The 144,179-nt window shown below is 40.4% G+C and overlaps 2 protein-coding genes across 3 annotated transcripts; both read left to right on the forward strand.

Annotated features, from left to right (window-relative positions):
• The first annotated feature begins 6,628 nt into the window (after positions 1-6,628).
• On the forward strand, positions 6,629-58,081 carry TRANK1 (tetratricopeptide repeat and ankyrin repeat containing 1). 2 transcript variants are annotated; one of them, XM_085051450.1, is made up of 24 exons: positions 6,629-6,684; positions 16,815-16,949; positions 18,052-18,175; positions 19,308-19,458; positions 20,425-20,543; positions 23,759-23,842; positions 26,677-26,815; positions 27,257-27,388; positions 29,106-29,273; positions 31,338-31,493; positions 31,867-32,118; positions 32,986-33,162; positions 34,547-37,420; positions 38,033-38,232; positions 38,690-38,827; positions 41,604-41,744; positions 42,516-42,672; positions 43,542-43,630; positions 47,600-47,703; positions 49,289-49,421; positions 50,287-50,432; positions 51,439-54,515; positions 56,121-56,222; positions 57,131-58,081. In XM_085051450.1, exons 2-24 carry the CDS (start codon positions 16,816-16,818, stop codon positions 57,241-57,243), a joined length of 8,910 nt encoding a protein of 2,969 aa, XP_084907576.1. In that variant the 5' UTR covers positions 6,629-6,684; position 16,815; the 3' UTR covers positions 57,244-58,081. The 2 variants fall into 2 exon arrangements, with proteins under 2 accessions (XP_084907576.1, XP_084907577.1); XM_085051451.1 differs by lacking the exon at positions 6,629-6,684 and adding an exon at positions 7,919-8,176.
• Positions 58,082-82,381: 24,300 nt separating this feature from the next.
• DCLK3 (doublecortin like kinase 3) lies at positions 82,382-113,220 on the forward strand. The gene is made up of 5 exons (XM_085051453.1): positions 82,382-82,630; positions 95,750-97,632; positions 105,724-105,856; positions 106,759-106,926; positions 107,882-113,220. Exons 1-5 carry the CDS (start codon positions 82,570-82,572, stop codon positions 108,076-108,078), a joined length of 2,442 nt encoding a protein of 813 aa, XP_084907579.1. The 5' UTR covers positions 82,382-82,569; the 3' UTR covers positions 108,079-113,220.
• The last annotated feature ends 30,959 nt before the right edge of the window (positions 113,221-144,179 follow it).

The following is a 144,179-nucleotide window of genomic DNA, read 5'->3' on the forward strand; positions in this document are numbered from 1 at the left end:
GTGTTATCAAATCTCTGAAAACCAGAGTAAGACTCCTTAACACCAATTTTTCTGTGTTAAAGAGGGCATAATTTATTTAGGTGCCTGGAAGGCATGGGGGATCACTCCTCCTAACATACCCCCTGATTGTTACATGCATGCTGCTAATACACAGTCACTACATACTTATATTTTAACATTATAATTTGTCCATTACCATAAAAACCCTCCCCATGTTCCCTAAGTTCCTAAACTCAGTCCTTGTTTTGGCTGTAGCTGCATTCCTTAGCCAGATGTCCCCTCTTTATCTTCTAATGTCCTTGCATGGGAAATAATTTCTGTATGCCTTGCTTCTCTGCTAAAGGTCTGCAGACACAGTGTCTCCTCTGCTAAAAGTTCACAGTCACAGTGCCTTTCCACTAAAAGCTCACAGTTACAACAGAAATTGAATTAACCTTTTTGGTATTGCATGGGCTGAAGGGTGCCCTAGGTGATGTTGGTCAGGGCTCCAGGCTGGTGGGTGTCCCCAGGCCCTGCTGTATGGTGTAGTTTGTCCTCAGGGGAGAGGGAGTGATGTTGCCGCTGGAATTGATGCAGTGCCTTCAGCTGAGAGCTGAGTCTGCCTCACACCAGGTGCAGGCCTGTGGTACGATGCAGCAATATCTGATGCAGGTTCAGCACTGTGCTGTCAGGAGCCAGGAGATGCCTACTGCTCAGCAAAGCAAGAGCTGTTGGTGGAGTAGGTCTCTCAAGCTCAACATGACCAAAAGCTTGTGACATGCTCTGCAACTCTCTTTTCTGGATGTGTTATGAAAGGTGTTCTTCCCTTCAAAGTGATGTTTTGCCATCATTGGATAAGAAGCAGAGATAAAAAGCAAGATTGCTAGCACTATGCCAAGACCCATCCCTTACATGACCTGCATCATGAGCTCTGATATACAGGTGCATGTGTGGAGAGAGAATTTGAGGGATCTATTACTCAATCTCCCATGCAAAAGAAATGTTTCCCCTTGGAAATTTACCCACATGGACACCTTTACTCTATAGTTGCAACAGAAGGGATTTAGAAGCTATGTATAAAGGGCTTTATACATCATTTTCTGCTGCCTTACTGGGCTTTATGAGCACCTCCTCCCAGCATTTTCTCTTCTTTATGAGCACCCCATATCAACCAGTATACCTAACTCCTTACTGCTTACATAGAGTACTGCCTCCCTGAGTGGGTCCACCCTTTCCAGTTCCTGCTGCTTCTCCACTCATTTAGACTAAGAAATGCAATAATTTGCTGACTCACTAATTCACTGGCAATGCATGTGACATGCTATGCTGAATAAGAAGGAAACGCCCTGCTGCACACCAAAGAGGAGCTTATAAACTGCCAAGTTTCATTTTCACAGCTGAGTTATAAAAAAAGACAAAGTTTAGTTTTCTGTCTCATGACTGTTTTGACAAACACACCCATAGCATGTTGTGCCAGTGTTTAGGTCAGAATCCTGTCAGAGTCAAAAAGCAATGAGTTCCACTTTCTGCATTGGTATTAAAGTGGGTTGGTCTTTGGTTTCTCCAGCTGCACTGAAACATCCCTAAATAACAACGGTGGGGAGTTCGGAGGTGTCAGACTGGAGGGATTGATGTCTCAAGACATTTTGGGGTGCAAGTGTGTGGGGGAAGGGGCAGGTCAGGCCTTGTTCTGGCAAGACAGTGCACTGCCTTGTACACCCCCTGCCCTAAGCCAGTATCCCAGCCCAGCAGCAGCTGCCAATCCCTGGCACACCAGAGGCAGTGCTCCACACCCACCTCTGGAGCCTCTAACCCAGCTCCAAAGTGGCCAAATGACCAGAAGTCCCACTTGGGGGAAGGGCCCAGGAAGGCCAAGGTGTATTTAAGGCTGAACATGAGGCAAGCATACATCTTGACCCTCTCTCTTCTTGGAACTTCTATCTGAACACTGCTGGAACCCAGCAGTGGGTAGCTGTATCTGTCCTTTTCTATATCTTTTCTGTTTTTCTCTCTTTCTCTTTCTTCTTCTTCTAATTTCCTCTTCTAAGAATTTTTGAGTAACTTAAAACCGAACAGACTGAGAGTTTGCTAAGTTGAATGGACCGAGTTAATGCTTTGGGAAGAGTTTCATGTTGACTGAATCCTGATCTAAACATTTTGCTGAGTTTTCTGATTTTCTAAAGTTGCCAGTAAAGCATTTTTTGGTATTTTGATCCTTTGAAAATATCTTGTTGGTATTTCTCTCGTGCATCTAACTCAGAGTACATGAACAACCATAAGCCCTTCTAAAAGTCTCATCGAGCAAGTTTCTTGGGCGCCTTACAGGAGGTCACATGAAATTCCAGATATATTAGTATCCATCAGGCATTCATTCCTCTCAACATTTATATCATATTGATTCACTCAGGCACTTTTGCCTGACTAAGAACTCCAAAATCCCACCTAAGTGGGATTTCTTTAAATAAAGTGATATTTCACTAAATAAAGTGATTTCTTTAAATCACTTAGGAAACAAGGTTACACTACACCTTTCCCACCTTGTGTGGATGCAGACACAAAAAAATTGTGGCTATATTTTGACTGCTTTCTTTAAAAGTGGCTTTGCCTATTATTTTGATGCACTCCACTAGGAGCCAAGTGATATAAAACCACCTGTGCTAAGGTTAATATTACTTCATTTCTCTAGTCCCTAATAGGGTAGTAGGATAATTTATGTGAAAACTCAGTGCAGAAGATGGATAATTAGCAGAAACCCATTTTTTATGAGAACAGGATGGGTTGACCTTAGCTGACACCAGGTGACCACCAAAGCCACTCTCAGTCCTCAGCAGGAATGGAGGGAGAGAATAAAGTGGGAAAAACCCTCATGGGTCAAGACAAAGGCATTTTAATAAAGGAAAAACAAAGACTGAATGCAGAAGCAAATGAAAACAAAAGATTTGTTATCTATGTGCCAGCAGGCAGTAGCCAGACACTTCCTGGGAAGTAAGGTGTCAGTATGCATAGTGGTTACTCTGCCTCCAATACAGACAATTCTTGACACCCCTCTGTCACTGAATAGATCCAGATCTCTTCTGTGCCCCTGTAGCCTGATGGCACTGAGCACCAGTGCCTACCAAGGCTTTTTACTTCTGTGGGTCTGATGTGCCAGGCAGTCAAATCCAATCGAATCCAGTTAGCCTGGCCATCCCTTTTGTCCTCCTGGTCACACAGAAAGAACCCGAATGTGCCAAGCAGCACATGCTTGGGGCTCCCTTTCCCTCTGACCAGGACATGAGAAGACTTATTTCTTGGGACATGTCTAACAGCCAAGGCGCTGACCAATAAGGATGAAGGTGTACAGAGATTGTCTTCAAAGTTTTGGGGAAGACTTGACAAGACTTGAGGTATTGATATCTGGACAATACATTACCGCCAAACTGTTAGAATATTAAGCTGGAGCACTTCCTCCACACGGCCTGTGTGCACAGGACATCCTTTGAATCTTTGGAGACCTCAAAATTGTTTAGATCACTGTAGATGACTTTCATCACCACTAATCCTCTCAAAATGGATGCCTTTGTCTGTGGTAGGTACACATTCCTGGCAAGTTCGCAAGATCTTCATGGAATAGGTAGCTTGCTCTCCCATTTGAGAGGAGCCATCTCCAGAGACTGTAAATTGCTGACTCTTTACCACTCTCTCAACTCCCCAGTTTCTAGCCAAGGATCCCAGGTGTTGGGTTTCCTTACCTTCCAGCTGCTGACTGTTGTCCCATTGGGCAGAAATCCACTCCCTTGTCTGGCAGCTATGATCTTCACACATACCTTGAAATTCTGACGAAGTCAGGGACTGGGTAGTTTCTGCTTCCTGTACGAATTCTCTCACTCCTTTTGTCCCCAAAAGCTGCGGGGAAAACAAAAAAACTCTCCAACAACATTATTAATGTTAGCGAATCAAGGCATTACTTTATTCTGGCCAGGATGTTGTTCTGGCCAGGATATGCAACAGAAATAATTTCATCCACATATTGCCCAGGTATGCAGAGAAAATCATTCCATGACACATGACTTCTAGTGGATTTTTCACATATTTATACAGTCAAAACCCATAGAAATTCAGTGGTTCAATGTTCACTGATCCCAAATTACACAATTTTTTAATATTTGGCTTCTTACTGGTTACAGATTACTTCACCACCAATACTAATTTGGTCCTCATTCCATGGTTCCCTTATCAGTCTTTTCTGGACCAGGTGTCTCCAACCATGCAAGGATGCAATGTCTGGGGTTGATGTTTGTTAATTACTGTTGATGATTGCTTATCTGCTGATATCTGGGCTGACTACTCCCAATCTATGTAGATGTTAAGCTCATCATGTTTCTCCCTGTGAAACAGAGTCATTTGAAAAGAAACTTCAAATCTCTCTTCCCTTGGAAAAAGGCAAACAAACCTGACTAAAGTAATAAAATAAAAACTTTTAGAAGTTATATACTTTCCAACAATTTCTCCAATTCTGTGTGTGCAGAAAAGTCATGCTATGAAAAACTAGTGTCCAAAAAGTAGACAGAGGAGTCCTGCAATTTCATTTGAATAAAGGGAGAGAATCCACCTGGCCATACCCCCAAGGGATCTCTCTCAAGGTTTTGAAGGGTGCAGCCTCCTTTAATCCTGAACTCTCAACCAATGTTGACCTCTTCCTTTACCTACTGGCTGAGTTACTAGGAAGGTACGGCCTTCCTGAACTGCCTACTACTACATATTCCCCCTTGAACTTGTATTGTAATTTTCCACTAAAGTTTGGAAGTTTAGGCTGTCAGGGTTCTGTTGACCCATCAGAAGCTCAGACTGTCTGGGATCTGCAGTAGACTTGTGCAGACCCATTACTCTTATTACCCTAAGTTCCAAAGTTCAAACTTTCTGGATCAAACTGCCTGGGTTCTGTAACAAACTTGCAGGGCTTGATGTTGGTAGAGACATTAAGACCCATTTCGAAGACATGAGCACCCCTTTCTCCTGAAGACCCCCACAGCCATTCTTCCAACACCTGATTAGTTCTTTCAGACCAAGTCATTAGTGAAGACCCGTTTCTCCTGTCATTAGTGAAGACCCCCACACCCAATCTTCCAGATCAAGCCATTTGTGAAGACATCAGAATCCATTTTTCCGATCATTTGTCAAAGAACTGGCTTCTTGATCAGGCCTTTCCTCTTCCTCCTTCTCCTCCTTTACCAATTGACAGGATGGATCCCCTGTCTCTTTCTCATTACTGGAAGAATTGCTGTACCTGTTGTTTGGGTGTCTGTCTCAACCACATTCCTCTGAGACTACTGAGCTGTGGCTCCATAGACACAGGCCAGGACCCAGTACAGTGCTAGAAGCTGCTGGTTTTCACTGGGATAGGTAAGGTACCTTTCTATCAGTTTGTGGCATGTCAGTTTGCCAGGGTAACTTGCCTCTTCAGGTATGAATTTCCAGCCTTTGGAAAAGAAAAAACTGAAGAATGAAGAATCTAATTAGCATCAGAGGCAAGGAGATTCAGATCCAATGAGAGACTGAATAGTGGAGGTTTGCTCAACTTTGGACCAATGAACACTGACCCAGTGCATTTCTATATATTTTTACTGTATAAAATGTCTGAAGAATCGAGTGAAAGCTATGTATCCTGGAATGATTCTCTCTGCACACCCGGGCTATGTTTAGATGTGATGATTTCTGTGGTACATCCTGGGCAGAACAGCATCCTGGCCAGATAATAAAGTAATGCCTTGACTCTCTAACATTAAAAATGTTGTTGGAGGGTTTTCCTTTTTCCCGCAGATTCGGTGACAGAACATCCTTTTGGCCAGTTTGGGCCAGCTGTCCTGGCAGTATCCCCTCCCAAGATCTTGCCCACCCCAAGCCTACTGGTGAGGGAGGAATGTTGGGAGAGATGAGTGGCCAAAGCACTGGTGTGTTATCAACACTTTTCAGCTCCCAAAGCAAAGTACAGCACGGTGGGGGCTGCTGGCGGGGAAATTAACTCCATCCCAGCCAGCCCGGACACGGAGGAAGGCGTGCAGGCAATAATTCTCAATGCCAGAGAAAAACTCGACTAGAAACGTGGTTCACGGAGAGATTAATTACTGAACGATGTCGGGTGAAGTATTCATCTTTGGCTTATTGATCCGCTTTTCGGTGTGAAAAGATCATGGGAAACGATAAATTAGGAAACAATTGCATCACAGGGGGATAAGCCTTCACTCCCTGGACCATCCTTGCACAGTGGAAGACCAAAGCAGCCCCAGCTTCCCCTGAGCAGGGGCTGTCCTGAGAAACCAAAGGGACAGCACGGCGCCTCAGGGACGCGGCAGTGCCCGCGGCGCAGACGAACGCTGATTTCTCACGTATCCTGAAGGCACAGCTACGTCATTTTAAAAAATGGCACTTCCTACACTTCCCACTGCGGCGGGAACCCAGAGCCATCCCCGAGTCACTTCCTGAACGTTCCGGCGGGACATGGACGGCCCGTACCACCCAGCCCCGCCGCACTCCCGGCTGCGGGTCGCGGCGGGCGGCGACGACACCTCCCGGGGCGGGGCGGTCTCGTTCCGATTCCCCGAGCACGGCGGATTTGTTTCGACTCCCCCACTCCCACGGTGACGCGGGCGGCGGGGGCGGGACGCGGGGCGGAGAGTTTGGGGGCGACAAGCGGAGCTCGCCCGGGCGGCGGCGGGGGACGGGCAGGTAGGTGGGTGCGCTGCCTCGGCGACCCCTTGTCCCCCCTCACTCTCCCCGGTGAGGGCAGCGCGGGAATCGGCCGCCCGCCGCTCCGTGCGGGATGCCGGGGTGAGGCGGGCCAGCCGCCGCGGCGGGAGCTGCCCGCGCCCCCTGCGCCGCTCCGTCGGTGCTTCGTGCACCACGGGGCAGCCGCGGCCCCTGGGGATGGCTCCCCGCCTCGGTGGAGCTGTTGGGAGCTTCCTGCATCCTGGAACAGTTCCGGAGAGGGGACGTGCTGTGCCCCGCTGAGGAGCGGGGGTGCGGGATTTGGCGTGTGGGCAGCGCGGGTGGCTGTGCTGCTTGGGAAGCCTGCCAGGGAATGTGTGGGGTGGTTGAGAGAGAAGGAGAAGAGTGCATTCTTGCTCCGGCCAGGCATCTGGGAGTGTGTGTTGGCCTGGTACGGTGTGCGCAGGGGAGGTGGGGGAGATGTGATGCCGTGCCCGTGCTTGAAAAGAAGAGGGAGAACTCCTTTAGCGTAGCCCGGAGCAAAGCATTGTCTTCAGTGGTTTTGGATCCTTTCCCTGAAAAGCAAAACTCTTGTACGAGGTCGTGGAGTGGTCACATAACAAAACAGACTTTTTCAACTGGAAAGGAGTTTGAGCACAGTGTGCAGTCTAGAAGAATAAATGAAGAAGGATCTCTCACCAGCTTTTGTATTTTTTTTTCACGATATACAGAAAATTCAAGTTGATGAAATGGGTTTATTGCGAATGGGAAGAGGCTTTGCTTTCCCATGAAAACATGCCAGAGGGAGTATTTCCTACCACTGTGTTTTACTAACATGAAATTACATTTGTCAGGCATTGGCTGTGAACTGCACAAGCTTGAAAACCTTGATGTTGGGGCAGTCTTGATGTTTTGGTCTTGGGTGGTTTTTTTTTGGTTTGTTTTTGTTTGGTTATATTTTCCTCGTTCCAGAGTCAATATCCTCTGGAATGAATCTATACAAAGGAAAAATGCAGGCTGTTTGTTGCCATTTCTCTTACCAGGTCGTAGAATCGTAGGAAATGCTGAGTTGGAGGGGACTTATCAGGATCTTTGAGCCCTACTCCTGGCCCTGCAGAGGACAGCCACCCCAAGAATCACACCATGTGCCTGAGAGTGTTGTCCAAGTGCTTCTTAACTGAGACAGGCTTGGTGCTGTGACCACTTCCCTGGGGTATCCAATCTAAACCTCCTCTTAATCAAACTTCAGGCCATTTCTTAAGGTCCTGTCACTGGTCATGAGAGTGAAGAGATCAGTGTCTGCCCCTCCCCTTCCCCTCATGAGGAAGTTGCAGACTGCAATGGGATCTCCCCTCAGTCTCCCCCAAGCTGAACAGACCAAGTGACCTCAGCCGCTCCCCATGCAGCTTCCTCTTCAGACCCTTCACCATCCTCGTGGTCCTCCTTTGTATGCTCTCCAACTGCTTAACGTCTTTTTATTTTGTGGTGCCCAAAACTGCACATAGTATTCAAGGTGAGGCCACAGCAGTGCAAAGAAGAGCAGGGCAATGATGACAGGAACATTGCTAGGCTGAGCAAACAACTGCAACAATGCAAACATCTCTCTCTTGGGCTGAGTTAGGTCTCCTATAAGGGCTGAACTGGACTAGGGATTTGAAGATTGTTGTTTCAGAGAGAAACAGAAAGGTTAGCTTTTCCGACTGTTGTGAGGTTTTGGTGGCTTTTGTGTTGACATGGCAATGACACTGTGTAAACAGAATATTGAACATGCTTTTGCATCTTTTTTTTTTTTTACATAAAATGGAAGATGCAAGTATTTTCTTAATTTACTGGAAATCATAGGTATTTATGTGTATGAACAGATGTGTTTCTTGAAAATGCAACTCCAGATGTGGCTCGACTGTATGTTTACTTAGGTATAACTTGTAGGTTACACAGAGGGAAGAATCATTTGAAGCTGAAGACAAGTCTGTTTTGTTTCCCTTACCAAAACAGGATGTGCTGGGGAGCAAGGCCAGACCTGTTGCTGCTGCAAGCTGTGAAGCAGTCTTCAACAAAGGGTAGTCACATGTGATTGGCCTGAGTTCAGCTTGCGAGGAAAGGAGGAAGGATGTTCTGAGGTGTCATCTGGTTTTGGCTGGCATAGAGTTAATTTTCTTCCTAATAGCTGGTGTGGTGCTGTGCTTTGGATTTAGGATGAGAATAATGTTGATAAAATACTGATGTTTTTGTTGTTGCTAAGCAGTGCTAATCCTAAGTCAAGCATTTTTCAGCTTGTCCCACCAGTGGGGAGGCTGGATGAGGGCACAGGAAGCTGGGAGGGGACACATCTGGAACAGCTAACCTGAACTTTCTGAAGGAATATTCCATACCATAGAGTGTCATGCTGATCTGCCAGGTTTCTGTTGCCCTGTCCATGAGTGTGAAACTCTCATTTTCCAGGGTCTAAATAGGTACAGAGCTGGTGTCCTGGGGTGTGTGCACCCATCTGTTTTTGTGAAAGGTGTTGTCTTGTTCCCAGTGCTGTGCTTTTGATGTCCATTTCCTTGCTATGTCTCTTCCTTGCCTTGTACCTTTGCTGTGTGCAAGTGAACCACAAATCCCTGCTCTAAAGATTAGTATAATTTCAGTGTCTACCTCTTGAGGTTTTGCTTGGGTTTCTGCTCATCAGCAGGGCTGGCCCAACTTCTGGGTGGGTTTGGGTCCTGTTCCTGTAGCCCTGTTTGGTGGGCATGCATCTGAAGAACTGAGCTGCCAAGCCGTGTCAGCTGTGAGACATCAGGCAGCTGGGCTTTGTTATTAGCAATAATTGCTTTCTAACAGTTTGCACAAAAGAAAGCAACATACAATGGTAATCTGAAAAGGAGGACCTTGGGAGGTCATTCAGGCCAGCCCTGCCCAGAGCAGGGCCCTAGCCCAGAGCCTAAGCCTTGCTGTGTGTGTATTGTGCTTTATAGCTTGTTTCATTCAGACTTTGCACATATCTTCCTTATCTGGTTTGTATGTGGTGTTTGAGGTTGATAGGCCTTTGAGACATCTGTGCTAATTTCATCCTCGGGTGCATTTGCCAAGTGTTGATAAGGATGTATGTCTTGTTTCTGACAATGTCTGTGCCCTACAATCATCAGTTTGCTACGGAGCACATTTCCAGGGACAAGCTTGGTATAAAATAAAGAGCAGCCTGGGATGTTCTGTCTCACTCTGTGCACCCCAGCCATTTAACATCTTTTGAAAGCACAGGGAGAACTTGGAAGTTGCACAGCTGACTTCCAGAATACAGAAATAGTGCTTGCAGGCTAGACTCAGTTCAGTTGAGAATCAAGACTGAGACATGCTTTGCGCTGTCAAGGTGGGCTGATTCAGCGTGGTACTGCACCAGTGAGGCTACAGAAAGGTAGCCTGAATTCCCCTAGTATTACTTCTGCCTGAACACTTAGGAAGGAAGGGTGTCTGGAGACACAACACTCTGTAAATGGTATTGAGGGTTGCTTGTGTCCTGTGATGGAGGTTGTGTACAGGTCTCCAGTTTAGATTAAACAACCAATAAAGTTTTCTCTCTATTCACTTACCTGGGAAATAATTTCCTTTGTCCTTTTAGAGGCAAACAGCTCCAGAAGTGTGTGCTGTCTTTATTTTTGGAGTACTGTGATGCATAGGGCACTGACTGATCATAGAGCCCAGGAGCAATAATGAAATTTCATTTGGTCCATTTTGTGCTGAGTTCAGGGCAACATACACTGATAAGAGGCTATCACTATGCTGCTCTGCTTGCACTAATCTAGTCCAAATTTGCTCTAGAATCTCGTTCATCATTTTCCAAGTGGTGCTGGCTTTTATTTGGGAGCAAAGGGTCTTTGAGGCACTTCCAAGCTCTGGTACAAGTCTGGCAAAGTGATGCCTTGCAGAATTTTTTATTGTTTTGTAGCACGGAGTAAGAATCTGTCTATAGAAAGGCTATCTCTGTCTATCTATCTGAATATATCCCTGATGATAGGGATGTCTAATGAGAAGCTGTCTAAGTTAAAGGCTTTTCATTTGAGTTGACCAATTTCTCCAAGACGAGCTGAGATTTTACAAGGGCTGAACATAAGATCTTCATGTTCATGTTAGTGTCGCTGTTGAGCCGCTAGCAGAGAAGGAAAACCCGGATTCTCAGTGTAGCATAGAAAAAAGCGCTTTATTATTTGAATCCAACATATATATAGACTTTTCAGAGGTCACCCAGATTGGTCAGCCAGAAACCTCCCTCTAGGCCTGATTGGCCAGGCCTGAACTGTCCAAATCTTGAGACACTGTAACAACAACATCCAAACTTTATCTTTGTTTATAAAACACAGCGGAATGTTCTCACGAGAAAGACCTGTGCTAGCCACATGTTAGTGTTTTTCAATATCTCTCTCTTCATGAGATACTGGTTGAACACTCAATTAAAATATTGTTCAGATAGTCACAAACACCACAATGACCTTTTTCCAGACTATACAGATCCATGAGGATGTCCATGTCTGAATCTCAACTTCTTTCCTCTTCCACAGAGATTTCCAAATATGTCTGCTTATAGTCTGGTCAGTTATTACCTGTTCATTTTTGTCTCTGCTGTTTCTCCAGGGCCTCCTCTACAAGTACAGGTGATTTCCATATTTTTCATTTGACTTTTGATCATTCAATGGGAAACTGAAAGAAGAACACTTTTTCCTGCTTTTTAATGTCAAGGTTATGCTTGTATGCATTTAAAGGAGACTGTGTTCTTAAAATATGTCTTTAGTAGCTGTTGTTAGGAAAACAGGTAAAACTGGCTAGTGAACAGAGCACTGCCATAGTTATGGCCTCTTGGAGCCTTTTCGTCCTGTATTTTTTCTTTTTTTACTGGGTCTGCCCTGACATTCACATATGCCTATATCAGGAAGTGGAAGACTTACAGAAAACTTGGAAGGCCTGAATGCAGTGTCTTTTTACTTTGTGCAGGACTGCCTGCACATATTGTGCCAGTGGTGGGCACATGGCTGCAGGGGTGCCTCTGGTGTAGCAGAAGGGGTGACATGACGGTTCTTTCTTGCTGGCATCATGCTCTTGGAGCCAGCATGCTTTTGTTGAACGAAAGCTAATAGAGCCCTGAGGTTTCCTGTTGAGAAAACATGAATTATTTGAATGCTGATTAAATGTATTTAGTTGTCATTCAACTGCAGTGTAGATGTTGGGCTTTTGTCTCACCACCACATGACAGTTTGTAATGTCTGCCTTTGGGTTAATGAGGAAGTATGAATGATTTGTCTGCTTAATACGACTGAGGAAAGCAGTCTTTAGAAGTCAGATTTCCTGAAAACAGGAGGATTCTTACTTGTCACTGTTCTTTTAATTCAGGTGCAGAACTCCTAAGATTGCTGTACTTCATTTATTGCTTGCATTATGGAGATCTACTGTGCCTGGAGAGTAAAAACATTATTCTACTACTGAGTAATGCCATAGGGATGGATACTTAAAGCTTAACTTTCAGGATCAACAATAGTTAAAAGCTTGGCTGTGTAGACCTTCTGCTTTTTTTCTGTAAATTAAACAGTATCATGCAGTTTCTCTTTTTAAAATGTGTAAAGCAGATGCAGACAGAAAAACCAATGGCTTGGGTTCACTCTCAGATTTCTAAAGTTTTTAGCATTGCCAGCTTCAGATGTTCAGAAAGCACAAGCTAGCCTCTTGAGACCAATAGCTGGCGTAAAGAACACAACATTTTTCAATAGTGACAAATGGCTTTTCTGGGCAGCCTCCATTTGTGTTTTCAAAATTATCTTCTGAAGCGAGAGGAATCAAAACTTCGTATTGAACCACTCTGAAGCTGCCCTGCTTCTGACAGCAGTCTGACTGAAGCAGTTCAGTGGGACACTGACCAGCACTGCAACATAAGAGTTGATGACATGTAAAGTAAACGGGAATTTTGACCACTGGCAGCAGTAGGGTTTGGAGCAGATCGTTTCTGACTTAACTGTATAATCTCTTGTTGTAATTCGGTGAGTAAAAATTAATGTGCTTCATTTTGCTGTCATGGTCTTGCTGGTGGTCTCAAGAGTCATAAAAAAGGTAAACAGAGTAGGCCATGTTGTCTGTTTCATTTTTTTGTTTGTTTCTCTTTTATTTCTGTGAATGGTAAGGTTTGAACAATACACTGGGATGAGTCTCTTAGACTTTACAGTATCCCCACACCTTTATGTGTTTCGTAGACTCCGTAGACAAACCCCATGGTTTCATGAGGGAAACCTGGGTCTGGCTGGCATGGAGTTACTTTTCGTTATAGTAGCTGGTCTGGTGCTTTAAATTTGTGAGCAAAATTATGCTGATAACACAGTAATGTTTTAGCTGTTGCTGAGCAGCATTTGCAGAGCATTGGGGCCTTCTCTGTTCTTCACTCTACCTCCCAGTAAATAGATTTGGGTTGCACAAGAGGTTAGGAGGGGACACAACTGGGCAGATGACCCAAACTGACTGAAGGGATAGTCCATGCCATGCAGCATCATGCTCAGCAATGACAACAGAGAGGAGGGAACTTAGAGGGATTAGCCTTCCCTGTCTTGGGAACTGGATAGGCATTGTTCTGTGTCAGGGAGGTAGTTAATGATTGCCTTTGCATCACTTGTTTTGTTATCTTTCTTCTCCCAGGTCTCTTTTGGTTACTGAACAATTTTGTATCTTGACCCACAAATTTTCTTGGTTGTACTTCTTGCTTTTCTCTTTCCCCATCTCTCTGAGGATCGGGGGGGATGCAAACACTTAGCTGCCCATGAGGGTTAACCCACAGCACTCATGCCCAAAAAATCTTCCTACAGTTAACCCACAGCACTCACGCCCAAAAAATCTTCCTATAGTTATATCCAGATACAGCTGTGACTTTTATTGGTGCCAATTAAGGTAGAGTAATAGACAACATTTTTGTTTAATGCTCCTCGCTCTTGATAGACTTTACATAATAGGGCCTCAGTTAGTCCATTAATTTTGAGTTAAAATTGTTTATGCTGCAGGAAGATGTTGGGCAATAGCAAGACATGCTGTGCTGGTCTGCATGGTGATTCTTTTGGATTGTTAACTTAGATGTCAGATTTGCATGCCCAGTGTATCTCTTGGGTCTACAAACTTGGGTGTAGTTGCTAAAGCCCACGGCAGACATCCCAGTTATTTAAATAGTTTACAGTTTGAAGTTTTGGCTGGGAAACTCCAGTTCTGGAAAAGGATGAGAATTTGTGTTCTGGTGAAAATTCCTGCTGCCTGGAAAGGGGAGGGCATACCGCCTTCTGATGTGAAACAGGGAGTTCAGTTCCAAAATTTCTCAGCACAGGACATGTTTGAGAGTCTTTTTAAAATTATTGTTGCAATTGGGGGTCTTTTGCTGTACAGTGGAAAAAAAAATTCAATACTTTTATTTGTACTTGTACTTTTAGTGTATTCCAGAGAAAATTAAGGTAAAAATATAATTCCAGAGAAAAAAGTGACATTGAGTACCAGCACAGCTTTCTTAAAAAAAAAAAAACCAAAAAAAACTCCACCAACTTGAAACTAAACTATAATTTGGAAAACCACTGGTTCATGTGTATTTCTACTCAAAGAAACTCCCGTGTAGCTGAACTATATTGTTATTATTCTTGAGAAAATAATTTCTCAAACTTTGTGGTGATAAAGAATTGAAATCTGAAAGAATTACACAAAAGATGAGGCAGAATCATCTTTTAGCCCTTGTATTTTTCCTTAGTTCTGTTACTCCATTTTTTTTTCCTTTTTTTCACCTTAATAATGCTCATAGCATGCAGTGTAAAAGAAGTTCTGAATATGTTACGAGTACACTTGATTGGCTGTCTGGAGAAGTAATGTTTTTCAAGTATATACTGTATGCAGATTGCTCAGTGAAGCGATGATTTAATTTGCCTGGGATAGAAGTAAAAATTGCTCCTCTAGCATGACTCGTTGTACCTCCCCCAAGTAGATGGGACCTCTTTTTCTTCAGTTTAGTTTTTATCCAGGATTTTATCTGTTCTTGGTGCTTCACTGGAATTAGCAAGATGATGCTTTGATTACAGACATTATCACAGAGTGTTTATTTAAGTAGGACATAATTTTTGACGGGTCATTTCCCAGCCAAGCAGTTTAGATCTGAGCTTTATGGTTTTACCTGGTTCTGCTGCTGCCTCTTCAGAGTTGTGGACTGCTGCTCTCCTGTCTGCTTAGTGCAATTGTGAGCCTGTCAAGCGCTTTTTGTGCTTGGATAAATGCAAAGGCACGGTGCCATCCATAGCTTGCCTCATCATGCCTCTGTGCTCACAAGACAGCACTGATTCTCTGTGTTTCAGGCTCATCATGAGGAGTACTATACAGAAAATATGTCAGTAATGTTTGTTGCTTTGTCTGTAAATTCATATACTTAAAAATATCTAGTTTGCCCTGTTGTTAAGAGATCCTGCTGATATTTTAGTCCTGCTTTCAGCTGGGGTAATTTTCTATTCAGTAGCTGGTACAGTGCTGTGTGTTGGATTTAGTATGAGGATAATGTTGATAACACACTGCTGTTTCAATTGTTGCTGAGCCGTGTTTGCCCTAAGTCAAGGACTTTTCAGCTTCTGATGCTGCCCTGACAACTGCAGAGGGACACAAAAACCTGGGGGGACACAGCCAAGACAGCTGACCTGAACTGGCCAAATGGATATACACAGAATGCCATTTATATAAATTGGGAGGGAAAGCTGGCTGGGGGCCACTCCTAGGCAATTAGCTGGAGATTGTCCAGCGGGAAGTGAGCAATTGCACTGTGCATTAATTGTTTTGTATATTCTGATTTTATAAGTAGTGGTATCAGTATTTTCTCTTCCTTTTCTGTCCTGTTAAACTGTCTTTATCTCAACACACAAGTTTTACATTTTTTCTCCCATTCTCTCCCCCATCCCACTCGGGGAATGGAGGAGTGAGCAAAGGTCTGTATGGTATTTATCTACCTGCCAGAGTAAACCTTGACATTACGTTAGCGGGTTGTGAAGGTTACGGGTTTTATGGGTTTTGTTCCAGGCTTGTTAATACCTGGATAATAAGTAAATCTATGCATTCCTATTTGATGAATTAATCTTATTTAATTGGACTGAGATTTGTGAGATTCATACAGGTTTTTACAGGTAATGTGAACAGCTTTTAATAATAAAATAAATCTGTGAAGAATGTTTCTGCACAACTTTAGCATGGAATATTTCTCTTGTCTGTTTTTAAAATGCTTTAATATATATATTTTTAATGCTTTTAATATGCATTTATATATATTTAATTAAAATATATATTTTAATATGTTTTTAATATATATATTATATAACATGTATGTTTCTCAGCGTACATGTAGCTGGTTTTCCTGTTGTGTTTGTTTCTTTCATCTAGCTGCTTGACCATGTGATTAGTTTTGTTTAATGACCCTGATTTTACAAGTTTAATGATATTTTTCATTAATTTTTTCCATAAGTTGCAGTTGATGCCGGTTTCAACCTTTGTTTTCTTTGGCCACTTCCTATGTTAATTTTAATAACTGTTTAGTCATATTCAAGTTCATCATGCACTAATAGTATATTATCTTAAAATATTTTCTTGCAGTACTTAAGTTTCTAAGCAGTTTTGTATACATTGGATTGGCAACTGTCTAGACAGAGGACCTGGACAAAAAAAGTTGTAAATTAAAAGCAAGCAAATGAGTTTTGTGTTTAATTAATTGAAATGTATAGCTTCATGTATTTCTTAAGCATATAAATACTTGTTTTCTCAGATATTTCCTCCTGCATTGAGTATGTGCACACACATTCAAATAATTTGGAATCTTAATTTAAAAGATAAAGTTTAAGACCTGAGGAGAAGAACTGAAAAAAATGCATACCAGTGGTAGATCTGGTTAGCTGAAGTTTATTAAAAAGTAGATGGGAAGTTGAGGAGGCATCAACAGCAAAGATGAGGCTGTCACCTGAGCTCTATTTTACTATTCCAACTGCAGCAAACAAAGAAGATGTGCTCTTTTGTCCTCCTTTTCAACTAGCAAAACCAAAGATGAAAATTTAAGTCAAGTTTAGGGAAAGAAGCATCTCATAAGTCAGTGTCTTTGTTTAATTAAATGTTTTTCTTTTTTTTTTCTTTTTTTTTCCTTTCCTTAGCATGGATCCCATGACATATGCACAACTGAAGAGGCAAGCTGGGAACCAGGATTTTAAAAACGGAAATTACTCTTTGGCCATCAAGAACTATGATGAAGCTCTGCAAACACTTGGTTATTTAATGCAATGGGTCCCGTAAGTGTTCTTGAATTTTGAGACGTAAACCATAAGACAAGCCTGAAATATGTTAATGCATACAGTTGTACAGTTAATTCAAAACTCTGTTTTTTGGCCTAACACCTATTTTTCTTACATATTTTTTTACACTTATTAGTGTATCAGTTTTATAGTTATGCTATTCCTTCCATATATGTGGGACATAAATTAGTGACTTTAATCTGAATATTTTTACATAAACATCAATTACAAATCAGTGTAATTAAAGCTCACATTAATTTTCCATAAACTGCACTGGTTTATCTTAAATTACTTCTGTTTCTTAGCCGACATGTTGTGAATTAATCTTGCTGGGACTTTGCCATGTCCTGGCCTGTTGTTACATGAGTCATCTGATTGTCTATAAAATGATTCATGCAGGTTAGTTTGTTCTTGCTATTTGGTCTTTCTTAGTGTTCTGAGACTTGTTAAAAATGATTTCCAGCAGAAGATTCCTTTGGGTATTTCTTTCCAGGTGATAAATGCTTTTTATCAGTTAACATCAGTTGCTAATGTTATCAGTGATTAAATAGTTGAGTATTATGTTAACTATTAAATATTCATTACTACTGTATATTAACACTGCTGTTAAACTAATTTAACATCAGCTACTCATTTATTTTACATGTGGGGCTTTCTGTTGACTTCACCAAATGGTGATAAACTAAAATACATCGAGATTGATTTTTGGTGACCAAAATGTGTTTAGTACTCTTTCCATCCCACAGCTTCCATTCATGTGTCTGTTTTCCCCATTCCTGCCTGCTGGCCATTTGTAGGTGTATCGAGGTGGTCTGAACTCTTTCTAAATCCTCATACTGCATTATTTCAGTGGGTTGGTTTTCAGCTTCAGAAGAGACCAGGTTATCACTATGGGCATCATTAAGGTATCATTTAGGATGTCTCTAAGACATTTTATAGCCGATGTTCAAATGATCTTAATTTTCTACAACTACATTTTTTACCTCTAATTTTGTTAGGTGGGTGGTATGTGTGGTTTTTTCATTGTTTCATGCAGCTAACTATAAAGTATGATCCTTTTTCAAGCAAATGAACAGTAATGCTAAAACCACATCTTTAGGTGTTCCCGGGACATAGCTGTGTTGTTGTGCAACAAATCAACTGCCTTGTACTGCCTGGGCAAATGGAAGGACTCAATGCTTTTAGCCCGCCAGAGCTTACAGTGGGATCCAGACTATGTTAAGGTATTCAGATGCTTAAGCTGACAGTTTTTCATGCCTTCCTTGTTGTACGAGTGCCATTATCTTCTTTTTATTGTGCTTTGGCTTTGGGGCATGATGAGTAAATATAGCATAAAATTCCAGAATTGGTGTTTGATTCTATACATAAGCGTCAGATTTACTGCTGTTGTAGTGCATTTAATAAAATGAAGCAGCTCTTGTTTGCGCCAGGAGATGCTGTTTCTCTCTGGGTCCCAAGGAGAGAGGCACCAATCCTTTCGAGAAATGTAACTGTTAATATCCCAAACAAGGTTACATGTTAGTAAGTCTCTAGTTTCTGGGAGCAGTAGGTGGCGATTGAGGTCATACTCTATTTCCAGTGGACAGAACAATACACTACACTTAGCTTGTGATTAAGTACACAGTGATTAAGTACACATTGACTCAAATAGTCATCTGTTAGGAATAAGTAGGAGTTGTACTGTATTTATGATATGGAAGAATAGTCTTGGATTGGCTTTTATGTGCAATTAACAGTCTTCTGGTCAAACCACTAAAGAGTCCCAGAGACTTTAGTAGAAGGTACTTGATTTAGATATGGTAAAGTTGCATCCAAATATCCATTTAACTTATGCTGTGTTGCAGCATGCCAGTTATCTGATATGAACAAATTAACTCCATTGTGACTCTGAGCTGGTAAAACCTAATTCAAGGGTGAATATAAACACATTCAGGTGCCACTGGCTGACGAATATATGCATTGTGGGAAATACCAAAAAGTGGCAGTGGTGTGGAGACATAAATATATATGCTGGACCTTGTGACACAAAAAAACCCAGTCGTGTCCAGAGGAGGTTAACATACAGCTGCTGAAAATACGTCTTTCATCCTGTAGTTATTTTCCAAGTTTTGTATTTTAGGATTTATCACTTTTAGTATCTGTGGTAATATGAGTAACATATTGTGAATTTCAAGGGATTAGAATAGAATAGTTTATTGCACTTTTTTAATCTGTGTATAAAAAGCTCTAGAAATAGTACTACATGGTCATTTTTATAACATAATGAGAGAATTTTAAAAAGAATTACAACTTTTGTTTTTGTAGTAAATATCTCTGAATATTTATCAGCATCTTTTTGTTCTCTTTTTTTTTCAGGCTTATTATAGAGCTGGCTACTCATTCATCATGTTATCAGAGTCTTATGAGGCAGTTTCTATGTTCCACAGAGGTTTGGTTCTCCTGAATTCTTCTGCAGATCGGACTCAGATTGCTGAGTTTATAGCAGGAATCTTCATAAGTGTCAATGGTAAACTCAAATTAATTTTTCTAAGGGCCTTTCAATAGTGATGACAACACTTAGTAGCATGTGCTTTGTGAGATCATTCCTTTGATCTTGTAGTGCCTCGGGTCTGTTTGAGGATTATGAATATATTGAGGATGTGGTCAACTTGGTCCAGTTTGTATGCAGCATATGCCAACAATCTCAAAACACTGCAGGGAAGTGAGTTGTCTAACAGGAACATGTCAATTATGGAATAGTTAGAAAAGGTAAAAATTTAGAGTCAGGGAGACAAGATTAGAGATTTAGAGCTCCAGATCCTGGAGGCTTTAAGTGGATTTTGTCCAGACTGCTCTGCTTTTCTTTTAGCTAGGCATATCTGAAAATAATTAGAAGATAGGCAGTTTAAACTTTTTTACAGTGCAGTGTGTTTCCCTCAGCTAATAATGGACAGCAATGAGAAGAGGAAACGTGGCCTTCCTGTGGCATTGTGTGGGTTTTTATGAGCAATGTCCACCCTATGTCTCCCAGCCCTCTCCTCATTCTCCCCTCCTCTACTTGCTTTTTAGTCTGTTTAACATGCTTTGTCTGATAGGCCTACAGACATTCCAGGAGATTTCAGGTTGTGCCTCTGCTGCCTTTTCTTAAGCCTGTAGCCCCATGTTAAGGTCCTTGATTAGTTGATGCACAGTCAGTAGCTGGTTGACCTACAAGGGAAAGAACTGCCACGAGATTCACAGTGTCTTGGGGCTTTGAGGTGTCTCTTGAGAGCAGGGATTAATTCTTTTCCCCTTGTTTAGTGAAGTCTGGCCACTGATAACAGGTTGCTGAATCAGTTGGGTGACCAGCATTTCTTAAGCCCCCACTGGGCAATCCCCTGAGTATTAATCAGTGCTAAAATTATCATGGTGTGATGCAGTAATTTAGTTGGAGACTCCAGCCTTTGAAGTGTTGTGTACACCAAATAGTTTTCTCTATTGCTTATTCTTGCAGATGAACGAATCTTGCCGTCAACTTTTCACCCTGCATATGATTATGTTTTTAATGCAAGTTTTGATGCACTGATTTGGCAAGCGGTGATAGAAAGGCTGGCCCAGAAAGGGAAGTGGCGGGTAAGTGTCACCATGTCACCGTGTCACAGTGCATGTTGGGCACTCATGTCTTACCTCTTCTTCAGCATAAGCTTGTTTTACTTTTAAAACCCCAACTGTCGTTGAATATATGTTGCTACCTGGTTCATATGTCTTGGTTTTTAAGACTTTGGAAAATGCTTTTAGTGATAAATGATTTCTGAAATCCATTTCTGAAAGGGGTGCGATGGACTTGAAATCCTGATTGTCTTTTGCTGCTATCTGTTGTCTCTTATAGTGCCACCTAGAGTCATTGTTCAATTCAATAAAATTCAAATTAGAGGGGAAAAAATACAAATTTATTTGTGGTCCCTTTTACTTTTTCTTCTGTATGACAGGCTGGACTTTTGAAACTGTCTGTGAAAGACCCGCAAATTAAGGAGCATCTCAATGGAAGTACATGGTTCTTAAACAAAACCAGATAATTTAGAAAAATCAGAAGGTAGATCACCTGAAATTATTTCAATCCTCCTTTCTCAAGTAACTGGAAAAAAATGGTCCTTGTCATAGCTACACCCGTATGGGATGTTACTGGTGAGGTGCTGGCAGCAGGGGCTGCGGGGCACCTGTGAGGAGTGGCCAGAGCTGTTCCACTTCCAGCTGGCTCTGGTGGCCCTGTTCTAGGGCATGGCTCAGCCAAGGTGGTGGTGCCTCAGAGAAAGTGGGTTTTAAAAAGAAAGGACCCACTTGCTTTCTAAACTCCTCAGAGAGGAGTCTGGGTGTGGCTGGATCCAATCCTACTCTTGGACTTGAGAATCGTTTATGTTTTAAGGATTATAAATGTGTAATTGAGCCTTTATATGACACTGTCTCACAGGATTAAGGCTAGCAAACCAAATATATCTATATGAGTAAAATAAATTACTTACTTAAATGATAATAATGATAATGATCAGACTAAAATACTTTAATCAGAATTATTTATTACACAGTATAGATAGTTATTACTATTATAGATAGTTAGTAAGTATAGTATACTATTTATTGAAGCAATATTGAAGCAATGGTATTAAAGATGGCAAAACAGTTATTAAGTAGAGATTGATGTTACTCACCCATGCCAGTGGCCGTGGGCAAGCCTCTTTTGCTCAGCCTCCAGGAGTAACCTTGAGGGGATCTCCACACATGCGCCAGGAAGGGGTATGTTAGAAGACTCTGCCTTTAAAAAGTGTGACTGTGCTTTTAGAGTATAAGGTGGCTGTCAGTCAGGTCTTTCTAGGCTGGCTGTGTCAGCTTAGCAGCTTTAGATACGTATCAGTAGTATCACCTGTTGGTTCCTTTATCAGGAACTTTGCTGCATTGCCACTAGAATAAGTTTCTGTTAGGAAACATTGTTTTTCACATCCTCAGAATGTGTATCTTTGGGATTGATGAGTCAGGCTGGACTCCACATTCTTCAACACCATAAGCAGTGTGACTCTGCCTTCTCTATCCATCACTGATAACTTTTAAAAATAGGTAAAGTTCAAGCTATTTTACCACCACTTAGGGTAGAGTATCCTGCTACACAGCCTGTGGAGAGACCATGAAGGAATAGGTTTCTGATAGTAACCACAGCCTGTGGAGGACCCACACTGGAGCTATAGACTCTCTGCAGCCTCACGTTCCCCATCCAAACCCCCTACTGTGGGCAGGGACATCTTCCACTAGATCAGATTTCTTAAAGGCCTGTCCAACCTCATCTTCAACACTGTTAACGATTAGGCAGGCAGTGCTTCTCTGGGCAGCCTGTTCCAGTGCCTCACCACCTGTGTAATAAAAAATTTCTTCCTTATCTTCCTTATCTTCCAATCAAAACCTACTCTGTTTCAGGTTAAAGCTGAACAGTCTTTGGCAACAATCCTGTCCTGTTACTAAAGGCCTTGTTAAAGAGTCTTTTTTATAAGCCCCCTTTTTATTTTGGCCTTATTGCAATCAGGTTTCTCTGAAACCTTCTCCAGGCTGAATAACCCTAACTTTCTCAGCCTTTCATCATAGGAGAGGTGCTCCATACCACTAATGATTTTTGTGGCCCTCCTCTTGACTCACTCCAACAGGTGCATGTCTTTTCTGTGCTGGGGACCCCAGATCTGGATGTAACATTCCATGTTGGTCTCAGCAGAGTAAAGAGGGAGAGTCACCTCCCTTGACTTGCTGACCATGTTGCTTTTCATGCAGCTCAGGATGCTGTTTGTTGCCTGGGCTTCAAGCGCACATTGCTGGCTTTTATCCTATTTTTCATCCACCGTTATCCCCCAGGTCCTTTTTCCCCAGTCTGTATTGATACTGGGGATTGCCCTGACCCAGGTGAAGCACCTTGCATTTGGCCTTGTTGAACTTTCTGGGGTTTCCATGGACCTGCTCCTCAAGCCTGTCAGAGTCCCTCTAGATGGCTTCCCTTCCCTCGAGCTTTGCCAACTGCATCACTCAGCTTGGTGCCATCTGCAAACTTCCTGAGCCATTGAGGGCACCCTGCAATCCCATTGGCAATGTCATTGGTGAAGATAGCGAATAGTACTGGTCCCAATACAGGCCAGTAGTGAGGGACACCACTCACTACTGGTTTCCACTTGGACACTAAGCCATTGACTACAGCTCTTCAGGTGCAGCTATCCAGGCAGTTCCTTATCCTTCCAGCAGTCCATTCATTGAACCCATATCTCTTCAATTTAGAGCTAAGACTGTTGTGGGGAACTGTATCAAAGGCCTTAAAAAAGTCCAGGTTGATGGCATCCATTGTCCTTCCCTTGTACTCTGGTGAAGCTTGGTGGGTTTTCAAGGAGCAAGGTAAAGTTTTTTAGAAAAACTGAGAAAATGGAAGAAAACTGAAGATACAGTATTTATTTCTTGCTTTCTGCTTGGGATGTTGGTGTTAGCTGGGTAGTGTTGTCCCCCTGCATGTAAAGGTCCATTCCTAAAGCAAAGGGTTACTTCCAGGTACTGAAAGTACTTCAAGTACTGGAGAATCTTAGGGCCTAACCTTTTTACATGTTTTTTATTTCTGAAGAAACTTTCATTACTTGTAACTTCCCACACTCCACTGTGTATTATATGAATTCAGCTGAAAATTAGAAAGGGAGATTCAGTTGTGATCTTACAAAGAGATCTGAAGTATTGTTAGCCTGTGTTGGCTTTCCAACAAGTTCTGATGAGGCAGTGAAAAACAAAGTTTTAAGTGTGCTTATTAAGAGCATTAATGTTTGGGGTCTTTTTTGCAGTCTTGTCTGTTGTTGTTCTCTGAGAAGCAAGCGCTGCCCCGTGATCTCAGAGTTAACCAGGTATCTCTGAAGAATCTCTTCGAGGTAAAGTAGTGACTTCTTATTTTTTCCTTGTATTTATTTCTTTTCTTCCTAATCACTTCAGAGAGAGATTTTCCATCTTGAACCAAGAAAAATAAAATGAAAAATAATATGTGAAGGTTATATGATTATGCTTTATCATCTATTCGTTTGAAAATGTAACTTTATGTAATGTAATATTTCTGTATGAAATTTAGTATTTCCAAGGTGTATTAGTATTACTAAGGTGTAGTTGGAGTCTGGCTGTGAGCCAGGAGCTGTGGGGAGTTCACCAGCTCTTCAGCTCAGGAGCAACCAGTGTCCCCAGCAGTGACATGCCAGCTTTCTAAAGGCATCTCACAATGTTTGTTGTAAATTGAGAAATTGTACTGGGCTTTATAATAGAATTTTAGAATTATTTGGTTTGTAAGGGATGTTAAAGATCATCTAGTTCCAACCCCCTGCCATGGGCAGGAACACCTTCCCCTGCACTAGGTTGCTCGAAGCCCTGTCCAGCCTGGCTTTGAACACTGCAAGGATGGGGCATCCACAGTTTTTCTGGGCAAATTGTTCCAGTGCCTTATCACCCTCACAGTAAAGAATTTCTAGATTTCATACAGTTTCTTTCCTGACAGGAGCTTTGGAACACATTAGCTGTAGGCTGCACGGTATCTTTGCTTGCCATTTACTGGCTGGCAAATTAAGGTTTATTGGTGGAATATGCCAGAATTTGCCATTTGGCTGTTACAGTGCTTGTAGTACTTCTGTCATAATAGTTTCAAATTGGTGCTTTTTCCGTAAATGTATTTCAGTTAGGTGCCTGACAGAGTGAGCTGGAGTAAATCTGAGAAAGAAGGGTAATGCAAAGGAAATGAATCAACATCTCTTTGCAGGCTTGTTTTTGGAGGCAGCAGAAGAATTAGTGAATGGATATACGCAAGCATGTCTTGGTTGGGCATCATTAGGCAGGTGTGCTATGCTAATGCTAGCAGAGTAACTTCACACTGGCAATAATACATGGCAACACAGCGGAAGGCCCATGCAGAGTGTCTTAGCAGAGTGTCTTCCTGGGCAAGCAAAGCAAAATGCCTCATTGAGACAGGAAAAGAAAGGTGGGCAGCTTTTGCAAAATAGTTTGTCCTTTTTTGTTGAATTGGCCCAACCAATCGTACCTATTCTATTGGGTTTGTTGTACACATGGGAAGCTGAAGGAACAAGAAGCAAAATCCCTAAGTACTGATTCTCTTTTGAGAAAATTAGAAAATGTGGCTTTCTGACAACTCAAACTTCCTCTGCTGCCGCTACATTCTCCTTGTAATCTGTTGTATTTTGATCTGATAACTGTGCTCAAAGAGTAATTCTTGCCAGTCAAAATTTGGCATGAGGTATTAGAAAAAAAGATTTATTTGTAAATGTTGGAAGCATGTGTGAAGACTGCTATTTAAAAAGATGACTGGCACAAATGTAGAAGTTTTGTCTGAACACTGTTTCCGACCACCTCCTCATGTCCTGATCCTTCTGGCATATTGTCTCTATTTCCATCTGAGCTTCCTCTGCACACCTCCAGAGTACCTTATATTGCTGTACCCCTTGTAGACTGTGCTTCATGTTCATTAAGGACTTGCTAGAACATACTTTTTAAGTTCAACTGGCTTCTGCTTAGGCTGTGTGCTTTCTCAGAATCCCAGAATCATCAAGGTTGGAAGAGACCTTCAAGATCAACCCAGCACCTCCATAATCACCCCTAAACCCCATGTGCCACATCCAGATGCCTTTTGAATGCTTCCAGAGGTGGTGACTCCACCACCTCCCTGGGCAACTTATTCCACTGCCTAACCACTCTTCCTGTGAATTTTTTTTCCTAATATCTGATCTGAGCCTCCACTGGCACAACTTAAAGCCATTTCCTCTCCTTTCACCTGGGACATGGCAAAAGAAACCGATCCCCACCTGGCTACAACCTCCTTTCAGCTAATCGTAGAGAGCAATGAAGTCTCTCCCAAGCCTTCTTTTCTCCAGGCTAAACACCCCCAGCTCCCTCAGCCTCTCCTCATTAGACTCGTGCTCCAAACCCTTCTCCGTCTCCATTGCCTATTTCTGGACACACTTCAGCACCTCAGTGTCTTTCTTGAAGTGAGGGGCCCAGAACAGAACACAGGATTTGAGGTGTGGGCTCATCAATGTCAAGTACAGGGGGATCATTGCTGCCCTGTCCTGCTGGGCACACTCACTATTCCTGACATCAGTCTGTTGGAGTGAGTCCAGAGGAGGTCGCCAAGACAATCAGAGGGATGGAGGAGGCCCTCTCCTGTGAGGAAAGGCTGAAAGAATTGCGATTGTTTAGCCTGGAAAAGAGAAGGCTTTGGATTGACCTAGTTGGGGCCTTCCAGTACCTGAAGGGAGCCTACAAGAAAGATGGTTGAGATGCTTTTTTTAAGGGCACATCAAAATTTAAAGAGGACTAGGTGAAATGGCTTCAGACTGAAAGAGAGTAGGTTTCGATTAGATATTAGGAAGAAATTCTTTGCTCAGAAGTTGCTGAAGCTCTGGAATGGGCTGCTCAGAGAAGTTGTGGGTGCCCCATCCCTGGAAGTGTTTAAAGCCGGGTTGAATGGAGTTCTGAGCAACCTGGTGTAGTGAAAGATGTCTCTGCTTGTGGCACGGATGTTGAAACTAGATGATCTTTAAGGTCCTTTCCAACCCAAGCCATTCTATGAAATAGTTTCATTTTACAGTGGCTATGGCTTGGTTGTTCTTGTTCCACTGATTCTTGTCCTGAAAATATGGAAAATATTAAAAAAGAAATGCTTTTTGTGTATGTAAAAATAATGTGTTGTAATTGTTCTCTTTGTTACCAGACTTCTGAGCTGTATGGTCATGGTGAGAAGCTGCAGGAAGTAGCAGAGTTAGTCAAGTGGCTGATTTCCATTGGGGCGAAGGCTGAGTCCATCGGAGTGTATCCACTGCATGCTGTTATCAGACTGTGTATCAAAGCAAGTGAGTGATATCTGCAGCTAAAATAAAACATGCTGGCTTTTATCAGAGAACTGGCAGCTAGGCTGTTTTTAAATTGAAAAAAATGCCAACAGCTCACATCAGATAATCTAGGTATCACCTTGCACATCCCAATAAAGCACTCTTTTAGAAATGTTGTAAACACACTGTTTGATCACCCATGCCTGATATTGGTGGAAACCCAATATGGTTATTCTTTTTTGTGGTTTGAAGCAAAAGAGTGATTGATATGGGTCTTTTGTAACCCAAATATATCAGCTTTGAAAAAGGTACATATTTCTTCCTGCCATCTGGGTGTGGAGCAACAGTTGCTTTGTGTGTAACAGAGTCACGAGTCAACCTTATATTTGCATCTTGCCACTCCATAGGGAAAAAACCCCAGGATCTGTTTCTATAAGTGTGATTTTTTTTTTATCCTTTCAGCAAAGAACCATCTCTTCAGATGGTTACTGACTTGGAGGCCAGAGCTGAAGGATAGGATCAACCAGAAGGACAGAGATGGACATACACTGCTGCATATTGTGGCCTCTTCCAGTGAATATTCACAGAAACGCAGTAAATACAATTTTTTTTGTGTGTGTATGTGTGTGTGTATTGTTTTGTTTTCATATGGAAAAATCTATAATGGAAGAAAGTTTCAGACCCTAGTGTTTACTGTTTCATGCTAAGGATGAAAAGGAGAAAGTATCTGAATGTAGACATGTAGAGGCAACTGACATTTAAACATTTCAAGAGTTCCGTTTTAAATTTGTGTGCCTGATGTGTGACCACTTCCTTTGCTCTTTGGTTTGGCTGGTTAGGATTTTCTCACAAGTATGCTGCAGTTTTTAGAATCGTAGAAGTTACCTTTTAAATTTTGATGTGCCCTTAAAATCATGTTAGACCACTTGGAGGCCCAAAACATAGAGTTTTAAAAATCTAACAGCAGAAAGCTGTGAGATGAACATTCCTAATAACAATTTTGAGTCGAAATTGTGAACATATTGGGAATTTATTTGCCACCAACATACTCAGAGAAACAACAATTTTCAGACATTTATATATACTATAACATCTAAGTCTTTTTTGTAGGTGCTCCCAAAAGTCCGTCCAATTTATTGCATCATGGTAGAGGTGTTTTGTTTCACTTAATTACCATCAGAACCTCTCATCTATCTTTGTTTAATGGATAACCAAGTTTGATCCAGCTAAACAGTGCTTTAATAAATTTACTGCCCTGGTTAGAAAATTACTGTTGATTAAGTTTTCCGGGGTGTACAAGTCTATGAAGTGTCTCCCTTACTGCACCTGCGGTGTATTAATCATGTTTTCTGGGGTCTATAAGCCTTTGACTCTTTAACTCGCTCAAGATTCTTTCTTGTTCTACGGCATCTAATTAATCTCTAGTTATAGGATAACCATTACACAATCCTTTATTGAATTTTGTTCTTCAGCTATTGATTAAGTTCTCTAAGGGGTGTGGGTCCATGGAGTTCCTTTCTGCAGGTCAGTGAGGTAACCTCTCAGGGTTTTCTACTGACACTCAACCTACACATATCTAAATTAAAACCAGCTAAAATAACACAGTCAATTATTGCTTAACTGATGAAACATAGTCCATTACAAAATTTTTGAAGAATCACAAAAATCCTGGCTAAGATATAAGTCATTATCAGACCTCTCCTGTTCTTTTAAACAGGTGAAAAATTAAGGCCTAGATAGCAGTGTGCCTTGTCAGAGGAGGAAAACGAAATGCTTTCCTTCACAGTTTCAGTGGGATTTCTTTTATGTTAGCCTGGCTTTTTTCCTTGTGTTTCTTACTCTGCCCACGAGGTGGCAACAGGAAGCAAACATCAATGCCGAGGTAACTCCAGGCTTTTGGGTCGATGTTTAAAGTTTATTTAGTAATATTGGTATGGTATTTATTACATAGAGAGCATATACTTTTAATATATATGTATTTGTTAAAGTTTATCTCTTAATCTTTATGTATTATATATTATTAGAAAATGTGTATCTTTATATGTATCTATTAATAGCTATATATTATAAATGTTATAAATCATAAAATTACATAATCACTAAGTTTGGAAAAGGTTGCCGATATCTTCAAGTCCAGCCTTTGACTGATCTCCATGCTGTCAGCTTACTACACTGGAAAAATTTAGATTTTTTAAAGTTAAAATTATGCTAGAAATTGTGCCAGGTGATTAGAAATAAAAGGAAAACAGAATGAAAGTGCTGAACAATGTGAATTATTCTTCCTCTAATTTTTATTCATATATTGCTTTAGGACAAACAGAAGATGTGATCATGCTCCTGAATTTTGGGGTTGATCCCACTGTTCCAGATACACGGTCAAGATATGTCATAGATATCTTGAAAAAGAACAAAAACTTTGATGCTGTAAAAGAAGTCAGCAAGCATATTGAGAAACACACTTCCTCTGGGAAACAGACAGGTACTATATGCAGTGTGTGCTTTTCTGTGGCTAGCACAGGTCTTTCTCGTGAGAACATTCCGTTGTGTTTTATAAACAAAGATAAAGTTTGGATGTTTTTTAAACAGTGTCTCGAGATTTGGACAGTTCAGGCCTGGCCAGTCAGGCCTAGGGGGAGGTTTCTGGCTGACCAATCTGGGCGACCTCTGAAAAGTCTATATATATTGAAATCAAAATAATAAATTTCCTCTTTCTTGCCACACTGAGAACTCGGGTCTTTTCTCTGCTAGCGGCTCAACAGCAACACTTTTCCTGTTTTAAAATTATAACCTTTAGGTACAAAATTGTTTTATTTCAAATAAGTGAGTGTGGGTGTGTTTTATTAACTTGCCCTGTGAGTTGTCACCATGATCTCCTACCAGTCAATAGTGAACATTTTGTCCTTGCCTGAAGGCAACTGCTGTCCAAGTGGTGTTCAGATCAAGCTTGGCATAAAGCAAAGTTTTTAGGCTACATCTCAGTTTTCATGTGTGTATTGCATATAAGGTTATTTGAAAACACTGGGTTTCACTGTACTTGGATCTTACTGCTCCTGGCAAAGAAATTCACACAGTTTTTTTCTTTACGGTGGAGATCTCTGCTCTGGAGAAGGTTTTATCCCAGTGGTTCTCAGTTAGAAAGTTAACACCAATACCTCTGTGGTGATAATTGCCTTGGTTGGCATTTCAGGTTGCACAGCCTGTCTTTTGTGGCCAGGGTTTTTTTTATTTTTGTTTTTTATTTTTTGGCAATGCACAGCCTGCAGTAGTTTTCTAAACATAGTGCAAATCAGAGGCTGGAGATGAAGGCCCAGCTTTACAAGTCTGAGGTTAGTCCTTCTTTCTAAAAAGATGACCAACTTTGTCTCTCTCTTTCTCCTAAGAACTAAAGCTACTGTTTTCTTTGGTCTTTGATGTGTCTTAATTCCTTGAAGGTTTTAGGAAATAGAGGCCAAGTCTTTCAGTGTTTATTTAGGAGCATTTATTGGGACATCATTTCAAATCTGCTTTTTCCCATTACATAAATATCTCTTAAACTTGTAGATAACATTTTGGTGTGGTGTATTTTTTTTTTTTTTTGGTTTTTAATTTTAAGAGGACAAATTCTTTTATGGCTTTATTTTTTTAAATGGCACTGAGACAAGCTCAGGACAACTCATTAAAAGTGTATGCTGCAAACATTACTGGGTTTGGCCATCTACTCCAAAACTTCTGAACAATGAGATAATTGTGAGGCAGCATTTCCTGCTTGTGTACAGAAGCTATAACAATTTTCAGCCTAGTGTATTATGGTAAATAGAGTCTTGGTTTGACCTCAGCTGGCAAATAAGTACCAAGCAGCCCTTGACTGACTTCCTCCTCCCTCCTGTAGTGGGTTGAGATAACAACGGTTTAAAAATTGAAACAAAGTAAATGACTACCACCCATTATTATTACTATTAAAGTTATGAAGAGGAGAAAGAGAGAGGAATAAAACCCAAGAAACACAAGTGATGCATGCTACCATTGCTTACACCCCACTAGCCAGTGCCCAACCTGTGCCCAAACAGCAATGGTCCCTTTGTGGCCAGTTCCCCCTGATTTATGAACTGAACATGACATTCTATGGTGTGGAATATCCCTTTGGCCAGTTCAAGTCAGCTGTCCTGGCCATGCTTCCTCCCAGCTTCTTGTGCTTGCTGGCAGAGCATGGGAAACTGAGAAGTGCTTGACTTAGGGTAAGCACTGCTCAGCAGCAACCAAAACGTCAGTGTGCTGTCAACAGTATCATCCTACATCCAAAGCATGGCACTGTACCATCTACTAAGAAGAAAAATAACTCCATCCCAGGCAAAACCAGGACAAGAGTTTATTTGATGAAAGTATCAAATATCCTTTGGGGTCAGAAATCCATCATAGGACTGGCATTGGCAATGAGAGTTTCAGCCATCTGATTTTAATCTGCCGCTACACATTTCTTAGAGCTCTGAGATGTAATGCATTACAGTCTTGCCCTGAAAACATGCTGGCAAGAAAGTGGATTTTCAATTTGTGTAATGTTTTGCAGGAGAGAATGAAAGTGCCACAGCTGATACAGATTCTCTCCAGGATGTTCTGGAACAGTTTGTCCGGTTCTACAGGTGTGAAAGTGGAGCACATAATAAAAATGTATTGAAGGAAGATGCAGTTAAGCGATTTCTGAAATGGCTGTCTTCTGTGAAAGGTGCAGTGAGTTCCCATTTCTCTCTTTCCTAAAACTTAATTGCTGTGAAAAATGTGTTTGATGCTAACATACACTTATTGCCCTTTTACCCTTTTTTCTCTTATCTGTTTCTGTAACTTTTATTACTGGAATAATGTGCTTTTAATTATGTTTAATAATGTGTTTTGCACTCAGAACCAGTGGAATATGCACAGAAATTCATGATACATCAAAATGTTCAAACTTAGTTGGCTGACAGCATAAGGATGGAAAGATGCATTTTTTTGTTCCTTTCTTTCAATTTAATGAGTTAATTATCCTGAAATTAGTTTACAGTGAGGTGGATTTCATTATATGGCTTTAAATGAGTTATGTTGTCTTGACTGTCTTGCAGAAATCCCTGAAGAAATCTCATGCAACATCTCCAATGCCTGTGCTAACAGCTTCATAAAACAGTTGCTGGGGAAGCAAATGTGGCATAAAGTTTTGCTGCTGCTAACAGGGAAAGCCAATGGGGAAAATCCATCAGGAGGTGGACTCTTCAAAACCTGCAGTCTTTCAGATATTGACATTGGCAACATTATCCAACAGTGTGAAAGATCGGATACACAAGTGCACCTCATAAGATGCTTGCTTGAACGAGGAGGTGAAAAACTGCAATATTAATGTGCTATAAGAGAGCTAGTATGTTATTTGACATGTTGGGAGCAACATGTTCTCAGAAATACCACCACACAGGTTTTTTTGTGGCTCTGTGTAATTGCAGCAGCTTGTTGGAGTGCAGTACAATGGCTTCATCTGCTGTGTGGAACATGGGAAGCTCGTAAGGCTACATGTGTGGAAGATGTTTATCAAATGAAATTTGTCTGTTAGGGTTGGTAATAGACCAAGGATTATTGTTGCTCCTTCAACCATTGTTTCATTTGGGTCTTAATTCTTCTGTCTTCAGCCACAATATTGTTGCGGCAGAAGCTGCAAAAAACAGTCTTTGGGTTCAGTCTGATGTTATGCTACAAGTAACTGACTGCTTTGTTGATTTTTGAAGGCATGACCAGATGTCTTTTTTTAACTAGAGTAGACATCATCATTCTTCTGGTTTTGCATGCGGTTATTCCTAGCATCACTGCCATTTATCATGTAATCTTATGGCTTGATGTTAGTTATGGACACATGGTCCTGCTGAAGCTTCGTGAATGCCTGAGGTGCAAGGAGGCCTCGTGTTTCAGTCAGCAACTAACTGACTTGGAGAAGATATGTTCTGGCCTTTATGTCTTCCTGTCACAACAGAAGGACTGGTTGGTCAGCTTAATGGAAGACAAGGGGAAATGGTGAAGATCTTCTTAGTCAAAAAGTATTTTAACACATACATGTAAAAAGCTGGCAGAAAACCCCCCTGTAACCTGCCTGGCAATCAGCATCTGACTTCATCTGTTTAGAACTTTATGTAGCTAGCAGATCTGCTGATCTGGTGTATCAGATTTAAGCCCTGATATTTTCCTGTCCTTCACACCAGCTCTGCCAGATGGGATTGGAACCAGTTCTGAAATACCATTGAAAATATGCCTCAGAAAGAATTATTTTGAACTGGTATATGTGCTGCTGACCAAAGGTGCAGATCCTCGAAACCTCTCCATTACACAAGGAGATACTCCTTTGCATGCTGCAGTTTTCATCTGTTTAAATAATAAAGGTAAGGCATTTGCTGTTGAAAATACCCCCATGTCTCTTCTGCTGCTGCAGGGGCAGCTGATGAGGATGTCTGACTGTGTCTCACTCAGCCCCCAAAGTCTGCAGACCAGAGGATGCACACCAGTCTTTGTTAAGCTGATGTGTTCTGCTTTGTGGCTGCGGTGCCTGGGACTGTAAGGAGAGGTAATGCCAGCTCAGGTGATGTGGGGGAATCAAGGAAGGCTCCTCCCTGAAACTCTGTAAAATGAGTGCTATGTGGGAATGGTGTAAACTGGAAGTATGTTGGAAGAAACAAAGGTAAAGTTAGAGCAATAGAAGTAGACTTTGAAGGAAATCCTATGATGGCATCTGCAATCTGTTTGTCAGTTTTTGTTCAGTTGTAAATCAAGCAAAGTTTTCTTCAGGGGAGAAGTGAGTGAAAGAACTGTAGGGCTTACATAAAAATATAAAAAATTAGGATAAACTGTGAAATTAAGGCCCCAGATCAGGTTTGATTTTAAGTTGAGAAAAAAATGCATTTTTGAGTTGATGGATTAAAATAATTTAAAATACTGAATTTGTTGATTTTTAAAAGCACAAGCAGTTCATTGAATGGCTTTAGAGAGCTTAAAAGCATAGGTAATGCCAGTTGTCATTTTTAAATCAAAAGATTAAGAAGTCCAGTGACAATATGTTCTCTTAAATATTTTTCACTCTGTAAAGTTTTTGATGTGCAATTTCTTTACAATGATCTTGGTGTGTCCCTATTTTACAGCTCAAAAAGAAATGTTTCACATACATTGTCTTGTGTAAATCACATACATTATCTGGATGAAATCCAGAGAGCTGTAGAATATATATGTAATTTTTTTCCCCTGGGGAGGCATCTAATCTTATTTTGTCAGAAGTTGCTCCAGGGACCTCAAATATCAGGAAATAATTGGGATTTCCTGCAGGTTATTTTAGTAAAGCAAAGTTATCTGCAGCAGATTACTTATGGGTGCCATATTAAAGTGAACCAAATGGCCCCAGAGCACTACCTCAAGCTGCTGCTTGTCTGGATGACAGGTCACCAGTGTCCCTTGGATAGCAGTCAGGGCTGATGTTGGAAAATGAACAAATCTGTCTGTACCCAGAGGTTAAAAAAGGAATGAAATTGACTGATGCTATGGGAATAATTGCAGAACTAGGGATTTCTGAAGCTTTATTGCCTTTGTATTGTTTTCCCTGAATCTTGGGAAAGCTCACTTTTGAGCTGTTTCAGAGAATTATGTTTTACAAACATAATTTGTTTTAAAACAAATTGATTTTGATTTACTAGCAGCAAAAAAAAAAAAGTGTTAAAAATTGTTGGCATACAACACAGACTTCTAGTAATTTTGTTTTGTTTGTTCTCCTGCTTTCAGATGGCACTGGTTTCAACATCCTAAACTATCTACTTGATCTCTTTGCTTCAAGACCATCTGACTTTCCATATCTTAATCCAAACACACAAGATGAGAGTGGAAATACAGTGATGCATATTGTTTTCCAGAGAGGATTTTCAAAGCAGTCTAAGAGAATAACGGAGTTATTGGCAAAATTTGACATTAACTTTAATATTAAAAACAAATCAGGAAGAGATGTGATGCATAGAATTAAAAAAAGAGATCAACTACTGCTTGCCTGGAATAATGCTGCACTGGAGAAGAAGAGGTACCGCCAAGATAGAGCAGGGCAATTGGTTAAAACAGCTAAGCCCATTCCAGCCTCTGAGATTTCACAGTCAAAGAGCACGGGGCATTCTTCGTCTGGGTTCTCATTAAAGGCACCATCTGGCAATTCAGTGCATAATGATTTAAAAACCCCATGTTCCGTAAAAACAAAAAAAGGTCAGTTGGCAAAGCAGGAAACAGAAGGAATAAACAGCCCCTTAACACTGCAGGAAAGTCTAGTGCAGGCAATCACAGCTTTAATTCAGCAGTTGAAAGTGAGCGACACCCTGAAAAAGGATCATTCTCTGGTGCAAAAGCTGTCTTCAGCCCAGACTAATTTGGAAGAGGGAAGAAGTTTGTTGCAACCTTGTGGAAATGTAGCTCATCCTGAAAGAAAAGGGGATGACTGGGAGAAAAAGAAGGGAGTGGGGGAATTAAGTATGGCCCTGCCTTATGGAGAGAAGGAAGAACTAGAGGAAGAAAAGATGAAGAGCCTGGATATTGAGGCATATGTGCAGGAGTTTGATAACATGACTTGGGAAATAGAGTGCACTCCTGAAATGCTGAAGACTTTGAGCAGCAAAGCTGTGCCTCATTATATGAAAGCTAAAACTATAATGACAATTAAGCGGCTTGGCAATGGGGAATGGTCTAGGGGCCTTCAGAAGCCACTGAAATACTTGAAAGCTGATATCCAGCTGTATGAAGCCAAACTGGGCAAAGGTGCAAGAATGCTATGGGAACTTGCGATTGACTTTTCTCCTCGTTGCAGTGAGAGTCCAGAAAAGATCATGGAGACAGAACAGACCAAAAGTCGTCCAGAAAAATCAGGTAGAGTTTACACAGAAATAATTAGAATTTGGGCCATTGTTCTTGACCACTGCAAGCTGAACCGTGCCTTAGAAAATATATGTGTTTCCTACAACCGTGGCTTATCCTGCATTTTGAGGAAAAAGCTCAAGGGTATAAACGAAGGACATCAGAACCACAGTGTGACAACACAGAAGCGTGTTCCACGTTGTTATGTTGAAGACATGGAGGCAGAAAAATCAAAAGAGCATACCATGCCTGAGTATTTTCCTCCAGCCAGTCCAGCAGAACTGGAATACAATATAATGAAATTTCACAGCTTCAGTACTAACATGGCACTTAACATTATAAATGATGTGCAGTCTTCTGTTGATTACCCTTTCCGAGTTGGGGAGTTGGAGTATGCAGTAATTGATCTCAATCCAAAGCCTATGGAACCAATCATTTTAATTGGACGAAGTGGGACAGGGAAGACAACTTGCTGCTTGTATAGGCTTTGGAAGAAATTCTATTCATACTGGGAAAAATCCACCTTGGCAGATGGACCTCTGCTGGAGAGGCAGACATGGCAGCAGAGACAATGCAGTGAGGTTGAAATAGCTAGTTCAGGGAAGGAAGAGAGTGAACTAAGACAGGAGAGTGATGATTCGAGTGAGGAGCAGGTGAGTGATGAGCAAGACCAGGACAGAGAGGATGAAAAGATTCCCATGGGCATATCTGGTGCAGAAGTGAATTCATGTGGGGACTGTGAAGACCAAATGTGTAGTGTAGAAGCTTCAAACAGGCTGGAGCACCTGCACCAGATCTTTGTAACAAAAAATCCTGTCTTGTGCCGAGAAGTTCAGAAGAATTTCATTGAACTGAGCAAGTCTTCCAAGGTGACCAGTCACTTCAAGCCTCTGGAGCCAAATATCCACAAGCTACAAGACATTAAAGATGAAAATTTTCCACTGTTTGTCACCTCCAAGCAGTTGTTGCTGTTACTAGATGCATCCATGCCTGACCCATTTTTTCCAAGAAATGAAGATGGAAGTCTTAAAAGAGTCATTATTGGTTGGAGTCCTCAGGAAGACTTCATTGTACCAAATTGGCAGGACGAGGATGAAGAAGGTAATCTTGAAGCAGAACATGGTGATGATGGAGGACCTGCAGACACGTGCTCTAGGGAAAGCGATTCTTGGACTTTTGTGACTTACAATGTATTTGCAAATGAAATATGGCCAAAAATGATAAAAGGTAAAAGCTTGTACAATCCAGCACTGGTTTGGAAAGAAATCAAATCGTTTCTGAAAGGCTCTTTTGAGGCATTGAGTTGCTTTGGGGGCAAGCTTACTGAGGAGCAGTACAAAAAGCTAGGCCGAAAGAGATCTCCAAACTTCACGGAAGACAGGAGTGAGATCTATCACCTCTTCTGTCTTTATCAGCAGATACGATCACAGAGAGGTTACTTTGATGAAGAAGATTTGCTGTATAATTTATCTCAAAGACTTTCAAGGCTCAGGGAGCTGCCATGGTCCATCCATGAGTTTTATGGTGATGAGATACAAGATTTCACACAAGCTGAGCTAGCCCTGTTAATGAAATGCATCAATGACCCTAATGCCATGTTTCTAACTGGTGACACTGCCCAGAGCATAATGAAAGGAGTTGCTTTTCGTTTTAGTGACCTGAGGTCACTGTTTCATTACGCAAGCAAGAGCTCTGTGAACAAGAAACAGCGTGTTAGAAAACCAAAAAGGATATATCAGTTGTACCAGAACTACAGGTCCCATTCAGGTAGAGTAATAATTTTATTTATTATCTGAACCTGTGCTCTTCAGATGTCATTAATGATTGAAGTTTTATACTGGCCAATTCAAAGCCAGTCTCTCTGTGGCCTGTGCTTTAAAAAGATAAGATGGACCGCTTTTTCTGATATGTCAGTTCTGTTTTTTGACATCTCAACTGGAAAGCCATAAATGAATGTTTTTAAAATTGTCATTTTAAAATTGACATTTTTTGAATTCTCGTGCTTACTGCATGCTTTATATTTGTAAGAGGGAAGATTTAACAAATGATTATACCCATTTCTGTTGTCCTATCCCCAAAGACTTTGCAGCATTGGCATGCTGTATCTGCTTTTCTTACTTGTTTCTCATTTGTGACCTTTATTTTGTGAAAATGCTTCCAAGCCATTGTAGCATGTTTCTAATCTTTAGAATTAGAGGCCCAAGAATGGCATCCACTCAAATTGGCAGAAACATAAATTGAAACTTACAGCTTCAGTCCTCTCTGACTAGTGTTTTTGTCATTATATGTCTTGATTCCAAATTTCTAACAAAATCTTTTAAAGGTACATTTGCAAGGACTTCAGGCTGAGGTTTAAAACCTGTATTCTGCTTTTTGCAGGTATTCTCCGTTTAGCTTCTGGAGTGGTTGATTTGCTTCAGCATTATTTTCCAGAATCTTTTGATCGCCTTCCTCAGGACTGTGGTCTCTTTGATGGGCCAAAACCTACAGTCTTGGAGTCCTGCAGTGTTAGTGACCTAGCAATTCTGCTGAGGGGCAACAAAAGGAAAACACAGCCCATTGAATTTGGAGCACATCAGGTTTGCTTTTCTTAGGCTTTTTGCAGATTCTGACAGTTCTGTTGCTAAATAATAATTTTGTATGAACTGCCCACAACTTTCTTTTTTAAGCCCTTGTCTCTCTGGTAAATTAGGTTTTTTAAACTTAGAAACATTTCTTGTGTTGGTTTCTGTTTCTTTTTAATACGTCTGGTTCTTTCTGTTCTTTTTTTTTGTGTGAGGTATTGTCTGACCTGTTCCTAACTCCAAATTTTCTTACACCAGATCTAAAACTGTCTGCACATACCACGCATTCGTCAGTCTTCTAGTGGCAGCTTTGTGACCTTTTTTGTGGAGTGTGCTGAAATATCTCTGTTAAATGTTGTCTGGTTTTGAGAAGGCTCTTGTATTATTGTAATGTTTGTCTTTCTCTATGCAGCTATTACTTTTTTCCCCCCGTTTTTTGCTTACTAATATTTTTTAATGTCTTTTATGGCAGGTGGTGTTAGTGGCAAATGAAACTGCAAAGGAGAAAATACCTGAGGAGCTTAGTTTGGCACTTGTACTGACAATTTATGAAGCAAAGGGCTTAGAATTTGACGACGTACTCCTTTACAACTTTTTCACAGATTCAGAGGTATTTAATTCTTAAACAATTTCTGCATTTTTTCTAAAGTTGATCTTACTTGTGGTCTAATTGGCATTGCAGCTGGGGAAGGATTCCCTGTTTTCTCTGAAGATGAGTGGTTTCATCACAGTAGAAAACAGAGTGGTCGTAGGTTTATGAACTGAGAACGTGTTTCTTTAAGTGCTGCATTTTCCTTCAGGTTTATTGTTACAATTTAAGTCAGAGCACTGGGGTACACATAACATTGCACACACACACCACACACACGCCCCTCTGCTGCACACCAAGACTACTCCTTTGCCCCCAGGCAGGCAAGTATTCCTTATTGAGCATGCCTGCAGACACTCTGTTTACCCATGACTCAGTTGCTCTGCGATTAAACATTCAGTGTGAACAGCCCTGTTGCAGATATCCTCTGCCTCTGCCCCTCAAAACAGTGTCTCAGATGTGGTTTTCAGCAGATGAAAATCACGAGAAAACTGAGGGTTGGTGGCTCTTCGCAGAGGTTAGTGAATGTTATGTGATGAGGGCAGAGTGAAGGAGCTTGAGGTAAATATTGGTTGTCATGGTAGATTTCTCAAAGTTGATTTGGTTCTGGTGGTGCAAGTTGTAATCAGAAAAACAACAAGCCATTTATCAGAATTTTGCAGAATCAGTTTAGCAGTGTTTAGTTGTGTAAAGCATTTTAGCTTAGACTAATGTATGTCAGGCCTAGAGAACTGTTTTCGTACAATTCTTCCGTGTTCCTGTGAGTCATGAGTAATTGAGCTGATTTGAGCCGCTAAACAAGCAGGCAAGAAAGCAGCTCACCCTAAGGTTTTCTAATTTAGAAAAGCTGAGTCTGTGAACTGTTGTAAACACAGCAGTGTGGCTGTGTACACTTTGTAAAGTGTTGGGTTTTCTTTTTATCTGTCTTGAAAATGAGATTTAACAAGAGTCTTGTTTCAGGAAGGCAAAAAAGCCAAACCCGCAAAACACAACAAGCTCTTGACCAAACCAATACCTTTAGCTGGTTGTTGTGTTACAATCTATGACAGGTTTTAGGAATGTTTTCATTAATGATTTTTTGAAATCTTAACTTCAAAATACATTTTGCAGGAAAGGTTGCCTGCTTTTTTCCCCCATGGAAAGACAGTTAACTTGTTTCGTGTTGCTCAAAGCTCAGAAATATATTGATTGTAAAAGTGTTGTTTCAGCCTTATTATGAGTGTTTTTCATTTTGTGCCAGAAACTTGGCCGTATTTAATCAAATTTCAATCAAATACCAAAAGGGAAAAATTAACATGACTTAGAATATAATCATGGTTTTAAGGTCATTAGTTTTGTAGGGGATTGGGAACGCATAGAGAGGTGTGATCAGGAGCTGGCACATGCTGCATGGCATGAGAGTGCACATCACTGATCTGTTGCCACATTTACAGTTAAGAGTGTCTGTGCATATTTATAGACATCTTTCACATGTCTCCATGTTGGAGTCCAATGTTCTCTGACCACGCTTTTTAAGAATTTCCCCGTGAGTGGGTTTTTTTGCTCACCTCTGAGTGTTCTTACAAGAAGAGGTGTTGGCAGGTGCCATTCCACCCCCTGGCTGAGACCAGCACTAGCATTTACTGGTGTTGCACAGGAAGCTTAATACATTCATCACATGAATGACCAGCCAGATCTTTTCTTGGAACCCTGAGGGTGAGAATAAATGCCAGCATGGGATATGGGTGGATCCAGCTCACTGAGCTTGTCAGTCTTGTCCAGGAGACTTAGTGGCTGCCCATCCTAACCTGCAGGCCAAGATCTCTCCAACATATCTTGGATAGTAGATTTTAGTATGACAAACTGCAATTTATGGGTGTTTTCCCACCATCATTTATTTAACTTTCATCCTGCCCCAAGCTGGCAGGGATCTGCCTGGCCCAGCAATCAGCACACTTGCCCTCAGTGAGTTTGCCTGTTGTGGTATTGGGGTTTGTAGGAGAATCCTCATCCCTAGGACTAAAACTTGAGCCTCATCCATGGTGAAGGTAACATGATATCCTCCATAGATGGATCATTATAAGGGTGTTTAGCTGAAAATGTGTAGTCCACCCAAAGAGCTTTTCATGTTTAATACCACATTTTATTTATTTGATTATTGAACATTGCATATGATTTGGATCTAGAAGGGTGATACAGGAGTATCCTGAAATCCCAAGACAAGGATGATCCAGATATGCATCGGAATCACAATATAACCGTGATTCCCATTAGAAGTCCCTGTATATATATATATAAATATATATATATATATATATATACATATATATATATATATATATATATATAAAATATATGTTCCTATCATGATGCTAACTGTCCCCTCTGCCTAGGAAGTAATATATAGTGTTGTAGCCAGCTGAAGCCAGTTGCACTTGTCCAGTTTTGTTTTATTTGTTCCTCAGTTCTTACACAGTCTGTTGGGCTGAGGCACATCTCCCCTTTGTCTGGGCAGCTCAGGAAGGTGTTACTCTGTACTGGCTATTTTAGGGAAAGCTGTTTATATGCCTTGATGGCCACCCAGCACAGACAAGTATCTCAAGTAAAGGTTGTGTTGAGATAAAGTTTAGCTTTCTTGATGAAAATTGCTGATTATTCTTTACATTCTTCCCTGAGATAATTTTTTCCTCAGCTCTTCTTCTCTGAAACGTCTTCACTTGTAGGGGTGAATAGGTCACAACATACAACTTTATTCTTTGCATATATAGGCAGTACTGGTTACGATATACAAGTTAACTGCAATTTTTTGATACTTCAGGCTAGCAAAGAGTGGAAGATAATTTCTTCTTATAGTCCTGATCCAGATGTGCAAGTAGGAAGCAACTTGCTAATTGAAGTGCCATTAGAGGATGCCACTGGTATGCAGGAGAGAATTCCATTTAATGTAGAAATGTACAAGGTGAGTTTTTTATAACATTGGGAATAGAAAGGACAAATTAAATTCTTAAATCTTAAAAGCAGGGAAATTTCTGAAGTCCTTTTTTCCTGTGGTTCCATGTTTATCTATGCTTTAACTTTTTGATAGTCGTTCACATTTGTGTAATATAATAAGTATAATAAAAATTAAACAATAAAAATAATAAAAATAATATAACATATTATATAATATAATTAATATAATACAATATAATATAATATGATGACATTATACTGATTTTAAAAGATAAGAGATTCTTTGCAAATGTAATTTGATTAGAGAAGAAAACCTGTGTCATAGACTTTCAGGTATATTTGCAAAACATCCATGATTAAAGCAAATAGCTAATCAGCTTGTCAATATTTATTATTCTTATAGTCTGGTTTCTGATTGGTGTCACTACCTTGAAATTAAGGGAATTTCTTAGAATCTGGTGAATCAGATATTTTTGGGATTGTATGGTAAATTAATAACATGCAAGTGGTTAAAGGGAAAACAGCCTGTCATGCCTGTAGCTGCTAGATTTGTAGCAGTAGTTGCTTGTAAGTTAGCTGGGCAATGCCTTATGTAATTGAAATCCCATATTTAACATTTAGACATGTTTACTTAAAAGCACTTTCTTATTAATACTGTATGAATTTTCTGTTTTTTTATAACTGTAAAGTATGCAAGTATTATAATAAAGTATTTCTTTCTAACAAGTTAGCTCATCTGGCATTTCATTTATAATTTGTTTTTTTTGTTCTGCTTCAGATGCTGAATGGAGAACTCAAGCAATTGTATACTGCAATTACAAGAGCCAGAGTCAATCTTTGGATCTTCGATGAAGACCCTGATAAACGAGCTCCAGCTTTTAAGTATTTCATCAAAAGAAAATTTGTTAAGGTTGTCAAAACAGATGAAAAGAAAGGTAAAGTTGTCCTAAAACTTTCTTAAAGGACTGTCAAACAGGACAGCCTATTCATGCTTTCTTGCTTTTAGGCTGTTTAATAAAGAAGGTTAAATTCTTTGGTCCTTTCAACAGTACGCATTGATAACTGCCCTTGCAAATTTCCACTTATTTCAGTGGGTCTTAATTCTTTTGTCTCTAAAGATCAGTCGTATATGTTAAAATATAACTTTATTGCTAATTCACCAGTTTAAGTTTCCTTGCTGTCACAGGAGAAGAGTCAGGGATCCCTCAGACAGATTTGATCTTGGAGTTAGTTTATTGAGTTCTAACCAGTAAATTCAGATATGTAAAATTTTCATTAAGTGCAGATGGATGGTGGTCAATACTCTACTTTTTACATAAGCTTGCTATACCTATGTTAAATGTTACACACATGCAAAAATGTCATTTACCAGCCCACCAATGTCTGGTGTCGGATAAGGCATCTCTCAGCCTCGAGGGGTGACCTTAAGAGGTGATCCTATGCAAAGGGAGATCAGGTCACTGCTTCTCAGCCAATTACTGTGAAGAGAGAGCTCAATGGACCCTGGTGGCTGCAGATATTTGTAGCCTAAAGTGGTCAATTTGTAGTCAGGTATTCTGCTGTGTTAATTCAGTTTCAGCCACTTACCAGCCCAGTCTCCAGCCAAACTCTGGGGTTTTTTGTGTTCTCACTGGTAGCCTCACACAACAGTATTAACACACTTGACTCATAGTTGCCATTACTGGTGTAAGCACAAATTGTAGAGCTTTGGAACATTGTGAGATAATGCTTAGTTTTGGTACATGATAAGTGGTTTCTGTGGTTTATCCATTCTAACATAAAATGGTCACCCCTGCCCTTGTAGACTTAGATGACAGCATGTTTGCTAAAACTTCAACTCCAGAAGAATGGATTGCACAGGGAGACTACTATGCCAAACACCAGTTCTGGGAGGTAGGAACATATGTTTCTCTGAAATAAGGATTTTTGCTTATTCTGAAACCTTTTTTTCTCTGTATCTATAAAATTATCTGTAAATCTTCAGTTGTTCTGTAGCAGTCTGTCTTAGTTTGTGGCTTGTAGCTGTGTAGGTGTCTACAGACTACTTGTAAATGTCTTACAAGAAGTGAGCAGAGAGAGCAAGCCTATTGTTTGTAACTTTAAAGTCACTGCTCAGAAATTTGCAGTCCCATGAGGGAAAAACACTTTAATGCACTCAAATGAACGACAGTTGGGAAAACAATTATTAGCAACAATCAGAATTGACTTAAATCTGTGAATCTAAACCATGTTCTTGACAATATCATTGTACATACTGTAGGAAAATGAAAGGATTTGTTGGAAGTGTACTAATTTGGTGTAGTAAAATGATGGTTTCATTTCCTTTCAGTTTAAAGAATATGGAGATTTTACAGTCTTTTGTTTCCTAAGTTCATAGTTAATACAGTCCAGATATGGGGTAACAGTTAATGGGATTGAAGCAAAAGTCAGTCAGGACGACAACACAAATGAAATATTCAACAGGGAGACAAGGGATATCTCTAGATCAACTGGTCTTGTCCTTATGGGTGATTTTAACTTCCCAGACATCAACTGGGAAAATCATACAGTGGTCACAAGCAGGTCCAGGAAATTTCTGGATCATGTTGAAGATAATTTCTGGTACTAAGGGAGCTGACTAAGGAAAGGTGACCTCCTACGTTTGTTGTATGTAAACAGAGGGGGACTGGTGAGTAAAGTGGTGATTTGTATCTGTCTTGGTCACAGTGGCCACAAAGTAACTGAGTTTCAAATTCTTGACTGTAGAGGAAAAAGGCCTGCAAACCTTTGACCCTGGATATGGGGAGAGCAGACTTTGCCTGCAGAAGGACCTAATTAGAAAGGTCCCATGGGAATTTGTGAATGGTAGGCAAATTATAAGGGCTGTCTCTGAAGAGTGCAGGAGCAGGCAGTTCCAAAGTGTTAGAAGTCAAGCAAGTGGGGCAGAGTCTGGCTTGACTGAACACGAATCCTCTTGTTGAACTTCAGAGAAAAGGGAAAGTGTGTGCACACTGGAAGCAAGGGGAGGCAACACAGGACATCAGAGATGCTGTTTGTCACTGCAGGGAGAAAATTTGTGTGGCCAAAGTTAGAGCATAGCTCAAGCTGTCCAGCTCTGTGAAGGATGACAAAAAGGTCATTTTAAAACACATTAACAGCAAAAGGAGGATTGGATATAACACTGGTCCATTACTTAATGAGGTCATTCACCTCAGAGACAGGGACATAGGTGAAGCAGAGATGTTTAATGCCTTGTTCACCTTGGCATTTAACAATGATGATATGCTGGAATGCTGTGACTTGGAGGATGATGAACTCCCAGCTGACTCTGCACAAGTTTGAGACTTGCTGCTGCAGCTGGATGCACATAAATCTATGGGGCTTGATAGGATTAATTCCAGGTACTGAATGAGCTGGCCCATTTTATTGTGGGGCCCCTTTCCACTATTTTTCAAAGGTCTTGGTAGTTTGGAGAGGTCCCAGTCAACTGGAAGCTGGCAAATGTCCCAGTTTTTAGGAAGGGTAAGAAGGAAGACCCTGGTAATTACAGGCCTTTCAGTGTCACTTTGGTGCTTGGTAAAATTATGGAGAAAGTTATTCTGGGAGTTACTGAAAATAACACTTAAAAGATAATGCAGCCATTAGTCATAGCCAGCACAGGTTCACTATGAGAAAGTCCTACTCAACCAACTTAATTTCCTTTAATGACAAGGTCACTCATCTGGTTGACCAAGAGAAGCCAGTAGATGTGGTATATTTTAGTTTTAGCAAAGATTTTAATACTGTCTCTCACATTCTCTCTTCATTCTGGATGAAATGTTCAGCACACAGCTAGAAAAGTCCATAATACATTAGGTGAGAAACTGGTTGACAGGTCAGGCTCAAAGAGTTATATAAATGGGATTATATCAAGCTGGTGGCCTGTCACTAGTTGGATTCCCCAATGCTCAAGTTAAGGGCTTGTGCTCTTTAATGTGTTTATAAATTATTTGGACACAGGAATTGAGTGTACATTAAATATGTTTGCCAACAATACTAAATTAGGAGGACACTAAATTGGGAGGAGCTGTTCATACCCTTGAGGGTAGAGAGGCCCTTCAGAGAGACCTTGATAAACTGGTGGGCAATCATCATAGTCAAACATGAAATTTAACAAGTGCTGGACTCTGCACCCAGGATGGAGTAATCCTGGTTCTACATTCAAATGAGGGAATGAGAGGCTGGAGAGCAGCTGCATGAAAAGAGATCTGGAGGTTTGGGTTGATGGCAAGTTGAATATAAGCCAGCAGTGTGCTCTGACAGTGAAAAAGGCAAACTGTGTTCTGGCTGCATCAAATACAGCATTGTGAGCTGGTCAGAGAAGGTGATTGTCCTGCTCTGCTCTCTGCTGCTGCAGACTCACCTTGAGTACCTTGGGCAGTTTTGGGCACCACAATATAAGAGGGGCATCAGACTATTAGAGTGTGTCCAGAGGAAGGTGACCAAGATGGTAAAAAGTCATAGAATGGTATGGTTTGGTTTGGAAGAGACCTTAAGGATCCTCTAGTTGCAACCCCCCTGCCATTGCAGGACTGCTCTAGAGGACACATTTTAAGAAGAGCAGCTAAAGTCACTTGGCTCATTCAGCGTGGAGAAGAGATGGCTGAGGGGTAACCTTATCACAGTCTACAACTTCCTCAAGGGAAGATCCTGATCTCTTCTCTGGTGATCAGTGATAGGACATGAGGAAATGGAATGAAGTTGCATCAGACAAAGATCAGATTGGACGCAGAAAAGGACTCTTCATTGAGAAAGTGGTCCGCCACCCCAGGAAAGTGGTCATGGCATTAAGCCATGAGTTCAGAGTTCAAAAAGCATCTGGTTGACACTCTTAGTCATGTGGGTTTGTTTTAGGTAGTCCTGCAGGGAGCAGTAAGTTGGCCTCTATGATCCTAATCAATCCCTTTCAATTTGAGATGTTCTGTGATTCTATAAAATAAAATTTTAGATACTTGTTTGATCACGGCAGAGGGAAAGCTCCTGTGTTTTGCTGGTAGCAGCATTTAATTCTTTGAAGGGAAAATAGGTATATATAATAAGGCAAAACCCCAAAATAATCGGCTGCCACTATGCAGTCTTTATCTTTACTTGAAAATAAAAGGAAATTTCCTAAATGTACAGAAAAGAGTTTAAATAAAAAACCCACACAGTTAAAAAAAAATAAATTCAAAGTCTGAAATGTATTAGCTGTATTATCTGCTAATCTGTTTTCTTTATAACCCTGATCTTTGCTTATCAGTGCTACCTTAAGAAGACATTATCTGGTGACTTTGGCAGTTCTAAGAGTGGCTTGCAATGTGCAATTTCCAAACAGAAGCAATTAATGGATAGAATAAAGGATAAGCAGGGTGATAATGAAGCAGACCTTGCTAGGAGCATGGTAACTCCTGGTGTTTTTGTTTAGTTTTCACAAAAAGAGCCTGGTATGATAAAAGTATTGCGTAAATGTTCCTTGCTTTTTGATTTCACTTTGCACACATTGGTTTTCCTCACTTTTATTAATATGTGGTAGGTGCCTGGTGACTTACCAGTTAATGGTTTAGGCTATCATTCAAATTGCATATGCTATTTGTTCTATCAGCCTACCAGGAATTCTACTTTCACTACTTCCATGTACAATATTGTAATTAATATTCTAATTTTGCTAGTCACATGTGGACTGACTTTAAAGCTTTTCTTTTTGTCCTAAAAATATACCACAATGTTTTACCTTTTCCTTTTTCCAGGCACCCTGCCAGTCTTTCTGCTTTCCATTACAGTGACTGTAAAATTAAGTATTGCTTTTATGTGATAAGCCATGGGATGGATGCACATCTGTGAATGCTGTGTGTGATTTCACCCCAGGTGGCTGCCAAATGTTACCAAAAGGGAGGAGCAGCTGAGAAGTCAAAACTGGCCCTGACACACGACGCTGTTCTCAAAGTGCACGCGAAGAAAAGCAGCCCAAGGTAAGTGTCAGTGCAGATGAGCCAGTGTCACTCTGCAGTGCTACACCCTGCAGGGGTGTGGATGGAGAGATTCACACCACAGCTGTGGGACCAGAGTAGAGACATTGGAGAGCAGTGTGGGAGGGCTGTCTTTATGTGTTTGTGGGTGGCAGAAGAGATTTAAGAAATTAGGAAGTCTGGCACTGCAGGATCCGGGACACTGCTCCCTTTGGGGAGTAATGGAAGAGCTGTCCAAATGAATTGTGGCCATTGCAAGGGCTTACTGGTTGTGTGAGAGAAAAGCAATAGGATTTGCATTACGTCAAGAGGCTTCATATTCTTAGACATAGATAGAAGAGCATATGCCATCAGCAGTGCTCAACATCAGTTAATCCCACTGCATATTCACTCAACAAAGGAAAGGGAATGGTGGTGTACATTGGAGAAGAAAAGTGGCTAGCAAAAAGTGAGCTTTGGGGTAAAATTAGTGTGGTGAAGTCAATTTAAACTAAACAAGCAGAACTAGATCTGAATCAAAGGACAGTTTTAAAGGAACAGATTTTGAGATGAATCATTTAGTTCATGATTTCAGCTGAGTAAAATAGCTCAAGGGTTTGACAGGGGAGAGAGATTGCAGTTTCCTGAAGAGGCTGGGAAACTCTTTGGGACTCATCTCAAATAAGGCAAGAAAAAGCTTAATGGGGAGATATCTAGACCTAAGTGAATCAGTTCCTGTTCATGCTAGGGAGACCAGAAACCAGCAATGATAGCAGAGTGGGAAAGGAATGACTAGCTCAGAGGAAGGCAGCACACAAGGGAGAAGATGGAAAGGGTCTAGAGAAATACTATTACTGGAGGTAGTTGAGGTTTTATTTTTTTAATTACATGCTTGATATTAGTGGTTAGAAGTATAAGGATGCTCACAAAATTTCATGATCATAGAGAAATTGTTGATGGGACTGATAAAACTTTTTCTCAGTTCACTGTATGCTGGGGTGCTTGTCAATCGCATAAAATTTGAGGAGAAGGAATTTGATTTATTAGGATATGTAAAGTTGATAGAACATATGTAATAATGAAGCTGTCAAAGAGGCATTTTTTTTAACAGAGGTATTAATGCTGGTAGCTTAAGTAAGATTCCTATGTGTTCTGTTATATGAAATGCTCTGTTCAGTTCTGATTCTCCAGGGCTGAGAATCATGAATTCAATCTAGATCATGGTGCAGTGTTCCAGAAATGCTGGGATTGTTTGCTTATACAAAACAAAGCCTGGGAACATATTTGATTGTGTCTCTAATGACATTGGAGCTAAACAGCAGAAAGGAGAGAACAAGTTAAGCTAGAAAAGAGAAGCAGTACAAAAACCACAGTACTAGACATTAGTTAAAAAAAACCACAAAAGTATCTTTTGACTGCTGGAGCAGTCATGTTTTGGAACAGACTTCAGGACAGAGCAGTGTGTGCCCAAAATATAAATAATTGTAAGGCCATAACTCATCAGGTAATGTGTGAAAAATAATGCCTATGTTGGTTGGATTCAGTGACAGATCACATGATCCTAAACTTAATTTGGATGTTAGTGGTAATTTTCTTTTACTTTCTACAGGGAAAAACAGCTGGAATATATGACACTGGCTAAAACTTACTTGGAATGCGGAGAACCAAAACTATCACTAAAATGTCTGATTCAATCAAAGGAGTTCCGTCTTTGTGCAGAACTGTGTAAAAAGTTGGGAAAGGTATTAAATCCTCACCTAATCACTTTTCTTTTCTTACAGCTTTTTGTGCTCGCACATTACTCAGAAAGTAGTAGTATCTTTCTGTGGCATGGTAATAGCTGAACTAAACAAGCTCTTTAAGCTGGGCTTTTCAAAAGGAAGCATTTGTCTGAGAATAGGCAGAAGAGGAATGAAGTGGAGAATGATGCAATTATGCAGGCTGGGTTTATTTCTTTAGCTTTCCTCAAGTGTCATTAGTGGTCATTTGCTGTCAAAAGTTAGTGACTGACTGACGTCATGAAACTGGAACTGTTGGCTTCATTCAGTATTCTGAATGATGATACTGAAACTTCACTCATTACAGCCATCTAAATGGAACCTTAAAACTTGGAAGGGGTATAGTAGTGTGCTAGCAATATGTAATATTTTTTAATTGTAGTGTATTTCCACTAAAAGAATGTAAAATGATTGTTCCCAAATATTTGAAGTTTAAAATACAAAGTTAGGGTTCTCATTTTGCATTCGAAATTGTTTTAGTTTAATACTATTCATTCTGAGAAATTTGTAAGTCAACAGAAGTATGTGGGGTGTTTTCTAACAACAGGCAGAGTTGTGTGGATAAAATTATTTTGAAAATACTCTATAATACCTTTCATTTTACACTCTAGTTTTTCAGACACAAATATTTAATTTTTTTTAAACAATCTCTTCAGTTTTAATGATGATTACTGTAATACATATTTTATTACATTCAGATATTTTGATTACATTTTATTAAAGTTTATGTCTTTGTGAGACACATGATAGAATTACTAGATTTATTCTATTCAATGTAGTTCTGACTCTTTAGAGCACTTCATTTTCATTCCTGACTTCTGCATTGCAGATGAAAGATGCTGCAGTTTACTATCAGAAATGCCAGTGCTACAGAGAAGCATCTGAATGTTACGAACTAATTGAGGAGTTTGATCTGGCCATTAAAATGTATTGTCAGGAAGAACTCTATGAAGAAGCAGCAAAGGCAGTTGAAAGGTGTGTCTTGCAAGAGTGTATTGAAGTATAATTCTCTTTTCCATTTCCAAATTCCACATAATGCAGCTGGTTCACTGAAAAATTTTTACAAGGGTTTTGTCTACTGACTTTGTTTTACACAAATCCTTTGTGATGTACCTTTAGTAATCATAACTGCTTTTTGAATGATTAAAGCTTCTTTAAAATATAGACATGGTTTGATCAAATAGTTCAAGCATTAAAGTCACCTAGCCAACTAAAAAGTTTTCAAATCAGCTCCCCAAAACATTAATGCAAATTTGTCAGCATAGATACAAAAAATCTGCACTCCCACGGGTATAATGAGAAAGATGATAACAAAAAGCTAATGATAATTTACTCACTCAACAGGAAAAATTTAGTTATTCTCAGCAAGCGGGAGAGAATACTTCACAAAACTGGCTTAGGGGATTATGTAATAATTTTACATCAACCTTTAATAGTTACCGAATATTCTAAAGTACATGTTATAAAACATGCAGCCAGGCATTTTGCTCAGACACTCAATAAGCTACAAAGTATATGCAGATACATAAAACAGACTTGAAAGAATTCTCTCTAAACTGATGAGTTGATGTGAATTTTACAGAATATTGTATATATTGACCCATGGAAAATTCACTGAAATTTATATTTATTTATAAATAGAAGATCAGCACTGATAAAATGTGTTAAAATTATTTGTACATTGATTGGACAGTGTGGAGAAAGCTTCACTAATGCTGTAAACCTTGCGATCTTGTTTGCACCAGAAGTTTGAATCATCTCGATTCTGACAGCCTTATGTTGTAATCAATTTCTTTCTGTAGATTGTTTAAGATTATGTGATACTCTTTCGCATGACAGGCATATCACATGAAATAGTTGGCCTTTTTGAACGAAGGGCTTCTAGGGGCAATTATTTGTTTGGTTTTTTTTTTTTTAATGCAGTACTTTTTTGTCTAGATTTGTCATCTGTGGTAGTAAATTGATGTAACTGTTATTTCAGATATGAAGATATGTTGAATGCAAAAGGGCAAATGGTTTCCAAACTCTCCTGTACAGCAAATCAGTTGTATTTGGAAGCAGCTGCAAAATACCTGAGTATGAACAGGACTGAGGAAATGATGCAAGTCCTCTCAAAACTTGATATAGAGGATCAGCTTGAGTTTCTGAAGTCTCGCGGATGCTTACACCAAACAGCAGACTTACTGAAAAGGAAGGACCGCCAGGAGGAGGCTGCAAAGTTAATGAAACAACACGGGTTTGCTCTGGAAGCAGCCAACCTCACGGCTATAAAAGAGTTTCGTGCATTGTGTTTGCTTGCTGAAGCCCGTGCCAGGCTGAGTCACGGTTCAGAATCATACCTGGGGAGCGTGGAGATCATCCTAAGAGAAGCCCTGGAACTTTGTGAACAAACTGGGCAGAAGTCTGGCATTGCTGAGGCTGTGTTTTTGCAGGGAGCTCTGAAAGGGGACTTCAAGAAGCTGAGCAATGCATACTGTCAGTTCCTATCTCTGAATCATTCTGCTGGTGCAGTTGAAGCTCTCTTTGCATTATGTCGCTGCAGCACTCCTAGTGAGGAGATCCTCTTCATGGCAACACGTGGCTTGGTGGCTCTTCTGAGTCTTGTTAGGGCTCTGAAGAAAGCAGTCACCAATGCAGAGAAAGATATGGTGAAGTTATGCTTTGCCTATTTTGGGATTGTCCCAACAGGTGACAGTTGTCAGGTGTCTCAAAATGAAGCTGAACCCATTCTCAAGTTTTTGTTAGACAAGCCAAATCTAAAAGAGAGGAAGGCAAAAGGTGATTTCTCAGTAAGCACAGAGAATGTAAAATCAGCTTTGAAGCAGCACTTGTTAAGCAGGTTGTGCTCTATCATCCATGAGCTGCTGAACAAGAAGTACCCTGATATGTGTGTGAAGTTCATTGCTGGATTGAATTGTGAAGATAAAACCTGTAGGGGTTACCACAGGCCCCTGTTGCGCTGTGAAGCAAAGACAATATTTCAGTGTAAAATGCATCTGGTGGCAATAAATGGACTGTTGTTGGAAGCCACATGCACTTTTCCTAAAGAGCTACTGAATCAGTGCAAAAGCTTTGATGACATTTTGCCTCCAGACAAATATGCATCATGTAAAGCCCTCCTAGGAATGTTTTTCCCTAATCATTTTCATTTGAGAATACTGTCTGAGAACCCAAAGGCATGCAAAGAAATACTGCAATTCAGTAGTATTATTTCCAAACCCTGTAGAGAGATGTTGAAGAAGTACATCACATTTATGTTTAATAATGAAAACACTGCAGCCAGAAGAGAGTCAACTGACTTGTGGCTAAGTGCCATGAAGGTTTTTATCTTATCTTCAGGATATCCTGAAGAATTTGAGAAACTTCTTTTTAAAGAAGAGGATGATTATAACAGAGAGTTAAAGTTTGCTTTGGCAAAGGCAAAAAGTTTGCCAAAGAATAAAGGCCAGGGAGAAAAGACCAAAGGAATAGAGGGCAGACATGGTATGTTGCTACCTGACAAAAATGCTGAAAATGCGGGAGGAACACACTTGTGCTTCATTCGACTTCTTGAAAATTCACTTGAGCAATTCTATGTTCATAACAACCCTGAAAACTGTAAAAGATTTTTTTTCCGTTTCATGAATGTTCTGATAAAGAAATGCACAAGATACCTGATTCCAAGCATAGGAAATACGGTGATGTTGTTGGAATTCCAGTATATTCTCTGTTGTGCTGTTCTGATGCGTCTCTCCAAGAACATTACTGTCTGCCTTCCGAAGAGTTACATTGCTCTCCTTCATTACTGGGAGTTTTTGTTCAGACGCAAGGACCATCACAAAGAACTTAAGGACACATTTTCTGTTATACAGGAGTATAGACCAAAGGACACATACACAGCTGTACAGTATTTCCGATCTCATCTCTGTTATCTAGCAGAAGTGTTGTGTGGTGTTGATGGAAGGTTCAATGTCCTCCTGGATGCGTTCAGGGATCCTGATTGCATAATTTCGGGGGAGGCTGAGCGGACAGTAGTGTTGTGCTTAGTGATGTTACTCAATGCTGACCAGGTGCAGAGTGCTAAATATAGATCCCTCTTACGCCACCTCTTTCCTGAAATCAAGGCAATGCTGAAATCAATGAGAAAAGACACTCCCTCTAAAATACCTGAAAGATTGCTCAGGGTGGTGGAACAAGTGAGTGATGCCAGCAATGTAAGAGAAGTTGCTGCAGGTCTGCAGGAGCTGCTGACAAAGCGAGATGAAGAGCACTTGGTTGACTGCCACTGGACATGGGACACTGCCTACACTCAGGGGCACGTACCCATCCGGGGCATCCACTATGAACGCATAAACATTGACAGATTTATAACCTCTTTGGATGAAATAGAATATGCTGATGAGCTAGAAGAGGAATTTGAAGATGTTCATTGCTTAGAGGACCAAAAGGATCCCCTGGAAGTCATTGCACTCAGCAAGCAACAGAAGCAAGAGCAGAAAGCATCTGCTCGACGCCAGCTGTATCATGTGTTCCATTTGATTTCCCTATATGTGATGTGGAAAAGGAAGGCGTGCTCCAGAGTTCATCCTGTTGCAATGAAGGAGGAGGAATTTTTATCAGAGATATTCAAAAAAGCAGATATTGACCAAACCCAGTGTGACCTCTGTGGCATCAGATTCATCCAGAGCTCTGAGAACTATTTCAGCCGGTCAGAAAGCATGGAGGCAGACACTTCTGAACCTCTGACACTGACAGAGAGCAATGGGGACGAAAAGTTGCATGCAGAAGGAAATGCAGTTTCTGTGGCCAGTGAGGCCTACATGGAGCATAGAAACACAGTAGAACACACAACTAACCATGCTGCCTACAGACATTACGCTGAGTTTTTCAGAAGAAAGATAGATCCAATAATACATGATGGGCTGGAAGTAGTGGAGGCCATTACAGAAAGGGGTTACACCCAAGACCTTTTGGTATATAAAGAAGGTTCCAACTTATGCCAGAGGAAAATCAAGGAGAATATTAAGAAAATTTCAGATGCAATAGAGGAAATCTACGAGAAAAAAGCCTGGGCTAAAGGTAGGACCTTTCCAGTTTTCTTTAAACAATTTAATGTGTCATCTTCTGGCCAAACCACTAAACCTGACAAGGCTCCATTTGAAAATCTTAATGAGGTCAAGAGAAAGGTGTTTCCAGGTGTTTCAGGTAGCTGAGGAAAAGAAGAACTGAGAGAGCTGGAAATACTGAAAAACATATCCTAAACTATTCCAAACACAACTTAATGCATCAGATAGTACAGGTAAAGTGAATAGTAGTGAGTGTTTATTGATAGTAAAGTCAATTTTAATTACATGATCAGATGTGCTGTGTTTTCTGAATTTACATAGTTTTACAACACATTTACAGTTTTACTGACAGGTCATCTTTACAACTTTTTGTATTGTTTCTACTGTTTCCTACTTACTTCTGCCAGCCATAGTAATTTGGATATGCAGGGGTAGAGTGTTTAGAGTACTTGGGAGTCTTTGACTAAGGATATCTCTGATTATTCTGCCCTTGAACTTGTAATTTTGCTAGGGCTGAACAGAAGTGGATACTTAACTATAAATCTGTGCTGTGTCAAGTACTCAAAGGCAACCCGGGTATTAAAAAGTTCAGTAAATTATGGTACTTGAGATACGTATTTTGATATCAGTTGTTTTTTTTCCTCAGATGCTTAAAGCATTATTCTGTGCTTTTTGCAAGCAAAATTGAATTACTGAATGAGTGGCCTAGAAGCAAAATTGTTTGGTGTACTTGCTTTGGGAAAGTGACAAGTTAAATCATAACATTGTTACTGGCTTCAGTTGTAGAAATCCACCAATCCTGTCAAGTTGTCATTTTGCCTGTGATGTCTGACAGTAGTGAAAAACTGTAGTATTTGATACGTTCATCAGCTCTGATCAATGAAATATGTTAAATTTGTAACTAAATGTTAGGTTGTGCTCTTCACATATAAGCATTATCTTTACTCCTAGTGGAAAGTTTTATATACGGATGAAGTCCATGAGGTTTTGCTTATTGTTTATTTTGCTTATTGTTTATTTTGCTTTCTGCTCAGTGAACCATGATAGCAATGAATAAGATAGATGAAGCCTTGATTAAGTAATAGTAGATTTTGTTATGACAATTGCTTGATGAATTTTATCTCATTCCTCCACTCAGTGAAAATATATATGTATATACAGAAATTACCTGTCTCTGAGATTACTCTTCCCTCTATAACAAGCATTTTTCAGGTTCTTAATGGTGCAGTTCAGTAAAGGCTGCAACATCTCAGGTCCATGTTTTACTTTGATTTGTATAATTCCAGAGAGATAATGAAAGCCAGGAACTTTAATACCCAAAAATAAAGTAGAAGGTTTCAGGATTCAGATGTAACTCAAAAAGGGCAGCACAGGAATGTAGAGCTTCTCGTCTGATAGTGCTAGTAATGTTGATTGGAGTGAGGAGTAATAAATACATCATCTTCATCCACAACAGTGAATTATCTCCCATATGAGGTCACTGGCAACTGTGACTTCTGGGTTTGCAGCATCGTCATCCAACTTAGCTCTGTGTCACTTCATTTTGTGCTTGACTTTTAGCTGCTGTCCATTTCTCAGCTAAGTGTTCTCACAGAATGTTAACTGTGCTCCATTTCAGCTGAAGAAGTAATAACCACACATGCCAACAAATTGGTTGTCACCATTGATGACGCTCGTAAATGGCTGAAGAACGTGGACTCTCGCAGGATAAGAGAAGAAGGTATGTTTTCAAAGTGCACAGCCTTCTGTGGCCATTACTGTTTGGCGGTGGTCTCTAAGCATCATTTCAGCCTCCCAGTCAGCAGCGTTGTGGGTATTCCCTGAACTTTGAGGCAGCAAGAACCGGGCAGTCCCACAGGGGCACTCCGAAAAACAAGTTAACCAGGCTTTCCTCAGTGGCTCTTCAAACCATAGCCTGAGCCTTGCAGGGTGGTCAGAGCGGAGCAAGCCTCCTCCCTGGCCCTCAGTGGATCCCTGATAAAGCTTGATAAAGGATAAAGGATGTGTGTATTTGCATCACAGACTTCTGAGGGCAAGTTTAAGACTTCATGTTCAGGTTTAAACATATATTTGGGTGGTGGGATTGAAACAATTGCAAAATAGGCAGCAATTAAGTGATCAGACTTACAAAATGGACTATATGTGAAGCATTAAAGTAGCTCAATTTTAGAAAAATTGGTTGGGATAAAGCCTTGTGTTGCATCTTCCTATTCCAGCAAAGATACAGTTAATAAGACTGGTGGTGTTCTTGTAGCCTCAAAAGCAACGTTATAGTCTGTCTTTGAAGTCAGTAAGCAGATGTATAGTCTGTTGAAACTGAACCTTGAAAGAGAGTTGTCTTAGAGAAGATGTCTTAGATGTCTTAGAGAAGTCAAAGGAAATAACAATAGAAATAGATTTTCAGTGAAAATTAATTATTAGTGCAGCAAGTGGCTTAGCAGTCGCTGCTTCCTTGTGGAGCTCTTAAGCACATTGTCATATTAAGCGAAATACTTCTTAAACATGATTATGCACATAAGAAGGTATATTGCTGCCATATAAAATAGCAATGACATAGCTTGTCATGCTATTAAGAGAAACAGGTGTTGGGGTTTTCCATTCTGCATTAAATTATTGTTTTTAATATAGGCATGGTGTATGACAAAGACTTGGAAAATGAAGTGGAAGATGAAATTACAGCTTTTGAAGAACTTGTCCATAAAAAACTCTCAAGGAAAAAAGGAAGACACAGGAAATTATAATTTGAAAAATTATTCGATATGGCTATTTTATCCTCTTAACCATCAAAGTTTAGAATGGATTTTTTTTTTTTAAATAGAGGGATGGGATAAGAAATGGGAAGAGTCTGAAGAAAAAGAGCAATTTAATACTGTGCGGTTTTTGTTGGGTTTTGTTTGGTGGTGGTTTTTTGTTTGTTTGTTTTTGTTTTGTTTTGTTTTTGTATTTTTGTTTGGGTTTTTTGTTTTGTTTTGTTTTTATTGCTTGTATTGTGTCAGAATAATTACCTATGTTTCTATAGTGTAATTGTTTAAACATATGACTAGACCAATTTCCTTTCAAATCTATGTGGTAGCTTAAAAGTAACAAAAGCCAAAGAAACACGCAAGTAGAAAAAAATATTAGTGTTCTGGCTTATCTCAGGGGTATTTTGCCACTCAGTCTTTTTTTTCTTCTTTGTTGTTAATTTGCATCGTCATTCTTCTGAGCTGGAATCCTCAGAAAAGAAAGATTTATAGTTTCTCTGATTTTAAGAGTCTTGTTATGTTTAGAACTTTTTGAGTCTTCAGGTGAGATACATCTCTTTTCTATTTTTATAGACAAGAAATCTCTAAACATATTCATATTTTTGACAGTGTATGTTCTTCTGATTAGATGGGTATGAAGCTTAGGGCTTGTCTTTTATTTGAATAAGTTTTGATATAAACTTCTACCTGTACCTATTGAAAAATGGATAATCTTACTTTAAAATAATGTTACACATTTTAAGTGCTTTGTAAGGTTTAATTGTAAGGTTTAATTGATACATTTTTGTAATGTATAATGTTTTTATAAAACCTGTTTTTAAATTTTTAAGAATCACTTGATCTTGTCTTATTTTTTGAATGCTTTCTGAAAGCCATACAGGACTGACTGCATGATTGAGATTTGTAAATCGGGTTCAGAGTATCACTTCGTTCTGATGGGATCTCAATGTGTCCAGCGTTCTGGTTTTGTCTGGGATAGAATTAATTTTCTTCTTTGTAGCTGGTATAGTGCTGTATATTTGCATTTAGTATGAGAATAATGTTGACAGCACATTGATGTTTTGGTTGTTGCTGAGCAGTGCTTACCCTAAGTCAAGCACTTCTTAGTTTCCCATGCTCTGCCAGTAAGCACAAGAAGCTGGGAGGGAGCATGGCTAGGACAGCTGACCTGAACTGGCCAAAGGGCCATTCCATGGCATAAAACATCTTCTCAGCACATAAACTGGGAGGAGTTGGATGGGAGGGGCTGACTGCTGCTAGGGGAGAGGCTGAGCATTGGTCAGGGTTAGCAGGGGTGAGCAATTGTGCTGTGGATCACTGTTTTTCTTGGGTTTTATTCCACCCTCTCTTTTTTATCTCCCTTTTCATTAGCATTAATATTATTGTCATTATTACTGTGTTTTACTTATTTTCAGTTATTAATCTGTTCTTATCTCAACCCACAGGTTTTACCCTTTTCTCTGATTCTCCTCCCCATCCCACAGGAAAGGTTGGAGGCTGAGTGAGCAGCTATGTGGTAATTAGTTGCTGGCTGGGGTTAAACCACAACATGTAGTCTCCTTTAGCAGCATTTTTAATTAATGCATTTGCATGTTAAACATAATCAGAATATTGTTTAGTTGTTGAAATATTTTGTCTTTAAAAGGGTTCCTCTTTGTATACATAACAAATTGCTTCAATAATTACCTTATGTCAAAAACTGAAACACTTATTATTATGCTCAGTGTTGTGAGCAAAATGGGATATTTTACATGAGTAAAAATTAAATGCTGCTGTAGAATGGAGCTGTGTGGGTAGCAGTAAAAATTTTCTATTGCATTGTAAAATTGTAAAAAAGCATTCTTTCCAGGTGTTTCTTCTTAAAGAAGTCTTATTGCTTAAGCAAGCATTTAGAAGATAGTTTAGAAACATGTTGATGAGATGTAATGCATGTCTCTTACACTGTGTAGAAGTCAAGAATTAAGAAAGCTGGACCATTAATGTAATTTATTTGGCTTTGTTTTCTGTAATGATGGGTATTTTGCAGAAACTTTCCTGATCAGTTTCTCAGCTTCACTATTTACATTTGGGCAGTAAACACTACCTAAACTTTTTAAGGACAACTACAATTTCAAAATCCTTGCTGGCCACATTTTAAAGATTAAATTATTAATCTTTTTCTTTATGGAAAAAACCCCAACATTATCACAAAATGCCAAGCAAAGGCAAAGCAAAGAAAAAGAAGTAAGAAGGAAAGTTATCAAGAATTTAATCTCAGGTACCTTTCTTTGGAGCAGGGACCTCTGATCTGTGATGTGGTTCCATGCAACCCACTGTTTTTTCTCTGACTTTGAGTCAGCACTCCAGATGGAACTTAGTTCAATAACATATGAAATACTGACTGCTAGACAAAAATAATGGCAATTCAAATTTCAGGGCTTACTGTTTCAGAGATATATTAGGTCAAGATTTCAGTAATGTTGAAGCAGAGATAGGAAATCTAGTTGAATCTCCAGATCAGTATCACTGCTTTAAGGGTTTTCCCCACTATGCTGGTCTGCATAAATAAACATGAATCTTCCTTTTCCATGGCAGTCTCTTCAGATAATAGTGATCTCAGTGCATTAATCTTACTTGTATGTTACGTTAGCAAAATGAACTTGTCCAGATACACCCTTGGGTTGTGGAGGCTTTTTTTCTGTTTTTTCCCTTATTTTTTTTTAAATCTTCTCACCTTTGGTGGGAGCTCCAGTGTTCTGGCACCAGCTAACGCCTATGACTCAAAGGGCTTAAGACCCACGACAGGTGCCTTGGTATGTGTGAGATGCATATTGCACTGAAACCTTGGAACTAAGCAGTGGATGCAGGCTGTGGAGCTAATCCACCCACTTCTGCCTGTCTAAGCCATGCTGAAAAGAATTTTGAAAAGGCTTCAAAAGCTCAAAAATGGGTGACTTAAAAATCTCTCTCCCTGGTGATACAAAAATGACACCTAAATGAAAAAGAAGTACAAACTATTTGCTGCAGTTGGAAGATGCGGTCCTAAAGAGGACAAGTCTCCCAGTTCCAGACTCCCCCCCCAAAAAAAATCACTTGCTTGAACCTCATATTAATACAAAGGACTGTGGTGTAAATTATGTGTACTTTTCACTTTTTTTCCCTTATTTCTCTTAAAAACATTTTTTCATTATACTGCCTACAGTTTTATTGCAAAGCACTTTCCTGACAGCCAGCTATTACAAACTCTGACTCAGCAAATCATTTAAACACTTGCCATTTTTTAAGCATTTGCTGTCATTCCCAAAGGGAAGCCTTTTACCTCTGTACTTACTGAAAACATAGGAGGAAAGAAATCGTCTTATCTCTCTAAATAAATTAAAAGGTTTTCCTGCCAGCAACCCCTGTGACAATATTTGCTGAAGACCAGTTAGGAAGCACCCTTCCTTACATGAAAGGGACCACAGCTGTTGCTACTGAGCTTCAGCTTTTTTTGGTTGGAGTATTTAGAAAGTTAAATACAGAACAGAAGAGCTGAAAAAAAATATAACTAGCAATAACAAAGTGGCAATTAAAATAAGATGGACACACTACTGTATCTGTATTCACTGAAATGTTTATTGCTGATCAACACAGGAAGGATGTGGACCTGCTAGAACAAGTCCAGAGGAGTGACATGAAGATGATAGGAAGGCTGGAGCATCTCCCATGTGAAAAAAAGCATGAGAGAGTTGGAGTTGTTCAGCATGGAGAAGGCTCCAAGGATACCTTTGAGTATCTTCTACTACTTAAAGGAGGCCTGCAGGAGAGCTGGGGAGGGACTTTTTGCAAGGGCATGTAGTGCAAGGACAAGAGGGAATTGCTTTTAACTGACAGAGGATAGGTTTAGATTAGACATTGGGAAGAAATTCTTCACTGTGGGGGTGGTGAGGCACTGGAACAGGTTGCCCAGAGCAGCTGTGGAATCCTCATCCGTGGCAGTGCTCAAGGCCAGGCTGGATGGGGGTTTGAGTAAACTAGTCTAGTGACAAATGTCCCTTACCATGGTGGGGGGTTGGAACTACATGATCTTTAAAGCCCCTTCCAACCCAAACTGTTCTATAATTTGGTTTTCATTTACACAGCAAGACCCAGAGATATGTTGGTATTAGATTTGTGGCATGTCTGTCTGTTACCTCGTAACTCAGAAATGTATTAGCAAAGTACCTGGCAAAACCCCTACTCTTTATCTTCTTGTGGTAGATGGCAGAAATTGTGGATATCTTCCCTAATGCTCTCTGTAAGAGCTGGTGTGTTGGGGAGTGGAAGAGATTGCATACTTTATTTTGTAATTTTCTTGACTATATTCATACATCAAGATTTCTGACTGTACACATACTTAACATCAATATGAAATACTTGAGAATCATATACCTAAACATCAAAGCTGTTGAATTGTCAGATTAATAACCATTACAGATAAGTATTTTGAGAATTCGAGCATTTATTTCAGTTTTCTGATGTGGAATTCTTTTACAGTTTTCACCTGTCATCTGAGCATGGTGTGTGCATGTGCACAGATAGTGTGTATTCATACTCTTATCTTTGCTGTGTTCATCCTGCCTTGTTGCAAGAGGATGGGTTATGGTGTCTTTAAAGCCTATTATGGTTGTTCTGTGCTGCTTGATCTATGGAAATAGTTGCAATTTCTTTAGAAAGAAATTGGTAGGAGATTCTTACCTCTCCACAGCCCATCTTCTGCTTAGGCCAGACACAAAGTTTCATGGTTTAAAGGTGTAGTTGCTAGTGATTTAAATAATGTTGATGCTCTTGACATTTATAAGTTACTTTCATTGGTCTTCTGATCAGCTGGTTTCTTAACTGTCTGTGTAAATCAGTGCTGAAACTTCAGCAAACAATTGACAGAATTAGGTTGCCTCTTCAACATTCTGCAGGCAAATAAATAATAGTCATACCAGAAAGTAGTTTTCCTTAAGTCTTGTAGAAATAAATCCTTGCAATTCTCTTTTGTGAAGGGGTGAGTAGATCTTTACTGAAGCTACATTACACAAGTTTAGTGCTATATACCTCTCTGTGTACTATTCACTGTAGAACTAGCTGGCCTTGTACTACATTTATGGTAGTTATGGACAGGGTCCCCAAAACTAGAAGTGCCTTTGAACATAGAGTAGCTTGACAGGATGCTGAAGCAGAGTAATTCAGGTGCCTAATTTCTATGAGAAAGTTTGGTACTTCACTATGGTTTACAGAGCAAAAGAGCACTGAGCTGAAAGGTGCTGGTGACCTGAAATGCTGTTTCAGATGTCAGAAGACATGCAGAAAGGAAACTGCTGAATACAGGTGAGTTACAGACCCTCGGTGTCGTTGGAGTTTTGACTGGGGAAGTCAGGGTGAAGGAGTGCCTGAAGTGTGGAGCATGGAAACCTCCAGGCATCTCCCTGTCAAAAGAATAGATCAGAGTTCTTTCACCAGGAGACAGACAGAAAAACGCTTGCTTGGAGGAATATGTGATGATGAATACTTGCGTAACAGCTAAGTGGCTGGAATGCTTCTCTAAGCTGCTGAGACAGCCAGGTTTCAAACACAGCCCTCCCGGGAGGATGCTCTGAGCCATTGGATGCCAATTTGCCTAGGAAACATTCACTGCAGCTGCTGCTGAAGGTGCCTCATTCAGGATATTTTGGGGCCAGAGAGAAGGTGGAAGTGGGATCCATTCAGGAAGGAAATACATGCATTTGAGTTGCAGGTGTCAGCACAGTAGTCCTACGTGTGAAAAAGATCCACCAGATCTTGGAAGGGAACCTGCACCTCCAGTGCTGGTGGTGCCTGGTTTCCAGGGCAGGATTGAGTACCCTTTCTTTTATAAATGACTGCTGAATTTATTGTGCAGTGAGACAGCTTCAGCAGGAGAGGTGGGATTGCCGGCAGCCCCCAAACAGGCTCATCACTGCTAAGTGGATGGGGAGTGGATGTGGAGTTAAACAGGATCTCCTGTTCCCTGGGAGAGTGCTCTGAATCAGGAGCTAGTCAGCAGGGACTATGTTATGAAGATGCCCATGGTATGCAAGAACCTTGGGGAGTGCTTCACTGAACTAAAGTAGATATCAGAGAAAGAGCTGGCTGTTTTCTGGATCCTGGTTGGACTTAGGGGTAGGTAACCTGCTAAGCTAATGTATTTGTCAAAATGTGGCAGTTCTGGGCATATAATAGAGGTACAGAATCAAACCAAGTGTGGTGCAGACCAGTATCTTGGGTTTGATACTGTCCAATTGCTAATCCCATTTTCTTCTGAAGCCCTTTCCCTCCCCCAGTCAGTCTGCTGCTGTATAGGGTCAAGTTCCAAGTGACATTACCTTTGTGGTAAGGAATGCTGCTTCTCAGGCCATCCCTGTGCTAATGAGGCTACTCCTACCCTTGTGTCCATTAAATGTAGATACTAAGAATGCTGACTTAACTCCATCAATTTTAGAATTGGGAGATTTTAGGGCAACTGGTGCTTCACAATCATGTATGATAATTTTTCACTGCAGTAAGTTAGCAGTGCTATTGATATGATTTGAACCATGATTATTGGGCAGATATAAAGCATTTAAATAATTTTGTTTTGGCAAATAATGCGGAGCCGTATTTTCCACAGTTGCTAGAGGAAACATGGTCAAGTTTCCCTAAAAGATGCACTTTGAGCAGTTAACAAGGAACTCTTGGCTGGAGACTTGCATAAAAAACAGAAAGATCAAGCTGAGATAAATAAGTGCCAAAAAACAGTTTCCAAGTTGTTCTGCTTGTCTCTGTAAATAACATGCCTGGATAACTCTCACTTTTTCTTGACCCTATCACTTTGAATGTCTCTGCTCTTCAAGCCAATGTTACTCAGACAAGATTAAACACCAGCTAATAAGAAGGAATTTCCTGATGTTACATTCAGTTTGTCACCATTCTTTACCTTTGCTGGAGGAGTCTAAAAAAAGGAATAAACTTGTAGTACAATGAACTGTACCTGTGAGCTGGGGTATTTATAGATCCATGCAGCAGTCTGGTTGCAGGGGCGAAGAAAAGGCTTTGGTTGTTGTGTAGAATATGTTTTGCATTGTAAATTAAAATTAGATTACTGTTTTTTACTGAACAGGGAATATCGATATGGAGAGGGGATTTTTGCCTATTTCCACCACCAAACTAAGGACATAAACCCTTCTTTATGCCTCACCTTGCCCACTTTGTGTTGTCTATTTCATAAATTGCTAACTCCACCTGTTTCTTGCAGGAGAATCTGAAGTTCTTGTGGCTTGTGAATTGGCAAGGTGAACATGCTGAACTTCCCTCTTTTGAGGACCTAGGTTAGATAAGCCCTTTTTTCTGGCAGGAGCTATAACTCTCTTGAGCAGCTGTCAGGATTGACTGAATCTTGTTCAAGGCTGGGGTCACCACTTGGGAGTAGTCACCATTCCCCAGCTGGAAAACATTTCCTTCTAGGTGAAATGAGTTTTTAATAGGAGCTGTAATCACCTAGTAATTTAGCCTGGGCCTCTAACTGGGAACAGCGATGCATCTGCTTTTCTGACTGAAGCCTTTTGATTGAAATTGCTAGAGCACAATCTGAAGAAGTTGTGTCCTTATGAAAGAAAGGACACAATCTTTCCAGGTTCAAAGCTGCAGTATGGACCTCAATCCTTCCAACTAAATTGGGGTGAGAAAGAAGAGAAAATGCCACATCTTGTCTTCCAAGTGTTGTCCCAAAATGTGGGACATCTCTAATCTGGTGTGCACAAGGTCATTCCACACACAGAGTTGAGGTATTTGATTTATTTACTGTTCTGCACAGAAAGGGGTGCTGGGTGGCAAGTCCACAAAGGCATCATGATGGCTATCAAAACTTTTCACTATTTATACATTTTAGCAAACAAAGGCACTAATGTTCACTTGCTTCAAGTTATGCAGTTCTCTTATTAATTAGTATTCTGTCTTCTGTTGGTTGAGTCCCTCACTTCTTACGCTGATTAGTCCACTGCTCAATTTTTGTCTTCACTCGGTGAGTTTCTTGAGTCAGAGGTCGCAAACTCGTTCTGCCAGAATTACCTTTTACCCACTCAGAGCTGATTTCAGCACAGTTGCTTGAGTTGGCTTGTTACTTTCTTCCTTATCTTGTCCAAATGTCCTTGTAGCCTATAAATTCTGCATTGTTTTTGTCCATTGTAATAGTGCATCCGTATCCCCAAGCTTTGTTAAGATCCCCTTAAGTCTGAGATCATTGAAATGTTCAAGCTTTAAGTCTTAAGGCAGATTCACCAACAAGGAATGTTGGTGAATGTTTTCTAACATGTGGACATCACAGTTATCCCCATTTTGTAACTCATTCTGCAAAGATTACTAAAAAAATTAGCTGAAAATGTGGAATAAAATTATCTGTCTACCTAGTTTGATTGATAGATAGACCATTATAGGTGCTTGGGGGAAAAATAGTTCCTTTGACCATTCAAACTGAAAAAAGTCCCAAACCATACAAATGTTTCTCTTTATGAAAGCTGCAATATCCTGAGTAAGAATGAAGTTGGGAGGGTTTTGAAGTTGAGGTTTCACCCCAGTGATAAATCAGACTACCCCTCTCTTTTTTGTCAAATTTCTCATGTGCTTTCTCTTTTCAGCAGCATCTCAAGTCCAGACCTTGAAATCTGGACTAAAATACTGTCTGAACACAGGTTTTGATATTCTGCTTAGTTACAGTGGTGGACAATTTTCAAATTCCATGACCACAAACTTCCCCCCACTCAGAGTGCCAGATTTGCCAATTTAGAATTGTTGCACAATTGTGGGCCTAAACCAATAGGATTGCATTGTGCGTTTAATGAAATTTGATGTTTTCATATATATCTTTATTTCCTGAGTCTTTTCCACTTTATTTCCTGAGTCTTCAGCCAAACCTAGTTTTCCTCTCCATCCAGGAGTCCATGACTTACTGCTTTCTTTAAAAGAAATGGAAAATCTGAAGTGAGTGCTTCCTTCCAGGAGCCAGGTATTAAAGATAAATACCAATTGTCCATAAGACTCAGTAATAAATCTCAAAATTTGGAAATAACCAGGCATATGACTGAATTGGACTGTTTGTGACAGGGAAGAGAGGAAGAAAAATAGTCTTTATTGTCGGATATCCTCTGTTTCTTTCCGTTCCTAATAGGTAGGGTGGAGGTGATCAGCCGTGAACACCATGTGGGATTTTACAGCAGCTTTTTAGTCATCACCTAATAAAATGTGCTGTAGAAGCCTCTTCTTACACAGGGGATAAGCTAAGAAGCAATGTCATATTTCAAAATGAAGCACTTGGGCAGTGGGTGTGTGTGGAGGAGAGAGTGGGATCGTGCTGTAAAAAGTGCTCACATTTTTAGCCAGACAGCAGTTCTGCAGCAAATAAAATTTCTCTCTCCAACAGATGGAGGAGAGGTGAGTGGGAGGGAAGTTTGGAAGCGCACTTTGTCATTTCTGTTAGCTCACTGCTTCGTCTGCAAGGGAGAGTGCATGAAATACCAGTTGATAAAAGGGTGGATTAAGAAGTGTAGCAGCATCAAGGAGGTAGAGGCAACTCTCCATGGAGCAACTTCCATCTGGGACTGGCAAAATGCTTTGCAAACATTAGACAGCTAAGCTTTGTGGTATCCCAGTGGACAGGTATTGATCATTCCTATTTAGAGATGGAGAAATTCAGGAATAGAGAGTGCATGACAAGATTTAGGTGCAGAAGAATATTGATTTGTAGGGCTGCACTTCATGCTACTGTCATCCTTTGCTTCCAGTACAGGACCTCACTCCCTGTGTGTTGTTCAGACGTTGACTAGCTGCTTGGATTAACATGGACAATTCTGCGTGAGCCAGCCTCCCCCTGGAATACACTGCCATTTGCTTTCCACGATCAGGCTTAATTTACCTGTCACTTTCATTTGAACTGATGACTTTAAAACTCTCCTGGAAAGCAAATGTTCTCATCTGAAAATGGCAGGGGGAGAATCACGAAGTGAGAGTATCTGCACTGTTTCCACCTGCAAAAATTTACTTATTCCTCCCTCAACATTTGTTTTAATTAGGGGGGAGGGGGGGAGTAAAAAATCATCTTTGATAATTCGTTGCAATACAAATTAATTAGCTTTCCACATTTCCTCAGAAAAGGGCTGCTGTTTTAAAACAAGGTCAAAACCACGGTTACATGAAGATATATGTATTTGGGTGAAATGTTTAAACATGAGCTCGGAGAGAGCTGTAAGTTCTGCTGCCCCTGCACTGGGAGGAACTATATTTGCACCCAGGATAAATGCTTCCAAACACATCTTGATCTTATTTATACTTATGGAAAGGTAGAGTAAACCTGGTAAAAACCAGATTACTTTCATTGCCATAAAGCGAAAACAAGCAAAACCATAGTCAGATTCTTCAGGTCTTAGTGCAGGGCAGTTAGGTCTCAATGTACAAACTGAAGAGTATTTTCTGAACTACTCTGACCTTCTGACCTGTTCATCTAGTCAGAAATCAAAAGTGGGTCATTCTCCTGCCAGCTAGACTGGATGTCAATACTATTGAAGGAAGGTTGCAGGTCAATGAACCTCTTGCTTGCTTTCTCAGGTTCTAGAAAGTGTTTATTCCTGTGGCTTGGGAGAGTGTATATCAGTGCATAGGAGGATTTCCTAAGCTGATGTTCTCAAATGTTAAGACTGATTGCTGTTTTTCAGCCTTTATGAGGTGATTCTGCCTGTGTTGCACAAGGGCCTGGCGTTCTGGCTGATTGGTTAGGTAACTAAAACATAGATTCATCCCCTGGGTTTTTACTTTTAATCTGTGATAACTCAGATCAATCAGTCCTGTTTGTTCCTGCCTCGCTAAACCTAGGTAACAAAATACATTCTGCAAATGTCTGACATTCATCATCCGGCTATATCTATAATTGCTAACTATTTATATAATTGCAAACTATTTATATCTTCAATGCTGACTCATAAAGCAAGGTATTTCACTGAGGCTAAAAGGGAAATGACCCTGCATCCTTTCCAGCTTATTTGTCATTTCATTTTTTCATCCCTCTTTGGGGATCTCTGTCCTACTTTCTGTCACACATATTAGCCTTGGCTGATTGATATGACAAGATAAAGAGCCTTGAGCAAAACCAGCCTTATAAACAATGATAGAGAATTAGTTTGCTTCGTGTATCAGAAAAATATCTTAAGCAGAATGAAAGAGCATTAACTGACCCATTTCTAGACTAAGTTATGAGTAGGTTAAAAAAGAAACTAAAATCTATGTTTGCTAGGGTTTTTTTCTGCCTTGGCATGAAAAGACAGAATAAAACCACAGTGGCTTCATAAGTGACATGTAACTGGGCCCACCATCATGAATATTTTCTACTAAAATGTGTTTGATTACGTCCTGAATATTGCCATGAAAATGTATATTGCAGATTCGAGTTATTTATGAAATCCTTGTAAATTATGCTAAGGAAAAGGTCTGTATTTGTTGTCAGTCACAGAAGTCCAGTCAGTGTAATAGGTGAAATCACCTCTTGTGATTTGGTGCGTAGGATTTGCTGAAGGAATAAATTATATGCTTTTTTCTGCATGAAAAGCTAAATTCAACACAAGGACCATTAGAACTTGACAAGTTGATTGGGTGTTGAAACTTGGGTTGAAGAGAATTTACAACCTAATGACAAACCCAGAAGAGGAGGAGTTAACCTTTGCTTCTAGATGTCTTGAAGGACATATGACTGCCAAGAAGTCCTTATTCAAATAGTTTTAACTTCAAAATATAATTCAATAAATGTGTTGTTATTATTCATAGTATTCCATGTAATTATATTTATTTGCTTAAAGTAATCAAGTTTTTGCCTGTTATATATAATTGCTATTTCCATCCAAATTAGCTTAATTCAAATCATGAATAGAAAGGAATCCCCTTAGAAACAAAAAGCATTATCTGCCTTTTTCTAATAGAATACAGTCTAACAATTAAGTTACCTAATATACATTCTTTTAGTTACCAAAGAAAAGGTACCAAATTTAGTAAAAATGCCTCACTTACTTGCAAAACAGCATTCCTTAATAATTGCTAAAAGTGAGACTCAATCTTCAGAAAAATAACTAAGTATAACCAATGTGAGATAAGAATAAAACCACATTTTGAATCAGGATGTGTTCTTTGCTGAACTAAATCATGTTAAAATTAGCTTTTTCAGTCTTACCCATATGTTACCTTTCTCTTTGAGCTCTTGTAGGATTTCTATGCATTTGATGATATCTGCATTTGTGAGTTTATTTTTTTTTTAGGTTTTCCTTTTGGTATCAGTTGAGTAATGAACAATTAATAGATGACCTCAAATGATGTGCAGATCTCAAATGTACATGGTTTTTTTTTCTGTTTAGTGAAAGCACATTAAGGCAAATGTGTTCAGTGGATGTGTTAGGCACTCAAATGCCTGGTGCTTGACTCCACAATGAAGTCCAAAATCTTCTGTTCAGAAATATATACAGTTCATGGAGAGAATAAAACTCTTCAGGAGGAGATCCAGTGCAGCCATTACATTTATTTTATGAGATCAGCTAAAATGTACAGCTGCCTCAAGCTAGGCATGTGGAAATAATGGAAAGAATGAATCTCTGCCTGAGGGGCTCTAGTGGGATCCATCTCCCTGAGTCACCTCCTAGAGGTCCATCTTGAAGACAACAGTGAAATGGTGGGAGCATTTGTACACGAAATGGTAGCACAGAGAGCCTTTTTTCACCTGGAATATTCTGACCATCCATATTTCCCACTTTGGGATCATATAACACAAAGCCAAACTGGAGGCAAGGTTCCCTCTTAAGCCTGGTCCTTTCATGTAAACAGTCATTAAGTGATTTACTTGATGGGAAAGGAAGGGGGTCCAGGGACCAAGGTCTTACTGCCTGGTGCTGGGGTGGTGAAGCCTGAATACCTTGCTGTGGTTATGAATTCTGCACTAAACAGCTTCTGGATAAATGAAGGAGCTGAGAGAGCTCAGATGTGGCTGAGGGGAAGGGGAGATGCTTAAGAATCTGATTTTCGTTTGGTGAATGTAAATCTCATTTCTGTGACTTTCAGCTCTTTCTTAAATCTAGTCCTTGGTCACTCCTTTGAGAGTTTTGAAGTAAAAGAACCAACACTCCTTTGTTTCTGAGCATATGAATACTAATTGTTTCCCTTTGGATTTATGCCATGTCATCTAATATGCAGTGAATAAACAAAGCTGTAAGTCATGTGCAATCATCCCCAACCTACTGGAGTTATTAACAGCACCCACTCATGGACTTTTTAACAGAGAGATTCAGCTTTCCTTTAAATTCTCTCTTGGAAAAGTGGCCATAAAATATCCCAGGCTCAGAGATACTCTATTCTGAAAGAATTCTTACTGAAAATTTTAAGTATTTACCACAGCATGATTTTCTCTAAATTGTCCTCCTTTGGAGTGCTCACTGAACATTCAAAACTGATAAGCTGATAATGTTGCCTCCAGATATTTTCTATGCCTTTGCAATATAGTTGCACGTATTACTGTACCTCAGAAATTTGATTGAAATCTTTATTTTTTATGTCTAAAATAAATTAATTTGCATTACTGCCTTAAAAAACCCCAAATTTAAAATATGAAGCAAGAATTTTCTTGACATGGTGCTGCACTTTCCCTTATCAGCTCACTGGGGAGGTAATTTTTTTGTTACAATCTTGATTTTCAAGCACAATTCACACTCACCACAGGGCATGAAGCACTGACTAGAGTGAAATAATGGATGTAGCTTCCTTAACTCTTCCATTGGAAAGGGCAAGGGAACAGCCTGATTGCACACTTTCCAAAACATAATATTAAAAATTGTTCTGCACAGATTCAGTTTCTCATCTCCGACTCTTGGGAGTTTGTCACACATTGGACAGTACTGATGTATGACCAATGTGTGCATTGGCACATGTATGATCTATGTATGTAATACACTCTGTATTTAAAAAATACCTGAAACTCCAGATACTCTCAACCATTTACTTGAAGTACGTGAAATTTATACATGGAATACCCATTTTCCCTTTAAAGAGGAGAGTCTCTATGTTTGTCCCTAAAATGAGCAAAGTTATCTGTAAAAGCATCTCTGCTTGGTTTAAGCAGACAGACTAGGAGTTTTTACATCTTTAGTTAAGACTGACTCTCTCTTTTATTCCCATTTGATGGAAAACTCAGGAGATAATTCTAATTGCTCAGATACAAAGATGGAATATTGATCCACATCTGCAGTTTCACACAAATGTCTCATGTATGCCACATTTCAGCACCAGCTTCTTGTAAGGGAAATGCATCCTTGGAGTATGTTTCACAGTCTTAGGGTGGTCTTCAGCACAGGCATGGGAGAACAAAGCCTGACTAACAACTCTGATCAAATTTTCGTTGTAAACTTCATTTCTTTCTCTACGAAACCGGTAAGACAGATGCTGTATTTGTATCTTGTTAAGTAAATAAAAGACATAGCTGGTGAGGTGTAGCATTTTTCATTCAGATTAGCTGGCACATACTATCCACACTGGTGATGTGAAGAAGTTGCCTGGGTAGCAGAATATTGCCCCCAGCTTCCAAGGCTGAGAGCAAGTACAGAACTGCAGGCCTTTTCTAATAAACATAGAGGGATTAGAAAGTGATTGCTTGCTTTGAACTCCTTCACTTCTGCTTCCTTACTTGAGAGAGATTTATGGATCATTTCAGGGGGGTAAACAAGTTTACAGGTGACATTTTTGAAGTTAACTTAAATTCTTGGGGGACTTTGCAGGATTTTTTTAGACAAACTACTACTTATCTAGAAGAAGTGATACAGACAATTGGTGCTCACTGCACTGTGGTGTCTTTGTTTGAAATGAGGTGCCACATGGGCTTTGGTGAAGTGATCTGCAATGGATCTAAGATGGCTTTAGAGAGACTGAATTTTCTCAGATGGAAATTGCAACCTGTTTTTCCTTTCTCACCTTTTCACCATTAAAATGTCAAATCTAATTTTCCTTGGTTTAGGCAGAGAATGTCAGGAAAAATGAAAAAGTATAAAGGTTGTACCCATCTGTAACCATAACAATAAATATCACTGTGTGTACAGTTAATACTTAAACCATGTCTCCTGCCTGAGAAGACTGAAAAAGTATTCATGTCAATGCATTATTCTTCATTATTCTGCATGTACAGGAAAAATTTCATCCCTTTCAGCAGGAGGAAAATTGATCTAGTCTCAGGTCTTTGAGTACAAAGCAGTTTAAAATCATGGCATAGCTGTTTAAGAATGAAATTTGAGTGGAGGTCTGGTAGGAAGATGGTTTTCATCTCTTGCAGAATGGCTTATTTAATGCTGTAGCAGGTAATTTCTGCAATGGTACACCTACATTAACTCTTTCAGTTTGAATCTCCCATCAAAGCAACACATTAAAAATAGCATCGGGTAGAGCAATAAAGAATGAGCTGGAACCACAGATCTGTGTCAGGGAAGGAGGGACAGAAAGCTTTAATAGAGCATCTTATGCCAAGTTTTGTTCCAACAAAATGTCCCTGAGAAAGGGGCAGCTCTGATCTGACTGAGCTGGGAGGTGGAATGATGGGTGCACCCACATCATTTGATGTGTGAGCTCATTATATGCCTGAAGGACACATGGCAGAGGAAAGGCTATACTAGGCAGAGTCCTCTTGTCTGAGTGAGCTTGGTTTGGGATGCCCCTCAGATTTTTCTCCGCTTTCTTTTATCACACCATGAGGAAAGGGACAAAACCAGAAAAAAAAATTGTCTTGCTGTCATGTGGCTCTGTGCTAAAGCACCATATCCATCAAAAATCCTAATAAAGCACTTAAATGCCTCTTCTTGCCATTTACATCTTCCTTGTTTACTTGGGTATGAGTACACTGACAGCTATATAGAAGCACTTCTAGTACTTCAGCTTTCCCTGTGTTCTCTGGGGTTTGTTAGGGCCAGTGAAAAGCCACACACTTTCTCATGATTTTTCACCTTGTCCAGTTATGTGTGTTTCTTGCACATTTGTTTTGAAGGCTAAGTCAGGAAAGCAATGAAATTAATGCTTAAAGAGCTCAAAAGCTTATAAATAATGTATTGCATCCTATTGGCATAGGAAGCAAAGAAAGTGCTCTCAAAAAAAGGTGACAAGGCTTTTAAGATGCTTTTCTGAGGAGTCAAAATTATTGCCATGTGCTTATTTTACTGTATTGTCCTAAGATTGACAGTGTGTTTGTGCTGTAGTCCCTATCGGAAAACCAGTGAGATTTAAGTGAGTTTTTCTGTGAGCAGGAGGACTAATCAATGCTGGTTTCCTATGAATTGTCCTTTGCCTCCAGCCTGTTACCTCTTCGTTTATGCTTTCCTCCAATTTGAATAATGTCAGCTCTCCACAATTCACTGTTGATGCAGCAGCTGTCGATGCTATCCCAGAAAAACAGGGCCAGGGCTAATGTGAGGCTGCCCATGGATGGTTACACATGTTCTACTGCCAGTGGGTTGTCAGCAGTTGCATATGTGAAGAGCAGCTACATGCTGGTTGTTTTGCTCTCATGAGGGAAAATGATTTGGCTTGCTGTGGGCTAGCCAGCTTTAAGTTTTCACAAAAATGTATACAAGACAGTTGTATTTCAAATGCCTGCTCTCTTGTCAATTTTGGTAGAAATTAGTCAGTGCTGTCAAATTTATTGGGCTAAGGCAGGGAAAGAGACAAAAGAGAAATTGAAGACAAAATCATAGCCTCAAAATTCTTTCTTTCTTGGGAATTCAGGCCTGAAACAGTTAACGCCAGTATTGCATATTTATCTGCTGCTTCTTCAACCTCTAATGCTCGTATTTTCAAGATACTCTTTCTCAATCAGGAGGGCTGAGTATTTTTTGTATGGTAATGCAAATTCTCATATATCTGTAGCTGAGGCTAGATTGTGGTTAGATTGTGAGATTAATGAAATATAAAAAGTAGCCAGAACAGCTTCTCCTGTTTTTGTTCTCTTGCTGATTTGATATCTCACTCATCAAAGTCCAGAATAAATAGCTAATTCTAACTGGGGCTCCCAAAAGTTATGGCACCAGTGGCACCAGTTGTCCTAAGCATGCAGAGAAGGAACAGCTGGTGACTGTTTTTACATACAATCTTCTTCTAAATATTAGAGGGTGCTTTGCAATGTGATATTATTATTTATACCTCAGTAATACCAAGAGGTCCTAGCTGAAAGTGGAGCCTGATGGTACAATTTTTTGGATTTACAATGCTGTCCTCAGTTTCCCTCTATCCCTTTCCTCCAAAATATCACAGTTAATTAGGAAGAGGAAATGCAGGCACCATGAAATGAGGTGACTATTGCTAGGCTCCAGAGCAGAGCAGAGTTGTGTGTGCTGAGAATAGAGCTTGGGCTCCTTGTGCTGAGTGGGAATCTCTTTCCTGAATTGCCTCGGCTGCATCTCAAGGTCCTGACTAAAGTGTTGCATTTCTAATACAGTGTTACAAAACTCAAAAGTTTTAAGGAAACATTATAAAAGCTTCCTAAATATGGACAACTCTTCAAAACACTTGGAATACTCTGCGTACAGCTGAGCAGTATTCATTTGCTTTGATGCAAGGCTGTTAAAATCTTTATTGAGATAATGGGGGAAAACGGGGGGGGAAAAAAGTAATTTGTTATCAAGGATTCTGCTTCACTGCGTGCGTTTCAGACACTCATGATTTGTCGTTCGGCTGTGACTTCTCATGAACATTACATTCCAAAAAAATATATTTGTGTTTACATTGTGATCAGCATAAATGCATGAATGCTCCATGCATTTTCCATGCACAGGCTTCTCTTGTCTCTTGGCCTTGTCTAAGTGACACAGTTTTTTTCCCCAACACATTCTGTTCTTTAATATACTTTTCTATATTGTCGAATGCTTCTTTCTTTGTTACCAACTTGGATCACAAATGGTCTTCATTTCCCTATTCTTCTGAACTAAATAGCTAAATGCAGGTTCCTGTGGATATGAAAGGGGTTATGAATCATACAAACAAAAATATGTTAACTTCTTGTGCATGCTGTAATCCATTAGAAACATTCTTATTCCATGTGGCTTAACCTTGTACTTTCTTCCTATTATAAGTGAAAATCTTCAATTAATTGTACTGTAAATTTGGACCCAGCTCATCAGACTGTCAGAACTGTGTGTTGCAATGCATCTATATAATTCCAGGTGCCACTTTTACATTGTCAGCTCTTAACTACGACAATAATGAATTGAATAACTGGGATTGCAAGGCAGTCTTTTCAAGGTCAGTGTAGTGAAAGTGAAGGTAAGTGACATGCTCTATATTCTCCTCCCTACTGAGTATAAAGCCCTTCTGTTGAGGCTTTTTATTTCCATATAGAGAGAGATCTGTCTCTCTTCAGCTCTCAGTAAGAGCAGGCTGGTCCTATCTCTCCAGATGGTTTGACCTGCCTGATGTGATTGCTTAGGAGTCCCACTGAGGTCTCTGTCCATGAGATCACCACCTGTGTAGGCTTTCCTCATGAATTCTTTTTGGGGAGAAGTCTCAAAATGCCTAATCCCTGTGTGCCTGAGTTTCCTCTGTGTCATGTGTGTTTTTATGGTGAGATGGAGAAGGCCATCAGGAATGCCAATGTGGCTGACTCTGCAAAAGCATGGGCAAGAAACAAGTCCTGTCCTGGGTAAGAAATGGAAAAGTGATGCTGCAAGCAAGCAGAAAGTAGCAGTGATAGTGCCCTGTTTGCTGTCTGAATTTTAACTATAGTGGAGTGTATTCAAGAGTGATAAGGAAAATACAGATTCTTTATCGATTTTTCCTAAGAAGTAAGTATCGTTAATCAGATTGGATCTTGCACAAAAGACAGTTTTCAAGTATTCTCAATGAAAGCACAGAAGGTGGGATGTTTTTTATGACGGTGCTAAAGCCCACAATTCATATTATTTGGGAGGTTTCTCAGGTAAAATCTGCAGTTTTCAAATTTTTGCTTCTCTGACCAATCACATTTGCATGAAAAGTCCTTATTTCAAAAGAGGGGTGAAAAAGAATTTAAGGAACATCTACAGCTACATTACACTGAAGACAGACTGCGGTATCTTGGTGAGTTCCTCCCTTTTGCACGTATGAACACAACAGCTTGTGTGGCCATGTTTCCCAAAGATGCAGCAGAGGCTGGGCAGTTTGGGTCTTGTTCATCCATGCCTGAAACCAGACACACTTTCTTTGTTCTAGCCTTTTCATTCAGTGCAGAACTGAGGAATTGAATTTGCTCATTAAGCCCAGCTGCTGAACACAGAGAAACATATATTGCTGCTCAAGTTACCTGAAGAGGTGCCCAGAAAATCACTGATGCCTCTCTCGCCTTCCCAGTAGCAGCCACTTTGCTCTGGTGTCACTCACAAGTCTGGCCTGTTCATCAGTACTGACCAGTGTTAGATTAAATGACCTTGGAGTAAAAGATGATATCAGACTGGCACTGTTATTTCTGGTTCACTGGTCTGTTCTTCCAATCTATCTTTATTTTTCTGGTAGTGTTCCATTTCTGCAATAACAATATAGACATAATTAGTAAGTATGAACTGCCTGCTTCCAAACACTATGAATTGTAACATTTAAAAATGTATCTGTACAAACACTGTCTCACACTGTTTACAGCTAAATTCTCTGTTGCCTGAGCCATCAGTGGCAGTGAAAACCAGTGTCTCCAAGAAGCTAAGGTTCCTCTTCACTTTACACGAAGCATGAAATAAGCTGATATGTAGCAAATAGAAGTACTCACAGCAGGAACTGTGTTCAAAACTTCAAAGCAAGGAAGGTAGAGTAACTTCTAAGCAAGGAGACAAGTGTATTTTTAAAGCTCTGCTGTCAACCAGGGGATATGGCTTCTAAAAAATCCACAAAGAGCTTACACAGGGGCGTCAATACCTAGGGTACTTTCAAAAAAACACATCCAACATCAAATATTGTAATAACAATGGCAAATATTGAGGAACACAAAGGCAGTTTGGGTTTGGATTCTATTTCTGTGACTTGCTGTGTGACCCTCATTGAGTGTCTCCACACTTCAAAATTCTTACTTTTAATATTCATTTAAGGTACTAAAATAAAGTTTATATACCTTTACTGTTTTTTCTCCACATCTAGGTTTTGATCAGGTCATCTATTAATGAAGTTCCTATGTGCCTTATATCATTGTGCAAGATTTCACTGAATGTTGATGACCTTTGTGATACTTGAATGAAGGACATAATTAAATATAAAATATAAATAGAACAAATATAAATAAAATATAACGTCTCCTTTGAGAAGTGTTCCTAAGAAGACTTCTAAGAGTCTTCTTCGAAGGCAAAAGTCATAATCCTGTATGTTTCATCTAGCACAGGCAAAGCTGAAATCTGGAGTGTCAGGGGATGTCAGGCGGTCACAATTTCTACTCATTTGATACCAATGGGTGTCTCTTTAATATGTTAACACTACCTAAAACAAGTAATGGAGAATTATCCCACATCATCAAAACATTGCCATTTATAATGCACCTATTATCAATGCCCTTTTCCATTGCAGTTTCTAATTATCTGAATTTGACACTGATTAAGTATTATCATGACTTAGGAGCTGAAATAAGGCAGTATGTTAGAGGAAGATAACAGAACTTACTTTGGTGAGAATACAATGCTTTTTTCCAAATATGCCCTTTAAACAAAAAGTTAATTCTGGAAAGAAGTAGAGAATTATGTTCATTATCTTCTTTCTTGGTTAGGTAATAAGTTGCCAAAGTCTGGTTTTTGCTTTGGATATCTGCTGGCCTCCTGATTGTGGCTGAGGAAGCTTTGGATCCTGATTTTCTGTATTTGATCTTGTGAGTTTTTTCAGTGCTATTGTTGTGTAAATACCTGTAATATCACTGTGCTGGCAAAATTATACATTGTCTTGATTCCACTCTGGTATTAGAATTTGGTTTCTATTGGGAACTCTTTTCTTCATGACATTTAGCATACATCTAAGGAGTAGCGTGGATGTAAACTCTTTGATATTTTTTTAAATTCGTTTTTTAGGGTGGAGGTTAAACCCTGTGTTGTTCACATATAGCTTGGCATTTGTTTTTTGTGATTTGAATAATGCCTGTAATTTTTGATATTTTACTGATTACTTCTGATTTCTTATTGAAGAGGTCTCAAATATTACCTTATGGAGTTCTAACAGCAGCAGATTGTTAGCTACCATCGCCTTCATTGAGATTAATTCCTTCATCTTTTGCCCCTTGTATTTCATATACTCAAGCCATAAAAGATGAGATAGAAATGCAGTTTAGAGAGAACTCAGTCTTATTTTTAGTCCTCTGTAAAGGTCAGGGGATTTTTTTGTCTTTATTTTTAATATTAAATGCACTAGGTTTCTTTTTTTTTGTTGTTTTTTTTTTTTTTTTGTTTTTGAAGGGAGCCATATCAAGTGCTGTCTTATTTACAATACAGGTATTTTTGCAAATATGAAATCATCCCTGATGATTCTGTCTGGAGCAGCAGCGTGTCAGGGTGTCTGTCACACGTCTGTGTTTCAGCCTCTGTGTCAGTGGAAGTCACTTTACACCACATGATGTGACAAAGTTTAATGTGCCCCAGGCAACCATGGCTCCTGGGTGTTTGGAATATCCCAGTGACATGGGATATTCATATTCATCTGAAAATCAGACATGCACTTTTCTTTATAGACTACAGGAAAATGTCATTATAGCACTGGCCTTTGAGACTTCAAGCCTAATTTGGCACCTCAAGGACTATTACCAATTTGGAAAACCACTGTATATTAATGACTTTCACATGAAAATGACAGACAAACATTTTTGTGTTTGAAACCACCTTATGAAACTGCTATTTCTATGCTGATTTATTCAATATTCTAGATTGGATTACTGGACATTAGGAAGACAGCTCTCATCAGACTTTGTGAATAAACTGATTAAAGTAGCTGCTTTTTTCTCGTCAAAAGGCAATTGTAATTTCTTTTAAATTATGCAAAACAGAGGCAAATAAATATATATAGTAGCTCTTGATACTTCTTCCTCACTTGGAATGGTGTGTATAGGTGATTTATCATTTTCAAAGCAATGTGTTGTGATAGCAGAAGGGATGATCCTATCTGGGGTATAAGTTAATAGGTCCACCATGATAAAATGTGGATTTAATTGTAATTACATATTCCCAAGAATACGACAAGAAACAAACAAAATGCAATTTCTGAGCATGATCATCTAGAGAGAATAATTCCTCAAGAAGATCAGTAGGAACTTTTTTTTACATATCTCCTTTAATTCAAGTACAGCCCTTGACACAGAACAGGTGCCAGCAGAATCCTGGGTCTCAAGGGAGGAGAAAAGGGAGAGAAAGAAGAGGTGGTTTCTAAGGCAGAAAGAAATTGCTGATTTTAGGACAAGGCCAAAAGAGAGTATGATTTCTCAATAAAAGAGACTGAACATCCATTTCCGAGGGTGTACCAACATACCTGTTGTCAGTCATAGCCATATGTAGATATTATGTATGAGCTGGATGTGCAACACACACAGATGTGTATTTGACAACTTTCTGCTATTTGTCATTTCAGTCTGTGAAATTCAGCTTTCTTAGAGGTTAAAAAGTTATTGAGAAACCAATCTGGTGGTTCTTGTTTGTGCTTATTAAGAAAGGGCAAGGAAGTTGCAAATGGTTTAGTAGAGGAATGGAGTGGTTGAGGTCACTGGCTGGTTGAAAAGTGGATTAAAGGAAAAACCACTTCACTGACTGATGAAGGCAGAGGTGACAGTTTTCAAGAGGCAAGTAGGAATGAGGTATCTTTAGAAGTCTGTATTCACTCCTCGTCTGTATTTCATTCTACAAGAAGAAATGATGAAGGTACTACTGATTTCGTGTTGATTTTAGGGTCATGTTACATTCTTACTTTGGAAGCCAGCTGCATGGAGTGAGATAATTCAGAGTGATACTTAGCTGTTCCAAGGATTTTGCATCAATCAACAGCAAATCCCTCTAACTGATGTTATTATTGACATTTTACATTTAAAAGGTCACACAGAGAAAAGTGGAATCACCTGGTGGAGGAGTCCCAGAGACAGGAACTGAACATAGTCCCTGATTTCTTACCATAGGGTTAGTAACTGAGATGCTGACAACTGCAGAAACTAGTAGTAACTTTGTTTAAGAAAGCAGGTGAAAGATGGGGAGACACCTGCCAGACTACTAAAGCCAAGATTCTGAATGGACATTGTGTCAGAAGGGGCAACCTTTTATACAACACAAACGGCACATGTGAAAATGACTGAAGAGAAATACTTTAGTTACACTCCTTCAGGCAGTTCTAATCCTGAAGATCAGTTATTTGAAAATGACTTTGATACACAGATAATGGTGACTGCAGGATTAACAAGCTCTAGATAAAGGAGTAAGGCAAAAGCAAGTGAATAAATATGGAATTTGAGAGTTTTTGAGATTTTAAACAAACATGAAGATTTCAAAAGATGGTGAAATTATGCTACATTTTTAGCATACATTTTAGCATACATTTTTAAGCTATATTTTTAGATATAATTTGGTATTATAATGTGTTGCAGGGTTTTGTCAACCTGAGTTTTGACTAGTTTACAAGACAGTTTTTGTGTATGCTTTTATTTAACATAGTTTCACACACCTCATATTCTTGCAAAATGTAAATTGTCAATGTCAAAGAGTGAGTAAAGATATTTGAGCTTTATACCCATTTCTTTATGCTTAGCTCTTACAGACCACAGTGAAATACATTTCAGGGTAAATATTGTTCAAGATGTAATTTTACAAAGGTGTTTGTGTCAGACTCAGTTGCCCCCAAAATGATGAAATACCCTGGAAGTAAAAACATAGAAGACAAGTTATTAAACAGGACAGCTGTTTACATTTCAGTAAATGACAAAAATCAGAGTATATGTTTAGCATGTTCTGCTTTGTCCTGTTTATACAGTTTAAGGCCAGAATCATGTAATCATTTAGTTTGACCTACATGATATCCCTGGCCACTAACTTTTCTGTGTGGCAAGTTCAACTTCTTTATTGGGATACAGTATTTATATGTTATTCATACAGTATCTATATGTTATTTTCCACAGAGACATCTTGTGTTATTAGGAGGTTTCCAAAGAATAAAATACAGCTTCTCTCCACATTTTGTGCCAATGATTATTCACTCCCACTGATAACATTTCTAATTCGAATTTGCTGAACTTCAGCTTCCAGACATCAACTCATCCATTACCACTGCAAGATCAAACAGCCTGTTAGTTTGTGGTATTTTCCCCCGTGAAAGCATGTATGTGCTGTTACCAAGTTGCATCTCTTTTTGCAGCATGGTAAACGGTCCAACCTCTATTTACACAACCCTTAAATCAGCTTTGTGCCTCATCACTTCATTCTCATATTTTTCGGGTGTGCCAGCCATGTAGCATGTGCCATGTGCCATCCCATGGCAGCCAGGATAAAATAAACTCCCTTCTCATATTTTATGTAGAAGTTAGGCAACCAGTTGTTCATGTGTTCAGCGTGTGCTTTATTTACATCTCTTAGTGCTTGTCTCCTTTAATCCAAGTGAAATTGAACCTGTGTCGGGGGAGGTTTAGGTTGGGCATCAGGAAACGATTCTTCCCCCAGAGGGTGGCTGGGCATGGAACAGGCTCCCCAGGGCAGTGGTCACAGCAGGAGCCTGACGGAGTTCAAGAAACATTTGGACAGTGCTCTCAGGAACATAGTGTGACTCTTGGGGACGGTGCTGTGAAAGGTGAAGTGATCCTTGAGGGTCCCTTCCAACTCAGCATATTCCGTGACTCTGTGAATGATATACCAAGTCTTCTTGGCATCTGCAGGGCAACAACAAACGCGTTTTCACTCACGGGCGGGCTGGAGCAGCGCCCCACATCCCGCCACCCGGGAACACCGGCGGGGACGCGTGGAGCCCCCCGGGCACGTACCAAACACCGGCGCCCGGCTGGGGAGCAAACGGGGACATGCGGGCGGCTGGGGCTGAGCTGGGCGCCGGGGAAAGGCAGGGGGCGGGCGGGGAGCGGGGCGGGGGCGGGCGCTGAGGCGCTGAGGCGCCGAGGCGCTGAGGCGCTGAGGCGGGGCGGTGCCGGCCGGCGGGGCAGCCCGGGAGCCGTGCGGGGGTGCGACCGCTGGTGTGGCCGATGCTCGGCGCCGCCTCCCCGCCGGGTCCCCTCCCTCCCTCTCGGTGCCTGCCCTCGCCAGCGAGAGGCGGCGCGGAGGGAGCGTGCGGTACCGTGCGGGCAGCCCCTGGCCCCAGCCGAGCCCAGCCCAGCCGAGCCCCCGCACCATGCCGGCCGCCGCGCCGCCCCCGCTCCACCCCGCGGCGGGCGCCTGCTGCCACTGCCAGGGTGAGTGCCCCTTCCTTCCCCCTTCTCCCGACCCCTTCCCCGCGGGCAGCCCCTGCCCCGCACCCCGGGACCCTGCTCCCACAGGTGGCCAGCCGGGGGCTCGTTTCGGGAGGAGGGGGCGAGCTGGCGGCGCGGCGCCCCGGCTGAGGGGACGCGGGGAGGCTCCGGCGGTGGCGGCCAAAGTTCCTGCCCAGCTCCTTGCGGGGGAAGCTTTCGGTGGCGTTTGGGCTGGAACTGGGGGCTGGAGAGTGACGGAGTAAGGTGCTGTGCCTCTCGGCCGTGGGTCCCCGAAGGTGCGGAGTTGGGGTGGCTGTTTCACCGGGTTCCTTTAATTACCTGTATTTTGGATTGAAGAGGAGCCCCCTCTCCCCCCGGTTTGTATCGTGGTGGAGACTAGTGCGGTGGATTCGTGGGGCAGTGGGGTGCTTTGGGAAGCGGAACAAGGGGCTGCTATGCACGGAGAGCCATTCCCTGCTGCTGGCTGCGGGTCACTCCGTCTGCCGCTTTCCCAGCTGCGGGATTCCCGCACAGGCAGCCGGGCGAGTACCGAGGCAAGCTTGGGAGTCTGTCTGAGTGGGAAGTCAGCGTTTGCTGCTCCAAAAGGCACGCACGGTGTCGTCTGTACTGCCATACAAATTGAAGATTTGAAGTAACTTGCACTCTTAATAGTCAGCACGAGTGTACTTCACTTGGAACGAATGCTTGTGGGCTGCTGAGAGCACAGTGATGCTCTGCAAAAAAAATGTAAATGGCACGGAGTGTAAGAGTTTTACACCATTGCACAGTTATGTGTTAAAACACACTCGAGGCTGGTGAAGATTCTCTCAGCTGGGAAATCACCGCGGTTGGAGCCACACGGGTTAGAGACACTGGCTCAAAGGATGGGGAGGGCTCTTGTGTCAGATGGGGCTGCTGGGACATGCTACCACAGACCAGACCTCTCTCGGGAAGAATGCTGGCTGTGCCCTTGCATCCCATGCTTCTGTAGTTATATCACTTGTGTTTGTTCCTATTTAATAAACTGAACAGATATTTATAGGAAAACTGCTCCATAACTTTTCACTGTGCAGTGTTATTTTCTGCCTTCCTCAGGGTACATTCAGTATGCAATGTCAGCAGGACTGGACGGGCCACTGATTTGAGCTAGTGGAGTGTTTTTCAGCTTGTGAGACCCTCTGTTTGGGAACAACCCCATGAACTGAAACTTTTGCTACACCAACTACTAAAAGATTTCCTTTTTAAAAAAAGAACAAACCCCAAACCAACCCCTTGCAACAGCATAAAAAGTTTCTAGCTCCTTCCTCAGAGCATTTAGATTGGAACCCATCCTGTGTGAGGGTAAAGAGTTTATCTCCAAACCTGATTATTTGTTATGTATACCTTTGATACCAACTTTATTGAGAAATGAAAATGTGCATATATGTAGGTTTGCATGCAAGTTTTTCTTCCCACCTTGTTTCCTTTCCCTTTAGCCCTTTTTTCTCTTGATGCTTCTTGTATTTTTTTATATGATCTGAATGCAGTTTTGACACTTTGAAATGCTGAGAACTCAGCAGACTCCGAAAACAGTCAGCAAGTGAAATGAAGCTTACGAAACATATTACAATTGCTTTATGTAGTAGAAGTGCAGTTATTAGAGCAACTCAGTCATGCTCTTCTCAAGAGGTGACTGCATTTTATAGTTTGGGAAGCCCCCCTTCAGCTCCCCAGATAAAACTGATCCCGCTGAGTTATTCTCCTTGTAGTATAATGGGTGTGGATCTTCTGAAATAGCATGACCTTTCCCATGAAAATTTTTGTAGGATGTTCGGGCACATCAGCTGAGAGTTAGCTTCTGATAAATCTCCATCTGTGTCTTATTAACCTGAATTGGCTAATTGGACTTAAACTGCCAGCAAAGATAACTTGGTTTAATTCAAGTTAGTGGCAGCTGTTCAAGCCTCTAAATTTGAGCTGTGCTAAAATTACCTTGTCTTTATTGTTTTTTTTATACTCAAAGTAATTACCTTGGGCATGCTAGTCTGACTTTTGAATGTATCTTTATCTGGTAGTGTCACTACACGCTTTGTATCTGTTTTCACTGCTGCTTTTTCTGGTCATGTTCTGCAAAGCGTCACAATTTTGGCATTGGCTGGACTTACAGCGTGTGGTGACTAAGGGAAGTTGTGTGGGATTCATTTCCCCATTTCTAAGATTACCTAGCTTAGTTTGTTTTCTGCAGAAACATCTATAGTTTTGTAAAAATAAGGGAAGTTTGTGGTCCTTCTTTCTTTTCCAACAGCTCTAGGGCGAATTGAGTTGGTTTCTGTCACTGATTTTCTCATTTCCCTTAACTTGATGATTCCTTGACATTTAACAACATTTGAAATTAGTGTTATATAGATTTTCTTGTAAATATAATTAGAATCTTTCTTGTAAATATAATTAGAATCAGAACATTATGGTGATTTTAACAGCGTCAGATCTGATCCAGATCTCACTGAAGCTAATGTGAATCTTTTAATTAGCTTCAGTGCAACTTGGATCAGAGCTGAAAATGTGGTAGTTGAAGAGGTGAATGTGACATTTCTCTTTGTAACAGTATACTGTTTTCCATGTTTTTCTCTATTTCGTGGTATGGGGTCAGTCCTTTTGGAGTGTTTACTACATTTTGGAAATAATGAAAAAAGAGCAGGACCTATTGCCTTGATTGATTCTAATGTAAATTTGGAGTTTTGTTATAATGCTTGCATGTAGTCCATCTTACCTAGCAGTAGTTGGCTTTCACTGCAAACATGCCTGAAAGTCAGGCATGTTTACCATCTTCCCTTTGTTGCTAGCATTGTTTACTCAGTCTAATTATTGCATGAATGCAAAACAATTATGCTATATATATTCGTGGAGGAAGCTCTCAGTAGACATTCTGAAAGCACCATCTCCCACTCCATCAATAGTGCTAGCCTGTACATATTCTCCAGGTTTTAGTTTTCTCATCACCCCAAATAATGTAGTTAATGGAAATGCTGAGAAATGTCTGGTGGTGTGAAAATCACGATCTTTCTACTTGTCATCGTGCTTTTGAGTCTAATTAGCACTAGGTTACAGTTTTCCCTGAGAAACCCATTTTCTTTTATAAGTTCTGTGAAACAATTTATTTTGCAGTGTTGACTTTAATATACAAGTCTCTTCTGAGAAGTGGTTCTGTAATAATGGGGTTGGGAATTCTACTTCTGTTATGTGAATTAGCATCTCTTAAATGTGCTATATATACAAAGAAAACTTCTGTGTGATTTCCTCTTTTGCAAACCAGATGGAGAATCAGACTCTGGCTGGGTCTTTCCTTTAGTTATGCAACGAGGTTATTGGTAATAAAGGATCTGGAAGCTTAATTAAACTCTCAGTGACACCTCTGCAGGCTCTTTTATTTTCACTGGGTTTGCTCAGTTGCAACCGATTAGTCATCAAGTTGAGATTTAGGAAGCAATGCAAATAAAGTCTCCCACAAGAAGAAACAGAATCCTGCTCCTTTGACTGAGGTATTGTTGGCTAACAGGACTAAAAAGCAGTTGAAAGCTTACTTTGTAATGGAACATGAATAATTAATTTGAAATATATGGTACTTCAGGAGCCAAGAGCATCAACGTGAAAGTGAAACTCCCTGTACAGTGAGCCTTGAGAAACACGTGGAGGGCTTTGGCAGATGGATTCTGGCAAATGCTACAGTTGTGTAAGATGTTTTTGTTTCCCTCTGTCAGTTCTGTCCCCCTCCTGAAAGATCCTTGATGGAAGGCCATGGACTGCAGAGTTGACTTCCCTGGTTACTGGGGCAGACCCTAAAGCAGTCAAACTGCACAAAGCAGCCATAGCTGCTCCCAATAAAATACACACAGCCTGTCATCTTTGAAAGAAATTAAATAAATGAGCAGTTTCATAATATTCTTTTTTTGGTTTTATGCAACTTAAACCAAGCCTCACACCTCCAAAGGCACTGATTCATTTCACGTGCAGTCTTACATTTCACATAGCTCTTTACAGATTATGCATCTGTATACTTCTCTATAAGACTTTTCTTTATGCTTGCTTTTTAATTTGCTACCCTTAAAATGTCAGGACGAAGATAATGAAAGTGGGGTTCAGCTCCAAAAAAAAAAAAGAGTAAAAATTATGGCACTTGTGAGTCATTACCAGTCTCCATGAAATCTTTACCTTCATCTGCTGCTCTGGGTGTGATTCAGCTCAGTTTAACACTAACACATGGCAGTAACCATCTGTGTTTGCTGTAAATATTTTATTTTTTAATTACAAATGGCTTGATTTAGAAAACCTGAAATTGTATAGTGGGGTGGTTGTGGGTCTGCAAGAGAAGAAGATAAGCACCTGGGGAGGTAATTTTTGCCCAACCACTGTTGCCAGGTTGGAAAGGGGAGTGCAACACAGAGAGAAAACCAGGCTGCCCTGCAGCAATCCAGACCCTGCTGGTCCCTTCTTGGAGGAGCTGGACAGGAGAGCACCAGCAAGACTGCAAAGGGGCTCTGAACATTTAGTGAAGGAGAAGGGGGTGGGGGCAAAAAAGGCAAAGAAAACTCTAAGTTTATCTTCTTTGAGGAGAAAGAAGGAAATGTGGTTGCTAAATGTCACCCATCGTGATTCTCATACAATAAATATGGTCACATGCTGTGGCAGGCTGAGCCTCCTACAAGCATTTTGCTGTGGGATGACACTCACACTGGGGCTGGGGGTGTCACAGAGGCACCATCCATCCTCAGAATAGAAAGCCCAGACCTCATGTAGCCACCAGAAGGGTTCCAATGTGGGCATCCCTCAGGCTCCCTCCCTCTGCTTAAGTCCAACCAGCTGCAAAGTTTTCCCATCAGATTGTTATTCTAGACAGTCCTTCCCAACTTAGGAACTCCTTTGCTGCAGCATTGGCCTGACTTTAGCTGCTCTGGTGCTTTTTGTCCTGTAGGCTCTCCCATATACTCAGGTCTGTGTCCCAAAATGGGCAGTGAAAAGGGAGTGAGATAAATAGCCAGAGAGAAGTGAGTAGACTCACTTAATTCTTTCTAGTGTGAGAGTCTGGGGAAGAATTAGAATGGGCTCTTATGGGACTGACAGATTTGGGGATCTCTAGTTTGCAGTTTGCATGACACAATGTATGTTTATTCTTAAAATAAAAAGGAGATGTGCTGAAGGTGAGGTGTACAATGCAAAGTTTTAAAGTCTTCTTGCCTGCCCTCGTGAGGTCAGGGAGTGTGTCCAGAGGTGCATGTCTCCCATAGTCCTGCAGTCCAGGTGTAGCCACTAAGGACATTTTCTTTCCTTGCAGCTGACACTTTGGCAACTCACTAATGGGACCAGACACATTTGGCCGGGAGAAACTTTAGTTCTTTGGTGACGTGTGGGACAGAAGGAACCCAACTTGACACATAGCTGAGTTTGCAGGGCTGACAGTTAAAGGAGAAAATAATATTGCATGTGAATTTAAGCATGCTTGATGTGATATTGTGAAAGATAAAGAACTTGGAATGCCATCATACTAATTGTATATGATTTTTTAGAGCTAAAACTGTATATTTATGAGATAGAGAAATTATTCTGATGTTTTTTCTTTATGTGAGCCCAAATTAGTTTTTCTTCAGTGAACTTAGACCACTGTCTGAACTGTTGAGTGATTTTCATTTTCTACAAATTTGGCTAGACTGGGTCAGCAAGTGATCTCCACTGCACTGGTGCATATCAGACATGGAAATGCCCATTAAGGTAGTAGAAAAGATGTTATAGAAGTTAAACTGATAATTGATTCCTTCCTTTTATATTTTTTTTTCATTGTGACAGTATTAAAACTGTTTTTGAAAGAATCCAGCTGATAAATAATATTCATAACATTGAGCATGGTTTTGTTTTCCTTCTGCTTCAGTAGCTAATGCAGAGAAGAATGCATGCAAATACCATGATGGGTTTTTTTGGGTTTTTTAGGGTTTTTTTTCAAATTCAATTGATGTAATTGAATAAAGTGCAATTTGGTCATCTGAAAAGACTGTGCTGCTTTTATTTGGTTTAGTAAACCATGGTTATAATACTATATGATTTACAACAGTGTTTTACTGCATAGTATATTTTATAACTGCCTTACCGTCAAATGTATTCTGAGTACAAAAGGCTTGTTCAATGTATTTCTTCAATGTATTAAAAAATGTGTTTCTACAAGGCCAGGTACTTAAAATCTAATATTATTCAGGTTACAAAGTCAAGCTTTTATAACTATTGATTAGAGCTGGTATTCTCCCAACCCATGTTCCTGTGCATTAAGATATACACATTAATTACATTATCAGATGCTGCTTTTTTTATCCCCAGGGGCTCTGTCTCCATCAGTGTATGTGATGGACAAAGCTTTCCTAATGAGCATCTACTCTACTGTTTACCCTGGCTCTTCGTGCCTCCTGCTGTGTGTTTTTTGAACCCTGCTGTTAATACAGGGTTATTAACTTGTGGGCTTTTCTGTCATGGTTATTTCTACAGTAACAAATATGGATTAGCCTATCTGTGATACCTGCAAATGGAGGGCATGTACTGCATTCAGTGGCAGCCAGGATGCAGAATATAACCCCAAAAGTACTTTAATCTGGGGAAGAAAACAATTTGAGATTCCCAAGTCCTGAATTTTGGGATGACTTAGCATTATCTGTGTGTTGTGTTATATTACCTTGTCTGAAGTACCTCTTCCAGCATATGCCCTTGCAGCTGTGAGCACTGAGCAGGTTTGTGGATCAAGTCTCAGAATGTTGTTTTGGCTACCAGGCTCTGATTCTCTCTGAGAAGTATAGATTTGGTTGATTGCTTTGAAACTCAATGGAATCAGTTGAGACAAATCCAGTTCTTCAGGGCTGCACTGCCTTAAGCAAAGAAACTGTTCTTCCTATATTTTTTCACACATTTTTCAGCTCTTCTAGTTACATGTATTTTTATACAACACAGTCCTCAATCCAGTTTACCTGTAAAAGACAATCCACTGTATGCTGGAGTAGACATTAGAAAAACTGTATACACTGTTAAACTCATGTATGCAAGGAGGAAAAGAATTCTCAAAATAGAATGGTTTGGGTTGGAAGATCATCAAAGATCCTCTAGAGGCTACCACTCTGCCACAGACAAGGACACCTTATACTACACCAGCTTGCCAAAGCCCCATCTGGAACACTGCCAGTGATGGGGCATCCACAACTTCTCTGACAACCTGTATCACCACCCTCACAGTAAAAATTTTTTCCTCATATCTAATCGGATTCTTTCCTTTTTCAGTTTAAAGCCATTCCCCCTTGTCCTACCACTCCATGTCCTTGTAAAAATTTCCTCTCCAGCTCTCTCCTAGGTCCCTTTAGGTACTGACAGGCCACTCTAAGGTATCCCCAGAGCTACTGCCTTCTCCAGGCTGAACATCCCCAACTCTGTCTGTCTTCATAGGAGAGGTGCTCCAGCCCTTTGATCACCTTCATGCCCTACTCTGGACTGGCTCCAACAGGTCCACATCCTTCTTATGTTGGGGGTCCCAGACGTGGATACAGCACTCCAGGTGGGATCTCAAGAGAGTGGGGTAGTGGGGGGAGAATCACTTCCCTTCACTTGCTGGCCATGCTACTTTTGATGCAATGCAGAACTTTAATTTTCTCCTGTCTCATTGAGGGTCTTGCTAATGTTCTCTTAATGCAGTCACCTGTTTGTGTCCATGTAGTTCTTCCTGTTCTTTAAAAAAATATAAATCAACATAAGCTAATATGGCAAGTGACAACAGAAGCAGGTAGATGTCCTTTATTGAGAACTTCAACAGAGCAGACCATGTGAGGATAGTTCTGTTGCTGACTTCTGAACCCATCCCTTTGTCTGAGTTTGGCATTCTACCTGACTTCTTGGTCTCACTGTCATGTTTTACTGCTTCCCTGTTACAGTTTCCATCTGCTCCCCTTGTGTCAGTAAAGTTCAGGGAAATTGCTATCAGCCAGTATAAAAGTTCATAGGAGCTGCTGTGTGTCAGACAGTGTCTGACCATGGCACTAATTGCTTCGTTCCTTGCAGTCTGTAACAATCCCTCTTTTCTCCTAGCCTCCCAGTCCAGTTCTTCACCAGGTTTCCTTTTCCACTTTCAATTCCATATTTCTGACCTGAGTGTGCATTTGGAGCTTGCTCAGGCTGGAACTAGCAGCAACTTTCCTGCTGCATTTGACACTGTCTTGGTCCAGTCCTTGTGAAATTTTACCTTCTTTCTCTACTCAGGATTTTATCTAGTCAAAATTGATGCAGTGTCTTTGCCTCTTGTTGTTGCTGAAATAACCACCGGTCCTGCCTCAAGCAAAATCTCTGCCCTAAAATGATGTAAAACATAAGGGGAGGCTAGAATGAACAGCAGGGGAGGAAAGAGAGGGTATGACTCCTCAGAGAAAAATTCACTAGTAGTGTTTCTAACAGTGGGGCTGTAAATAATGTAAAATTTACTTGCTGTAAAAGGATGCCTGTGATCATGTTTTGTTTCTGTGCATCTAATTTATTGAACTGGGACTTGCCATGCTACTGCTTCAGACTTGGGTGCTAATAGTGTGCACTAGCCCGGGAAGGTGCAACTTTGAATAATTTACAGCAAGGAGAAGAGATCAAGATGGCACATGTCTAGAGGACTCGGATGGCATCCTGGAACCGACGGCTGATGTGCGCTGGTAACCTGTATGAGCTACCTATTTGGCTGCTCTGAGTTTAGTGCCAGAGGCTTTCTTCATACTCAGGTATTTGAAGATACTTGTTAGGACTGTGAAATGAATCAAGGGTTTTCTGTTCCAAGTAAGATTATTATTATTTGTCTTTCTCTTTCCCCCTATGGTCTTTGTTTCACATGCCCTGAGGAGGAATTTTTTAAGGAAGAAACAGACATTTGTACTGCTGTCCTTTCTCTGCCCACTTGAAACAGTGTTTTGTTTATCCCATATTGGGACCAGTATATCAGAACAACTCCCAAATACACAGTTTCTGTCCTGTACAAGTTTAGATGCTGCTAATGTTTCGGGGTGTTTTAATGGATTCTTTTGTAAGTGGAAGCCTTCTAAAGAAATTGCAGGACTTAAATAACACCAGCTTATTCACCGAAAGCAATGCCATACCTAGATCCTATTTCACTGCTGCCTTCTGTTTTAAATTGTGTTGTAAAACTCCTTGTAAAAATTTAATTCCCCTTCAACCTGTGACTTGATAGCAGAATGGTAAACTATTCAGTTAATTACTGAAACTGTGATCTCCAGCAGGACAGCCAAGGAGAATGCAAGCTGAGTGGCAATATTTTAATTAATGAACAAAAGCTTGTGGACTGGCCAAGGGAAAGGATAAGTTCTGAAAGACAAATGGCAGCAATACATTTTTTGGTTGCAATAGGTGACCTCTGGAAAACCCCATTACTCTACTGTTTTAGCTGGTGTAGCCAGGAAATTCCTTAAGAGATAGATTGATTGACACTGTATACACAACTTCAGAGCTTAAGTCTTCAGAATTCACTTAATTCTACTCCATGTCCAGAGTATGATCCAAAACACTCCAAGGAGAGGTCATCTGGAGGAATTTTTGTGATTTCTTCCCATGCTTTCCCACCCTCCCCACCTCCACCCCCAGAGTGGGATGAACTGTGATGATCACAAATGATTTGTAATTTTTAAAGATGAACCACGGAAGCTGTGCTCCCTGCAAGGAAGCACATTTTCTCCCTAGGGACCACCCATGCTTTGGTCATAGCTAAATTTCTTATTTATGCTACCTATTTTAGTCCCCAAATCTCAGTTGGTTCCATCCTCCATGCTTCTCTAGGGACATGGTGTGAGCGTTTGCCCTACAAGATCATCATGTCTTCATCATATGGAGCTCTGTATTGCTCCATGAGTTCCAGTTTTCATTCTCCTGTGCCCGTGTGCACAGTTTGGGTGGCATGCAGGGTGTGCTTGACCAGCTGTGCTGCCTCACCCCAGCCCATCCACAGCAGCAGCCTCAGCATCCTCCTTGGCTATGCTGCACCATTGATAATCTGTAATACACTAGAATATAGGGGTGGATGTGTATACAGATAAAACTAAACACGCTCAACAATCCTTCTTAACATTTCTCAGAAATATTTATATTTAATAATCATTAGCTCTCAGGAGGACAGCAAAAGAAAAAGCACATTTTATTCGCAGATGTATAATTTGCCAGTACTTGAACTCATTGAAGTGTGTTTCTCATACCACCTCCCTCTTCCTCTTTCTCCCACTTGTGTGTAAATATGGAAACAAGATTTTGAAGCAATATAAATTGTAGCTATAGGATTTGGGTATGTGTGTGACCTTTGAAGGCTTTCTAGAAATGCTTGTTACCGCTTTAAGCGTGTGCACTTTTCTGACAGGTTGAGGCTTGCTTGTTGTGTATCAGTTAAATATAGCATAACTGGAAAATAACAGAAATTATGACTGAAAGAGTGGTAACAGGCAACTGAAGTGAATTTTTAATTGTATGTAACATATAGTCATTGGGACCACCACTTTGAGAAAATTTGACACTTCCCTTTTTCCTGGAAAATATTAGAAGATTCTTCCGTACATTGATTTAAGCAGTTATGTCCTTTATCATCATAGAAAAATATGGAATTCTACTCTTATTCCAAACATTGTTATATATCAACTTGCAAAATGTTTTTGGCTAGCAATCAAGTCAGTGTAAAAAGTACAAAACATTCTTGTATTGTTCTTAATAATGACACAGAACTGCTCTTATTCCATTAGTTGCAGAATTAAAAAATAAACTTGGCTTCTCCTTAAGGCTTAGCCAATTTAGTGAAGAAAGGAAACGTAATTGATGCCTGGGTAATTGAAACAATCAACAGCACAACCAAGCACTTATAATTGGTGGTTTATAGAAAGGTACGATAATAGCAGCATGGAGAGGGAGAAACATCATCTGACGGGAAAAGTCATTATTAGTGCACCATTGTTTTTATGTTGTACCAAAATTATGAGCAGTAAGAATGTCACTCACAGTTCCCATAAGCAAGATAAAGCTTTGATGACAGTGGGTATGCAAGAACCTGGAAACATTGATTAAATTCAGAGCTTCATCAGTTCCTGGTAACTAGCATGTTGTGGAGTTGATTTCAGAGAACTGTTACTGCAGCTGATTTTTTTTTTCCTCCATTCACAGTCAGCTTTATTCTGGGTGGAATGTAAATACGTGATTGTTGAAAAATCACTAGCACGTATGTAGTCATCCTTTGATAACAACAGATCATCCTTAAAAAGCAGAATGAAGACAGAAATAACTTGTACAACCACCAAGCATTAGTCACACCTAGCTCTTATATAATGCTTACGTCTTCAATCAGCATGCTGGCAGCTGGGCTTCTTTGTAATATTTGTTTGGAGAAGAAGCATCTATCTCATTTGGCAGGGGAAGAAAATGAAGCCAAGAGTTAAGGGACATGCCAGGGGGCACAGAGCGCTTAGCTGGTGAGAGTATTACAACTAAGGAGCGTCCATCATCCTGCATCAAGCAGAGCCCACAGCAGAGTGCATGCTATAGCGGTGTCTCCTCATGTGCTTCCAGCACTCAAACCCTGGCCTGTTGGATACACTGGTTTTGAGGCAGAGCTAGTGAATGCTCTGCTGCGGCACTTTTGCAGTTTTCCCTTTTGTTTGTTGTTCTAGGTGAGGAGGCGTATTTCTTTTTCACTCTGTTATGCCTTGATGGGAAGGACAAATAAAAATACATAGCATGACATACTGAAAATGGCTTTTCTTGCACTTGAAAGCCAAAATGTAGTAGGCTTAATCTAACACCAAGACAAACACTGATGTGTGCAGATTTTCCTTTGAGGGTGTGCCCACTGCACAGTGACTATGCAATCATAGTCATAATAATAATCATAGTATGGAAATGGATGTGATTCTCTGGGAAATAAGCCATTGGCATACAGAAATTTCCTTGTAATGGTTTGGTAACCATTCTGGCTGTTCCCTTTTGTCTTGGTCCTGTCAGTTCATATATTTTGAATGTTTTCTTCCAACTGAACTTCAAGGCTATTAAAGGGCGAGTTGGAAGCACTCTGTGATCTCATTCTGAAAGTTTATTTCTTAAAGCTGAAAATAAATGCACTGTAATCAGGTTTTAATCCTAGCAAGTACAACAGCTCAGAATACTTTTAGGGGAATTTTTTATTCTTAGCTTATTGTTGGTAGACTGGGAATTATGTTATAGCTTGGTTTGTCCATAACCATATGTTATGTTTTCAGTTCCTCCATTTCACAATTACGTGTAACAAATGGTGCCATTTTCTTTGATGATGTTCTAAGATGAAATGGTAATGTCCTCAGAGAATATTCAGAGCTTTATGTGATTTTACATAATTTTTAGAGTAAAAAAGTCAACTCAAAATGTTGAAAACCGTGACTCCAATTATCGAACAAAACTAAGATGGCCTTTCTTTAAGATTAAATAACATTACTGTTAGATGACCTATAAAATTGCTATAAAAATTATAGCAAAAGTAATGTTTTTAAAAAATAATTTAATTTATTTAATTTGTTATAGAAGGTCCAGGAAAAGTTAAGAGGATGTAATTAGTTATAAAAATGTAAGGTTGCACACAGAGTGCCATCTGGTAGTAATTTTAAAACACAAGTAATTAGTTTATTTTGCTTCATGCAGTGTAATTGTGGAACTTGTTGTCATGGGGTTTACAGAGGCCAAAATTGCAATTGGGTTCAGAAAGGAATTGAGTGAGTTCATGGGAGATATGTTAATAAGAGAATGCTAAACAATCTGGATTCAATCCTGCTATTTTTTGAGGATTTCTGAAAGATGTGAGGATTTAGAAGAAAGATCTGTTAGCGTTCAATATTATTAAACTTTTAATGACGTTGGTCTGTCACAAAGTGAATTTATATTTTCTCACAAACTTGGCAATGATTGTAGGTACAAGTATGTGGAGATATGCCTTAGTGGTAATTAAACTTCTTTATAGGCCTTGAAGTAACCTACCATTTCTCTCTGAAGTCACAAACTCTGACATGTAAAAAACAATTGCTCTGGAAGGTCTGATGATGCAAAATAATTAACATGCCATCCCTTTGTTTGCTTTAGGACGCCAAGGCTTGTTGGACCATTCGCCACGCAAAGCAGGCTCAAAAGTAAAAGAGAGGAAACTACATGGGACTTGTCCTCCTGTTGGTCGTGGAAACTATGGAAAACCATGTGCGGGTGAAAGCAGCCCCAGGTCCCCTTTTTTCAGTCCCCGCAATGGTTTTCACACAATACATTCGGAGCACAGTCCTGTGAAGCCAAGGATAATTACAGTGGTGAAACCGGGGGGACGCACGCTCAGGAGAATAACCTTGCTTCTCAACAAGAGATCTGTCCAGACCTTTGAGCAGCTGCTGGCTGACATTTCAGAAGCTCTGGGATTTCCTCGCTGGAAGAATGACCGTGTGAGAAAGCTTTACAATCTGAGAGGCAGAGAAATCCGAAGTGTTCCTGAGTTTTTCAGGGAAGGTGATGCGTTCATAGCTATGGGGAGGGAGCCCCTCACTTTGAAGGACCTGGAGGTGGTATTACAAGAACTTTATCCTGAAAATCCTTATGCTACCAGTGCTGCCATTCAGCAGAATGAGGAGCAGTCCCAAAAGCTGAAGAGCAGGCTGTATGACAAGGCCTCAAAAGTAGACAGTGGCTTTGATGAGACAGAAATGACCAAGAGCTGCAGTGATGCCTTGTCTTCCCAGCTGGTAGCTGGACATGAAGGAAAAAGTCAAGGCAAGACAAAGCAAGAGGAAAAAATGAGAACCAAAAAAAAGTGGACTAGGGAGGGCTGGGATGGTGAGCATGGAGCAAAGCCTTCTAGAAAAACACGAGAAAGTGAAAGGTACCTTAACCATGAAAGGAGTTCTGAGGAGGGCTTAGAAGAGAGTGCAGAGGAGGTGCTGAGGTGTGAGAAGTGTGAACAGGAAAGGCAGGCCAGGGAAAAGTTACAGAGGGAAAGGCAGGCTGAGGCCTCATTTGAGAATAGAGACTTGAACACAGGCGCATGTCAGAGGTACCACGTAGAAAGAAATACAAAAGTCAGGAACTGCCGAAAATCTCCTGAAACTTGTCTGGAGGGTGAGGAAGTTGGCTGGAAAGACAATGGCAGTAGGAGGTTTTGGAAGCCGCTTTCTAGGATTGTTAATGAAGGGCTGGAGAAGCAAAAAAGGAGCGTTGAGAAAGAAAGGGATGTGGAGAAGCATGAAAACCATGGGAAGGAAGTAGTAAAAATCAGGAAGAATGCCGTAGAAGGGCTCCAGCTAGCTCATGAAGTAAAGGAAGATAATGGAAATAGTTGTTTAATGAACCAAAGTGGTTGGGTAAAGAAAGACAGGGATGCTGAGAAAAAGTCTAAAACACACAGGGAGGGCAGGGAGGGACAAAGGGCTAAAGAGGAAGCTGCCAGAAGAGAGGGGAATGCCACATGTAGAGAGAGTGACATGACTCGACGAGAAAAAACAGGTGAGCGCAGAGTGAATAAAGACGACAACAAGGCTCAGGGATTGGAAAGCACGAGCCGGAGGTATGCCATAAAAAGCAGAACTGATGTGGAAAAGCATTATGAGATTGGCAGAACTATTGGGGATGGAAACTTTGCAGTGGTGAAGGAATGTCGCCGCTGTGATTCCAATCAGATCTATGCTATGAAAATCGTTGATAAATCCAAGCTGAAGGGGAAGGAGGACATGATGGAAAGTGAAATTCTGATTATTCGGAGTCTCTCTCATCCCAATATAGTAAGCTTAATTGAGGTGTATGAGACAGAAGCTGAGATCTACTTAATCCTAGAGTATGTCCCAGGAGGGGACTTGTTTGATGCAATCATAGAAAGTGTGAAGTTCACGGAGCATGATGCTGCTGTCATGATCACTGACCTGTGTGAAGCACTGGTTTATATTCACAGCAAGAACATTGTCCACAGGGACCTCAAACCAGAGAATCTTTTGGTAAGTATTGTCAAACATTTCCTGCGTATGTGCTGGAATTTAATTTATTTTCCTTTCAGTTATGGTTCTGTGAATAGTTTTAAGCAAATACTATGCAGAAATAATGTGTTGTGGCAGGACTGTTTGGAAAAATGGGTAGAAGTTTGAAGTAAAATTACAATTGCAGTTTGCTTTACATAGATCTGCTGTGTATTGCAGATAGCAGTGGTTGCAGACAGGAATTCAAGTAAAAATTATCAGACTTTCAGGGATAGTGACCATTTGTATTTTTCAGAAATCAGACCTGTTAGTATGTCTTTTAGGTACCCAAGGATGAATAATAAAGCATGTTCCTTGCAGACTGAAATTTATTAAAATTGCTAATGTATTTATATTTTTCTAAAAAATTTATTTATTTATTGGACATTTTCCCCACTGCAATTGCATATCTTGCAGACTGCTGTGCTAATCCTCTACTATAGTGATTTCTATCTTGTGACAATTTATTTTCTTAGAAGCAGAAGTATTATGCAGTTGATTGAAATAATCTGACAGTAAAATGTTTTTGTGAATACGTTTGGTGAATGACATTACAGTCAGCTCAAATAATAACTTCATGCCAAAGAGAAAAATTCTTGTTTCCATCACATTTCTGAGGCTGCATTCTTTGCATCCAGCACTGAACTCAATAGAGTTACTCACATGTGTGAATATGCATAGAAATGTTTGTAGTATTGATATTCCACAACATACCCACTGTAGAACTGTAACAGTAAACAATTCTCCTTTGCTAAGTGTGTTAGGGTTCCAAATTTCCTGATAAACAGATAAATAGCAAGTATTTGCCAGTCTCTAACAAATTGGATTTGATCAATTAATATTCACAGTTAGCCAAACAAAGAAAATAATAGATTATTTAGTCCTATGGGGCCTTCAGTGCTTTAAAGAGAACTAATTTTGCACAGGGATCAGTGTGAATTTCTGGAGAAATGCAGCAGTGTAGTAACCTCGAGGAAATGCAGAGGTTGCACAAGGCTAGGCTGGAATAGTTTGCTTCCAAACCTTTTAACTAAGCAATGTCATCTATACTAGATCCTGCTATAAATCTTGCTTAGTTTGATGAAAATCTTTGGTATGTGATCTCTGTGTAAATGAAAGATGGTGAGTGCAACTGGCTGGTTTGCAGGAAGAAGTGGGCTCGTAGGGGCTGCCTTTGTGCTTCATTTGCCACAAAGTTTGAACAAAATGTCATTTAGAACTGTGTGGCTTTTTCCAGAAGCTGATTTTCCATTATGAACCAGGTCCTGCTCCTTTCTATTGCTGAAAATAAGCTAGTGCATGTGAAACACCTGAGATCTGATGCTTCATTTCCCTCTATAATACAAAATCATCACAGTGATGGAGATAAGCAAAGAAGGGCAAGATAAAGGTCTGTACTGGTTGTTTTCACATTTAGTTCACATAACTGCAAAACAGAGAATGCTGGGCAGTGGCAGCATTGGGTAGCACTGAAATAATCATGTTGCCTATTCTGACAGTCAGAATATATTTTTCAAGGACAGAGCAGCTCCCAGACTGTAGTTATTTTGTCATACTAGAACAGTGTTACCTAAAAACTGCAGGAAATAGAATTTTACCTGTTCTAGTTTCACCTTGCTGTTAATGTCTTGTGAACACCAGTATTAGACACCATGTACACAAAGCAAAGTTGACTTTGAAAAGCAAGTAGACTTGAAAAGCAAGTCTATTCAAACATGCAAATGAGTTTATAAGCTCTTGATAGTGTTGGGTAGGTCACCTGCTATCTAATAAACATTCCTATAAATACAGGCTAATAATTTGAGCTAGATTCTGGGTTGTCTGCTTTTTTAGTGTGCTACCTCTGTCTCTAAAGAGTGGCTGGAGCAGCAAAGTTGGAAGGAGAGCTACTACCAATCTTTCTATCAGCCAGTGCTGAACAGTAACAAACAGTATTGAAGCAAATTTCATGAGTTCATCTGCTGTTGGTGGGTCAGGAGAGGAAGCAGTGCTTCAAATTCCAGCATCCTGAAGATATGACCTTGTTTGTGGGATACTTCTTGTTACACTGAGAGTGTTTAAATCTGAATTAGTCTACCTAGACTTTGTACACAGAGGTCAAAATATAGGTATGTGCTTTTATGCTGTTGACTTTTTTGTCCTACTTTGGGTCTTCTTTTGGTCAGGTGAACTTTTAATTTCTTTATCTACTGTTTTTCCCCTTCAAGCAAATGGGAAATGGAAGAGAAATGATCCTAGGTTTATTTAACTAATGAAATGTGTATGTCTACTCTAAACCTGCTTTGTGTGAGAATCTAACTCTGTTCCTAATGACTTTTAAGCATATTGGCTCATTGTCATAAGAGATGACAGAGAAGCAACAATCTCATAACAAAAATATTCCCATAAGTTTAATGAAAATAAGCAACTGGGGAAAGAAGGAAAACAGTTTCTGTCCCTAGAGAAGGAAAGGTAGAAATATACTTTGATATCTAGTAAATTGTAAAATTATTGACACTGAAGAAAGTTAGAAACCTGGTTTAATTATTAGTTCACTGTGCTTCTGTTTCTCTTGTGGAACTGATCTCTAGTTACAAACTTCTGTACCAGGCCACCATCATCCTTTCTGCTTTTTCCCCTCTCCCTTCCTGTGTCTCCCCACAGCGATCAGACTCCTTGCAGCAGAGCTGTGAGGCAGAAGGGTGGTGACTTGCGCTACAAAAACAAAGTCTGTTTGACAGCTGGTGTGAAGACAGCTGCTACGACTCACTCCCATCTGCTAACAGAATCACCTCATTTAGGACTAGGTGTTCGGCAAGAAAACCTTTGCTGGCAAGGATGGGCAGTGTGGGGGGTTTGGTCTCACAAATGGGGCAGGCTTTGCTGGCAAGGTTTTTAGGTAAGGGACTGTTTAATTCTACAGCTGCTGGCATTTCTTCGCTTGTGAGTGAGACATTAATGCCCAAGTGTGGTGGTGTTTTTCCAGGTTATAGCTGTGAAAGACATAAAGTCACCCCTTTTTAGGGCAAAGGGAGAGGGCTGTATTTGTGATTGTGTACTCGTCTCCTTGTACACTTCCCTCACATGCTAATGTGGTGATTATTTAACACTCAACTTCATAAATGTTGAAGGTTTTAATACATTTGAGATTACCCCCTGCCCCTTTTTGTGTCTCTCAAGTTTTCATGTATGTTTGAGAACTCCAAGTGTAGCCTTTCTGCCCTTGAACTTTGTGATGCTATTTACATATATACAAAGCACTGCCAGTTTTCTGAGTACATGTGAGTACAACCACTCCTGTTATCTACTTACATGTCATAACTTCAAGTATGATAAACATACATATGAATTTTCTGTAACACTTTTCACAGAGATTCTTCTAGCTAGCAGCAAAGGATGCCTGAAACTCAAGTGTGTAAGCAATCATTTTTCTTAAGCTCTGTTTCCAGTATATGAAGTGTCACATGGGCCAGCTCACTTTCAAGGTGTCCATAAGAAGAAACTGTGCTACCATATCCATACAGAGAAATATTAATGTTGTAAGTCATCATCTTAAACACACTGATGGATTTAACAAGGTAGACATGAAATCAAACAAGAACATTAAGTACTGGGACAGGAAAGAAGGAGAAAGATTATTTTTTCTCTTCTTTGAAGATTAATTTAGCCTTATATTGTAATCTGGTTGCATGGCTGGGATAGTTAGAAATCCTCAGACAATATTCTAATATCCTACCACATGATCTGTATTTGAGAAAATAGTGAGCAGTTGACTATCTTGAGTCCAAGACCACCAGATGCTGGCTTGCCTTGCCATAACATAATTAGTTGTATGGCCTAAATTGGCTGTCTATAGAAAGTGTTCTGAATACTGGTCTTTGGTACCACAATTAAGTAAGTCTGTAGGCAGGCAGCCCTTTTAAATGGACTTTTGTAGCAATTCTTTGCAGTCTGGAGTGCAGAAATAGTAATAGCTGTCTTTTAGGTGTCACTGGGAAGGCTACTATGTTCATATAATGTTACTATTTTTGCTTTGTTCTCACCATTGCACAGAATACATACTGTAAACTGTCAGAGGTTAGATTTCTCTTGATCAAGTTGTATGTTTCTGTAATACTGCTATGAGTAAGTAACCTGGCCTGAGGAGTGAGTAAAAAGAACTTGAGGCTTTTGTTTCTACAGAGAAGCATATTTACATGCTCAAGGTGATGCCAGGTGATGGAAAGGTAGACAGGAGAGTAGCGAGTTGGGGATGAAGGGAATTCTCTGAGCTGGCTGAGTTTTTCTGAGTATAGCATCAGCGAAGCTGCTGGGAAGTTCTGGGCTGAGGTTTTCAGGCATGCTGACAGGTTACATGCTGTCTCTGAAGTGATTGTCACAAAGCTGTAAAAATATTCCCACAGTGCCTGCTGTTCCTACCTGCTTTGTGGTCAGGTAAAGTGAAAGCCCAGCGGTTTGTCCTGAAAGAACAGATGGTGCAGTGTTGCCACCTTGTGCTGCAATGGGAGATTAGGAGTCTGGCATCCTGAGAAAAGAAAAACAGTGCATTTTACAAAGCAAGAAATTTCCTGAAGATTTTGGGATTGGGATTAAGACCAGTGTGTTCCCCACCCTTCCCACCATCATGCTGTTTCTAAAAATATATATAAATATTTCAGTATTTTTTGCCTTAGTAGCATGCAAGGTAGTTGAAATTCCATGTAGTATATTTTCTTATACAATTTAAAAAAATAGGATAAGAAAATACATTCATGTTCATATTTTCATATTGCATATAAAATTGAGCATTTCAATTGTGAGTTTTTGTAACATCTTACTGCTATTACCCCTATTAAAATATAAATTCTGTAGATAGATGTTGTTCTAGAAAGCAAGTGTTACCTTTATAATTTTTTGTCATTTTTGTCAGTTTGTGTCCACAGTGCATGATGGCAAAAGGTCGTCAAGTAGTTGCTAATGTAATAGAGAAAATGGATGTGGCATTTTATCTTTTTCTTGCGGAAATTATGACTGCATGGCTGTAGTAAGCTTTATTTTCAGTTTCATACTGAAAAATATTTTTTCATGGAAGAACAGCAAAAAACCCCCCAGCAAAATATTTTGGTTAGTCAAAACTAGAAGGGTGCACAAGGGCACTGCTGGCTCAGGGACAGCTTGTTGTCCTCCAGGACCCCCAGCTCCTTCTCTGCAGAGCTGCTTTCCAGCAGATCAGCCCCAGCCCCTTCTGGTGCATGGGTTATTCCTGCCCAGGTTCTGGACCCTGCACTTACCTTTGTTGAATTTTAAAAGGTTCTGTCCTGCCTGTCTCTCAAGTCTGTTGAGATCCTTCTGGGTGGCCACATAGGGTTTTCAGGGATCAGTCATTCCTCCCAGTTTTGTGCTGTGCATTTTTTATGAAGAAGGTAAAAAGGGATTAGTAGGCTATATTGTGTCATTCTGTAATGCCAGACTTTTTTCTTAGAAAGAAAAAAAAAACGCACCACCAAAAAGTCCAAACACATTTTGCTTGATCAAAATTGGATGAGTGCTTACAACCTCTATAAAGATGATAAATGGGGATTAGTCATCTGTAATGTACAAGACCAAATTTTGTCCCATCTGTGCCCTTAGTTATCTGATAATAGAGACCATCCTGAATTTTTGGCTTTCTTAAGTGGTGTCTGATGGCAAAGTATGAGGTGTTAAAGCATGGAGTGTACCTGTCACATTATATTCCAATTTGTCCATTCAAAGCCAAGTCCAGATTTCCTTGGCTTTTTTTTGGCCATTTTTAGACATTTTAGCTGCTGATCTGTTCTCTGTAGTTCCACAGACAGATTTTAATTGAAAGGAAATTAATGACATTTTTTACCTCTCAAAGAGTATTTGAATGTTAGTCACTAGTATTAACCATACTGATTTATTTAATTATACCACTAAATTGTTTATGACTTGGCCTTTGAATATAGAATTGTAGAATGGTTTGGGTTGGAAGGGACCTTTAAAGGTCATCTAACCCAAGCCCCTGCAATGAGCAAGGACATGTCAACTAGACCAGGTTGCTCAGAGCCCTGTCCAACCTGTCTCTGTGTGTTCCCAGGGATGGAGTATCTACCACCTCTCTGGGCAACCTGTCCTGATTTTTCACTACCCTCTTCATAGAAGATTTTTTCCTAGTATCTAGTCCCTATTTTCTATCTTTCAGTTTTAAGTTATAGCCCCTTGTCCTATTGCTGCAGACCCTGCTCAAAAGCCTGTCCCCATCTTAATTAATGTCCCATTTAATTACTGAATGGCCACAATAATGTCTGTCTGGAAACTTCTTTTCTTCAGGCTGAGCAACCACACCTGTCACAGCCTTTACTCACAGGAGAGGTGCTCCATCCCTCTTTCCATGTGCTGAGGTCCCCAGAGCTGATGCAGCACTGCAGGTTTGGTCTCACCAGAGCAGAGCAGAGGGACAGAATCACTCACCTCCCTTTCCCTGCTGACCACAGTGCTTTGGATGCAGCCCAGGATATGGTTGGCTTTGTGGACTGTAGCTATACATTGCCAGCTCAATCCAGTTTTTCATCCACCAACACTCTGAAACCCCTCTCCACAGGGCTGCTCTCAATCCATAACCAAGTCCATACTGATACTGGGGATTGTCCCAGCTCAGGTGTAGGACCCTGCACTTATACTTGTTGAACCTCCTGAGGCTCAACCTTCTTGAGCTTGTTCAGGTGCTTCTGGAGGACATCCCATCCTTCACTCATCGCTCAGCCTGGGGTTGTTTGCCAGCTTGCTGAGGGTGTGCTCAATCCCACTGTCTGTGTGATTAACATATTTCATTTCTTAAAATAACACTTCATTAACTGCATTATAAAGTAATGCTAAAGACACGTGCATGCAAAATTAGAACTGGAAAAAGTGTTTTGACTACTTGCCAGATTGATATAGAAGATAACTTCTGAAAAGACCCAATTAGGAGGTCATTCTGCACAGCCGTATTTCTTCAACTCTTGCTGTGTGGTAACCATTACTAATCCAGTTTCAGGGCAGCAGGTAGAGTAGCAGAGTAATTTGGAAAGGATGGAAAGCTTTTGTTGGTTTGTTTTTTGTTGTTCAACCAGTTTGATGGAGATATACTTTTCATGTGTCTTGGTTTTAGCTGGTACAGTGCTGTACTTTGGATTCAGTGTGTGAGTAACATTGATAGCACGCTGATGTTTTGGTTGTTGCTGAGCTCTGCTTACCCTAAGTCAAGGAATTCTCAGTGTCCCATGCTCTGCCAGGTAGCAGGTGTACCAAAAGCTGGGAGGGAGCGTGGCCAGGGCTGCTGACCCAAAGGGACATTCCATGCCATGGGACAATATACTCAGTAAATAAACTGAGGAGAGTTGGCCAGTAGTTGCTGGTTGCTGCTGGGGGACAGGCTGGGCTGGAGGTCTGTGGGCAGTAAGTAATTGTGTTGTGCAGCACTTGTTTTTCTTGGGTTTTATTCTGCACTTTCTCTTGCTCTCTCTCTCCGCCCATCCCCCTTCTCAATGCAGTTGCTACCATTCCTGTTGTTGTTATTATCAAACTTTATTTCAATTATTAATTTTTTCTTATCTCAACACACTTTTTTTTGGGCTTTTCTCCCCATCCCACTGCAGGGAGAAGGGGGATGAATGACCAAGTGTGGTACTTAGTTGCTGTCTGGGGCTAAACCACAACATCAAGTGACACTGTAAAGTTGGTAGCTTACGTGGGACCATTGCATTTAAGCATAAAGACCACAGCATTCTTCTTTGCTTTCCCAGGGAAAAAGAACAGTTTATTTTCTCAAGAGGAAATAATAATAATATTTAATTGACTCTTGGTTATTTTTTGTGTTCCTTCTGTTAATTTCTTGGAAATTGCAGTGTGCCAGAGTTTGTAGAGCAAAGTTTTCTTTTTTCCATAATTGCTTATCCTCTTAAATAAATGCACCCTCTTAGTACATGGGGAAAAAGAACCATGTTCTGAAGACTGTTTCCATTATTAGTATTATTATTAGAACTCCTTCCTGTTTTATTATCTGCTTCCTTTATATTTTGCTCTTTTAAGATGCATCTGGACTAAGCATATATATATTTTGTTCGGGTATAGGTTCAGCACAATGCAGATAAATCTACTACTCTGAAACTGGCAGATTTCGGCCTCGCAAAGCAGGTTACAAAACCCATATTTACTGTCTGTGGAACACCAACGTATGTTGCTCCTGAAATACTTGCTGAGAAGGGTGAGTGTATACATTTATAATTTGTCATAAATCTTACAATCACACTGAACTTTCTAATAATGGAAATAGTCCAGAATGTTTCAACCTACTGATACATCTCTTCAGGGTAGGAGGTTGGTTAGCAGTGTAATTTGGGAAAGGAAACCTCTTGGTTTTAACAAACACAATCATGACATCAATTATATTTGCATTATTAATGTCTACGCTAACACTGACTTCCAAACAGATAAACCATAAGATATCATAGATAGTAATTGCTAAAGCGGGGAAATGGCCAAAAGATCATGCTGCAACCTAAGAGTAGCCAGCCCTTTTTCTTGACTGTAACCCTAACAACTTTCCAGAGCCCCTGATGATGCAAAATCATTGTGAACATATATGTTAAATTTACGTAACAATCCAAAACATGTTTGCATCACAAGGAATTTTGAAGATTTCATATCCAAAAAGATTCAGACCTGGAAAGAAGTCAGTTTTGTTGGTGACTCAGGCACATCTATTTCTGGTTTTTGTTCTGTGGAGCTGGGCTGCACATCTCCAGTTATATCCAATTTCAATGGAAACTTGGCACTCTTAGCTCTTTTTTGAAGGGAATCTGAGGATGACTATTTTAGAAATATGTGCTGTGTTTTCTCAGTTAGTCTCCAGTTGACACTGGCCTTGTGAGGCAGTGTTTGTGAAATATGTTGTGGAAAAGAGAGACTCTGTGAGAGCTGTAGCTAATAACAGGCAGCTTGTAAGTGTGATGTACCAGCCACTTATTGTTTTGCTGACCTCATCTTCTTGAGGAACTGAGCAGAGATTCTGTGTTTCTTTTTCATTCTATTTCCAAGGAACAGTTCCCTACCAGTTGTAAGTTTTCTTTCTAAAACAAGACTTATGGTTTGTCTCTTCTTCCTTAGGCTATGGACTCGAAGTAGACATGTGGGCAGCTGGTGTGATCCTGTACATCCTGCTCTGCGGTTTTCCCCCTTTCCGCAGTCAGGACCGCGATCAAGACGAGCTGTTTCAGATCATACAGCTGGGTCACTACGAGTTCCTATCCCCTTACTGGGACAATATTTCTGCAGGTAAGATTCTGCATTTATAGCAGATCTGAGAAGTGGCAGTCTTCTTTCCTGGAGTAGGAGAAACTCTTTTTTCAGGGCAGTGAGCTCGATCAGCATGGGGTGCTTTTCAGGTCTCTCTTGTGTGAATCTGTGCTTTAAATGTGGATGTAGTCCTCTGGTACTATTGAAGGCTGTGTTTCTGAGTATGAGTTCTGAATGCTTTAATGGATTGCTCCCTTTCAAGGCAAGAGTAAGGATTCTTCTTGCCTTGTTTTTATGTCTCTGCAGAAAAAGGTACCAAAATAATCACAAGGGTTCTGTTAGATTGTAAAAATGTACACAAAAATGTCAAAAGTTAAGAATGAAATCCTTGCCCTGCAGAACACAGTGTAGATTTTCTATTGACAACAGTGGGGTCTGCACATAGTAGTTTTTTCCTTCTCACAGGCTAGTATGGTGTCTTTTGTGCAACCTTCAAAATCAGAAAACCTAAAACTCCCTTGCACCCTGTACAGTCTTTTAAAGAACATATTCCACAGCATTCTACAACATTTATGCTCCTTAAGGGATGAGAGACCCAGTGCTCATTCCTGTGAATGTGAGCACTTTGCCGGATGCCTTCAGCACACTTTTGAGATTAAATTACTCTCACTTTCTTCTCTCTTTCTGAAGGGGAGAGTGACACCAGTCATGGAGACTTAATATCTCCTGTCACTAATTCTAACTCCAGTTGTTTGAATACCTCCTGGGAATAGTCACAAAAGTCATGGTAAAACTAATGAAAAAAAATAAGAAGGACATTTTGTGTGGGTATAACTGTCACCATCACAGAATGGGTAAGGAAGAAGAAGGTTGGAAGTGAGCACAGTGGGTCATGTGTTTCAAACACCCTGCTCAAGCAGTCATCCTAGAGCACATTGCACAGGATCATCACACCACTGTACTTCACCTCTCTCTTTGCTTTCTTTCATAACAGCAGCAAAAGACCTCATCACCAGGCTGCTGATAGTGGATCCCCAGAAGCGCTACACAGCGCGTCAAGTACTTCAGCACCCCTGGATCAGAACAGCTGGGAAAACCAACAGCAGGAATTTGCAGAGGGAAGTAACGATAAATATTGAGCGCCATTTCCGGGCCCAGCGCCGAAAGGAAGTTGCTGATGGGGACACATGAAATCTTTCAAGCTCATTTTGTCTTCTTTTTATTGATTAACAAATCAATTATGTTTTCTTTTCTAAATGAATTGGGAATTAATTGTGTAGCTGTTGGTGGCTATTGCCATGCCTTTTTTTTTGATTCTGAGATTCTGAAGGACAGAGATTGAATTCACATCCGCCTCCTGTGATGTTACTTGGCAGTCTCTCTGTTGAAAGCAGTGGGGACTAGATAAATTCTGGAGGGTGTCTATTATTTTTCTTTAAATACCGATTTTGGCTTTTACATCTGTTTAAGATGACATATGTTTGCTTCTGTGACTGACACTAGTGGTGAGTCTTCTCTCATCCTTTCTATATGATATCTTTGAGGAGTTTTGTGTTTGTAATGTTCTCAAAATAGCTGTCTGCATACGCATCTTGCACTAATTCTTTAAACTGTCTTTTCACTAATTTCTTCTAGCCACAGAGAAGGAAAAAAAAAGTAAATATATTCTTTAGCTGTAGGATATATTAAATAAGCAGCCAGATACTGTATTTATTAAGTTGTGAGGGAAGAAAAGCTCTTACTGACTAAATCTGATGTTTTATGATGTCTCCCTTGGCAACATCTTTCATTGGCTGCTCAGGGCAATAGATGGTACAATGTTTGTGTTACACAGTGATGGTTCTGTGTAGCACAGAGGTTTCATTTGTTTATGAGAAGGGGGAAGACATGGCTGATACCTTTTCAAGACTGTAATTATAATGTGTTTCAAAGAGGTTTTCTTCCTGCTCTGGGAAGTGGGAAGTTAAGCAATTCTAAGGGCACTTTGCTTCTTTTCCCAAAGTCATAATTACAGAATGATAACTCAGGCATTTTTTCATATTGATTTTTTTCCCCCTTGGAGGCATCCATGTGCATCTGTGACTCTTCCAGGCTGATGGAGAAGAAAAAGCTGGGAAAATGTGACTAAAGTTAGCCCTTGCCTTCATGGTTCCTCCTTCATCAACATGCTTCACAGCTGAATTGCTTTTTTACACTTTTTCAGTGTAGTTTAGCAATTGTTTTGTTGTTTGGTTGGGGGTTTTTTGTCTCTTGCCCTCCCTGTGGCCTTTTTCTCCTTGCTTTCATGAGAATAGGCAATGGGATGAAATTAGACTAAAATACGACTTGGGGAAAAACAGTTGTTGGCAGTGGAAAGGTTTCCCAGGGGAAGTGTCAGATGCTGTATTGCATGTGGTTTTAATATTTTTATTGGATGCAGTTTTAAAGAAATTCTGAGGGGGGAAAAATGCAATCCAGAGAGGGGCCATGACCTAGAACAGCTTTTGAATCTCAGAATTTTTGGTTAACTAATTAAATTCAAAAAGCACTTGAGTTGTCCATTTTATAATTCTATGTCCTCAAGTTCCATCAATTTGTGCTAGCAAATAAAGAATATCAGTGGTGTTAGCATTGAATGCATAGCTTGTAGAAATGAAGGAGAGTATTTTACACTTGGAGAGCTGCTGCTCTGCCTATGTATTTCATAATGAGAAATGTCAGAAGCACTTCAGAATCAGTGGAACATTTTCACAACTATATGAACCAGGACATTATTTTTTGATGAGAGCTAATATTTTGTGTGAACTTTCTGAATAACCAAAAAGTGTAGGGTGCTGTCATCATGTTTCTGTTTCATCTTGTGACTGTTTTGCTGCAAGAATTATGTATAAAAGTAGAGATCACTTGACTCTTAAAGGAGAATTGCACTTTAAATTGAATTATTTCTAATACTTACTGGAATAAGACATGCTGTGGAGTTCAAGAATTGGTGAAACAAACCAATCAAATCTTTACTGTATGCCCAAGTAGTATCTATATGATATGTCATACTTCTGCTTTGGAGTCTCTGAGTCAGGAAGACTTTTCCTTTTCCTGAAAACAAGAATAGATTTAAGTGCTTCCCTGAGTTAAGGGAACCTAATGTAACCTAGTATTCTAAAAGCATTACATAGTATTTGAGGACTAGTAATAATGTATCCTCTGTTAATGTAAGTCTATTTTGGATAGGAAACTGTGGAAAAATAGCTTCTGATGTGCAATACTATATTTTGTAATTACCTTATTTTTAATATAGTTGTTTAAGAATAAAGTCTGAAGTGACAAAAAGTATTTAATCAGCAATGAATCTGAAGGTTTGGTGATTGTGTTACAAGTTGCCTTTTTCACCTCTAAGAACCTGTCTGCAGCCTTATTCCTAGTGCAGAAGATAGAGAATTTGCTTGTAACAATTATAAAAGTAATTATTTTTTCAATGATTTTGTTTTTCTTTCAAGTTCTCTGCGTTCCAGACAGACTAAACCTGGACTGTGCCAGGTAATCACTGCATGGCACCTGTAAGTACAGATGCTGCTGTGGCAGTGCTGAGGCACTGGTTTGTCATTGTTGCTAATAGATGTGTGGCATTAGGCCCTCCTCCTTCTGGTTGGAGGCTGAAAAAGCTTCCAGGTGCTTCTCAGGGTTTTTACTTCTTTCTTTTTTTCTCCTACTTCGTTATTCCTTTTCTCTGTTGCTTCCGGTGTTTTTGCTCTGCCTCTGTGCTGTCCTAGAGAGTCCAGCCCCCAAAACATTATGGTTTAAGGTACTTGTAGCAATGAGAGCCCATAGGATTTTGGAGAGCTCAGCCTCAAGCATTGCTTGCTGATGTTGAAAGTCAGCAATGTTAGGGAGGACTCAGACAAAAAATGGTGAAAATCCCTTCTCATGTCCTACTGCCTTTTTTCAGCCTTTTCCCACTGTGTGACATTTTAGTGCAGACCTGATCTTTACACTCTGTAAGGTGTTTTCTAATATATGAGCCATGTTCATATTCTGTGATTGAAGATTGTCACTGTTCTTCCTTTCCTGAGATTTTTCTAATGTATACTGCCTCCCTGTGTTCTGGAGTCATCTTCCACTTAATGTTTTCATTTCTTGATTGGTTCCTTTCTCTACAGTAAGTCTGAGGAAGCTCAAAGCTGGGGGAGATTATAGACTCAGAGCAAATTCTTGCTGATTTGTTAGAAAGAAATATCCCTCCTTGCCCTTCCTTAGGGCTTTGTGAATTAGACTCTCATATGGCTTTAACTTCCACTGAAAATAAAACAAATGATAGTGTCTTCATCTCTTTAAATACTGACAAGGAAGAGAGTCTGAATATATCACCAAGAAAAACACGGCCCTCCCAAGAGCTAAGTGCAAAGTATTAATATTGCAGACCTCAATAGGAAAGTTCCACTTCAGAGGATTTTCTGGGTCTAAGGCAATATAAGGGGAAAATCTGTTTGTTTGCTGCAAGCTTTAGCAAATCAGCTGAGTAGGAATCCTTTCACGCCTCTTAAAAGGAGTCAGGTTGATTCCTGACTCACAATGGAGATCCTGATCAAGTTCTAGTCATTCCATGGTTATTTCTTTACTATCTGGTATTGACTATTCAAAAAATGCTCTCTTTTTAGAAACCAGAGGCTCTCCATCATCTTTAACCATTGCCTTGGCTCTTTTTTAGTTGGTTGCAGCTTTTAAGCATGCTTGCATATTTTCGTGCTCTAACATTTCTCAGACTTGAAGCAAGCACAAAGATCCAAGCATATAGACTTGAGTCATCAATATTTCATTTTGTAGTGAAACATATGCCTACTAGAGTTGCTTTTTTATATTTTCAATTTTTTCAATTTTTTATTTTTTTAGTGGGTCAGCACTTAGACTTGTATTCAAGGCTTTCAACTACAATGGTTACAAAAGTGGCCGCTAAAGGACTTTTGGGGGTTTGGTAAGGATGTGCTATTCACAGAGATGAGCCAAAGAGTAGTGTGAAGCATTTTGAGCATCCTTAGAAGCCAGTGTTACTAGCTTTGTGCATCACAAACTTTCTTTGACTGTGATTGGAGTATCTGAACATTAAATCCAGGCTTTTAGAGACTGCCTGTGACTGCCAAACCAAGTAGTAACTCTCTCCAGCGTGCTTTCCACTGTCTGAAGATAAAGTGGTCCCTGGATGTCTCCTCCTTTTGTCACCAAGGTCAATTTCCCCACTTTCTGTATGCTATTACATTTCATTGGTCCTAGACCTCACCTGCACATTTTCCATCACCTGTTATCTGCCTACTGCCACTGGCCTTTTATCCCCTTGGATGAGTCCCATTATTGAAAGATGGTGAAATCCACACGTATTAATATATTTTTCTTCAGGAAATTCTGGCCTTAGAAATGGGAATGAACAAGAAGTTTTGGAAGTATTTAGGCATCTGAAACTATGCAGCAGACTGGCATTTCACATTGCATGGTGCATAACTGCGTGAAAATGAACAATGGGAATTTGGTTGTTATATTTAGTCACCTAATGTCTAAAAATGTGTGTCCAGGAGGCTTGTGATTGAAGCTTGGCAGTACAGCAGAGACTGTTTCCTCTGAGACACAGTCACTCTAACTTCTTTTGTTCAGGGATCTGAGATTGTTTAGCAGCTGTGTAGAATAGCTGGACTCAAACACCATCAAATTTGCCACCTCGCTTCTGGCAGATTGGCGTTATATGTGGATTTCCTGTATCTCTGTTACTGCAAGTTTTGGCTGTAGGGTGATGGAGGGATGGTAAGATGTTATCCTCTGAGCCTAGGCCTCTTGGGTTTTGGTCCTCTTGTTAAAAGTGAACTTTCAGGAGTCGACTGCTTGCTTTTCTGAAAGTACCCAGATTTGGAAAGATATTCAGTCTGCTTGAAAATATAGTAAATTTGCTGTATGTATAAGCTCATCTTCCCAAAGACACGTAAGTATCATTCTGAAATACTTTTTCTATAATTTCTTCTGTCACTTGGGTTTGTTTTGATTTAAGCAATTTAAGGAAAATATTTTTTATGTTTCTGGGCACATGTTTTTCTGTTTTTTCTAAGTCCACCAGTAATGCTTTACTCTTGACATTCTTGCTCCTGAAAGGAATTATGGGCACTTTAACTGGGCTGACAGTGTATATTGGCACTGTTTGTTCTACAATATGGTTTATTTGTAACTAGGCTGAAGGTGTAATTTTTTAAATTAAAATACATTGTAGACTTCAGCAGAAAAGTTGTTATTCCTCCCCTGTACCTCCAATAAAGGCAAATTATACAGTGAATGTTATGTTTCAGTCCTTTCCAATAAATTGGGAAACTGTGTGGCCAAGTATCATGAGATTTTCTTTTTATTTTTTTTTTGTCTTCTGGCAGTGTATCTCTTTGGGAAATGCTTGCTTTAAAGGGAATTGCTTACTGCAATTTCAGTAAGTTAAGGTAAGGTGTGTACCTTCATTTACAAGTAGAAGACCCCATTTTAATGCTGCTGTCCTTTGAATACTTACAGATGCATTTCTCTTTGCTGCTGCATGTAATCCCATTAAAATCAACACAAATCTGCAGAACTGGGACTGTGATTCATTCTACCACCATTTTTGACCCTGTACTGCATTGGTTATATGTGCTATGCTAGAGCAATCATGAGAAGCACACCTAGATTCATTGAGGCTTAATGTACTCACAGGACTGATTTCTCTCTTCATTAATTCTTTCTCTCTAAAATTCAGGTTTGTTTAGAAAAATATTTGCTTTCTCTGTAGAAACAGGCATTCTATTTGAAATTGAGTTGCTTGCAAAAAGTGGCTTTTTCAAAGGAGACAGTTTTCTGAGTAGCCTGTATATATTTCGGTTCTGATATTAAAAATGGTATTTTCCCGCAGGGCTGCGGTATCATCTGAAGCAGTGGAAATAAAATTGTGTCTGGGATATTGATGGTGTTTCTGAAGAAACTACCTTCTCTGCATGTGAGCAAGTGTGATAGAGTGGCTGTCAGTGAGAATAGTTTATTGCATATTGGTCCTTAAAAACATCAGAGCCTCCTCATTACTCTGAGAATAACTGTAAACTCTTTGGAATGACTGACTTTTATGATAATCACACAAATTTATTGCACTTCATTTTAACAATTTGTATAGGCAGGTAATTAAATCTGATTTAATGCTTTGCTGTTAGGAGTGAGATTCAGATGTGTTTCCTGTGTCAGAATCAGTTGAAGGCGGAGTCCAGCAGTGCAATAAATTTGTGGGATTATCATAAAAGTCAGATGTTGTATTCTTGCAGAATTTCATATTTTTAAATTAGAACTGTTCTGATAATATAACAATTGGAAAAACAGAAAAACTAAAGCTAGTAACCTTAAACTGTCACTGGACATACATTTTGTTTTCTGAATTCAGAAACTGAAATGAAGACCTGGAAGCAGGTCTCTATTAAAAAAATAGAGAAATGCAGAATTATTCCCATAGTGTTTCAGCAATTCGAGCAATAAGAACATTTGGTGTCATGAGAACATGAAGTACCTTGGTAGGGCTGAAAAGGTGCTGCAACAGGAGCTGTGTGAGATTGCTAAATTGGATAAGGAGTGCAAATCTGAAAAAGGGGTGCTCTTTATAACCACTGGAAAAATGTAATGAATCATGAAAGGTTATTCCTGCATTGTCATAGCTGTCTTCATAAAGCTCTCTAAATTTCTGTGACAACCACTGTTGTAAGAAGGCATTTCACATGAAGAATTTCAGCATAAAACATTTTAGATAATGTTTACCATCAAGGATTTCAGCAATGAAGATAATTTTCCTAGAAAATGGAAGTGGATGATTGTTAACTGCTATGGTAAGTTGTCAAGAAAACATTATTGCTGGATTTTCAAGAAGAGTGCAATTTTGTGATCCTAAGCATTTGCAACTATCCAGCTTGCAGTGTTGAGAGTTTCAATGACGTTGCACTTCTGCAACATAAAACCACATTATTTAACAGCTCAGAAGAAACCTTTGTTCCTATTGTGAGGCTGGAACTAAACGGGTCAAGTATATCTTATTAATTTCACCCTTCCTGGAACCATACTAGCCAAAATATTGTTCACATGGTGACTGAAGGATGAAAAATGTATTATTGAGCTGCATTTCCAATGGAAGCATAAAATTGAGGTCTTGAAAATGGGAGCATGGTGGCTGTTTGGCTAAAGGCCAGCATGTGTCCTGGTATTATTTCTTCAACTAAAGAAAGAGAGAGAGACACCATGTTAAGTAGCCTCTTGTGATTTGAAACCAACAAACAAAAAGATTCTGAAAGAAAAAAGTAGGAAATAAAACAAGAGGAAGAAAAGCTGAAGGAAAACAACTTTTTTTTTTCAAAATGTTTTATTTTCTTAAGTAAATCAATGCTCTAGACAAGTCTAACAGAACTTTATGTGTGAAATAAAAAATGTCTTTCCCTTTGCTGGTGTGTAACATTCCCATGGTGGTTCCTAAGTTACTTCTGGGTTTCTAGGAGTAGCTGATTCCAAGAAGATACTATAGCAACCACTAGATTACTTCACCTGGATCATAATTTTCTAATGACAGGACAGGAGAAGAATCCCTTAAAAGAAATAAAAGAAAAACTGCTCCACCATGTAAGTAACTTTGAGCAACTATTCATCCACTGAAGAATTTTATGGAAGTTTATTTTTACATGCTTTCATAACTCACACAGTTAATGTTCAAGGGAAAGAAGTTAGAGCTGGATGTTAGAATGTGACAGTAATAAACTCCTCCTAACAGCTGAAGCCTTACATAAATTATTGGCAAATAACTGGTAAGGCTATAAAATCAGAATATTCCAAAACCTGTGGTTAGGTACAGTGTTCACCTGGGGAAAGGTAGAAGGATATATGAGGAAAACTGGAACTAGGATGTGCAGATAAATCCCTTAATGACCAGGAAAATTAGTTGGTTCTCTAATTTCCAAAACAAACCACTGAATCTGTTGGTTGCTGAAAATGAACCTGTATTTCTTTTATGATGGGATATTTATTTTTGGTTTTTTTAAGCTTTTATGGTAGGAATCTTAAAAGCCACAAAATGGATTTTAGATTATCACCTTCTGTGAAACAATGGTACAATTTATGTTTGTGCCGTGAAAATCCCACCCTGCTTTAGAATATTTGCTGCTGCTTGCTAATCCAGGTTTTGAGGAAAACAAAAACTTTTAGTGTCATAATTCTATGACACTAAACTTGGTTCCTAGGTACTCTCCAGTAACAAAGATTCCTTCATGAACATCTTCCAAGATGCATTGTTTGAAAATAAAAGATGTACTGGTGATGGAGAGTTTTTTCCCTTAGGTGGAAATAACTATTGCTTGAGGCTTTTCAGGTTTGCAGCTTCTCTGTGTGTGCACACATGTTCTTTAATGGTGTAAATGGTGAATTCTGTGCCTGCCTTCTGTTGTGTTAGTTCTTGGGGCTATCTGCCAGCATTACTACTTCTCCACATAGAAAAAAACCCCAACATTATTCAAAATGCACTAGTGAAAATAGTGTCGTCAGGTCATAGTTTTAATGAGGGGACTGCTATGAATTGTACCAAAAACTAAACAGCCTTTACAGGAGGATACTTTGGAGGAACTTTTGGACAGATCCTGTACAAGGGACTCTGGGAGGAGGACAAAGAATTCAGCAGCTTCATTCTGGCAAGGTAAATCACAAGGACTGACTGTCATTCAATTTGTTTTCAGAGTCAAATGGGCTGACAGAGGAAGACCAAGGATGGAACAGCTTTTTTTCTAGTTGGAAGCCTCCTTGCTGGAAGGCTACAATGGTTTGGATTCTGAGGATATTTTTTTATGCCGGTCCAAACTATATTTTGTAAGTCTCAAAAGTTCTCGTTTGCAATTTGAATAAGACAGTTCTGTGTGGGCTGGAAAAAACATAAGCTATTTTCATTGGTATATTAGTTATTATACTTACTTACTTTACTGCTTTTCAGGTGAGGTCTTTGTTGAAGCATACAACTTGCAAAACTGGATCTCTATTTAACCCCATATAACCAGACAAATTTAGGTTTTCAAGGTGATACTTTATGTATGTTTCTTTGAAAAGAGATCCTTTGTGTCACCGAGGCATGTGGACTTTTTTTGTTAATGTGAAGCTTTCCTAGGTGTGAATTTGCTAGTAATAATACCAGTGCTGCTTTTAGGCAGCCTCAAAGGCCTTAATGAACTTTAGCTCTTGTTTATTTATTATGCGTAAGTGCCCTGATGCCTTAGTGAATGGCACTTCTTTAAAAGCACAAACAATCTGAATTTCTTCCTGGGAAGAATGTTGGAGAACAGGGATGCAGAGCAACTGGGATCCAGAATTCACTCATGCCCTGCCTGCTGATCTGATGCTGGTGTGGCTCCAGTGTGAGGAAGAGTCCTGGTGTGAAGGTCTGGAGATCAGGGGCTGCTGCCATCCTTCACACAAACGAGAGAAGCTTCATGAGCACAGAGCAGCAGCGATGCTAAGTTAGAGCAAAGCTCTGTGAGACATCACTGTCCTTTCCTGCAGCTGTGGTCCCCAGTGGCCTTGGGTCAAGGTCCCCTTCTGTCTTCCTTGCCATACCCAAATTTGAAGCCTCCCCTACTAGGAACAGAGAGAATAACAGTGCAGGTACAGAACTTCATGTGTTCAAAGCTCTTCACAAACATTAACTAATTAAGCCTCAGCAAGTCCTTATGAGTCAGGTATTTATTCCAGCTGAGTGTTTGTGTCTGCAATCAAGAACATGCTAGACCTAATCCTCCTGTCAATCAGCCTAATTGATTTAAATGTTTAATTGGGTAGATTCCCTCAAGTGACTTCTGTTTGAGAAAGGCTAGTTAGGGAAGAGAATTATGCAGGGGAGAAAAACATTGCAAGGGGAAATCCTCAGCCAAGGAAAGGCAAGGACAACTGTCAGTGGTGGTTTTAAAAGCAGCTGGGGAGACAGGACCTACTTTTTCATTGCTGCAAATTTTCTTCAAAGAGGCTTGAATAACCCAGCATTAACAGTCAGTCTTTGTAAATGAGTTTCATCAGGAGAAATTCAGAGAAAATCCCTAGTAGCAGCAATGAGTAGTAGTATAAAGCAGAGCAGTGAGGGACTGGGGGAGGCTACTCTGTGCCTGAGTTCAGACTTCTCATCTGCACTTTGTCTAGAGAATGACAGCTGCCCTCTGCATCTTGCAGGATGCTGGCATTCTGCAACTAGATGACCCAAATTGTTCAATATTATACACCACTTCTTGCTGTGGTATTAATGGTAGGTAGTATTTAAATGTGCTGCAGGCCCAGGTTGTCTGCCGTGGAGGTGTGGGGAAGGGGAAAAAGGTTACAAATGGGAGACCTGAGCTGACCAATGTTGCAAAGGGAAACCCTCAGGCTCAAAGAGGTAGCTTAGAGCTCTCTTTCATGCTGTGGTCTCCACTAGATATTTTCTGTGTCTCTTCAGGGGACTAGGAAGCATTTTAGGAAGTCACCCCTCTATCTTCTTCCAAGGTGAGATTCCTGTGGCATTCCTTTTGGCCACTGGCAGGCCTGACCTTTAAAACCTTAAGGAAAAGCATCCTGTCATTTTCTCATGCATCAGCAATGGCTTGTGTTGATCAAACCTACAGTGGGACTGCTGTCTATGCTGGAGTACATGTGTCATCTTCCTTCACTGTCTATAACTCATTTCAGAGCTGTGTGTAAACTCCAAACACTTTCCAGCTTGGATCTTGCCTCCTACTTTGCACCAGTCTGATTCCTTTCTGTGTGGCTTCAGCACAGGCAAACCTTTATAGCTCAGGCCATTGCTGCGGGAGAAATACTTTTGAGATCTGAGTTTTAGTGGTACTTTATATGAATATTTTAGATACTTTGCTTAGGTGAGTGCAGTGAGGTTTAAGAAGAAGATGGTCTACAAAGACTGTTTAAAACACCTTCTGTGGAGCATCATCCAGAGACCTTCTTTGTTGTGGCAGGGGAGGTATATAGTAGAGTCTAAAGAGCAGCTTAGAAACAAACAAAAAAAAAATCCAATGCCATCCTTCAAAATTTCACTACTGAAAGCAATCCTTGTGGAAATCCACAGGGAAAGTAAACAGCAGGTAATTTTTTTTTTTGCAGTTGCTGCAGAGAAACCATCTTGCCTGCATCCCTTTCTACAATCTGCAAACAGCTTTGAAAAAGAGATATGGCTGTAGTTTCAAGCAGACAAGGATTACAATATGAAATTCATTTTAGAGGGGGAAAAAAATATGAAAAAGGATGTCTACAAGAGGATATGATTTAGGAAGCTGTATTAACCTGTGAAAAATGTTGCTTTGTATATTGTAATATCAAGAACCTTTATGACAAACTAAAATCCAATAATGTTACTATGTTTTAAACGCAGATGTTCCTTTTGTGTTTACCCATTCTTATGAACAAAGGAATGGTGTTTTAAAACAAAAACAACTGAATAAATTTCCAAAGAGCTTTAAGCACAAGACAGATAATCTAGATGATGTTCATCAAACATCTGGTAAACCTGGAATAAAGTATGTACACAGGTAATATTGCTCTAGGTTTCTAATTAATGTGGACTTCTATTTTCAGTGTCTCTCAATAAAATTGGGCCCTTGGATTATTAGGAAATGAAAGTAACACTACATTTTGTTACACAACATGTCCATGCACGTGTACTTATCTCATTTTTTCCAGTGATGCTGACTTGTCCCAGAAACTATACTGCTCACAATACAAAACACTTGAGAGGATTTTTCTATTAACTAAAATGATAAAGGTTTACAGTGCTGTGGTGTCTTGAAGTGTCTCTTGAAGTGAAGAGCCTTTTAGGTAATTCTGTCTTTACTAAAGCAGCTTTGATATTTTAGCAAGAAAACACCTCTCATGGTGCAGCTGTACTTTGACAAAGTGACATCCAGAAGATAAACAGGACAAGTATATGCTGGATGTATTCATCCCAGATTCGTAGTATTTGTTATAGCTACGGCTGCATGACCTGCCAGCTGGTCTGTCTGCAGAGAGAGAAAGTGCTCTTCCTAAACTCATAAGGAAAATGAAAGTGGAAAGGACAGGAAAGAAAAAAGAAATGAGAGAAGGAAGAGAGGTGAGGGACTGTCCAGGCTGACTGAATGTTTTTGCCTTTATTTCTGTGACCTGTAAGGTAAAGCTGCCTTGGGTGACCTGAACCTGTACATCAGCTGATGCTGTGCTGTCAGACTGGGCTCACAGGCAGTTGCTGGAGGCTGCTCACTCCCAAATTAGCCCTGTCTGCCCCTTGCCTTCTACCTGCTCATGATGTTGTGAGCTCTTTTTGTTTGTTAATACCTCAGGTAACTGGCGAGTTCACTTGCCTGCTTGATAAGGTCTCTAGCGCCAGGCAGAGCATGACTTCCTTCAACCCTCTTCAATTTTCCCTCTGATCCATTCAGCTCTTATATAAAACCTTCAGAACAGAGTGCTAAAAGCAATGGACCTTTCTTATCCTTTGCACATGGGCCTTGACGCATAGCTACTGGGAATTATTTGTTCTATGGACACACTCCTTTTTCATCTTAATAGAAGTGTACACTTTCTTTTTCTTCCCAAAGATTTCCATTAACAGCCAATAACACTTGTATAAATTGTTTCCCACAGGGCTGTCTTCCTTGCCAGGACTGAATTATTTAATGTATTCCTGCTTCAGGCAGCAGAAGGATGCACACAGAAATCCCACAGTGCTCAGGGAGGTCTTCTCTCCCAGGCAAGAGATGAGTGCACCCCAGGGAACCCGATGAATGCTCAAGTCCAGCCAAAGCCTGTGAGCAGTATGTGGAAAACTACTGGTGAACACTTGCTAAATCCTCAGTTTGAGGCCTCAGGATCATCAAGGCTTCAGAAAAACTTGCAGTGACCTTGTGAAACACACTGGGTAGAAGTAAACTGATAGTGAAGGGAGGGCAGAAAAGGGGAGCGGGTGGCCCATGGCTGCCCAGACCAGCAGTACCAGATGTGTCTTGGCTTGCTGGGGGTGCAGGGAGCTGTGCAAGGAGCAGGGCCATCAGCTGTGCAATGCAGCATCTTTGGGGTGGTGGTACTTGCCCCCCACGAGCAGCAGAGCTGCTGTCCTGGGAGGTGAGGTGCCGGAGGAGATGGTAAATGCCATCCATAGTAGGACCATGACTTGCTCTCTCAAAGCCTCTGCAGCCCTGCACATTCATCTGGTTCCAGCAAAACCCACCCTGGGACTCTTCCCTCTCCCGCAAGACACGTGAAATGCAGGATTTTTTAAATTGCTTATATCCTGGCTGGGTTTCATACAATAAGCACACCGGGGTTTATGCCCAGTTTATCCGTACAGCTCTGTGCACGGCGATAGGCGTCTGATTTTTCCTTCCCCTTCAAACGTTTCTGTTTTATTATGGTTTCTGAGGGAGAGAGCCGTGGTCGGGGAGGCCACCGGGTGGTGCTCTTGGCACAGAAATGGGGGACCTGGGGAACTGCAGCTCTTTCGGGATTTAGCTACGTGTAAAGGTTTGGGCTTTGCTGTAGCAAAAATTTACAGATGAAGCTTGACACCAACAGCTGTTCCTCACCAGGATGCACAAAATTCTCTTGGTTTTGAAATTAGTCCAAGAAAAGCATTTTAAATATAGACATATTTTTACAATGTCTCCCAAAGGGGGAAAAAAAAAAACCCCTTTAAAATGGGAATCTTCTTGACACCCCCTCAGCAAATAGTGTGGTCCTGAGGATGGCTCTGACAATGCCTCAACACTTTGAATGTGGTTGCAAAGGTAGGCTTCTCTCCTTCTCCTACTGGGAATCCTTTAAGATTTCCCTGCAGGAGAATCCTACAGCCCTTTTTTTCTGGAATTGTTTCCCTGGTGCAAAACCGTGCCTGTAGCAGTGACCCTTTGCCAGCGAATGACACCCTGTGTTTTTCACAATTTGAAGACTTGGCTGCTTTGGCCACTGTTTTACCCTCATCTCCCATTCAGCTCGTCTTAGAGACGAAATCCAAGATTTGTGCCCATTGCTGAGATGAGTAGAACAGTTGTCAGTGATGTTCTGACACCATCAGGTACAAAGAAGCATCCAAAGAGAGATGAACAGGGGACAGTCTTGTAAGTCATGTCCCCAAGTGATAAATAGATTGAGGGTGGATGGAGATGCTGGAGATGTGTTATTTTGTTCTCTGTCTTACTAAGCAATATAGGTTGTTTTCTTTCCTCTGAGTCAGAGCTGAGGAGTTTTGTTCCTATGCTATAGTGAGGTTGACCTGTGCTGCTGGAACTTGGACACTGATCCCAGACCTGCCATTCCCTAGCAGCTGAAACTGCTGGGGTAGGCAGGAGTGAGCTAAAATGGGGGCTTGTTGCCAGGGAGAGTGTCAGAGCAGATCTTAGGACATCAGCAACCTCCCTTTCCTCAGCTTTATTTTTTTTTCCTGGTATTTTACTTCTCCTAGAGGGAAATATTGAATTTTTATAGCACTTTGCTTCTTCAAGTTCCTGCGCTCAGCTTCTATTCACAGCCTCCAGCATCCTCATGAGAAGGTGAGGCACTGGCAGAACAAAGGCCTTTGAGGTGCTGGTGAGCAATTCTTTTCCTTCTGGCAGCCTGGTATGTGGTCACTGCCTCTCATTTTGGGCATGGCACAGGTACTGCAATATCACTGACCTCTCCAAATTACTGCATGGGAGCAGCTGCTCCTATATAATAAAAAAAAGACCACCTGTGCTACTGTTGTAACAGGTGACACTAAAAAAACCAAAGAAGACACCGGAACAAAACACTGGATTGTCTGTAAGCAGTGATCCTTTAATGGCTCATCACAGCTGTCAACTGATAAACAGCCAGGGTCTGACAACAAATTTCCATCTTTATTTCCACAATGTATTCGGGGAACCTCAGATATTTCTATTTCCCTTGCAATGTCCAGTAAAACAATTGCAGCCACCTCTGGTTCCTGGTTCTTTGGGCCATGACAGGAATTCTGCTGGGTTATTTTAGCCCAGCTTTTGAGACCTGATCTCTCAAGTTATGGATTTCAGCTGTTCCACTGTTGCTGCAGGGCAGCACTGAGGGCCTGACTGCAGTTCCCTGTCCCACACTGGATGTGGGACTTGTGCTCTTGAATCTGGGCTTTGAGCATGTGGCAAAAATGGTCATCACTGGGCTTGGTGGAGTTCACTTTGGAAACATACATAGATCTGATTTCAAGTCTGTTGAAATCTGAATTTTTATGATGGATAAATATTCATTCTCCTTCTTGGGTTAAACTTCCTCTAGGGCTGTCGTAACAAACTGGCAGGACAGGGAGAAGTAGGACCTCTGAGGTTGTTCTCTTCTGTTGTTTGGGCACACGACTCTGGTGGGGATGTTCACTTAGAGATCCCGTTAGCATGGAAAGAGGGAAAAGACAATGGTACTAAGGAAGTGTCGTGCTGTTGAAGATGTGCTTGCAGTACATCGTTTATTCACAAGAGGTCTCTCTGTTGTCTTCCAAAGTTCGGGAGAGTTGCATTGGCTAATATAAAGTTCAGCTACGAGGGTGTCCCGCTGCAGATTATTATTGTTTATAAGAAATGTTTTGGGTACATGAAATGGTGGCAGACTATGACAGGGATATGTTTTGTACACTACTCTATATTTTTTTTCCACAGACCATCCCTTTTAGCACATACTGTTAGAATAGTTTGCATAATCAAATGGAATTGAAGTGATCATGCTTGGAAAAGATACAGGAAAAGGGATCCACTAGACCCTCGCTTTGTGGTTGATCAAGACTATTCAGTTTCTGAGGTTAAATGTATTGTTCAGTTGCAGTTGAAAAAAAATTTGAATATTTGTCTTATTGCCAGAAACTTGAACTACCAGAATGACAGACTCCCTGTCTAAAACATACTTTTAACAAGAAATTATGTTCTGAAGATGCTCCTGAGAGAGCTGCACAAGCTCTTCACATGCATAGCTAGAAAGAAAAAAGCTACATATGAAGTGTAATATGCTTTACACATATTGAGGCAATAAAATGGGCAGAACTCCATGAAACCATGAAGAAAATATGTGTTTGCGCTATAAGTAGTAGTTTCCTGGTCTGGATGTTCAGACCAAGAGAATAAGGGTGAATTTTCTAGATCTGCTATGCAGATTTTATTTAAAAATAGGTCATTGCAGCACTTGAAAGTTTGCTAGGAGGTGACAGGTGGCAGGCATGGCCCTGTGTCAGAAGGGAGCATGGCAATTTGTTGAGCATTTGTATTCATACATGATCTGTGAGCAAATAGGGGGTTTGCTCCTTTTGTTTACCACTGAAGGGTGGGTTTGATATCCTGCTTTATAGACCATGCAGAGCATTCAGTTGCATACAAGGAACACATTTTGGAGGGAATCCTTTTGGAGAGACACTTGTTTTTTTCTTTTGAAGTTGAAGTGCATCCAAGACTGTAGAGCTTTAGGTCTTAGCTTAATAAAGAATCATGGAAATAAACAAATTTTCTTGAAGTCCATCACCTGGAGCTTGGTTACATCCTTGGAGAACACAGAGAAACTTCAGAAGACAAACCAGAGACTCCTGTGCTTTCTCAGTGTTTATCCCTGTCCCTGTATTGCAGCATTGCTTTGAGCCAGGTTTCTCCTGCAGTTTGTTTCCTACATAGAAAAACCTGCAAATATTACTGATTCCCATCACATTTCAAATATTACTGATTCCCATCATATTTCAAATCTTGGTGGATACTCAGGGGATAAACTGCCTTATGTGTACGAATTTCTCTTTTCCTTTTGCTTTTCTTTTTTAATGTTAGATTTATAAATCCCCTGGAAAAAACCAAACAAACAAACAAAAAACCCAACCCAAAACAAAATAACCCCCCCCCCTTAAGACACTGAGAGTGAGTAACTTACTGAAGAGAAAAAAAATTCAACACATAGTTATGAGGCTGGAGATCATCCATACTCACAAGTTCACAAGAATAAGACTTCACGATTGGGTCATTTATGTGCGTTTTAAAAGGCTGCCAAGTAGTTTCTGTTAGAGAATCTGCAGATTGCATAAGTTCAGAAAACATCTGAATGAGAGCAGTCTGTATTATCCGGGCATATTTGGGTTGAGGACTTTATCTGCCTTCCCATGAATGGAGCATAAATGTCAATATGGTTCTGCTTGAAGCTCCAGAAAACCCTAAGGTTTATGTAGGTCTTAAAATTTGAACTCTGAATTTATCTGCTCCCATTTGAAAAGACACCTGAGTTTACATATCTAATCTGACTTCTTTCAGCTCTTAAAAAAAAATAAAAAAAATAGATTTGAAAGGGAATAAAATATAACATTTCAAAAAATTGTCTGGATTGTTTCTGATTTTGCTCTGTCCTATTTTCTAGATAAGCATTTAAGTTCTGATGGAGTTGACTCATAAGGTAAAGTTGTAATATGTTATCCTGTATATCACTCTGATTATCCTTTATGAGATGGAATGTCACACCTGCCAAAGTGTTAAACATAAAATATTTTTATATGACATCTTTTATCTCAAAGCACTTCATGAAACACTGAAATGCTGCTCTAAACTTCCAGATGATGGAGACATTTACTGCTGGGTGAGTCACGTTTTCAGAGATGATTAAGGATTTGGGATTTGGACCCAGAGGCCTGATCGTCCTCTTGTATTGTCTCCTGCAATCAGGAAAATTTCTGTTGTGTTGCAGGGAACCACTGCTTGACTCACATGGTTTAAATCAAGCCTGGATCAAAGTACTTATGGGTATCTAGCAAACCAACAATTGGTGATCAGTATTTGCAGCACAACATGGTAAACCATGGGACTGGATTCTTCCAAGATGCAAATTAGAGTCTATAAATACCTAAACTTCCTCTTATAACTAACCCTCCTAACTTTCACATTTGATTCCAAGCTGATGCCTTTTCTCAAGCCTCTTCAGAATTCCCCTTCCATTTCTGTTTGATCCATCTGATCATTGTCTTGGGCAAACTCTGTTAACTCTCGTTAATTTTCTCCTGGCAATGTGAATTTTGAGGGAGGCACTCTCTGCACTGAGTTCTCAGGACTTTATTTGAAGCACTGTTGACTTCTGCCTCCCTTTCACATCATTCTGTGTTATCCACGTGCAGGAAACCCCATGCTGCTGCAATTTCTGCTTCTTCCTAGAACTGGAAGTAAAAAAAAGATCTGTTGATGGACAATTTTAAAGCACCTGAGTAGCCTAGACACACCAAATAGTGTCACTTTGTGAAACTGGGATCCCAAGATGCTATTCAGAAAGCTGCTCACTGTGATTTTTTCTAAGGACTATCAGCAAAGATCACCTTGAGTGAAGAGTGCTGTGAACTGTTCAGCATACATGTAGAAGGTGCAGTTTCAGGCCTTGTAATCTCAGCTGGAGGCCCATTCTTCCATCCCACACCTTGGATCCAAGAACACCTCACAAAGGAATGTAAAGAGGTTCCCCTCAGAAGACAAACAGCTCAGCCTGGCCAGAGCTGTGCATTGCCCTATGGCTGGAGCTGGAGAAGGAGCTACCTCACTGCAAACAATGATTTATGTAAACCACTAATGACTCATGGAAACCACTGCTTCAGGTGGAAGAATGACCACAGGGAGCCTTGGGCCACGATCCAGCAGGGATAAATTCCTCATGCTGGTGTCCTTGCATCTTCCTCAGTGCAGCAAGGAACTGTGAGTGAGAGGGCTTCCTTACAAAACCACTCAGGCTCAGTCACAGTGTTACAGAAGCCTGAGGAACAATCAGGTCCCCAGGCAGCAGCACTGTTCTCCTTACAATTGCTGTCTTCTGCTGTATTTTTGAGAGAGAAGTTAGTGTTTGGAGATTCTCTGTGCAGGTGTCTTTGTCTGCACTTTCGTTTCTAGACAGCATGAAGGACACTCTCCCAGATCTGGGCTGAGGATGCCCTCCCAGAAAAAGCACCAAGATTTGCAACTTCTTGGGAATATGGAAACAAACAAAATGAGGAACATAAAATATTAATTTCCTTTGAAATTCAAATGTCAGGAAAATAAGCACATCTGATATGTGTCAACTTGCCATGCAGAATTGTTTTCTGACAGGATCCATGGGTCCTTCCCTGGAAATTTAATAATAAAAGATATCCATTAAATACACCCAGTATTGCTAAAGCTATTTAGACACTAGTTCGATAAATATGGGGCTGCTCTTTTGGGAGTATATGTTCCATTAATAAATATGCCTCAAAGTCTTTAATTCTTGTGGAATTAGAACTTAGAAGGTCAGGCCTTCTAAATTATCTATTTTCCTTGAAGTTGCTTAGAATTTTGTTTATTGAGTAAATCTTTCATTGAATTCAATGCCTGAGATGATGATAAGAGTTCTTAATACCTTTACAAAGAAACAATACCAAAATTATCCAGTTACTGTGGTTCAGGGAGCCAAGACTATATTTATCCTGCAGTAAAATACTTGGGGGTTATGTAGTTGTGATAAGGCCCTTCCTTGATGGATTTTCCTAATGTCTGTTCTGAGCCTGGGGGGAAGACGCAGGGGATGTGAAACCTCCCTGCTGTAAGCTTTTCACCATCCTGCCTTGGACATGTGCCCTCTCCCGTGGTGGGAGCTACTCATGCTTTGTCTTGCAGTTTTTCTCATTGCACAGTGAAATTCACAGATTTGCTGCTTTCTTGAAAAAAAAAAATTAGGTCAAGATCCTGGAGAATTGCAAAGGGGCTGTTTTGCTCCAGCCTTAGCACCACAGCTGTGCTAAATTCTCCATGTCCACATTTTTCCTCCATGTGTTGCTTTCCTTCCACTGTGGGATTCATGGTATGTGACCTGCTTGCTCTGCCTTCTGGGGTGCACTTTAATCTCAGTGCTGCAGGCAGGGGTGTCACACACTGTTCCTGCTGCTTCTTGGGGAATACAAACAACTCACCAGCTACCTCTCTCGTATGGCAAAACAGTGGATGTGGATGTGGAGAAGGAATACTGATTTGTGAGAAACAGAATAAAGCCAGAAAGCAGACAACCTGCTCCCTCTAGATTAAGTAGGTGAGAATCTGTATGTCTGCCCAAACTTGAACTGAGCCTGAACATGGAGTGACAGAGCAGTTCAAGTATTTGCCAGCCTTTTTGTTGCTAAGCTGCTTTGCTAAGTCGCTTTGCAATCCCCAGCCAAAGTTAGTAATAATTAAGGGCCTAATCTAGAAGCAGATGGAAATCAATGAATGCTTTCTGTGACTAAAAGAGAGGTCCTTTCTGAAGACTGTATCTACTTTTTCACTCACCAGTAGCCAACAGAAATAGGGTGTGTGTTTGTATTGGATGGAGACATTACCTCTGGTACCCCTGGTATCTTCCTGACCCAAGCCTGACCCTGATCTCTGCCCATCCCTCTGCTTTCAGGACCTAAACAAACTTGCCTTGTGACTTTGTCCCTTTAATACAGGCTGAAGCATTTTGCAGAGCAGTGATAATGCGGTTTCCCTGAGGCTGAAGTCAGGATATGCTGTCAGCCCAGACTTGCTCTATCCTTCTGGGGCTACTAAAGGATTTTAAGCTGAGCTGCATTGAAAAATAACAAAACCAAACACTCCTATTATATCTGTGCTATCAGGTGAAAATTGGGTCTGACAGCTGGTAGGAGCAGATAATTTGCTGACTGTATTTCCAGGTCAAAGTACGCACTCTGTAAGGAGGAAGAGCCAGACGTGGGGTTAGGTTACTCCCGTACCTGGTAAGGTTTTTTCACTTTGAGCAATTTTTCCCCTCACTGGGACTATTTTGCAGGCTGGTGAAAGAAATACAATCCCTTTTTCTTACCAGGATAGAGCTGACCAGAGCCAAAAATCCTCAGTCAAAGGAGTGGCAGAGCTGGAGCTAAAACCTGGGAGTCAGACCTGTAGGACCAGAGAAGCATCCCTGCAGATGGAGGCTCCTGTAAATCTGCCATATCTCTGTCTCTTAGGATGTTCAGCCATCACCAACACATAGTGAGCACTTCTGTCTGCAGAGAGGCCAGTGTCCTATCCATTGACAGAGCAATTTAACTATTAGGGAAATCTGTATTTGATGGGTAGCTTACTTGATCTGTTAGAATGAATGCTTGCAGTACATACAATGACTTGAATTTTGACCTTGATATAAATGACAATTTATTTCAATGTGTGTCATGCTGGAGAGTATATCTGGGCTAGGAATGCTCCTTTACAATCACTTCTCCTGGGATACAGGGATTTCCAACATATTATTTTCATGGCAGTCGATACCCTATTAAGGTGATGGCAAATCTTAGTGACTGTAATTTAGTACCAAGTCTGAAGTGAGGTAACCAATTTGCTTACCTAATGATACAATCAATAGGCACAGAAACGGTGGAAGGGCAAGTCTGTGTTTCTCTGCTTGCTGGTGGCAAGACAAGCGGCAATGTAACTTAATGAATTACATGAACTGCCTGTTGTGTGACTTGAGAGTCATTACAGATTTAAAAAAATAAAAATCACACCTCTCTTGGGAAAGCTGCCAAAGTGTTTTGGAGGGCAGACTAATGTCTCCAATCAATTACCATTGGCAGACTACTATGCCGGATTTCTTATGATATTTATGTAAGACAGATATCTATTTTTTTTTCTGCCTACCAGTTTTGTTGTCAGTGAGAAACCTGCAGGAAGCTCTCAAGTGGCTTTCTCAATGTTGAGAATATTCCCTGTAGCTGCTAAGCTAGGAATCAGGGCTTTGACTTTACTCCCATCATTTCATCATGCATTTTATCAATATTTGCTAGTCTTGAAAATGGATTAGTTCCTCCACTTTCCATTGGTGCCACCTCTATGCCCAGGGAAGTGGGTGAGCTCAGAGTACCTGCAATTTCCACAGTATCACATCATGATAGCTGCAGTACCTCTAACCCATGCAGGGTAAAATCCAGTCTGCTCCATTTGTCCTTGTCCAAATTAAACCAGTGGAGAGGCAGATGAGATTCTGAGTGCGCCAGGAAAAGCCCAGACCTTTGACACTAAGTTCCCCTGTCCTCCCACGAATGACTCTCTCGGAGAGAATGGTTCTGATGTGTTGGTACAAAGCTGAGTTGACTATACCGAGTGCCTGCACTGTTTTGAAACAGCTGCTGAGCAAACTTAAATTGAAACAGCTTAAGCAGGTGCAGCTGTTTATCCTGGGAGTTACAATAGTGCAATTAGCCTGTTCTGAGCTGGATTTGGGCACACTGATGCAGACTCTCTGTGGCAGATCATGCCTGAGTTTTTCTCTGATGCCCCTGTCTTCCTAAAGCCAACAGGCATCTGACCAGCTGATCCTCCTGAGATATTGACTGCTGAGTTAGACTCTGTCTGAAAACTAACAGCAGGGAAAGAATAATGTAAAAAATGTGAGTATTAGCAAGAAGAAGTAGTTTTGCTTTAGTATCAGGTCTTCACAAAAGAGGCAGAGAAAACAGTTGGAAGATTCCATGTTTTGTTCCTTCCAGACTAAGCTGGGGGGCTTTGCAATGAATGGGGGGCTTTACAATGAATGGAGCAAAATACTAGTCTGGGGTGCAGGCAATCACCTGCAGTCTGCTTTGCACATCTTCCTAATCTCCTCTGTGGTTCCCTGTTAACTATCGTGTTAGCCTTCACTCCCATCTGGATAAACTTGATTGAGCCTGCAGCTATTTTTATAACACTCCCTCGAGGTACCCAGTCGGAAGCTGCCTGTTTGCCTTGTGTTAATGGAAGTCAGGCCCAATTATATGCATGTGGGGGATAAGTTGTTTCCTCTTACTCATAATGAATTCTGACCTTTCCCAGGATCTGTCTTGTCTGTTTATTTAATAACACAGTACCCATCACACCAAGGAGAGAAATGGAAAAATCCCCAGCCTAGCCCAATGGCAGCCATCTGTTTCAGTAGCTAAGGATGATAAAGCACAGGTATAAGCAAGAAAATGTGATTATATAAGTAACAGCTTTGAGCCTTTGGCAGAAGGTGCAGTTCAGCTGCAGTATTGGATTAAAATACTCTCACATTGAGCCTGGAGAAGCAGCTGTGGGCATTGGGTGTTAGTGCTTTTCTTCTGGTCACAGTGGTGTTTCTCTGTAGGGACCAGTCTCTGAGAAGAGCCCATACTCCTGGGCCAGTGTGGTATGGCTGTGGGTGGGGATGTCCCTGTGTCCTTTGTGCCTTGGGGCTGCAGTGCCAACAGGGGAACTGGATCTCTGCATGATAATTTTGCAAGAAAAGTGTCAGGAAATTCAAAAGTTGTGCTCTTGGGTAGGATGTGAGTGTGTAAACCATACGGAGTCTTTTGACAATTTTACCCCCTAGCCTTTGTCCATGGTACCTCTAAAAACAATTTTTCTCTACTTTTAATCCCTGTGTGTGTGCATGCATGAAGATGAGGCAGCTGCCAGCTGCTAAATTACTGGAACAAAGGCATGTTTTCTAAAGCATTATATATAACACTTGTTCCCTTTCATTTGATGAATGATTCATTAATGTCTCTGTTTGAGATAATTATTACAAAGGCTATAACCTTTTTAATTATTTGAATAAACACACAACATTTAAAAGAAAGACTCTGGAAGGACCTAATTCATGTCCAGCAAAAGAGGTGCTGTTCTCAGGAAGCTGTTTATATGTGCATTAAGCAGCAAAATCATATTTACCACAAAGGTTGCAGAGAAACAAAATCTCCCTAAATGTTTGTTTGAGAAGCTGATGCATTTTTATTGAAGTTTAGGAAAAACCTCCAGTCGTTTTCCTAGGCTGCCCCTGGATCTGCCAGGCACAGCTCTGAACAAACCAATGCAGTTAAACCACCAGGGAAGGTCTGAGTCCTTTTCCAATGTGTGACCATCATAGTTTCTCTAGTTTCTCCCTTCCTTGCTGTCCAGCCCCAGGAGTAAAAGTTTGCCCTGTAGAAGGCAAAATGTTATCCCCAAAAACCTGCAAGTGGGAAGGGGCTGGCACAACCCTGCAGTCTGTAGCTGGGAGTGAGAAAGGACTGACCAGACACAGAAAGGGAGACAGGGAAGGAAAAAAGGGTCAAGAAAGAAGTGTAAAGTGGCTTTGGCAATTGATGGTGTGCTTCTTCCAGCCTTCTTCCACTGCCCTGGGTGAAGCATGGTGCATGCAAAGTTCTTGAGGTACAGGATTGGTCCAGTGATGGCCAAATAGCCATGTCCCCCTAAAGGAGGATGATTCACTCTACTTGTAATATCTACAGTCAGCAAGAAAATCATCTCTGCTCTGTTAAATCTGGGCTGGGTAACTTTATTCTCTTTCTTTGTTTCATGTAATGACTCCTCTGCCATCACAGGAATCTCAGGGACAGCACAGCAACTTGCTTTAAACACAGTTTTCCCTACAGTGTCCTGGATATTTCCTGACAGTTCAGTTTTAATTTTGCTGTATGTCTTAATGGTTAGAAATGTTTTGAAACATTTGTGTCCTCCCCATTTGGAAAAATATGAGATGGTGGCATCACTTTCTAAAACTTTAATTGAGGCTAGTGCTTTCTATTTGCTTTCAAAATTGCTGCACAATTTTGCTCTTTGGAAGTATTTCCTCCTCCTTTCCAATGAGTTTCTCAGTTAGTATCAGCTCTGATTAACATATTAGTGGGACAGAAGGGCCAATGGATTGCCTAATAATTTAGGCAATTTCAATTAGCCCAATTTCAATTAAATATCCCTTGAATTTATTATTTTTGAGTACTGAAGCCTGAGGACGACAGCATCATTTTTCCAAAACCAGAATGTCAAGAATTCTCACAGATAAACCTTGTGTCCAGCAGGATGTTTTCATCACTTTAGAAAGTGCTGTTACTAAAGTGTCAGTAACTAATAGTTTAATAAGAGTATGGCATGAAAGGCAGTAATTTGATGGATTGCTTGTAAACTTGCCTCATAACTGTGCAGTAATAGATAGAAATGTTGCTGGTACAACATCCCTCTAGAAGATCAGTAGGTGAGTTTAACAATGCATGGAGAGCAGTGTGATGGCACTGCCCATCTAGCTGCAATGGAAGAGCAGAGTCACCCATCAACAAACTCCCTGGGTAAAACTCCAGAGGCAGGATTAGTGTTCCCAGGGATTAGCTGTGGGAGCAGTGGGTGTTTTCTCAGGCAGTAGCTCTGAAGGGATCAAGTTCAGGAAAATGCCTTTCTCTTTTGCCTTCTTAAGCATGATAGTTGTGTCACTCTAACTGACAGCAACTGAAGTTTCCTGATGAAACAGGATGCAGTGGGGAGGAGGAAGGGCACAACCCACATTGTGAAAGGGTTCTGTAGAGAAGACCTTATCTGCCATTCCATTTTTCTTTCTCTTTCCTTTTTTTTGTTTTAATTTAAGAACAGCAGTAGTTGAAAGTGCATTAATAAAAAATAGTGATTTGTTGGACGTTTTTCTCCCTGCTGGATTGAAAACTTCCATGTACACCTTTCAGTACTTTTCATTCACTAAAAAAATGGGAGCAACTGAAAGTGAAAATCACACACATGCACTTCTTGTTTCCAAACTGCAATGTTTCAGCCTAAACTCAAAGCATTTCTGGAATGCCAATCTTCATTACATTACAGACATCTTATTCATAGCTCCCAACTCCTCTCCAGTGCCACAGTTATTCTCTGGCTCCCAAAGCTGCTGTGTAATTGCTCTGATCTCAAGCCCCTTTAGACCAGCAAGAGATACTGATACTCCCAAGGGAACCTTGGGAGGTGTTGCTTGATCCAGCCAGCATATACTCTGGGAGAAAATAAGGGTGCAAAATATATAATACACAGTTTCTCCTAGGCATCACGTGGTATTTCAGTTGGGGGCTTAAAACAGCAAAGAGGGATTTCTTTTTTATTTTTTTTTCTTTGTTTGTTTGTTTGAGGATTGATTTTTTTTTTAACTGGTGGATTTGTTAATTTATCTCAGCTCTATGAGTGTGGTTTTATATGGAGGTACTTGTGGAGAATTATCTTAATTAAGTCATAAAAATATATGCTTAGAACTATGCATTTGCCTAAGGATGACAAAGATACTGGAGAAAAATGGGCAATGATTGTCTTCCAGCTTGATTCAATATAACTTTCCTCTGATGAAGACTCCAGAAAGCTCTACAGAAGGAGGAAGATGCCCATACACCTGTCAAAAGGGAAGGTTTGGGGACATCTTAGTGTTTTTGAGGTCTGTACATTCTTGTATTTTTCAGAACTGGATAGAACTGAATTTTTTATTGAAAAACTAATTATTCAAACAGTTTGGGAGCAAGAAAACATAGAAATATTTTTTCATGAGGAACCATGTATAAAAATTATATTTTTACCATTGTTCAAGCATAAAATTGAAGGGCAGCATGCAAGATGCAATCTGCCATCTGATATTTTAATTCCTCCTTTGCAGTGATTGGAAATTAGCAAGTTCTGCCACTGCTAGTCCATAAGACAGGATTAGAAATGGATGAACCACCATGCCTACACTGAGAAGCAGTGTAGGTTGAGAATTATGAGCTGAATTCTAAAATTTTCAGGTCATAGCAAAAAGAGGTTTGGGTTTTTTTTTCATTTTAACTGTTTTCTCCCCCTTTCCCCCCTTTCTGCTTGTGTATGCTTTCTACATGTGAAATTGGAGAAAAATTGGGGAAATATAAAAAATATCTTAGGTGTAGAGTTTCTTGTTTCCACTTTTGTCTGAGCATGATTAAGCCTGAGGAGCTGGAACTATTTCCTAATGGTTTTAGACAGAGCAATTTCTATCCTTCCTTCTTCTCTTCATGTAAAACAGATAGATAGGAAGGAACAGAGGAATTTTCCAGGCTGCTCCTCACATGAAGGGAAGGATTCATTTTGATCTTGTGTAATGTAAATGCAGAGGGGTTGACCCTATGTCATACTCTGGTTCAAAAATGTTTCCATGTGGCCCAAGGATGGGGTTGAGAACTGGGACATTCCACATTTGTTTCTAGCTCTTTCAGAAGTGGAAATCAGACAAACTCATTTGATGTTTTCATGCCTCTGCCAAATGGGGAAAGATACATTACTTAGGATGAATAGAGATGATTTGTTAATATCTGAAAAGGATTTTAAGTCCTCTAGACACAAAGTGTTGTAGGAAATGTAAGAAAAGTAGAAAAGAGACACTACTGTGCCTCAGTCAAATCTTTCTTTCTCCCCATCAATCAACTTTCTTTGCTCTAAAATGCCAGTGAAATGTATAGCATTCTAACAATTTAAGCCTGAGTGAAGTTTCTAACTGGGCTAAGTCACCCTTGCAAATTGACCTGTGTTCTTTGGAACAGAAAGGCCAGTGAGAGACAGTGATGTATGGTATGGAGTAATGTGTGGTTGGTGCCCTTGGGGAAAGGAAAGTTTCTTAGAATAGTAAAAAAGTTTTCTGCCTCCTTATTTCTCAGATGGAAAGAATGGAAGCGAAATGTTAGTGACAGGACTAACAGAGAATATCCCTGTACACATTTCTGCTTCCTAGCATTATTCCTTGTCATTTTTCACAGATTTGACTAAATACTGAAATTTCCTGAGGAAGCAAGGGAAATTAATAAAACCCTCACTTCCCTCACATGCTCACTGCAAATGCTGAATGGGCTCTGTGCCTTGGAGATGGATGACAGATATGGCTCCCCATAACAGCCCTGCATGGGCAAGTGCTGGGATATTCCCTGCCAACAGCTCTGTAAATCACCCATGGGATCATCAGAGGGGGCTGTGAACTGCCTCACTGCTACTGAAGGAAACTGAAACAGCATGTGGATGGTGCCCTGATTCAGAAATATGTCCTGTCCAGGCCACAGACACCTCTACTCTACCTCTACATCTACCTTTACCTCTACAGGGAGCTGATTCCTCTGCTGTCTACTGTCTCTTGCACATAAAAGTGACAGTCATTAGTAGCTCTCATTGTTCAGCTCTTGGAATTTGTTGCCATTCCTGTGATGCAGCAAACGCTGTAGCCTTTTTCTACAGATTCATGTCCTGAGCAAAGAGAGAATGCACTGACACTTTCAGCTCAAGCTGTGTCTGCATCTGCACATGCTCACAGTGTTTTCTATGACAGAACTAATGGGAGTAATTGTGAAGTTTTTCTTCAGTGAAGGGAAACATTGACTTGGTTTTCTCAATCTTGTCTTACACAGCAGTGTGTGAAACAGAGCCCCAAACCTGCAAAATTATCATTTTAAAGGTACACCCCTACTAGAAGCGGCAGGTCCAGTAAAGGCAGGAGGTTCAAAACAAAAGGGTTTTCTTGATGGCACAAACCTGTCTCTCCTCTGTTACTTATGGCTTACATTTTTTTCTTCATTCTCTCTAATGTGAGCCCATCAGACAAACGAGCATCTTCACTTTTGAGTACCTTTGCTCCAAACCAAGGTCTGCTGCAGGATATTTGCATTTTTGAGTGTTTTCTATCAGGAGTGGTTTCCCATTTTCACGCTGCTGGTTGTGTTGCATGTATGGAGGTCATCATACTGCCCTGTAGTCTGGTGTACAGGGAGTCTTTTTAACATCTGTTTTAGGTCTGGAAATGCAGATGAATGAAATCATCTTCCATAAACAAAGACTTTTGGAAAAATCCTCACACCATTTAAATCTACTTGAATGTGTAAATGCACTGATGTTCTGGAGCATGCTGCCTGTATAGACAAGAAATTGTACTATTGATGAGTTAGATATACAGAAAATCTGCATATGCTTTGATTCAAACGTCACTGATTTAATTCTGGTGAAACAAAGGGTTCATTAAAAGGTAAGATTGTGCCGAGGATAAAATTATGCCAGATGTTGGCTAGATAAATCAGTGAAATATCAAACTATGTGATCCTGTTTTTTTTTAAATATGTGTCTGTGACCATCTCCTGGGGGAATTGTCAGATTCAGGATATTATGTTAACTAGACTTTTGGTCTGATCCAGTATCTTTGTTCTTCTGTTTTTAATAGCATCAGCATAGTTGTTTGCACTTCTTGTTTGAAGAAGACTTGCAGAGTGTGAGCAGTCTCAGGCAAAAAAAATGTGTGTGTCACTCAAGAGCACAGTTGCACTGTTGTGTTAAATAATCTCAAACAGAGTGGGAGAATTTTGTTCCTTCTTAAAGGTAAAAGAGAGTGACACTGGCAGAAATGTATAAAAGGAGTGGCATGAATTGCATTATGGAGATGATTCTTTGTCAGCTATGGAGAGCAACCAGACATCTGCCTTAACACAGCTGTCTAAATTTTAAATAATAAAACTTAGGAGACGTGATTCTTTTTTTGTAGTGACATTTGTCAGCTATTCTCTTTTAATGGCAGGGAAAGCCAGCACTGGTCCAAGATCTAAGCTGTATCATGTTACAGATATAAGATGAAGAGTATTCCACTCAAATCATGGTTATCCTGTGTGTATCTGAGAAGTATTTCTGGTTAGTTCTTGCATTATATCAAGTATTGCTCTCATCCCAAGGTTGAAATTTGCTGAACCAAAGTAATATGTCCTTGGATACATCACATCTGTAATGCCATCCAGTGAACGTCAGTGAGAGGCTGATGGTTGTTTATTACCCCCTGGGAAATTGCTTGGGCTAATTTATGTGTGGAGCTTTGCTAGATGGGTAGGAATGCAATCCCATCAGTCTCGGTGTGCAGGGGGAGGATTAAAAGACAGCCTCATCTGCCATGGCAAAACTTTTCCCTGACATCTGGGCCATTAAAATAAATGACAGGTTTTACTGCAGTGTCCATCTCTTGGAGGGACATTGACAATTTGCTGCTTAAAACCCAAGTCACAGCAGAGCACTAAGGTGACAACTGAGACCTTGGCATTAACAGCCAATATTGATAATATACAGCGCAAACTCAACACGAAAGGTGGGAAACGGCACAAAGACATGTCTTGTTGGAGTAGATCAACAAATAATGCTTCCTTCTCTGTTGTGCTCCAGGGGGAGAACCTTTTTGCTCAGTGCATGCTAAAGACAAGGAGGCACCAACTTTGATTGTGTTTTTATTTATTCCTGACAAACATGATTTATGAATTAGAATCCTTGCATTGTTACTGAAAGGATCTTTCTGCTCAGTGCCCTGACACAATGATTTCCTTCTAAGATTTTCTGCCCATGCATTTCCAAGCCCCATTTGTACACTGTCTTGTCAGTTCAATAAATCATTGCAGATAAGTAAATCCTTCTCTTAACCTTCTGGGTTGATAGCATTGGCAATGTTTTCTGAACACATTAGTCCCAGCCTTTCTAAAAGTAAAGACATTGCTTTGCTGGGTAGAACAATAAATACAAAAGCATACTTGTTCCCCTTTTGGGTCAAATTTGTAGTTTTTAACCCTTTGCACTGCTTGCATACAAATTCTTTTAAGTGCTCCATCAAAGCTTTGAAACTACTTTTGAAGTGCGTGTGTGCATCATCATATTTGAGTATTTTACCACTGAATACAGATATTGAACAGTGCATTAAGCTTCTTAGCAATTTCACAAACTGTAAAAAAAAAGAAAAAGGAGTCTGTATTTTTAAAGCCTTTGAACTCCTCTCTCTGCTAGCAGAGTAATTTGTTGTACAGTAAGATGGCATTCAAATTACTTTAGTTTTATCATAATTCTTTTGCCAGAAAGCTACAGGTCTGCAACATGATTCAATTAATTTAACTTAGAATAAGAAAGCAAAGCCTGGAGGTTAATGGAGACTCATATGGAATGAAAATGGAAGTCAAACTGGACTGCAGAAAAATTGCAGTAGAGATGAAAACATTCTGTTTGGGAAAAAAAAGCAAGAAACATCACGTTGTCTAAATAACCTTTTCAGTATTTCTCAAAGAAAAATTTTGGGGTTGAAAAGGATTTTTTTCTTACAAAATGGTCAAGTGCTCAAACAGCACTTGTGATAGAAGGGTTCTAATATCTTAGCTCGCTGAAATGTAGGCACAACTTCCTCCTCTGTCCAGAAAAAAAAAGATAACTTGTTTTAATTTCATTCCTATGACCATTTAGCAAATATGCAAGACAAATCTCTCTTGCCCACCTTTCACAGTGATGTCTCAGCCCCTGCCTTCAAAGTTTCATGTCTCCTTTGATGTCTGTGGGTAGCCAGCTAACCAAGCTGTGACATGAGTCTGTGATGTGAATTTATTCATGGAGACAGAAACAAATCAGGAATACAGACATTTCCTTAAGCATTAGTGCTTTATCAGAAGGCCAAAGATGAGTTTATCCCTGACATTAAGTTGAAGTAAGGCCTTAGGTACGTTGATTACCTCTTCCCTTTAGTTAGTTTCTGTCGTAGCTTTCTAGGCTCAGATGGCCCACACACAGATGTAGTGCTGCAGCATTTTCCTTTACAGATGTAAGTCCTTTCTAGTGGAAATCTCGGGGGACAGGACGGCTGCAAAGCTAACCAGGGTCCAGATTCTGCTATGCTTTGAAGGTTTGAGGACTTAGGCTGAGGCGATTTAATTAATTTCCTTGGCTTGCTCCAGTAACAAGGTACCACACATTGTGAGCACAGGTCACCTATAACGAGAGCAGTTGCTATAATTAGCTGTCATCATTCTAAAATACAAGCACTACAAAAAGCTCTCCGGACAGAAATTTTTTTCTCTTTTCTCCTTTTTTTGGCCTCACTCTTCCAGATGAATAGGTCTTGCCTAAAATATATCAAAAGATTGTCAAGCTATGTCCCACAAGGTAATGCAGCAGATCTCTGATCATACTGGGCTTTCCTAGCAGTGAATCTTTCAACCCAGTGCATTTTTTAAGATTGTGACAGATCACCTTATCTTCTCTCTTTCAAGGTATCCCATCCATATTTAATGTTTCCTGGAGCTTCGTCTGTATCCAATTTCCCCTGGATGTCTTGCTCTAAATAGTTGTTATGTAGCTGCCATTCACAGGACTTTTATTCTATTTCCTGGATTTTCCAGTGTTGGGTATGCCAATGCTTACCTCTAGGAGCAAAACCTCCCCAGTCTCTGTTAATCTAATTGGCCAGTGATGAGTGATGAATGTAAAATATGCAATGTTCACATCTTAATTTTTAATGGAGTATGAGTATACTTCAAAAAAAAAAAAAAAAGATAAAAGAAAAAGAAAAGAAGAAAGAAAGAAACAAAAGAAAAGAAAGACAAAAAAAAGAAAAAAAAATCCCACGTGAAAGGTGCTCATACTGCGGTGTTGCTTTTGCCTGTGGTCTGTCTACAGGGAGGAAATAAGCATTGAGTGTTTGAGGTATGTGAGAAGTTTTAGTCTCCTGTTGGATGCTATGGATCCTGATTGTCAGAAAACTAGCTAGAGCAAAGGAGGGGTTTGACTCCATCACCTGTAACTTTGAGCAGTAAGCACACATTTAATTTTCTGGTGGTGCATGAGATGAACCTTCACTGAAAACACAGGTATTTACAAACCTTAATGAAATTGCAGCAGCCAGAAGTCTGAACACAGAGTAAAAAATGCTCTTTGCATTTACAAGGAGCATTCTACCATTCTACCATTACCCATAGTTAGTTATTGCTTGTATTTTTCCCTTTGAAAAGCAAATATGAAATGAATGACAACAGAATATGATTTTGTAAGCTCTAATGCATGAAGATATCTTCACGTGAGTCCTGCTGAGTTTTACCAGAAAAAAACCCAAAATTATATAAGGCAGAAATTAATCTGGAGAAGCATTAAATCAATGACATCCAATGAAGGTTACTGCATACTGCTTTCATTGCCCAAGGACAAATAAGAAATAGAGATCTGTTCTGCTCTATCTGGGAAGGTCAAAGATGCACGAGATCGCAGTTGTGCCAGCCACAGTCACAGAGATTGCTTAGCAGTGCTGTATCAGAGGCATCTGCCAGGTGCCAGTGGAGTTAGAGAAGGGAAGAAAGCTGCTCTGTGGAGGTAGATACCCAGACGTTAGGCAGTGAGACTTGGATTTCTCTCCACAGTTAGAAGGAAAGAGGGAGAAAGGATGAGCTGGAAAAGCAAACTTCCTGGTGCACAGGGTACAATGTGCCTGACGCCTGCGTGTTTTGGATTGTGGACTATTTAACTGCCTGCTAGACATTGTCCACATCCTTCCTCTGGATAACAAATCAGGTTGAGATCTGGTTTGTACTGTCAAAGACTGGAGTGAGAGAGTTTGATGCAGGTACCAAGTTAAAAACAGCCACCATTTAACTTACAGTGATGTTTTTAGCTGGTATATTTCTTTTGATGGTGGTAACATAGATGTCTATTAAAAAGCAGAATAGAATGCTCACTAAAAATACTGAACATTAAAAACTATCACATTGTTTGAATTGCATTGTTAGTAACACTCCACACTAGCATTACAATACTTGCCATGAAGCTGATCATACATGCACTTTAATAACTGTAATTATGTCTGCTACTGCAACTCTAGGCACCCTATGCTTATATTGGGATTTTAAAATAAGGTTGAAGAATATTTGAGTCATTCAGAGCAGACATTTTGTACTAGCTGTGGAGGAATTTCTAATGAACTGTTTCCTGATGAAACTTGAAGGCTTCTAACAAGCAGAACATGACATTCACACTCCTTGACATAATTTTGTAACTCTTCAAAACTTTTCTGTCATCTAGGCAATGGAGAATGCTGCTCTGGTAGGGTTTGAATTCTTTATTCCTTTCCTAAGTGAATCTTCTGGTACTCATTTAATCTTATTCCAACTTTTTGCCTTTTTTTTTTTTTTTTTTTTAATGTGAATGGAACAGTCCAGGAAAGTCCCAGAGATGGATCTTGGGTCAGGCAAATGCTTTGATAATTTTGGTACCATCAGTATTGTGAACAGCCTATGCTTTCCCATTAATGCATCCTAATTTATTGCTTGACTGATTCAAACTCCCACTCTCCATCTTCTGTTGAGGTTGTCAGTAGGAATCTTCTTTAGCACTATTTTTATTCTTATTAGCTGGCAAATATTTTATTCTTATTAGCTGGCAAAAGTTTGAGATCCCCTTTTGTTTTGCAATGATAGCAGTCACCACTTGGGCCATAGAACCAGAAGAGTATGTGACAGTGTGCAACAATCCAGACCCAGAGAAGATATTGGTTGTTGCTCTAACAACATCTGAGACTCCATCACCCCTCCAGTCTGACTGTGTAATCTTACATAACATTTCTGTTTCACTTATTCCTACCAGAGACCCAAAGTATTTATCTCAAATCTAAAACATTCAAAACCCTTTGGAAACCAAATCAGGGATCTAATTTCGACATTGAACATGGGCCATCCAGAGGAACCATTAGATAAATGTCTCCACAGCACCCCACGGAACAAAAATCTGTCATAGATGATGGAGAAAGAATGTTAAGTCTCCATGTTTCTTTTATTGGACCTAACTCAATGCCTTTCTACTTTTGTTACCAAATTCTAGGTTAAGACAGAAGAAGAAACAGTAATGTGAGTATGAAGAAAACTTCAGATTTCCCTCTGTTCCAGTGGATTCAAGCCTATTTAAGCCACAGTTGTTTCCACGAAACACATATTACATGTTCCAATAATGAAGCAAATGCAACTCCGTTAGTGTGGTCCTTTGCCTGGGTGAAATAGTTCTGTCAAGATTAGCTCAGGATCATATAATTTCAATTTTGAGCTGAGCACAGTTCTACTGAACCTGGGATGAAGGTAGGAGATTGCCTCTGTGCAGCTTCATTGCCCTGCATGGCCTTTGAGCTGTGCTCTGGCTTCAAGCTGTAGCAGCTTCAGGCTCTGATTTCCCTTCCTGCCCTTGCTTGACTAAAGCTTGGCCCTGATTTGAACAAGGCAAGGTGCTGTCATTAATGCAGCTGCCTACTGATGTCGATGACGTGGGTAGTTTACTCAGCAGATGGTATTCAGACTGGCATTGACTTTTGGTTTGCTCTCAGCACCCCATCCATCAGCTGAGCACTGCATTAGCAATGCTATGAGGCTTACTAAATTTAGAGTTGGGACTTTTCAGACAACTTCATCTGTTTTGGTGGCTCACAAAAAACATGTGCTTTTGTCTTACCAACCAAACAGCTACTCTGTTTTTGTCTGCTTCGACATCTTTGGTGGAAGGAAAGGGCATGATGGGATGGCATTCTTAGGCAAAAGTACACAGGCCAGGGGAGAGAGACAGAAACCAGATTAGTGGACCCTACAAATGTTTGTCTGCCCTAAGGCAATAGGCAGACATGGCCTGAAGAACAACTCAAGGTTCCAGGCAAATAACCCTTGCACAAATCCCTGTGCAAGGTGGTACCTGCACCCCAGCCTCCCGTGCTGCTCCTGGAGCTGCATGCATGCTGCTCCAGGTGTTCAGCTGCCCTCTGACAGCCTGTCTCTCCTCATGCTCCTCCTCCCTGCTGTTCAGTGGCCTTGCAGCTGTGCTGTGTTGGTCCCTCTCTCACCACCACTCCCCCAACAGATGTTCCCTTTCCAGTTTGTTAGCTGGGGTGGGGAAAGGTCACTGGCACGGCAAAGGAGGGAGGGAGACAAGAGATGTGATCTCTGACACCTATCCCTGCCCCTCTTCTCTATGGGGTCTGGCCAGTCAATGAGGACAGCTGAGCATATGGGATCAGGCAGCCAATCCACCTGCCCCTTTTTCTGCCTTGAACATGGGCTAGCTAAGGTCTAGAAGGCAAATATGCTGTTAATACAGGCACTGGGATTGCTGTGAACAAGGAGGTTTGTGGATCTCCTTACATGTGCCAAAGCAAACAACTGAATCATTACCCATCCTGACTTCTCAGCTTTTTTCTGCTCCTTTATTCCATATTTTGTAGTTTCCCCAAGTGGCTCACCTTCTTCAAAGTTGATGGGATGGCATTACATCCTGGCTGCAAGCACCTCCTATCACAAGGATTTGCCTTCTTTAATTTAGTCCCTATGGAAATGAGGCTGTGAGAGCACACTCTTGGAGGATGTGTCCACCTACCTAAAAATTCTTTGCCAGCGTCAGTCATATCTGACAGAGGTGCATTTGTCTCAAAGATCAAAATGTCCTACAAGGCTTATGGAAGTGTTTTGTGGAGGAGAGTGGTGCATCCACGGAGGAGAGGCTTGTGCTACATCAGACAGTCACTAAGGTAAAGATACACTTCAAACACTGTTTATTGGAATTACTTCTAGAGTGGAATCATTGCCACTTAGGCAAGAGCGGAAGCTTCCTAGTGACATGCCCATTTTCTTCTGCATTTATATATAATATTGTTTATAGGAGTTATTTTTGTTTTGGTGTAGCAAAGAGGCAAAGATGAAAGCACACATTTTCAATGCTGTTCGAAACCAAACACTAAAAGCGAAGCAAGCATGGGCTACAGTAAACAGCTGCCTGAAAAGCTGAGTTTGGTTTAATGGAGCATTC

The sequence above is a fragment of the Lichenostomus cassidix genome, chromosome 2 (genome assembly GCF_008360975.1).
Source record: "Lichenostomus cassidix isolate B80296 chromosome 2, HeHo_3.0, whole genome shotgun sequence".
In the NCBI taxonomy this organism is placed as follows: Eukaryota; Metazoa; Chordata; class Aves; order Passeriformes; family Meliphagidae; genus Lichenostomus; species Lichenostomus cassidix.

Bases quoted from the DNA above. Each gene is read 5' to 3' on its own strand.
- TRANK1 (XM_085051450.1), top strand. From the start codon at position 16,816: ATGGATCCCATGACATATGCACAACTGAAGAGGCAAGCTGGGAACCAG. The intron at 31,494-31,866 runs GTGCAGTGAGTT...ACTGTCTTGCAG, and splicing joins ATGGCTGTCTTCTGTGAAAG to AAATCCCTGAAGAAATCTCA. The intron at 33,163-34,546 runs GTAAGGCATTTG...TCCTGCTTTCAG, and splicing joins CATCTGTTTAAATAATAAAG to ATGGCACTGGTTTCAACATC.
- DCLK3 (XM_085051453.1), top strand. From the start codon at position 82,570: ATGCCGGCCGCCGCGCCGCCCCCGCTCCACCCCGCGGCGGGCGCCTGC. The intron at 82,631-95,749 runs GTGAGTGCCCCT...TGTTTGCTTTAG, and splicing joins CGCCTGCTGCCACTGCCAGG to GACGCCAAGGCTTGTTGGAC. The intron at 97,633-105,723 runs GTAAGTATTGTC...GTTCGGGTATAG, and splicing joins TCAAACCAGAGAATCTTTTG to GTTCAGCACAATGCAGATAA.